A 105,091-nucleotide genomic window follows, 5' to 3' on the forward strand; every position below is an offset into this window, starting at 1 on the left:
TTCACTCCACCCACTTGTATGTAGGTAGGCTATGTAAGCTCAGTACGATGTTACAGAAATGTGATGTGACACTGACCAACGATCTGTCGGTCTTTTTGAGGTGCAGGTAGCAGACCTCCTAGTTCGAGTGAGCAGCAGTTCGTTCAGTCTCGTTCAGTTTAACCTGCCGTCTGTCTCGACTCGAGTCCGATTAAATCGCTTCTCGTTCACTCATACGTCCTAAAAATTTCTAGCTGGGAAGTCACTGCAAAATCCTGAAATGACTGCGGATTTACAAGAAAACTGATACAGTTTGCTGTAACAAGCTCCTTCAGAAAATTAAAATATTGCTTATAATACAGTGATGCATTTAACCACCTTCAGTAAACTGCTGAAACACTGAACAACTCAGTGTAACAGCAGTTTGCAAATTGTTGGTTTAAAGATGCCAATGTTTCTACTTTCATCCTGATATTTTATCAAGATATAGCCCTCATTCATTACTTAATTAAATAATTCATAAATGATCAATATTTTTTTGTAGTAATGTCAACTTTACTGTGCTATTGTGCAGTAAAAACAGAAAAGCTGTTATGCGTATGTGCATGCAGAGTAGAAAATAACTTGTTTATTTAAAAGGACAGGTTCACAAATGTTCAAAACTGTCTTAAAACAACAATCAGGAGCCCAAATGAACACTGAAACAGTTTTTTCTGGCTATAATCATTCCTCTTGTTCATACTGTTAAAAGATCTCTTCATAATGCACTCCTTCTGTGCAAAAATGTATTTTAAAAGTTTATCTGAAGCTAATATGAAGCTTCAGTTGTCCAAATGTCAAATCAAGTAGATATCTTTACAGTCTTTTTAGTGCCAGTCCTACTCTTTGTTACCATTCTTCCACCACAGCTCAACAGGGAAACACTGTCCGAGGAAACACAAAGAGGGAATTTGATGCTAAAAGACTGTAAAATATGGCAGATATCCACTTGATATGACTAACTCAGACTGCTGAAGCCTCATATAAGCTTCAGAGAAATTTTAAATGTATTTTTGCACAAAATGACTGTGTGGACACACTGTGAATTTTGGACCCCATCACTTACACTGAAAGCACATTTGAAGGGGATCTTTTAGCAGCCAGTATGAACTCGAAGAATGATTACAGTGAGGAGAAACTCTTCTAGTGAAAAATTGTAAAGCCTCTATCCTTTAAGGGAAGCATCAATATGTTCCGCAGTTTCAAGAAATGAACTAATTTATTCAATGTTCAGTTCAGTCGAGTTGTGTTGAGTTATGTTCTTATATGAAAGCAGTACACTATAAAGATTAGAAGATAGTGTACTATATGCTGTATATAGAATAGACTGGTTCAACCAAGGTCTTTTCTCAATCAATGCACCATATATACAGTAACCTCAAATGTCATGCACAAGAGTTTGCACAGTCCCAGGCTAAATCAGTAAACTGCATTGTAAAAATGCTCAATTTTCAAGTGCAGTAATGTAAATAATTGCACAGTCTGAGTCATTTCATTTCCTTTGACACTTTTACACATAGCGGTCACTACAGTGGACAGCTATTCAAAAGCCATTTTCTTAGATATGCATGGGTTTTGATGGTATAGTTGCACATCAGCCACCATAGTGGACTCTAATGTGGCATCCCATACACTGCCATCCATTGGCCAACCTTTGTAAGTGCAACACAAATTTCTCAAAACCAAGATGGCCGCCGGCCGGCCGGAAACACTCAGCAGCTCAGGAATATCTTGCCAATCCTTCTATGGTAGTAGACCTTTGCAGGTAAATAAAAGTTTTGTAATATCAAGTAACAACTAAGGAGTAATACAATTGTTAAAATGTATTAAAAAGTATTGATTTTGTATTGGGAGAAAATGACGATTACTCATCTGTCCACTAAGTTGGACATCATGCATCGCTGGCTATATTTCAACTACAATTATACTATTACTGTGACTTTGTTGTTCTTGCAAATACTTCATCTGCAGTAACTTTTTTGTCTGTAAATCAATTGATTAATGTTATTAGAATGTAACTTGCAGTTTTAGGGGGCTAAGGATACTGAGGGAGCTGAGGATGCTGGGGATGCTGGGGGGGCTGAGAGGGTTGAGGATCCTGAGGATGCTGAGGAGGATAAGGATGCTGAGGGAGCGATGGATGCTGAGGGAATGCCAGGCACCTCAACAGAATGTCTGGATTAGAAAAGAAGGATCTTCTGCATTTCAAGTCATCTGTAGCTCATGTGCTAATAAATGCAGTAAGACAGAGGGAAGAGGCTGAGGAGTCAGGAACAAAACATTGTATTGAACAGTATTAGAATATGTTAAAATATGTTAAAATATGTTTAACAGCTTTGAAGATATATATTATTTTATAGTTTTCAAATAATATACAATTTTATTAATTGGTTTGTTAAATACATTTTCCTAAAGTTGAAAACTCAACGCATGCTGTCCGCTTGAGTGGACATGTGAAAAACTCCTTGAAAAATGCATGCAAATGAAGTTTAAATATTTTTTTCATGCCTAAAGGAGAATAAAAACACAAAAAAACCTGACTGAGGTTGTCATAATTCATGCATGAAAGGGTTAAAGTGCAACTGCGTGTTTTATCCTATAACACCAGAGGGTCAAAGTCTGCAAAGTGGAACTCAAACATCTAAGTGAAGGAACGAGAAGAAATATTTAAAGACTTAAATATAACTTAATGGTGTCTCAAAATCACACACTCAATTGCACAAAAGTGTATTTCAGTATATTTGTAGTTGCACTAGTTATATATGATCAATAGGTTAAGAACATAGTTAGTATGTTCAGCAGGCTTTAAACTTTTTTGGGGGTGGGGGGTATTGGTAAATATTAAATTAGAATTTAATTTAAGTATATGGTAACTTTTAAAATGACTTTCTGTACCATAAAATTAAGGTTGACTATATTCCTACATGATAACCTCATGTGGTTATGAGTTTTTCAGAAATTGATCTTTTTCAATAATGCAAGTGGAAATCTTTGACATACAATAGTTTTTTGTTTCCTAAATAATTTTATTTATATGGGATACAGAGTATACTTACATACAGTCCGTTACTGTATGCTTTACATAGTTTTTCTTCCATTTTCAAAATTTGCCTGTGGGATTACCTCCCACACAATAAGAACAAAGAAAAGTGGAAATTGTAAATTGTAATAGAATTTTTTTTTTTTTTTTTTTTGGATAAAAAAAAAACAAAAAAGCAAGGGCACAGGTCAAAGAACGAAAGCACCATGGCAACAACCATCATCACCATTGTCATAATTGTTTCATTTAAAAGCAACAAAAAACAAAACACATTTTCTGCTGTCAATCACCAAACAACAGTTATGTCACCACTTAAACCCCTTGAAACATCAAACATAATGTGCTCTCTTCTACCCATTTCAAAAATACAAACACCTAAGTACCATTTGAAGGCAGCATGTATCTCTCAACCCCCTTTCACCTGCAAAATAGCTAAATTCACCAGTGTCTAGAGAACTTTCCAAAGAGGGGATTGACCTGCCTTCTTGTTGATCCTCTGTAGGGCAGTGAAGATGAGAAAGAATTAATTAGAAAATGAGGTATGTTTGCAACATTTGAGGCCTGCTGTATGATCCATGATACATTTAATAATGTGTGATCAGCCTGTTAAATTTGTTTCTAAACATGCTGCTCATGCTCCATTAGGAAGGCTTTGAAATTGCAATAATTCTCTTGACAGCGTATATGGGTCTGGTGAAGCCCAGATAGGGTTAAGCAAGTCTGAACTCTCTCTTGCCACATTTCACTTCCACTAAATTAAATTCTTCCAGCCTTGGCCTTCTAACAGAACAACTTAATGTAATAAATCTTGAAGAATCAGGGTGAGATTGCCAGTATTAGTGGGTCACTTCATAACATACCTGACATTATCAATAAACACATCATTCACCTGAATGACTAATCCTTTAAGTAAACAGTATGCACGCTTAGTGACACTGCATTCAGGATTATGCGAAATAAAGCAGAGTTTTGGAAACATTAAGTCTTACATCCAAACAAAGGTTGCAAATTATAGTCACTGTTTAAAGTTCCTCAAATTTCATAAAACTATATCAGCACATTCCCTTTGTCACTATCTATAGGATGGTGAAATAACAAAATACTAAAGTAGTGACTGTAATGAGCCACTGAAGTGCTTAGCCCGTTAGCAGGAAAAAGTGGATGAAAATTTCAACAACAAACAGAGAGCATAACTTTTATTTATTTTGAAAAAGACAAAAGTCATATAACAAAAAAGATGATGAAGAATCAATACATCTGTACATCAACTGTGCAAAGATTAACCACCTCTTATAATCATCCACTACATTAAAAGACAGTGTTTAAATTCAATTAAATTCGTTTTCAGTTTTTGTTGACATTGTCAGAAAGGTGATAATTTTACTTATTTACATGAGGTTGTAGTGGGTGGTGGTGGTGTGCTGGAGTGCATTATACTGAAAAGAGTTCCTAATATTTTGTTCACCTCTGAAGCTAACAGTTAGCTACAGTGGTGGGCAGGTAAGTAATTTAAATTGTGTTTGGTTGGAGAGGTTAACTCAATAAAGTCATGCACACAACAAGACAAGCAGACCACAAAAATGAAGGCGGATTCACCTGTACGTAACGTCGATGTCTGCAGCGGCTCAGTGCATCTCCATAACACACGCTGCGTTTACTTTGAAAATCCCTGGGATGGTTCCGCCGCCTAACATAGTTTTATCTCCAAGATGTGTAAAAGTTATTAATTATTCTCATTGCTTCGTCTATTTGTTTATTTATTTATTGTAGCCTCTTCTTAAATTGAGCTGCGGCCAAGACGCTTCAAAACACGCAACTTTTACTTTGAAAGCGAGCTGTCTCTGTTTCCGGCTCTCGACTTCTTGTTTCAATTTTCTTTGTACAAGTTGGATAATGGAACAAGCGGACACTTAAGCGTGCCGAACTGTATTGCACCTCTTAAGACAATGAAATCTGGCAATACCCCCAAAAATTGGGGTTTTCATTACACAACGTGAACAACTGCAAATGAATTATACTTCATGCACGGACCGGTTTGACAGTTGTTTTTTGTTTTTCTGTTTATTTGTTTATTGGGGTTTGACAGTCTTACCAAAGGCACACATTGAATACAAACGTACATGAGTGTTGTAACACTTTTTGCTTCATGTTATACATCTCAAAACTCTGATAAAAGCTACTTACATTGTTGCAGTAAACAGAAAAACAATTGTTCTTCTACTACTTCTGCTTCAAAATGTATGCATGTTGTGTTATGTACCGGCTATATTGTTTCATTGTTTCTGAAACTCATATTCAACACTGAAAATCATTACTGATCATATTGCTCATTGTGTCACTGTTCATTTTTTACTATATTTTATATATTTCTATTTTATTTGATCTATTTGCTAGATGCATTTTCTATTCTATTGTTAGATTCATCTTTATTATATTTTATTTATCTAATTGTTAGAGTCGTTCTTGGGATAGGCACCTAAGAATTTCACCATATGTTATACTGTGTAGGATTGTGCAGGTGACAATACAATTTTACTTACTCAGAGGCACTACCTGGTGGCGGAAGCCGTGCAGCACATTCACAAACATCAATACTGCATGAAGTACTAACTGTTATGAACGCTGCAGCCTAGAAATCATATTACACCAGTACATTTGGAATACAGTACAAACATTGCCTGCATATAAAGAAATAAGGATGCAGTTGGAAATTGACGTGTTAGCTGAATTAAATGAAAGTGCCTCACTGAAGCATGACCCTTGATGTGGTTGTTGACCATATATTGTGCAGTCTTGCAGAAGGGGTAGTGATAAAGTTGACTGCTGCTGCATTTTTCTATTTTGGGACTCTCACTTGCCAACAAAACACTAACGTGTCTCTTTAGCCTACATCAAAGAAAATAAGCATAGACATAAAAGGTATGATAATTAGAAAGGCATTAAATAAGCAATGGGCATTTCATTTCATTATCGTATATACTATATTGTATATACTATGTGTGGGCTATGTGTAAGTCTGCATTCACACCAAAGCCGGCAATGACTATTTCCCATTTAGACATAAAATACATTTTCTCATCAGAAAATTCATAATACCGTATGTAAGTTAAAGTACACATTTTAGTTGTGTCCCCAGGTTTTCACTCAGTCCTGTTACCCTGACACATTCTCCCCTCTAAAAATTTGGGACATTCCACAAGTCACATGATCAATAGGAAGCAGCATCATTTGAGTCTCCTGAAGGCCATGGGAAGACCAAAAGTCAGTTCTCTCACTTTATTTTCTGTATTTTTGATCATATTGTAAGTATGATTGAGAATGTCAATCTCAATCTTCAGTCCTGTTACCTAAATTATTTCTCAGTGTTATTGTGTTAATTTACCAAAGAGCTGCACAGATCAGTTCATTGGATCATGTTCTCCCTGGGATGATGACATGTTGATCAGCCAATCATCTCAGAAGTTGGGCTGCTAGCGGCCGAGATAACTGGCTGTTCTCACCCGGCCAGCAGCTCCTCACATCTCCGAAAACGTCACAGCAAATTTTCAAACAGGCGTTATTTAGATAAACTGATTAGATTAACATAGCAAATACTAAGTAAAGGTAGTTGAAGTAGTAGTTGCCGAGAAAAGTTGGTCCTTTCTCCTTTCTGTTAACCTGAATAATAGCTTTCATTGCCCTCATAAATAGAGGGAGGCTTAGCTCATTATGGTCCATAATCCGATCTGTGAGCTCCCTGAATTGGCAGAGCAATGACATATCAATATTGTCCTTGATAGAGAGAGAAGGTGGAAATGTAACAAATGGAAAGAGAAAATGTTAACAAAACACTGCAAAGGAGAAAAAACTAAATTTCTGTCTGTAAGTGAGCACCGGCTTGGAATACATGGCACAAGGTTGCATTTTTCCTCTATACTCATTCAGATTAGTGGCTCCATAACTGCACCAAGATTGCCATCATTGCTATATAACTTTCATTAATGTTAACTTTAAATGTCATGAAGTAAAGCTCTGTTAGGTAATGAGCTTTTAGTGCATTTTACACTCAAAAACTGCTGAAACAGAAGTCAACAATCTAACCAGCTGCAAAAAATTATTGATGACACTCTGGGTTATAATGTCCATCTGCTCAACATATAACATGAGCTGATTCAGGGTTAAACTTAGGCTCCTTCTGCTGAAATATACAATGCATTGAAAAATATTAAAAAACAAATCATGAAAACCATGACACCGATATACTAGGAAATGTCATGGGGATGGTCTGCCAAGCTGCAGGCTGTGTCAGAAACATTAGATTTTTATTATCTTTTGACACATATTCTTATATATTCATCTTATTTACCCCTGACTGTCAGGAACTGTAGAGAACATTCATCAGAGGCAGTTACCAACAGTCCATACGTACCCTTAGCAGAATCTAATCTGTCTTGATGCTTGATATTTGTGTGTATTTGAAAAAAAAAAAACGTAATCTGCTTACAAAACAGGTTTTTTTTCATCAGCCTTCTTGTTACTTTGATCAAAAGACACCAGATGTCATAGCTGTCAAATGCCCCCACCCACAACAACACACACAGTAGGACCCAGCACACTCATATAGACATTCCTCTCTCCTGCCAACCAGTTAAATGTCATCCACTTCTGATTCAAGGTTTTAATAATGGATTATTTATACTTCTGAATATAACCACTCATTTTATATATTCTTGGACCGATATAATTCAGTTAAGTTCAAAGAGATATCCCAGGTCAAAAGGCTGCTATTTGTTCGACTGAGGTTCCCCTTTATTCAGCTGGAATTTTCCAGTAGTTTCAAACCTTTTTTTTTTTTTATTACTCCCTAATAGGTGATTTAATTGCTCTAAATCAATGATATCTTTCTGAAACACATTTCAGCACTGCCCAGTACCCACATCCTTGAACAATGACAAGCTTTCCGAGAGGACAGAATTAAAATTCAAAGGCAAGGTGGTTCATTTTAGTTCCAGGAACCACTGTGTGAAAAACACTTGACTGATTTTAATCACATTCTCATTTATTTCAGCTTAGAGCTCGACATGACTTTTTAAAAGCCAGTGGTGATTTTCACTGAGCTTTCATAGTGCAACAGCACCATCCAGCAGGTCTCTTTAGGTAATAGCTTTGCTCACTGAACCAAAGCCCTGCCTTCACAGCACTGCTGGAATAGCAAACATTTATTTGCATAATAGGCTTTTACTAAGAGTATTTTATCTCCCTGTCTGTTATACAGTATACTGAGTTTATACTGAGTTAAGATTATTGTTGTCTACATGTGTTTGCACTATTCTGTTAAAAGATTGCCAAACCAGGAGGAATGAGTCATGGGATATGATTGACATTTGGCAAATACAACAAAATCTGTCAGAGTGCCACTGCAGCACTCTTCTCTGTGACAGAAATTAGAGTGTAAGCAGAATTTACATTAAAAGGGTTGCATCTTTGGGTGAGATGACCTTGCTTTGGACATATCATTTAGTGGCTCTAAGTAATGAATAATATAATATTATAATAAAACAAGTGTGTTATATATAAAATAATATATATAATATGCATGAAATGTAACTTAATCTTAACTCACAGTCTGTTTTTTTTTTTTGTCAAACTACTATCTTCAGGGTCAAGAATTAACTTTTTATGCTCAATAATATACTGTACATGTAACCAAGCCAAATTCCCACTCAAACATTTGATGCTACCATCCAATGAAGTGAGATATTTGTCTATTTGTTCTTACTCTAGACAAATCTAACACACCTGTGCATTTCCTAATTGATGTACATTTCCATTTAAAGGTAAGACCTGGAAGTCTTTAATTCATGCTTAAGCTGCATTTACACAAAACCAGCAATGTCTACTTAGTGCCCTTTACTCCATGACATCAGTAGTTCTCTCCCTCACATGGCTGTAATGAAGCCATTTATATTAGTGACAAATGTGATCATTCTTCTCTCTTTATTCCTGTCTCTTTTATCAACTCCACTTGCAGCTGGTGCTCAGTGTGTGTGTGTGTGTGTGTGTGACCATCATTAAAAATGTATACCATCTCTCCAAACAAACAAGCCACTCATGCTCATTGGATATCAGTCATTAAAATTTAGCGAAGAGGGCAAAGCGTATCAGGTTCCTCATTCAGGCTGTGGATGAATTTTTCAAAGTCCTATTACCTCTACAGGCACCACTGCTGATGTCTCAAGGCTGCACACTTTGACACTGCCATTGCCTGTCTCTGCTGTTACTGTAGCTGAGGCGTGACAAAAGCCGAATTAACAATAACAACATGAGTCTCAGGGAGGCTTTACTGATTCATTTACTACTGCTTGTTGATGAGGCTGATTCTAAAAAAGGTGAGTTGCTATTTGTTATCTTGAAGGAGAAAAGCTTAAATTTGATGGGAGCTTTTTATCTTGCAGGTAATGTGTACATTGAAAGTTGGGCCTCAATTGTTCAGTTTCAATCCTGTAATACACTGTCAGAGGTTGTATCTGGTTGCACCAAAATAGTAAAATAAATAAGTTAGCAAGGAAAGATCCATATACTTTACTCAGTATCTTCTTTCTTTGAGCTGTGATGAAACATTTAATTGTTTTTTTTTTTTTTTTTTTTGTAATGATAAGGAGTCAAATGTGGAGGAATCCTCTCTGCTTCATCTGGCAATATCTCCAGTCCAAACTTCCCAGGCCTGTATCCCTACAACATTGACTGTTCCTGGCTAATTGTGGTGGCAGAGGGCTCATCTGTCCTCCTCACCTTTTACCACTTTGAGCTGGAGTACCATGCCAACTGTGCTTACGACTACATCAAGATCTACAACGGCATATCTGAGGATGAGGGGAACCTCCTTGGCACGTTTTGTGGTAACATCTCCCCACCTCAGTTCACTTCGTCTTGGAATGTCATGTCCATTATCTTCCATTCAGATCGCCACGTAGTGAACAGGGGATTCAGTGTTGGCTACAGAAAAGGTAACTCATCATAGTTTATACAATGTGCAAGAGATCCGGTGCAATGGAGCAGGTTCTTTCTGGCCATGTGTCAACACAATAACAACTAGTTTTCAGTGAAGATGTTTATAAAAAATCCCATTTTTGACCTTAACCTCACAGGAGAGTCCACATCTCAGCACGCAATGCAAAGTGTAGGACAGTGTGAGCTTCAGTGAAAGTTAATGAAAACATGTTACTCAACTCTGCCCCAGTACACCATGCTTTACACACCTTATTAGCTATCTTGCCTTCATGAGGGTGTACTCTTGTGTTTTAGTTCTGATGAGTGTGCAGATATATACAAAATGCTGTCTGTGGTCTGACCAAAAAGATAACTATGTAAAAAGCAAACTGAGGAACCAGCGTACTTCCATTGTTTCAGGGTAACCCTTGCTCTTTTCAAGTTTGCCTCATAGTATTTCAGTCTTCAGTACTGCCCCCATTACAACACCCTCTAGAGGCTGTTGTGCTCATTAACTGTTAACTGCAGTGTTACTCCTTTCCAAAAAATAAAAATGTAAGGTGCATCTAAAATTTCTTTCTGTCCTCTCTAGATATGTGTGGTGGAGTCCTCACTGGCCTCTCAGGTGTTATCTCCAGTCCAGGCTACCCTCAGGAGTACAGCAATAATGCCGACTGCTCTTGGGCCATCCACGTGTCCAACACCAGTGTGGTCACCCTGGTCTTCTTGGACTTCCAGCTGGAAAACAATGAGGGATGTAATTTTGACTTTGTCGCTCTGTTTGATGGCCCTACAGTCACCCACCGACACCTGGGCAAATACTGCGGGTCTGATAAACCCCCTAACACAGTCACAACTTCTAACCAGCTTCTGGTAGTCTTCAAGTCTGACTTCAACATTGGGGGACGGGGGTTCAAGGCTTACTACTACTCAGGTAACTGCCTCACACAAATGTGCAATATAACATGGTTTCAGTATTTGAGAATTGAGAAAAAGAACTATGGTCAGTTATCAATCATGTAACATACATATTACATATTACTCTGTAACTTCCAGGTTTACATAAAGCAACTTTTAGTCACAAAAATCCTGTTTATTCACCTATTCAGAGCAGAAAGACTGCTATGAAATCCAAGGACTTGGGCTTTAGCAACAGTTAAAAATGGGATCTATGATTAGGCTGACAGAACTTGTCTTCACTGAGAGACAGGCAATCCGTGGTAGAGGCAAGAAAGAAAAACATTACATCATACCTGAAGTTTGAAACAAGGCACATGAAAGCATGATACAAAAGATCCTGTCATCTGATAACATGAAAACTGAACACTTCTGCGATGCAAAACACCATCTCTGACAGAAACTTGGTAGAGCAGAGCTCATCACTCATCTCACACCATCCCTACCACAAACAATAACTTGAAAGTCCTTGAGTGGTCTAGCCAAGGCCCAAACTTGAATCCAATTGAAACTCTGCAGAATAACTTTTAGACAGCTGCTCACAGACTTTCCCCATTTGACCTTGTCAAGCATAAACCATTTGGCAAAACAGTTGGAAACAGCTAGCCTGTCTCTGTCCAAAGGTAACAAAATCCACCTACCAGCACCTGTAATATGGAGGACCACAGGTGTTATGGAAATGGTTATCAAGCTCACTAATTAACATTTTATATCTTGTTTGTTTATTTCATACAAAGTTTCATTGTTTAAAAAAATAAACTATTTCTTGGCTGGGTGCAGTGACTCCAGGCAGTCACTAAAACTGCAAATCAATGTTTTTGGTTTCTGCATGGATTAAACAAACAAAGTACAACATGTTAATTAGTGATCTTTGGAGGTGCTGGTAATACTTTTGGACAGAGCCAGGCTAGCTGTTTTATTCTTCTTTATGCTGAACTAAAATAGCTGGCTGCTGGATCTGTTTTCATATTTAACAGACACATATGGAAATGGTATCAATCTTCTTGTCTTGGTCTTGGCAAGAAAAGCAAATATTTCTGAAAATTATGTAAAGTAAGTTAAGTAAACTAACATCATAAATAAAGTTGATAAACATTTCTGACCAACTCTACTTAAACAGGTGAATGCCAGCAGGTCCTGTCAGCTGTAAGTGGCAACTTTAGCAGCCCTCATTTCCCCAACATCTACCCGAACAACATAAACTGCCACTGGAGCATCACTCTAGCTACTGGATACCGCATCAAACTCTTCTTCCCCGTCATGGACCTGGAGGACCGCAACAGTCTTTCAGATCAGTGTGACTACGATTCTGTTGCAGTTTATGATGGTGACAGCCAGACAGACACTCTGCTAGGACGCTGGTGTGGCAGGGAGGAACCTCCCTCTCTCATCTCCAAGGGCAACAAATTGCTGGTGGTACTAAGCACAGACAGAAATGAAGCTCATAGAGGGTTCACTGCTTCTTATCTTGGAGGTAAACGTTCTCTCTACAGGCATTTGATTCATATTGAGAATGAAAAACTTCCTTGTAGTATAATCTACAAGGTTATTAATTCTACTTATTCTCTGGGCGATGTAGATTTAAGTCACGCATTTCCTACTGCTTACAATGTTCCAGTCTAAATCTCAGCTAATATTCTTGGTAAGATTTTAAATGTAAAATGGTCATCTCTAGAAATATCTCTTTCCCTTGTCATCCTTATGTCGCTCTCAAAGTGTGAACTGTTTCTTTTTTTCACCCTGCAATCCAAGTGGTGCCTGTAAACGTTAGCTGCACAAGATCAGAATTCACCATTTTGATACCCCAGAAGTCCTTACCTCAGCTGGACCGTGAGAGCATCTACCTGGGAAACCCAACCTGTACAGCCCAGTTAACGGCCACCTCATATAAGATACTTGCTCAGTTTGTCAACTGTGGTACTGCTAGCCAGGTGATTAACCACAGTCTCATGTCATACACTCATTTACCATAATAGGCACTGATTAACCATACTTGTTGGTGACTTTGATTTATTGATTATTTGAAATGGTCATTTTTCCGAGTGTAATGCTGTGACTCCTGATCCCTCACAGAAACATCGGAACATCACCATGCTGGTAAACAAACTCTACATCGATTTCTCTGATGGGAAGCAGCAGAATGTGCAAGAATATAAGCTGCAGTGTGATGCCCAGCGGAAAGTAGCATCAGTGTCCATCATCTCAGCAGAGGAGCGTCGTCTCGAGGAGCAGGCCCAACAAACTGACAATGACAGTAATGACAATGGAGGGGAACAGGAAGCTGAGCCTCATGACTTGAGTGATATTGTCTTCATTAGCATTTGTGTTCTGGCTGTCATTCTCATGGTGATAGCTATTGTTTGGCTGGTGCTTCTTTAGTAATATTCTGTATAGACAAATGGTTTTATCCAACAAAGAAAGGACTCCAGTGCTGAAATTGTCACATTTTAAAATCATGTTTTGTATAAAAATGTTCACTGACAGTATAAACCTATCAACAAAAAAAAGCATGATTCCAGTACAAAAGAATACTATTATTATCATCCTCACCAGCAATAAATTGCATATTCTTAACAATTCATAGTCATAAAAAAGGCCACTGATGTGCCACAAAATGTAAACGCTTTTTTTTATCTCCTTCACAGAAAAACAAGAAAATAACAAAAAAATAAAATAAAAATAAAATGTGCAAGCATCAAAACCTTTGACAGTTTTCAAGTAAAGCAAACTGAAGTTTTTGATATGCAGTCTGAGGCTGTGTTATTCATCAACAGTTATTTCTTGTACTTAGAAACCAGCTGGTTGACTGATGTTGTGCTGTCCTTCACTTGAGTTCTGATCTCAGGATTGTGTTTGAAGGCGAAAACCAGCGCTCTGACAGTCCGTCTGTATGAGCTGCTGACTAACCGGGAGCTCTGGTGAAACACTTCTCTCTCTATGTTGTCTATAAGACCAGAATCCTCCTGTAGGTCAGATAAATAAGTAAAAAGAACATACAGTATAAATATAAATCAATAAATCAATATTCAAGCAATTAGCTAGCCAGAAGCCAAAGATACAATAGATACAATATAAAATGTATACTTTTTTTTAAGCAATTAGACACACTGTTAAAAAATGGTTTCTTATATTTCGTCTACCCCATTAACATACATTAGGGTGGCAAAATATTAGGAACACTTCTCAGTATAACGCATTCCAGTACACCACCACCACCTGCGATGACTGAGTATAATATATAAATATTTATATACACACACACATATATACCAGTGCAGCCAATAAGCTATATTTTCAGGAACATTAGGAAGAGGCCAGTCTTGCTAATTATTTTTTACTTGTGGAACATATAAATTCATGTAACACTTAAAAGTGCTGCTTGAAGCATGGATCATGTAGGCTGAATTTTAAGTGGCCCATATTGATTCAATATTGGTATTCAGACAACTACACACCATCACACACGGTATGTTTTCTGATAAGGATGGCTGCACTAAACTACAAAAAGTTACAATGTTATTCTAACTCTGATGCCACACAAAAATGAAAAAGAAAACATGACATGAGTAGGGTATTATTCAGTCATACAACTGACCATCACATAGTGTAGCTTCACCCTCAATTAATATTCCCAGAATAATCAAGGCACAATAAACAAAGAGTAGTTACTGAGAGGCTCTTTCTCACCTTGACTTCCAGGGCTTCAGCCATTAGTCTTCTAGCGTTGCTCCTTAGTCCTTCAGATTGTTTGTCAGAGCGCACTTCAATAGATGGCTTATTGGAATTCTCCTCTATAAATGTCCTCCAGTCAGTATACACCTTTGCAGCCATTGAACTCACCTCAGGGTCCAGATGCTTCCGCATTTTGTTGACAGTGTGACCTTAGGGGAGAGAAGTTCTCTTAATGTGTTGAACTAATTTGTGTAATGTGAGGCTAATGACTGGCATGGCATGTATGAGGTAAACACAGGTTCGATAGCTGTTTGTTCTTTTGAGTTATAGGTAACGTTGCTGTAACAATGCAGTGAAAGCCAACTCTGGACTTGTAACTATTTAACTGTAACATAGTATAATATATAGTACAGTTCAACATATGAATAGGTCATTGCGTGGTTTTAAACAGACTGGGTTGTTCAGTAATCTGTGTTACATCCTGAGCAGATACTTAATAACACGGAAACCTTCTGCACAATGATATATCAGCCTAGAAACAACCAAAGTCTAACATAACGTCATAAAGGTTTCCTCAGCCTACCTATTTTTGTTGACTTGAGCACCTCCCTGGATGGGATCTTCTTGCTCAGCTCTGTCAGGGCAGTCAGCAGGTTGTCCCTGCTCTGTTCTGGCAGCTCCAGCATGGACTTGTAGCGCATGATGTCCTCAATCACGACCACCCTCTGTAAGAAATACAAGGGCAAGCAATGGTTATGGAAATATGTCATACAGCAGCATTGGCTAAGCCTGGTCACCTCACATGAGGACCTTTTAACTCACCCGTAAGGATTCAATTGTCGTTTGCTTATAAACCTTTTCATTGCTCTTCACCTTTTTTGGTGATTCCCCCTTAGGCAGTCGCACTACAAACTTGTCCATCTCCAAACACAAAGTAGGAAGCTACCTAGCAGACTAGTTGGTTCGTTTTGATTCCCCAGTAATAAAATTGTAAAAGTTTGGTTCAATACTAGGGAATTCGTTATGGATAACCTAAGTTCAGGTTAGTCAGAAGGAGCGTCTCTAATTTAAGACAACCAACCAAGCAGTTAGCAATTAGCTAGATAGCTAAGGTTAACGTTACCAAGCTAACCTGCCTTCCTAACGCTGTCCTCCGTTTAAAATTCAATAAACTGAAGGCACTACTAGCTTAGATGGAGTCATTCGTCCATTTCCTGCGGGAAATAGTTGTCAATATAACCGCAACAGTAAGAGACCCTCTCTTTAGTAAAGCTAGCTGCACTGTTATGCTATGGTAACCATGGATGTACAGTTGCGACCAGTGTTGCATTTATTCGCCCTCGTAAATACAACCTCTGAGTGCGGTGGAGGCACAAATATAGACAGAAAGCCCTATAACAGTGTATAAAACAACAACACAACATCAGCCTAACACGGGACATGGACATACAGTGACAGAAAATAAGAATAAAAAGAAGAAAACAACAGCAAGAGTTGACCAAAATCATGATAGGAAGAAGGGCTTATGTTCTAAAACACATGATTATCTACAGGATTTGAACGTGGTTATACAATGTCAAAGCTATAGACTGTACAGTCAGAGAACTGTGAGAAGAGTGGAAGAAATTACGAGGAGCACTTAAACAAAACATTTAGAAACAGTCTCGCGCGACGCACAGTTCCCACGAGACTAAGCCCGATTAAGGAGGAGGAAACGAGCGTGTGGTTGTTTGTTTAGGTTTTCGCAGACAAAATGGGGACTCTTCATTCCTTTGTCTGTATTTTGGGACTGTTCGTCCTGCTCGCGTGCGCTTTAGCATCTTCCGATGTGTTTGACAGCGTTTTGGGAAACACGGCGTCTTGTCACAAGTCATGTGAAATGACATACAGTTTGCATACGTATCCACGGGTGAGTTACTCTTCTTGCTGAGGAAAGTCATTTCTGCTAGCGTTAGCTAAACGTTTGGTAAGAGTTAGCAAAGACAAAGTGGGCCCATGTAGTTCACTCTGTTAGAACGCCTGCTATTTAATTAAAATGTATTTTCGAAGGGGAGCTTTTGGCTTATGTACGTCATGCTTCACAGATGCTGTTGTTTTTTTTCTGAGGCACTCAACTGGTTTGTTTTGCAGGAGGAGGAACTCTATGCCTGTCAGAGAGGCTGCCGTCTGTTTTCTATCTGCCAGTTTGTTCGTGACAGCGATGATCTGAATCAGACCAAATCCGAGTGTGAATCAAGTAAGTTATGCATTGAGACTTTGACCTGTTTGATTCACCCCTGAACAGCGTACAGGCCTCTGTGATATAAGAATAATATTTACTGGCCAAGTATGTTTACGCCTACAAGGAAGTAGACTCCGGTAGTGGCTCTCAGTGCACTCACACAAAATAATGACGCAACAATCTTCAGAAATGTACAGAAGGAATGACTATAAACAGGTGAAACCGTTTCTGTGAAATGTAAACAGAATACAAATAGTGCAAAGAAGTGAAGAGTGCAAGGAGTGTTACTTTATATACATATAGTAGGTGGTTATGTGCATTATATACAGCCTCTTCAAATATACAATAATGAGTGAAATGTATTGCACTTTTTGTATTGTAAACTAATTAATGTGTATAATTTGTAGGTAGTGTGGGTATTATAGTGTTAACAGAAGGTATTATATGGCTTGTTATCTGTGTAATCACCGTCAGTAAAGCTGTAAACAATTGTTCATGTATAGTCAGCCCTATGTTTACACACCCAAATCCATAATAAGTGCACTTGCTCGAAACACCTCTTTGTCCTTTTGTCTGTAATCCTTTATAATCCTGTTTTATCGTCTGTTACCTCTCACCACCTCCAAACTTCCGCAGCCTGTCATGAAGCCTACACCCAGTCAGATGAGCAATATGCTTGCAACCTGGGCTGTCAGAATCAGCTTCCATTTGCTGAACAACGGCATGAACAGGTATTCTGCTGAACTGGCCAAAACTAATACAATGAAAAACAATGTAATACAAAAGCTCTGTGATGAATCCTACCTTTTTATGGAGGTTATAAATGTAAATCTATTTTAGAGAGGTGATAATTCAACTTTTAGGTTAGCTGTAGTTTATGCTGCTATTGAAGTATATTGTTTTATTACTTGTCTTTTATTTACCCAACCCTAAATATAGATATAAATGGAAACACCTCTCAGTATTCATGTTGAATCAAACCTCTCCAAAACTGTTTGAACAAAAATTAAACATTAACACCTCTGTTAAGTTGTATTTTTTCCAGGGCTGTTGTACGAGACTCCAAAGATTGACAAATATGTTATCAAAAAACAGTGTACTTAGTATTTATTTATTTGTTTAGTTGGAGGCCATGATGCCCAGGATTCACCTGCTGTACCCCCTGACTCTGGTCAGAGGGTTTTGGGAAGACGTGATGAGTCAGGCCCACAGCTTCATCACTTCCACATGGACTTTCTACCTCCAGGCTGATGATGGCAAAGTTGTCATTTTCCAGGTAAGGTACTGAAATGGAAGAAAGCGGGTTATCTCTTCTAATATTATGCATGTTAACCGTATAGTCAAATGTAGTGACTGTGCAAATGTAATGGAGTACAAAATTTAAAACTTCGTTCTGTTTTTCTGTTTACCAGACTGAACCTCAAGTCAAGTTTTTCTCCCAGTTTGAACTGGAAAAAGAAGTTAAAGAGGAGCCACAGAAGAATTGTAAGACCTCCACTCTTTTATTTGTTAAAATCCTCTTAAAGGACAAAGCTGGCAATATTCAATATTTTTTCATATTGTCATCAAATCCCATTTAAACCACAAGCAACAATTAATTTAACCTGAGTATTGCTTGTATTGGCAAAACCTCTGCGCCTCAGACAGGGTACTGAAGTTGGAGAGTACTGAGACAGGACTGATGTCTTTATTGGTTTTGGTCTTTTCATGTGATTTGTTGACAGTAAGAAAAACATAGAAGTACACCTGACTTATCCCTCAAAATCAATGAGATTTCTTAAAAATGCCTACATCAAGGCAAACACACTCCATAAGTATTCTAATACAAACATACAGATTAGCAGTGCGTCTATTTCAAGTAACCTTTATTTCTCTTTTTCAAGTCCCCGGGTTGAGCAGCCCAGTTTACAAAGAATACCACCGCACTTTAATCCAGGAGAGAGACAGAGATATGACTGGAGACCGCAGCTATGATGATGACTACAACCTCTTCAGCTGTCTCTCAAGGTTGGTTAACACTCTTTTTTTTAATCTACATCCAGGAAGTTGAATTGTTAAACTTGCTTAGTAAAGCATAGCATGAAGAACCTTAGTGGAACCACTCAAACTGAAGATGAACATACTTTTCTCCTCAGGAACCCTTGGCTGCCAGGGTGGATTCTAACCACAACTCTGATCCTGTCTGTGTTGGTCCTGATCTGGATCTGTTGTGCCACAGTGGCAACTGCTGTAGACCAGTATGTACCTGCTGAGGTAAGCTATGCGTTCTTCAGTCCCCCTTCAATCAAAAATGGGTTTTTGCAGAATGATGTATGTGCAGACAGTCATCTGCTGAAATTAGGAAGTTTCTCTGTGCTCACCTTAGGTTTGACTGAGAATGAGTTTACCTATGAGCGTGATTTGTGACATCACAACTAGTTTTGGAGTATTTTTAAATGTCTCAAAACATGTCTGGATGGGATCTTTAAGTTCCCTACCATTTTCTTTCTTGATTCATTGCAAGTTGCTCAAAAAAGGCATCAGCCAAACACCTACAATGTACAACAGTCTGTAGAACTGCAGGACATAATGCATATTTGCATTTCCCTCCTTTCCATATCAACCATTCTGCTTTATAATAGAGTGAATGATTGTATTTATATTCAAGTTTGTGACTTTTGACTTGCATCCAACTCTTATTTAATGTCAACCTTCTCTTTCTTCTATTTTTGCTTTCAGAAATTGAGCATCTATGGTGACAGAGACTACATTAAGGAACAGAAACTCACTCCATATCCAGCCTCCTCCCTGCTAATCATCACCTCCAAAGGGCCAGAGGAAGAGGCCGGGCCACTCCCTTCCAAAGTGGATCTGGGCCAGTCCGACATCTAGAAGCCAAAGCTGTAGCAGAGAAGGGACGACGTCCTTGATGAATAATGAGTTGATTTTTTTTTCCTGTGGCACAAGACCTGCGCTTCTTGTGGTCTAAACAGGAATAAGTACTTGCAGAACATTTTGTATTACTGATATAATGTCTCGTCTCCCTTTTGAAGCTTTTAAAATTGGAGTGATTAAAAGTTGTTGTTTTTTTTCTGTATATTGGTATAATTGAGGCATTATAGCATAGTGATGGCATAGTACAAGTCAAATAGGTTTGGGGCTTTTTCTCCAATTTTGATTTGTGCATTAGCTATCTGTTGGTGTGCTTATTTTATTGAATAATGTTTAAAACTAACTATTTGTGACTTGAAGTAATAAAGGTCTCACCCACCTCAACTTTTGGTAAAATGGATTGTGCTAATGCAGATTCTCCCTGTCTGTTCTTGTGTTTCTACTGCAGTGATTTCCAGATGATAATAATGAATTTTACAATAAAATTCTACGCTCTTAATTTTAATGAATAGTGACAGTGCATAGGTGTTCCTGCTTCACTATTATTTGTTCTCCTCACGGTGGATCAGAAATAAATACAATGGAGTGAAATCGGTGTAACTCTTTTTTTTTTTTTAATGTTTGAACTCAAGAATGTAAGGGTAGTAAAATATGAGGAAGTAACCAGTTCAAAAATGTTCATGAGGACTGATGCAAGAAAGAGCCCTTGCCTTAAATCTTACTAGCACTTTCACTTATTGTTTTAAAATGACTGTATGTTAGAGTCAAACTACACTATACTATGTTCCAGTGAAAGGTGTATTTGCATCTCCTGCATTACGCTAGTGAGCATAGTGAATGGTTTTAAAATGCTCTGTTGGACAACTCTGTTTACCACTCCAATGATGTAATGTTTTTCACCCATATGATTCTCCAAGAGTGCAGAGAATTGCACTGGCTTCCTGTGTGATAATCTCTGAAATGGGGTAGTGAATTGTTGTATGTAGATACACAGATGTTCAGTAATGAACCATTACACAACTTGCTTACCACTGTATAGTAAATACAAAGTCTATTTTGGAATCTAAGTCCACAGCTACTTTATTGTATATTATTTTTTGCATAATGTGCTCCTAGTTTCACTCTTATCACATGCCTACCCAGCCATATTCCTACATTGTGTTTTAGTGTGAATATCCTTAGAACACGCTCTTTGTCAGGAAAATATGTGGTCATATCAGTTGACTGCTCTACATTGACATGTCAGCAGCAATTACACAGTACATGTGATTGTGTAATTCTCATCTTTTTCACCCTTATAGCATGTGATTGCTGTGTTGTGCTTCTGCAGACATCCAGGTTCTGTGACAATATTCCACACAGTTGTCATATAGTACAAAATACTGAACTTTATTCATAAAAAGATATTTAAAAAACCAAAACACTGTAGCAAAGACAATATTCTCAAGTACAGTTCACCAGTGTTAATCATCTTGGAAATCATTCTGGTTCCTTTGAGGCAAAATGTTGCCTGCTAACAGACACGCTCATGCTGCTCTTTGAGGAATGCTACATGAAGACATGCCTCAATAGCTGTTCAACAAGTCAATGTCCTCTGCAGTAAGAGCTGATGAGGACGAACGTTTAGTTGGAGGGCTCTGATGTGAACTGTCACACTTTTCTGACTGGCGCTGCCGTTTTTTGATATTTTGCCAGGGAGTCTTCGCTTGATGATTGGTTGCGGAAAGAATCTGTTTTTCTGGTGTGTGATTGTTTGCTGCAGGTCTGTAGAAATGCAGTCTTTCCCCCTTGGACTCTTCTTCTCTCTCACATACCAAGGGTGCAGCATTCAGTACTTCTCTGACAAACTTCTGCCTGCCAACTAAAGAAAAAAAACACTTTGAAGACTATTTAAGGTAATGGGTCATAATATTAAACTTGACTTGTGAAAATATAATGAAAGAATACTTACAAAAGCGAAGCGCTGATATTCTGGATTCTTCAATTTTCTTCTGCTTTGGCATTTGTGTGCTATTTGTTTCCCACTGGTTTACAACCTGGAAATTAGTGAAACATCGTCAAACAGTGCTACACCTGCAACATTACAGAATAGTACTTAACTTATGTTTACTTTTATCAGTGTCTGAGGATATTTACCTGCTCGGCCCAACCTTCTGTTTTACATCTTGAGTGATCAAATGTGTCCAGTGGTCTCTCAGAATAAATGAGCCCCAACAGGTCCCATGTGGTTGATTTCAATCCTCTGCCAAGCTGGAGGTATGAAGTCGATTTAGACATCAACATTTCAAAAAGTTAAAGCCAAATGTTAACACAACCATGACTGTCCTACCTTCATACTGGTCCCAGATACATCAAGCTTTTCAAGCTTGGGGAGGCAGGTGAGGTATCTGAGAGCCCGCTCTGAGACAGGGTTGTCTGTATTAGAGAGAGAATAATAATGGCCCTTCAAAATGCTTTAAATCTGGGCGTGGTGGTATTTGTGCTACCACAACAATATGGAAGCAAATAATAGCTTTGTAACTAACAGGAAACATCCAGGAACTGGAGACAGTCTAGACCCTTCTTCATCATCCGAACCGGTGCAGTCAATCTTTGCAGGCCGACATCTGACAGACTGTTACCACCAATGAAAAGCTGAATCAAGCTGCTAAAGAAAAAGACAGGAGAGTGTTATAGTTAGGTTTTACTGCCAACAATACTGTATGCCTTTGAGACTCAGAAATCAGGTATTACCTTGCCAATGAGCTGGATGTTAGATGCTGGAACATCTCATGATCATCCCCAAGTCTGCATCCAAACAGGTCCAGACACTTCAAACTATGAAATGTTTTAATTTCATCCATCCTCTCATGCAAAAGTGGAAACCTAAAGAAAGGAAAGAGTCAAGACACAGCTTGGTGGCTGGCAGACGTGGTAGTGGCACTGTAACTTACCTATTTCTTAGACAGAGGGATCCAAGCACCATTTCTCCATATGCATCACTGAATAATTGCAGGGCTTTAGGAGAAATGTCTGGGTTTACAAATATACGATTCTCTTCTGCTGCTGCAAAAAGTCTGTCTCCTATTTGCTCAGGGAAACCAACCAGAGAGTCCACATGGTGGATGTTGTCAGCTACGAATAATAGAGTGATGTCAAACAGAGATTTCGTGGTGTATCTCAGACTTCCCTCTGCATTGTAGGTGAATATGAAGTGCTCTTTTCTCAGTACAAACGGGTTTGTCCTTCTGCACGACGACACTGGCTTTGGCTGTGCCAGTACTATGTCACCGACACGACGAAGGTTGCCTCTTTCTCGGACATAAATGGTGCTATTGTCCATACTAAGGTCGCACATTTTTTCCTGTGAGAACCAAAAAATTCTAAACACACTCACTTTTAGTCAGCTAGCCAGCAAAACACCTTAAGCATTACAAAAACTCAAGATAGCTCCATAAGCTAGCTAATGAATAAGGTCGTTGAGTGAGCGACAACCTCTGAATAATAGTCTTAAGTAGGACTCTTTCATTGTTTTTTATCTCTTCTAATTTTATCTCGCATATTACGCTAATTTAATTGTTAACTGTTACTCGCGTAACTCTTGACAACTATCGAGTTCCTTGTGGAGGAGGTGAACACTGTATATTAACCGAATGAATTTTTTTTCCTAGGATGGCGATGTCATAACCTTCCCTACTCTGCCTCTGATTGGCCTACCTTGATATTCTTACCCTGATCTTAACCAATCTCACTCCTGATGTCTAAACCTAACCAACCCAACCAACGAAGGCAGCAAGTACTAGCCAATCAGAGGCAGATTAGGGCGGGTCATGACTTCGCCTTCCTAGGAAAAGAAAATTTTGCAAACGGAACCGCGGTCTTAGCTTACTAACGTCAAAATAAAAGTCAACTACTAATAGTTTATCTTTTAAACATCCCAAAATACTGAAACGTCAAAGTGGTAGTGAGGGTTTCACATACATGAACATTCACAAACGTCGCAATTAACGAATCATAACATGGTTAATAAAAGTTTAAATAATATTAAAAAATAAACCATTACTTTGAAAACGACAGGAAGAAGTCTTGTTTACATGGCTAGTAGATCCTGCTCCAAGTAACGCTAATTTAGCTAGAGAAGTGAAATGATTATTGGAAGATAACTTGGTAAGGAATGTATTATTTCAAGACTATATCCAGAACTATGCGTTTACTTTTTAAGTACAACCGAGGATGATTTTAATGGTCCCAATGTTATGTGTAACTGTTATAAGTTGTTGCTGAGCTGTCAAGTGGAGCTTGCTAACTTAACTAACTTACTAACGTTAGCCAACTTGTAGCACTGTCTCTTCAGGTGTATTGTCCATAGTTTAAAACGTTTAAAACCAGTAATGGCATATGGGTAAAGTACAAATACTCATGAAAGCTCTTCTTTACAGCTCTCTAAGAACATATTGTTGCATCCGTGCAACATTAACTTGCCGATAAGTTCCTGGTAGACTCGTTACTGGGAGTGAATCCTTGTAAAGAATGGCGTCAGCAAAGGATCCCTTTCAATTTCAAGGTAGGTGTCATCATTAAGCTGTTGTGTGACTAGGAAATCAAGTTCCTTTATTTAACTTGCCATGCGCTTTCTCAGCATATGTGGCCTTCACATACGCACATCTCTCTCTTCCTGTGCTACAATGTAATGGTGGATTGAAAAAAATGCATATCTCGCTCTCTCAGAAAACTGTCAAAACTTGTGGTTAATACTTTCTTTATATCTATGTCAAGAATTTGAAGAAGCTGGCAATCTGTTAGAAGCCAATAGAGATGCAACGACCATAAGCATTGAGGATGATGTTGTCAACCCTGAGAAGCAGAGAAAAGCTACTGGCTTCACTCCTGATGTTGATAATGAGGACCCACTTGGCAATGATGACGAGACAGAGGTCAGGACAAGACTTTTTTTTGAGCTTTTAAATATTTTTGCTACAAATGTTCATTTGATAATCTTTTGTTGTTGTCACTTTCCTTCTTTTTCAATTGAAGCTTCTCTCTGGGCAAAAGAAAAGTGCCCCTTTCTGGACATTTGAGTACTACCAAAGGTTTTTTGACATCGAGACCCATCATGTAATATATTTACTATTTCATTTAATGACTATTAAACATTACACCAACTTGTCTTGTAATATGAATTGCCTCAGAAAAAAAGAATTACAAATGTAGCCTAGATTAGCCTACCAATGTGATGGTTACTAACATTTCTTTCAGGTGAAGGAAAGAATCGTTGGATCAGTGCTGCCATGGCCTGGGAAGAACTTTATTCATGTCTACCTTCGTAGAAATCCTGATCTCTATGGTTAGCACTTCAACAGTTTAATATATTAATACTTGTAATAAAGTTGTTCTGGAGAAACCAAATTAGCACACAAACTTAAGTTCTAATGCTTGTTTTGTGTGCTTTCAGGACCATTCTGGATTTGCACAACTCTTGTATTTGCCATTGCCATCAGTGGAAACATATCCAACTTTCTGGTGCACCTAGGCAAACCAAACTACAGATATACTCCAGAGTTTCGAAAAGGTAAGTGGCTCACTTGCTCAAGATGAAGGCGAGAGAAAACTGTAAATTTCATTTGTTTGTTTTTTTTTTAATTCCAGTGACCATAGCTGCAACAGCGATCTTCAGCTATGCTTGGCTGGTGCCTCTTGCCCTTTGGGGGTTCCTGCTATGGAGAAACAACAAGATCATGAACTTGGTGTCATATTCCTTTATGGAGATTGTCTGTGTCTATGGATATTCCCTCTCCATTTACATACCTGCAGTGGTAAGACCTAAAGTTTTATATAATGTCTATATGATGTGAATTTCCAGAACAATTACAATACCACAATAAATATAGGCATCAGATTTTGTATCCAAGATTGTATCCATGTCACCCGCACCTTCTACATTGGTATCAAGATGTGATGCATTTTCAATACAGCTAAAAATAGTTGATCAGAAAGATCCTTTTTATATAATTTTTACAATTTTGACAACTTTAATTTGAGACTAGAGAACAAAATAACAGAGTTTGCATGAACCACTTCTTAGCAGCATATTCAACAGAAGATAACATCTCAGTAACACACTGAATTGTTTAAAAGATTTAGAACACATGTGATGAATTTTTCTATGCATGTGTATTGAGTTGGCCCTTAATGATAATGTAATATAATGTGGCTCCAATACATTTGCAGTCTTCTTATTTCTCCCTGAATCATGAACACATTTAGAGTGTTGTTGGTGTCTGAGACACTTATTTTAAAATCCACTGTTGTTTCCTAAACAAGGTCCTTTGGATCATCCCATATGAATGGCTGAGGTGGTGCTCCATCGTGGTGGCGCTCTGCCTCTCTGGTTCAGTCCTGGCGTTGACTTTCTGGCCTGCAGTCAGGGATGACCACCCCAAAGTTATCATAGCTATCATGTCAGCCATAGTGGTGCTCAATGTCCTGCTCGCTGTTGGATGCAAGGTAACTGTGCCTTTCTATAATCATGGTACTGCTTTTACATAACTTTACTGGTAGAGCTAATTCCAAATTTCAGAGATATGGAAAATAAATCTGTTTGGAGAAATACAATCCTGTGTTCATTGTTCTGGTTTGGCAAACTACATCTGCACTAATCCTGTAGATTCAAGCTTGCGCATCCATCTCGGTGTAGATAACAACAATGATTGACTCAATCTCATTTGATCCCAGTAACACGGTCAAGCTGTGACCCACCTTGGCGGTGTCATCACAGACATCACACTACACTGATATTTTGTGCATGCTCCTCCCTGTGTGTTTCTGGGAAATTACTTAACCTGATAGTGTCAAGTGTCAACTCCCTCTGGAGAGACTCTCTTCATCGGAAACTGTGACCGCATTTGCTAACTGGTGTGAGATTGGGCTGTTAGTGCACTTCTTAATGTGAATCCTGTCAGGTCCACGGGAGTATCATATGTCTGGTCACATTCACGTAATTAGTCTACAAAGTAAGCTCGTGTCTGAAAGCCGACCAAGATTAATGGTTTGCAAGAATGCCGTATTCTCTCCTGTAACACCAAGCATTTGCTGCATAGTTGCTCACAGACACTCCGGGTTTAGTTCTTGATTGATGAGTAGTTTCTATCAATCCTGTAATTGCTTTCTTTGCCAGGTTCTCTCACACTCTTTTCTCTGTTTGTTTGGTTTTTCAGGCCTATTTCTTCAGCAAACCAGAACCAGCACTACTAGTTGAAAATTCCACTGCAAAAGAGGTGATCAAAGCAAGTCCCTTGCAATGAAAGCCTTTCATTGTCTGAAGGTAAACAAACGTGACACTGAATCTTTTTAAGCCATGATCCCATTGTATAAATACACTAATAACCTGATACATGTAAGTCATATTTCCCCTCTTGATACTTTCTCATAGCCATTTTTATATTCACACTTTGTTGTGTTTAGAATGACAAGTCCCTGCTTCAGTAGCAGCTCTAAATTGTTGGCCTATTTTATTGGTTTTGGCTTGAGTGCATGAGATTTTCTGATCTGCTAGAGCTGAACATCTGACACCGGACTTCCTTTACATGATTTCTCCTTCCCAAAGCAAGTGTTATTCTTTTTTAAATTGCAGGTTCTCCTGTTGCCTTATTAGAGAGAATCGGGTTGCTGTGGTGATGAAGTCATGGGTCGTCTGGATTTCACCTGCACTTGGACATTCTGGCTTAATCCTTAAAACCCAGTGTGTATGGTTCAACTGCATGACCTCTGAAAATGTACACTAGTACCAAGTATGTTATTTCTAACTGGATGGGTTCTAAACTTTTTTTAAAGATAAAGGTGGTATGGTGTCACTCAGCACACGGGAGCTCTTATAGTATGGTAGTTTTCCGCTTTATAGCTATTATGTTAAAATATTTAGATAACCAGTCTGTGCAGTAATGTTGGTGGCATCAAAGGCATTTTGTATATGCAAGTTTTTTTATATATATATATGCAAGTTTTAATGGGATTTGGCTAATATACTTTGTATACAGAAATTTCTGGATGAACAGCAAAACATCTACAGGTTTGGGTGAGATATTCAACAAAGTTATTGTCTTTTCTTCAAACAGATGTAACCATAAGTGCTGTCAACTAATGCCAAAGACCCATCCTAAATGTCCAAGAGATTTACAACTTGTATAATTATTTTTTTATGATTTCTTTCAATGACAAACTGCATTTGATAAAATGTATGGAATTAAATATATAATTTCTCAATGTTTCTTGGGGGGGAAAAAAAGTAAGATCCTTTGCTATTAATTACTATAAATCATCACTGTTATCATACTAGTAATACATTTACATTCCACCAAAGCCAATTTTATAGCAATTTTAGGTGTATTCATAATTTACCAATTAAGCTCAATGTACAGATTGTTTAAATACTGTTTCTGTTAGTTAACATTTAAATTGTTTTCTGAAGAATTTAATTATGAATATCTAAAACAAGGATGGCCTATGCTAAACACTGCCTGAATCTAGCATCAAACCTTTAAAAAAAAATTCTAAAAGTATGAATAGAATTTTACTAAAACACAAAATTTTATCACTGCAAATTTTTGTCATTTCATTTATGAAAAATAAATGGTATCTTTCTACATGTTTGTTATCTGTAATAACAGTGTGTTTACTTCCCCAAAGGGCTAGTGATTCTGGATTGTTGCATCATATAAAATATCAGTCTCAGATATACGTCGCTTTGGATAAAAGCGTCTCCTAAATGAAAAAATGTAATGTAATCAGATAAATGCTTAAAATAATAGTAAATGCTTTTTGCTCATATAATTCGTTGAAGCATTTGACATAATAACCTTAAATCACCCCGGGTCCCACACGTGTAGGCAACGTGACTCTTTTCTATCAGCTTTCGACAGCATTAAAGGCCGCCAGTACATTTCAACAGTTTGACATTTTAAATATTTAAGGGAGAGATTGTAACTAATACGTATAACTTCAACATTTCAAAGAGAGCGTCCAACTTTAAAAGTGGACATTTGGCTGCCGCTGCTGTTTTTCCAATTCATCCATCTAAACTGTCGTGTGTGTGTGTGTGGCCCGAGGAAACCGATAGAATCTACGGTGTCACTGTTTGGATGCACAGATCACCTGCAGTGGAAAATGTTACTTATGTAAAGCCTGTTTCCTACACAGAAGCTTATAGTGAGCATCTTATATGCAGGTGACATCGCTTAAGTCTATGTTTCATATTTCCATGGATTATTAAGGGCAAGGTTTTTAGATTAATTAACAAAATAGGGGAAAAAAATTGTGTCACTTGAAACTGTGTCAAAGGGATGGTGGCGCCCTAATTAATGGTCATTCTAGCCCCAGCTTTGAGTTACACAGGAGCTGCCTGTCAAACAGATAACCCTCTTAGAGGAATGTCACCTGCCTCTGTCTCAGGCGTGCAGGTAGTTGCTCGTGCTTGAGAAGTGAATTTACCAACACAGTGCTCAAGGACTATTTGAAGAGCCTGTAAGTAATAACAATTTTTAAAAAAGAAAATGCCTTTATAATATTTCATTTTTCATATTGTGTTTTGGGAACCTTACCCTAGGATGGCAACCTCAAATGTCAAAGGTGAAAAAGTGTCCAAATTTGAGACCTTAAAACTTTTGGAGAAATGCAGAAAGGAAAGAGATGATGCCATGCACAGGGAAAGTGTTCTCAGAGAAAAACTCAGACAGTACGAGTCAAGGCTGCGTTCAACTGAGGCTCTAAAACAGAAACTGAAGACCTTGACCATGGACAACAAGGACCTGAGGAAACAAGTGAAGACTCTTCGTACAGAGATTGGACTTGAGTGCAGCCCTAAGTTCAATGGAAAGACCACTAAGGACATAATCAATGACTTGCATGAAAAGGATCGTGAGTGCAGTTCCCTGTTAGAGAAGGCTGGGAAACTCAGTCTGACTATTGATGATTTGACATCTGAGTTGGCAAATACAGTCACCTCTAAAACACTTTTGGAAGATCAAGTGCAGTCATTGCAGCAAAATCTCAAGGATATGACAAATAATCAACGCCGTCTGCTGAAATTGTGGGAAGACAAGAAGGCCCAGAGGGAACAGCTTGCCCTTCCTGCAATTATCCAGAAACCTGGACAGAAACCAGTTGTCCATAGAGCAATTCAAACAGAGATGTCCGTCAGTTCATCCCAAAAGCTTCCAGTTAATGCATTTGAGACCAAGTCATTCTCTCGTGACAATGACAAAAAGACTGTTTTGGATAAACATAGTTTTACAACTTATGGAAATGGCTATCATCATGACAAGAAAGCTTTCATGCATGATGAAACCAAAGGGATTCAGAACTGACTTGACCCACTGACTGAAAACTCTTGAGAAAGTAAAGCAGAGACATTAAAAATACTTGGAGTAATGTTTATATATCTGTAGATGACTCAAAAAGTAAAACAAGATACAATTGAAACATTTTTAAGCTCATTTATGACTGATTTGATTTATTGGTGCCTTGTGTAATTTAATGCAGTGAAAAAGTTGTTGTCATAGTGCTTGTTCAAATGTAACTTAACTTTAAAAAAACAAAAAACTATAACGTATGAGCCTTTGCCGTTGAACCAGGCGGGGCTCCATACATAGGCCATTTAGTTTGAACATATATATAAATATATATAAGTTTCAGCTGAAAAAGCTCATTTAAATCATAGACTGTAAAATTTAGACCAAACCGTTGTGGCTGTGAGAGTCTGGCAACAGGCAGGAAGATGGACAACTTTTACTAGGGGTCCTTCAGAGGTCCTTTGAATGCATGTGGCGCGATATGGGAAACAGAGGAAAATAGTTTTGACAGCAGGAGAGCCGGAGAGATTATTGTCGCCAGCTGGTTCTCCATTTGTCTAAACAACATGTTTTCTGCAGAGCAAAGTTGTTGGTTTGTCCGTAAGGTGAGTCCTTTTTTTTTAAAATTGGTTTTTCATTCATAAAAAGAATAAATATATGTCGCCGGTGCTAGCGTGCTAGCTCCTAAGTAGCCTGATCTATTTATGCTACCCTCTGAGAGCTAACTTAGCACTTTTCAGCGTTAATTAACACACAAAAAACACATAAAAACAATTTACAGAACAAGAAAGGCAACGATAAAGAAGTAAAGAAATCAGGCACACGATTTGAACATATACTGTAGAGAAAAAAAAAGGAAACAGGAGCACGTAAAATGAATAGTATTAACTTACCCCTTAATATGTAGCTGTATGATGAGACTTTGCAAAACATGAACAGAATCAAACAGACATAAATTAAAAAGGGGCGTCTGTTAGTCATTTTACTTACCCAGTAAAATAAATGATTAAATTATTTTTGTGAACGACCATGTCAAAATATGTGAACGTTCTTTCAAAAAATGTGTATGTATGTACATACCGAAAGAGCAGATGGTCAATAGCGTCTACTGCTGAAGAACAGATAATAAAATAATCAATTTCAAACGTACTGTTTTAATGTAAAAAGCTACTGACTGGGTAGATATTACGTCAAAGCTTGCAATTTAATTTATCAGGGTTAAAACGATCAAACTTGACTAATTAAAACTCCTTACAATAACGTATATTACTGCATCTCCCATCATTCAGATTTACATCACAAATATTGGGACTAGGCAAAGTAGCAGCAGGTTTTATGAAGAGAAGTGGTTGAACCACCTTACATACTTTTTTTTTTTCTTTTACAACCTTTGAAAGTAACGTAACTTTGTCTTTCTTTAAATTACATAGTTTTACCAGCTATTGATCAGTTAATATCATGGATATAATAATGATTAACTGCACTGTTCAGGTGATTTGTTGGAGAGCTGCGGCTAGTATTGCTTGGGCTGTCCTCTTGTTGCCACCCACCAAAGCCGTTTTTGTGATCCTCAGCGGATTCAGTCTTCTCCACCCAATCCAGACGATATCAGGTCAGCCTCTACCTTCAGTGTGACATTTGATCATTAACTCAGTTTTCCTGTTGTAAACTAACTGACTGCACACTTCGTTGTCCTGCAGAATGTCTGTCCCTCTTAGGGAGTGGAAGTGCCATCTTCTCCCTCATCCTGCTATGCGGAGTGATCCTCATGGTTGGGTTCCTGAACCTCGAGTATTATACAGGTGAGTGTCAGGAGCAGGGAGTTAAAAGAATGCTGCAAAAGTAGATGTCTGACTTTGTCTTTAGGGATGTCTTGTTGTCTTGCAACTGAAGGGTTACTTGAATGTTTTGTTTGACAGCTCATCTGTTTAGTTTATACACTACAGAAAACACTGAGACAGACTGAGATCTCAAGTAAATACATCAAACATCTCAGCCAGGAATAGGAAACAAAGTGCATATGATAACATTTTAATAAGACTACATTATGGACCGAATAAGAACTACATGATAACAGTCATCTTTTTTTATTAATGGAGTAATCAATAGATGTTTTGAAATCAGCCCAGAGGAATCTTAAAAACACCTTTCTTATTTTGATCCATTAGATAAGTCATTTGTAATATGAAACTATGAAAAAGAGAAAAGCAATGAACTCTTTGCTTTTTGAAACTATGATCAAAATGTACGTTTTTCTAGATAAATGACTAAGATAACCAATTAACTAATTGGCACTGATTTTATTTAATTAGTTGTTTTGGCACTGCTTTAGCATAATCATGAGTTGTTATGATTGCTAAAAATGGTTCCAAATTACACTTCTTGTTGTAACAGACATTCAAAGAATGCAGTGTTTAGCAAAATAGTTGGATAGTTTGGCTACATGTCAAGTTTTTGTTGTAACTTTGTCATTTTTTTCTGTTTCCTTTCAGTCATCCCAACAATCCCATGCTCAAAAATCGCCCTTTTGGGTCAGCTGCTCCACCCTCGTCAGTTTGTTAACTCCTTGGCCCACTGTATCATGGGAATAATCGTGGCCTGGTGTTGTGCCGTCACCATCGGGGGCAGATACGAGACGCTCGGTTACCCTTGTACACAGAGTGATGGGTAAGGAGCTGCCACACACATTATCACATTGAGCTTTACATGCGTCATTAATAGTCTAATTGTCCCAATTTGTTCTCAACATCGACAGCTCCCCTCAGATGTGTCTGAATGAGTATCACCTCATTCTTCTGCTGGCAGGAGCCTTTGTAGGATTTTCTCACAGTCTATTGGGTGTGATCCACAACATGAACTATGTTTCTTTCCACACTGTTCAGGTATGTGATAGGAACTTACTCATTTATCTGTCTGATAATGATGCAAAGACTGAACATTTAGGATCCATTTTTGCCTGAATGGCTCAGTCTCAAATTCACAGACAGTGCCTCTCTCTCTCATTTAGAGTTATCATTCATTGACCTCTACAGTTCTGTGTAAATTTGTTTTTTAGAAAAATGAAAATACAGGCAATGTCCTTTGAATGGCAGCTTATATTAGTGCTGATTATCACCGCTTCCTATTTTTCCTTTAGCAATACAAGTACCTTCGCTTTAAGGGATCCCTACCTCTGGTGGTGAAGTGCAGTGCCACTCAAGCACTTTACTCTATCAGGAACTACATTATAGTGTATTTATTTTTGGGTAAGTGACCTCTCTTTACAAATGAAACTTCAGAGATAAAGTGTCAGATTTGGTCAGTTAGGTGGACCGCTGATGTGTCCCAACATCTGAAGGAAATTGGACATTTGCTCTCAGAGCTCCCTAAACATTAGATCAAACTGCACAATGACACGTTTAGTGTGTTGGTCAGTTATTGTGGTTCAGCTTCGTTCTTATCACTCCTTCTTCTGTACAAAGTTCCTAAAAGTGATATATAAATAAAATATTATACTTTGATATTAACAGGTTACATTCCGAGGGCATGGATCTGTAAAACGCTCAATCTTCATTTGAACAGGTCAGTGTGGTTTCTGGGTCACATATGACTAAACGAGCATCACTGTAAATGTCTTCCTCACAGTGCGTTTTCACTGAATTGATTTCATACATGTATTTGTGTGCGATCTCGCCCTCCAGCTCTGACAATCCTCTCGACACCTTCGCCGGACTGCTGGACTTGTCCCTGTTCTACCACCTGTGGATCAGTGCCACCTTCCTCCTCTGCACATGGTACATCACACTGCTGCTCTTTAGGATCTTTGTCACTGAGGTATGTGTATCTATACATTTATGCAACCCCTTAACACTGCAAAACCCAAAGTCTCACTGTACTTAAATACAAAGGTGACTAAACACTGAAGTGAAGGAGTTTTCTCTGACAAACTATGGTTGTTTCTTTGCAGTAATTTCTGGTTTAAATTCTCATTACAGGGGGCGTCAACATTTTTATTTAGATTAGTAGTAATCCCTGGTTTTACTACTCAGACTTTAGCAAAGATTAATGTGGCAACCACCATAAAATAGCACACTTAGTCCAGTTTCTAATAATCCATTCTGAAGGCCAAATCATGTCTGTAATCGGCTTAAAGGTGGAGTGTTGTATTTCAAGGTAAAGACATCACCTCTTTTAATTATTTAGAGACACTAGGGGGCAGTGTTGCCATTGCTTTGAATGTCCATGGACCTGAAGAGCACCAGACTTAATGGGATTTTGTTCAGGTTTTTGTTCAATCCCCCATAATCGTCTTAAGCGAACAGTTAAATTTATGCTTGAGGAGCTTGACTTAAAGGTAATGTTATCTAATGTGTTTTCTGTTGTCTGCAGGTGTACAGTTTTCCTGTGCAGTCATCTTTTACTGATGATATCCACCAGTGTCTTCCAAAAGTTCTTACTGACAAGCATCCAATGATATTGAAGGTAGATAAAACATCCAGTCAGCTTCTTTCAAGTTGCCCCATTTTTGTGTTCCTGCTTATTGAAAAATGTTTGGATTTTGACACGTCTTCCTCCAAATTTTAGTTTCTAGCCCTGCAGGACTTGGCTCTGCTGTCTCAACACTCCCCGTCACGACGCTGTGAGGTCTTCAGTCTGAGTCAGCCAGGTGTGTTGTCCTGGCAGAAAAAGGATCCTTGCTTATACTGTTTTTGCTTCTTGCATTTAAGCGACTCTTAAATGTGCAATGTTCTTTTTAAGTAGCTTAAAGCTAAATGTATTTACATTTTTATTTCTGTCTTTCTCAGGTGGCCATCCTCATAACTGGAATGCCATCAGCAAGGAGTGTTTGTCTCTGCTGGCTGATCTGACTCAGAGACTCATAGCCTATCATGATACTATAGCAACCAATGGCAGGGCAAAATCACTATCTACTGGAAGTGAAAGGAAGACTTCATCGGAGGCATCAGGTACATTGCTACATACCACTGGTTGATAAGTGAAGACTTGTCAAGAATGAACATTTGATGCAAAGATTCAGACATTTACAGAAGAGTAATTAGAAAATATCTGTCTTTAAAGTTCTGCTAACATATGTGTTTTATATATTTTATGTAGCTGCGGGTGTAGTACAATTTTACACACTGTATTTAAATTACTTTTGTAAGTAGTAATTAGAGGACTAATTACCAGGTAATAGTCATACATTCCATCTGCTATCATGAGAAGTTTTTTTTTTTTTTTAAATGTAAATGTTGTTGTTTAATGATCATCCTCCTATGTTTTGTATTCCTTTCTTCTTTTAACCTTAAAAGTAACCTCAGGCACAGAGGATCTTATGAGCCCCAGGCCCACTTTACTCATGAAAACACCGGCCTCTGTCTTTGCCCGCTCCATCGTTGGTGGTCCTTCGAGCCCCCTGACGGCACCATTCACCCCTGACCTGAATAGCCCCTTTGCTTCTCCGGGCCTGCGGCGTCTCACCACTCCAGTAGAACAATGCTCGCCATGGCACGGATCCGTGCAGAGCCCACACATCATGAGGAGAGCCCCAAAACTCTGGTCCACCTCCACAGGTGAGAGGAGCCTACTGAAAGATGAATAGTCACTCAGATCAAACTGACACTTTAAAATCCAATTTTAGACACAGGGATTTGTTAAAAAGATGCTGATGCTGGTCTTTTTTGAAATGAGTAACACACCTCTGGAGCAAATGTTAATTGTTATAGTCATTTTTAGCTTTAAATATATATATGTTTTTTCAACTTAAATGACTGAACTGATGTTCAGCTATTGCTAGTAGTTTTGAACTTCTAGCATTCTGGTAGGTGCTATTGTGTCAATGACTCAAATTTAGCACTCAATGTAAATGAATACACATCTGTCAATCCAGCTTTCTTGAAGGTTCACATTTATGATTGAGCCTCTGTCTCGGTGCAGATTCACTGGCCAATGGCAGTCCCCCGTCATCCCCTGCCTCAGTTCCCAGTCCAAAGCAGGAATCCTCCAAACCAAGTCTCCTGGCTCAGTTCCTCCAGAACAGAAAAGAACAGGTACTTCAGCCTCGTCACAAAGGAGCATTACAATGTGTTTGATAGAATGTCCAGCATTGTGCTTCGGACATAAGAGTTTTCATACTTAACGTTTAGTCGTGCTGGGCTAACATAAGAAGCGTCATACAGAGGACCCTGCATCATCTGATTTTTTTTTTATAACTTTCCTAAACCGACGATCAGACAGTGATACCTGCTTTTCATAGCGACTGGACAAGTGTGTGCAGGTGGGAAGATGGACAAAGCTCCACTTTCCTCGTTCATAACTCAATCTCACCAAACACTTCTGTGCCGCCAGCACGAGTGTGACTGAAATTAGGACCAAATTCTGAACAGTAGCTGGGGATATGTGTCTTACCTGTATCCTGATTGCTCATCTATTTTACTAATAATTACTTGTAATTTCTTCATTTGTGTAAAATTTTCTTGATAAGTTTTGATAGCAAAACACCTTTGTCCCATTCAGGTTAAAAATTTCTTGGCAAAGCGGGTGCTGATAATGTATTTGTTTAACAAGGTAAGGATGTGTGGCATGTGCAAGCTCTCTCCCTTAGGTGCTGAACACTGTGAGGGGCTCCCTGCATGCTCTCATCTGTAGATTTCCACTTGGTTTCCCCACCCTGCAGCATCACTAATTTATCCATGGTTTTGGGTTTAATTGTGTAGGCATTACTAACGTAGATCCTTCCACCCATCTGTCTGTTACATCCTTGTTAATTATCCTTACTAATTACCTTTTTAAAAGTTTGAATTAAGGTGTCAAGTAAAGTGCATAATATAATGTAATAGTACATTGCACTATTCTATTCGTAGAAACTAGTTGGGTCAGTCTTCCTTGCTTTTTGAGGTTTATGTATCTTCCATTAATCACGCATGCATGAGTAGTGTAGTTTCACTAAAACTAATTCATCACTCTGATGTAAATGTACATCTGTCTGTTCACAAGAGAACTCCTGCTAGCTAACAGTTTCTCTTGCAGCTCCCAGAAGCCTCCAGTCAAGCTCTGTTTGCAGACAGCCAGGCTCACATCTGGGCTTTAGAGGGTAAGAAGAGCTGGTGGACTTTATTTTCATTGGATGTACATCTCGTGTCCTCTTGATCCAACATGTACATTACTATGTGCTCTAATATCATCCATCCAGGGCTGTCTTACCTTGTTCAAGCCTCTTACTCAGAAGACCAGTTTGGCGTTGTACAGACTGCATTACCCAACATTCTCAGTTGCATGCTTGTCTTACAAGAGGTAAGCTATTATGATTTACTGTAGCTATCCTGATAATAATAGTGTAGAAACTGTGATTTTAAAAATTTGACTATCAAATTTCATAACTGTATTTGTTGTACTTTACTGAGTGTGTGTGTGTGTGTGAGAGAGAATTGGCAACAATCTGTGGTTGAATACAAACTTTGCACTGAACCTTGTTCCTTGAAAACAAAAAATGTGCAGTTCTTGGTGCTTGCACAGATTGACAAAGTTAAAACAGTCAGTTCATCAAAATTGTCAAATTTTGTAGAGTTTATCAAATGAAAGCTGTCAGTAAGAAACACAAATGAAATTCCACTGTTTAAAAAGCAAATTCATGTGGGTCAATCAGGCAGAAGGTATTTTGTCTTTAACTGGAACATGGACTTATTGTTTAAATGTAACTTAGTCATCGACATTCACTCCATAGATGGAACTTGAACTCTCAAGAGTGCTTTGTCAGTGCAATAACGATGCATTGAGAACATATAAATAAACATATAACAACATTTTTGCTTTGGGTTGTGTGTCCTCTTTGTCTACAGGCAGTAGATCGACACTTCAAACTGCCTCACGCCTCCAGTAAGCCCGTCAGGTCAACGAGCAGCATGGGAGACTCAACTTACAAAACACTGCGCTTCGCTCTCAGGGCCACGCTCAAGACTGCCATCTACAGGATAACAACCACTTTTGGAGATCACTTAAAGTAAGGCTGGGTGTGAATAAAATCAGAACTTTTTTTTTTTTTTTTTTTGTATAATAAAAAAAACATTTCTCATGATGAGCCTACTAATTCTTGCTGTTTTTCTTTTATCCTCAGTGCTGTTCAGATGTCTGCAGAGCACCGGAAACGATTGCAACAGTTTCTGGAGTACAAGGAATAACACAACTGACACTCGGCTCTTGTGCCTTCTGATTCTTATTAGTGTGATTTGTGTGTGTGTGCGTGTGTGTGTGTGCGCGTGTGTGCATGCACATCAGCTTAAGTGAAGGAATGAGTGAAAGCCCATGATAGTGCCTCTTTTAATATTTATGTCTGCACTATGTCGTGGCGGATTGTATTTGATAGGCTAGATCACATCTCTCACACGCATGAGGTGGCAAAGTCCAACTGACAGACTGAACCAGGTTGGCAGGGGTTATAAAAGACTGTCACCTCCTGCTTTTGGGAAACTTAAACTAGCTGATTGTGTGGATAAGCAGCTCATTCCATGTTTGATTCATTTGTTTCACAAGAGCATATCAAGTAATCACATTTGACTCGTGCTCACTGGGATGAGTTGATAAGGGCTGTCTATAATGAATTATGTATGTTGTTTTTGGTTTCATACTACATCTTCTGTCCGCCTGAATTATATCTATGTGATCTGAAAACATTTTTGCATCAGATGTGAGTGAGAGGGTTGTCAGGAATGTGTTCTGTGTTACGGGAGCTCTTCAGTTTCACAGGTGTTGGGAGAGTGTATTCTGAAAATGTATTTTCTTAGATCTGGTTTTGTTCTAAACACCAGCCTGGAGAACCGGTTTACAGCTGCGCACATCAGCTTAGGTTCGCCAACGAGAAACGATACTGTAATCAGATTTACATCGAGACACCTGTTTTGTACGTTAGCTGATGTTTTTCGTCAGGTTCGTTCATATGAAATTAAACTGTCATTCATGTGAGATCAAGGATCGAGACTGACTGGTTACATGTGTGGGTAAATATGTTTTGATGGTCACTGCCAACATGCATTGAGTTTAAATTCCCACTCACAACCTATTGAATAAAAACATTATGTAAATAATATTTCCAAGGTTTTCATCATTACTCAGCTGAAGTGAGCACATAGTAAATGCTTTATTATTTTCTTCATCAGAAATGATGCATAGTTTCTCCCAGCACTGTGGTGCTCATTCTGCATATTGATAAAATATTACATCAGGTGACTTATTGCAAGGATTTATGCAAGGGGATATGCAGCTCTACACAGTGCATTTACATGCCCTTAGGCAAACAGGTATATCAAGCTAAACAAAGGCTTGCTGTCAGCTCTTATCATATAAAAGTTTTAAAGTGAAGACCTAGTTGGGTTTTTTTAGTCCAATAACTTTTTGGGAAGCTAAAATCCAGCGTGTGGACATTACTTCTTTACTTCGTTGACTCAGTTGGCCTGCACCTGTCATAAATACAGGATGGTATGTGCACACAACGACCTCTCTGTTCAACACATTTGGCTCTAATATGTTCTGGATGGTGAATTCCACAAAACAAACTTGAATGAGTCAGCAGAGATTCTGCTCAGAGTCTCATGCCTTTCTCAATGTGCGCAATGGTAACAACTGAAAGGAGGAAAAATATTTGAACATAAAGTAATAATTTGAGTGCTGTCTTAATAATATTTTATTATGAATGGGATAAACTGTCCGAATCCTGGTGTGCTTCCACAAAATACTGAATTAAAGGTCTGAATACTTCTATGAGAGAGATTTCTGTTACTGACTTTTAATAAATTTGCATCTAAAAACCTGTTTTCACTTTGTCATTATGGGTTATTGAGTGTAGATTGATGCAAAAATGGAAAGTTTATCCATTTAAAATAAAATCTACAATACAACGAAGTGCAAAAAAAATGACAGTCAGTTATTGAGGGAATGAGACTATATTATCCATTGTAATCAATAAAATATTACCAATCAAAACAAAATAAATCATATTGGTAATGACTGGAAATTGTTGACGTTTCAATTGAGATGCACTGTAGTCATAATACCATGGGTTTGGAGTTAGTTTTAAAGTCAGGTCAATGATGTTCATTTATTGAACATTAATACTGACTAGTAACTATTATTGAAATAAGATATCGTCAGTCACTTTCAAAGGAAGTTTGATCATTAGCCTTTCTGTTTATCAAATGAGAGTCTTCTGACAACAACATGAAGTGTAGTGACTCACTAATTGTAATCTTTTGTCATGAAATTGGACAATACTACTACTGGACAAACTAAATATATGAATTTCAACACAGAAGGAGACCATGAAATGACAACATCAAGAGCACTGTCTTTTTTGTTTATTGCACGAATTGTACATATTTCCAACTGAACTGGTAGAACGCAATTTTAGGCAGTGGTGGAAAAAAATTGTTCATCAAAAGCCTTATTATGTATACAAGATGCCAAAAATAGCCAGTGGGAAAATCTGGATTCAACTGTTTCAAATGATGGATCAAGATCTATAAAGGAAATACTGATTTTTTTTTTTTCTTGAACAAGAAAGAGATTCAAAACTTCAATACTTGAAATGACAGCGGTTCTGTTCATAACAGAGGGATGTCATTCGTAAAGGAAAAACTGAACACAAATGGTGCCTCAAGTCAACTTTTTTGCTCTGAATTTCAAAAGTACTTTGTCCTCATATAGAATATAAACCTCTGCATCAATACCAATCAAATGTTTTGACATCTTTTTTTTTAAAGTCAAACAGCATTTGCTAAAGTTGATTTTTTTTTTTTTTTTACAGTTTTAATATATATTTATATATGTACATATAAATTCTACTAACTAGAGTTCTCATAGAAAATGAGAAAAGCTGGACTTTATCGCTCTCACACAACAAATGACTGGCAAGCATAATTGACCCCGATGCCCCCCTGTCCTCCTCTTTGAGCCAATGTTAAAACAGCACAGACAGAGGATTCCTCATGAGCGGTGTGCTGGCCGACCTGGTTCAAACGTTTTATCTGAAAAATATAATTAAGCAATTGATTTGAGACGCTTAAGGAACCACATAAACAACTGCAGCCCTTTATCACTCCTATCTCAATTGGCTCATGGGCAGCGTTTCAATTGCAATTTGATCCAGGTCGGTTCTGGCTCTAAAAAAAAAAAAATCACACAGTCCCCCACCAGAGCCCATAATCAGTCCTTATATCCTATGCACATGCTGAACACCTGCTATCTCTGCATTTTTATGTTCACTGAAAGAGGTGAACTGGAGATTTCCTGTCAAAGACAGATGCCAGGATGGAAGGAGGAGGAAAAGGCTGGTGGAAGCAAAAGAAACCTCCTTCCTTTTGGCTGGAGTTCAGTCAAGAAACGCTCAAGTGCAAAAAATATCCCCCCACTCAAAACAACAACAACAAAAAAAAAAAAATCAACTAAATTTCACTGTGGATTTTTCCAATGAGAGATACAAGCATCGTACAAGACAACGGCCCTTCCCCCCTGAAAATCACATACTTAGTGCACGTTTTTGTCTGTGTCTCAAACTAAAGCATCCCTGATTCAAAGTGCACCCAGTAGTGAGGGGAGGGTGATGGAAAAGAGGAGGGGAGGGAGTAGCTGAGGGCAGCATGTAGGGTGGTGCAGCATGTAGAGATTTAGTAGTCCTCGGAGAGCAAACGTGTGATAAATGCGACTAGCTGCTCAAGCTTCAGGGCCAGAAATCAGTATGAGAGACTGGGGGGGTGATGCGGTGAGGGCCACTGGGGGGGAGTTTCCCTCTCAAAGTTCAAATCTTAAAGGAAGTCACATTTCGGGGATGGTTTGAGGGTTGCGATTCTAGGCCCTTCCTCCCTGCGGAACCCCTCTTCTTCAGCACAGAAAGGTCGAGGTGGAGAGCAAGAGGTGTGTTACTAAGAGAGAGGGGGACAGATTGTGTGCTGGTGATGTATAGCTTACTACAGGGTGCGTAAAAGTGGAGGTGCTTGTTGCCATACACGCACAGTACATCTTTCCGGGGCTAGGTAGAGCAAATAGATAATGTATGGACACACAGGGGGCCTCCAAGTTATTTATAGGGATGTAAGCACTCACTAGACCTCTTCATACAACTGTCAAAAAAAAAAATCAGGATTCTGGAAGCGTGTATGCACTCTGTAGTCTGCCTTTTCACACTTGTAACTGCTGGGAAACCAGGCGTTAAGCATCTCTTGTCACTCTGCCTCAACAGTATGTTTAAGTAAATGTATGTGTTTATATGTGTGAGTATGTGTGTGTAAAAATAAACCAAAAAAAAAAAAGAAAAAAGAAAAAAAAAACAAGTCTGTGGCTCATCAGTGTTTGATTGTGCCAGTGTGTCAATAGTGCTTGCCTATGTGCATCAATTCAAGGGCAATAAAGTGTGTGTGTATATGTATGTATGCATGTGTATGTGTGTGTGTGTGTGTGTGTGTGTGTGTGTATGTGTGTGTGCGGCTCAGGAGGACATGCACTGGACATGGTCTGGACCTCCTTCCTCTTCATCAGAGGAATCTGGAGAGCTCCAGGACTCATCCGTGTCTGCGTCTGCACCCTCACGACGAGCCTGGATCGAGACAGGGGAGAAGAGAACAGAGAAAAATAAGAATGAGACTGTTCGGGCTTCAACAGCGAGTAAACATCTCGCCACCTCAGTCTTTAAAGTTGGAAAGCGTACTGTGCATTTTCAGCACAAAATTACAAATAAATCCACACTGGAATGCAAATTTCTGTACATTTCATTCCAGGAGACCCTGCCTCCAGATGACCATAGCGATAACAAATTTTTATGTTCATGTTGCTCTCTTGACCTCCATGACAGACTAAACATACTTGGTGGATGCTGAGTTTATAACAATAATCTCTTACAAATTTGATTCACAGATAACTCCTCCATCATAGAGGAGCTTAAAAGAGGAAAAACTGTATAGGCAAAAAATGTTATATGTGCGTGACACACAACCCGAAGTTTTCTTGTTAACAAACCAAAGTTGTGTTTACATTTAGTGTGTTTCACCAGTGTGTATCCCTCAGGCCTAACATGGTGAACGCATTTCCTTCCTCATAAAATATTTGCAAAGCCAACTGTTTTATTCATTTTAAATTGTTTATTGTTCACATCCATGTTTGCTACCTTGCAGTCTTTGCAGGTGCATAGTTAAGCTTTGCACATTACTGCCACCAGCTGCCAATAAGCGGAATAGCGCTGCTAGTGGTCAAATATTGCACATGGTATCTTTAATTGAATGTCGTCACCAGTAACATCATCATTAACAGCTTACTTGTGACCTCCAACTGAACGGTGACCCAATAAACTGTAATTCAAGCTAAGATCAACTGTGTTCTACCAAAGCCTCTCGCTAAGTTCACAAGGTCTGGCGTATTAGTCTGAGAGCTCACCCTTGGGGGCCGTCTGTTTCTCATGTGTCTCATCAGGAACCACAGCAGCTGGGTGTCGTACTGGTCGCCGTGCCGCATGCTGTCCTCATCGCGCTCCCGCTTGTTTTTCTTCATCACCTTGACAAATACAACAAACCATTTATTACAGGTGTGAATGTGGGGAACAAGAGTATACGCGCTCTGCAAACACGTCCCTGATACAAAATCGCATTACCCTTCCTTGATTTCTCATAATAAAGTTATTACAACCCAAAAAATAGACTCCTGAACTGCCTCATGTCTCACTGTAATATATGTAACATAATCGGTTCTGCTAATTAGGTCATGGCCTAACATTTCTTTTACCTTCGTGGTCTTAGTTTTTGTAGTTTTGGCCATCTTTTCTATCACATTATGATAACATCTTATTATTAGTCAATTAATCAATTAGTTGCCAATTATTAAACACATCGCCACCCATTTTGATCATCGACTGATCCTTTTGAGTCATTTTTTAAAGAAAAAAAAGTCAAAATTCCCTGATTCCAGCTTCTTAAATGTGTAATTGATTATACTTTTTAATCACTGCATTTATGAGATGTATGATGTATAGTAATGTTGAATTATTTGGCACTGTACAGCAACAGCATTGTGTGTCCAAGGCAAATTTCCCTGTAGGACAATAAAGTCTTAACTTAATATTTTCTGTATTCTTCAGTTTTCTCTGATAATAAACTGAACATCTTTGGGTTGTGGACTGTTGGTCAGGACAAAAGCAGACATTTGAGGACATCATTTTGGGCTTTGGGAAACAGTGGACGACATTTTTTCACCATTTTCTAAGATTTTGTTGACCAAACAGCTAATCAATTAATCAAGAAAATAATCGACAGATTAATTGATGATGAAAAGAAGTGTTAGTTGCAGCCCTACACTACACATAGCTTTACAACAACATGAGCAGTCAGTCAACTATTCAGAAAAAACTAGACACAAAAGCAAATGTAAGGATTAAAACTTCCAAAACAAGCCACTTTAAACATCTGAGCCACCATTAAATATCAAAATATCTGTCCAATCCACAGCTGTGTCCACAGTCTCCACAATTAAGCTAGAGCAGAGTAAAAAGTAAAACGTTAGAATAGAACATAATACCTCTTTTAAGCCCTTGAGTCCTGTGGGGGTCTCGGCAGTGGGGGCCCACAGCTTGATATCATGATCCAGGCCACTGGTGGCCATTCCTGGCAGATGAGGATGTGGCTCCAAACAGTTCACCTGTAGTTGACAACGGTGGAGGGAAAGACTGAGATTAAAGTATAAAGATGAAAGGAGACTTCACAAAGAATATCCTTGGGGTGAATGTCTCGGCAGCAAAAAGCTAACTCTGCTGTCAAAGAAGATATACAACAGATAACAGCTTCATTTAGTAAAACCAGGACATAGACCAAGTGAATTTCTATCACAATCAAATATTAAACAACACTAGTAACACAACCAGCTACCAATGTGTTTGTCCAGCTTTTCCCAAGTCATCTTTGAACCCAACAAAAATATATATTCTTCTCTCCATCTTTGACTCACCACTCCTCCTCTGTCTCCCTCCATAAACTGGACGATGCGAGCAGAGTACTTGTCCCACAAGTAAATGTGTCCACAGTCACTGCCACTGACCACAAACTCACTGCAGGGCCCGTAGAAGTTCACACCCTTCACTGTGAGAAAGAGGTGGTTAATGTCAGTCCGTCTGCCCAAAATTTCTCTTTACAGCGTAGATGTACAGTAGTTTAAGAAGGAATGTCCCAATACATATAAAGTTATAAAAGGCACTTGTTATTGTAATAAATTACTGCTGTAATTGGGAACTGAATTGAACACCTGTGGCATTATTGCGGTGTCCCTTATATCTCCTGCGATAGTCCGCCCCGTCACTGTGGTTGGAGTCAAACAGGTAGATGTCCTCGTCGTTGTAGCTGGCCAGGAGCTCTGACAGATGAAAAAAAAATTAACACTTAATGATGACTGTTAAGGATTATTACCAGCTAGACATGAGTTAAACTGTTGTGTTTAATTTCCCTTTATGCATTTTACTACTCATAAATGATTCAAACAAGCTCAGCTAAATTGTTAATCTAAGAAAAATATATATTAATTTGACTTTAAATTCCTCTGACTGGCCCTACACCTGAACTTACTGGTGTTATGAAAAGGTTAATGCACACTGATGATTTTTTATTGAGGGAGAATAGAGCTGAACCTATTTGAGTGACGCTGATATTGCATGGTACTTGCATCAGGATGGCTGGGAATGGCAGGAAGTATCAGCATTTTTAAAAGGCACAGAAACAAGCCTCATCATTTTCAATATTTCCACAACATTACTGAATGAGCAATTAGAAGATGCAGTCTAGTCAAATTGAATTCAAACCTACATTTCTAATTGGATTAAGGGAGGGTTTTGATGGAAATTACATAATGCCATAGAGATGTTAAATTATATCTGTACACACTGCATGCAAGCTGCTTCATTTCTTTCATTTTGTTGTGCTTCTGATAAGAAAATGTAAGACAATTGTTTTTAAGAATATGTCAGTTTCTTTCTTTTCATACTTAGTGTTTTATTTTTTTGTTTTTTTTTTACCTGTGCCATCGTGGCTGTACACGAGGCAGGTTATGTTGGTTTTGGACTCGCTGGATACCAGATGTGAAGGACAAAACTTTTTCAGTACACCGTTATTATCGTTCTCATTAATCTTCCTCTGGTCGTAGATCCTAAAGAGAGTAGAAGAAACAGTAAGAAAAGAAAAAAGTAGTGAGGAGTTAGAGTATATCCAAGATATATTAATAGATGATATCAAACATTATTATACTTTTCCGTAAGATTCTGTTTGCATTATTAGTAAAATAATTACTGCAAGCTGGTTCCTACCTCACATACTGATCTCTCCCGCCCACAGCAAAGTGGTGTGTCTTTGCTGGGTTGACAAAGATGGTGTACAGCCCCACTTTTTTGTCACCCTCCTTTACAACCACCAGCTTACTGCCACACAAAGATAAGGAGACAGAAAGGAAAAACCGGTCTTAGCAGCGGCGAGGGAAAAAGTTTAGAAATCATGATGACGTATGGCAAAGACAGGAAAACTAGCAAAGAGGAACATGTTCAAACGTGGAAGTTCATCAACATTGACTAAGAAACAGGATATTTGCATGACAACTCAAAACTATGGCTTAAAAATAGTTGTATCAACACCTCAACAAAAATCAAAAATACTGAGGTTCAAAAGTGTGGTGCACCAGCAGTCCGTTTTGAAATTCTGAAGAAAATCTTCTATCTGACCTAACTAACTAGAAAATACAAACTTGATAAACCCCAGCAACGGTATCACTCACTTGGCGGGACGATCTAGACGCAGGTCAATACCAAACACAACAGCATCCTCTCCAGCAGACAGAAAGGAGCAGGGGGAATCTGGCTCGAGGGCCAGCTGAAATTAAAATATACCAAACACACACACACACACACACACACAAATGAGAAACAGTGTACTTCAACTTCAAGACAACAGAGCAATCAAAACAAAAACAATCACCTTATGTGCTGCCCCTTTGTGCTGTGCTACCCGCTTGGTGTTCTTGCAGCGCTGGGTGGCAGAGAGCTCAGCCACTCTGATCTGACCATCTCTAGCACACATGGCCAAGGTGGAGTCTCCGCTGTGAGGCAGGAACTTTGCCTATGCACACAGTGGGCAGGGAGAAAACTGATTTTAAGTTTCTGACCACAATATACATTGATAACTCACTCACAGTCACTTCAATCTACAGTTTTTACAACTTCAGATGGATTTAATTTACCATTAATCAATTGCAGACCTGAGTTATTCAGAGATCAGAGAAATATTTTGAAAGACAAATGAGAAATTTATTCTGTTTTGATCCCATCCCTGCATTACAATCTGTTTCTTTGCTTTCCCTCACCTGAAAGACATTGCTCTTGTGGCCGCTATCAAACTCCAGCTCAGCACGACGGATGGCCCAGTCCCAGATCACCACTCGCAGGTCATCGCTGCCTGATGCCAGGCGTGTGCCTGAGGGGTTGAAGTGCAATGTGTTGACGCAGCCCGTGTGCCTCTCCAGTCGGCCCTGGAGCTCCAGCCTCTGCACGAGTCCGCGGGCTCCACACACACGCCTCACAAACTGGTGTGAGTCCCTTCCGATCTCTCTGGAGCGCAGCGAGGGTACTGCCCGCCATATGGGCCCACGCAGATCACGGAGCTCTGCTCCCAGCCATGCCTCCATAGCCTCATCGTCATCTTCCTCATCTTTCTGTTCTTCGTCCTCCTCCTCATCCTCATCCTCATCAGAGCTGGAGGAGTGGTTGTTGCCACCGCCGGGTCTGTTTCTCTTTCTAGCTGCCCTTTTCCCACCATCTTTTTCCTTTGCCCTCTCTCGTCTGCCTCCCTCACTCTCTCTTTCTCCATCTTCAGTCAGGGAGTAGAGGCCGCTGCCATCCATGCTGTCCGTGTCCTCTTCCTCCTCTCCCTCTTGGTTTGCTCCTGTCTCTCCTTCCACATCTGGCATAGGCTTGTCTCCAGACGCCTCTCTTGTTTCTTTGGGACCTACAGAAATAGGGAAGGCCAGAGCCACGGAGAAGGTTATGACATTACTGTCTCACTGGGAGATTTAATAAAAGGTGTGCAACGGCAGCTCACGTTTTATGTAAACTTCATCAATGTTAAGTCATATTAGGCGGCATACAAAACAGAAAATTAAACTACAACAATGTAAGGAATAGCAGAGTAACACAGCAGTAAAGATCAACAAACACATTTAAAATATGTGCATAATGAAGTAAAATAATTAGGCAAAGTTTCTACCAGACATAACAATATTAGCAACATAAGGTTTTTTTAAAGAGCTGTTAAAGTAGTAGGGTGGGATTACCATCCTGGGAAGACTGTGTTTGACCCTCTCTGCTTCCAGAGGCATCTCCTTCCTTGTGTTGATCTTCTCCTGGTTCTTTTTCTTCAGACCCACCTAGTAAAACCACAGATGCTCTGTGAATAACTGGCATAGATGAGGAGCATAGAGTTTGCACACTTATATTCAGTATAAATAGTCTAGTTATTGTCTGGCACTGGTCCTTTACCGTTAAGCACTGTGGATTTGCTGTCAGCCTCTGCCATTCTGTCTCTTTTGTCCTACGTCGACCCGAGGGAGAACCTATGAGTGTCACACACAAAACAAATATTTAGGTTGGCTTTTGGCTATATTCACAAATGCACAAATTAAGATTAAACAACTTGTACGCATAAGTCAACCGACATCATTGCTTGCACGTCGGACATAGTGCCGAGGGGCGTAAGTTAACAGTTAGCTCCGTAGCTCCCAAACTAAGAACTAGGCTAATTTTACAACCTATCTAGAGACGCTAGTAACGGCATAAACAAAAAAATCGCTTGCTAGCTGGCTCACAGGCCTGACTAATGCCCTATTTTCCTTTGTGGTGTTTAATACTGCATTGTCTTCTGCAAAATAACGAGTGCTCTACTACCTGACACTGTTATTGACATGAGCTAAAGCTAACTAGCATGTACCAGGCTAGCAAATATCGAAACTAAAATACTGCTCTCGGCTCTGGTTAACAGCTGGTTGTCAAAACACCGAGCAAGCAGCTAGCATTGCTTGCAGTGGCTAACTAGCATAGCTAGCGTTACCTCTACTCGAAGGCCCGACGAGGCGTACTTCTTAGTTTAGTCCTAATCTTTACTGCAGATTGATTTTCCCCTCCTCACAACTTAGCAATTGAGCTAAGTGCCTCGACTAAGAATTCTCTGAAGGAAAACACACGACATTAGGAATGCGTGCATAAAGCTTTTTGGTAAAAGACAGACTATATAAACAGGCTCTTGCTGCGTTCAAACAAGGTTGACTGCTCTGTTTATGTTTTGACGGTTCAGCTTCTGTTTTTTGTAGTTCCATTTCCGGTGTCGTGCTCGCTTTTTTTCTTTTTTTCACCGGAAGTTTGCAGAACAGAAATATTATTATTATTATTGTTATAATTGTTATTATTATTATTGTTATTGTTATTATTATTATTATTATTAGTAGTAGTAGTAGTAGTAGTAGTAGTAGTAGTAGTAGTATCATTATTATCATCATTATTATTATGATAATTATAATATAATTATAATAATTATAACAGCATTCATAATAATGACAATAATAAGAGAATGATGATGATGATGATAATAATAATAATAATATATCACCAGACTGTTTCTAGAATGGAGATCAAAGCATGACTAGTATTTTCAATACTCAAACAAATTCCTCATTCATTCATCTTTTAGTGTCACTTTGGAGTTTGAAAATGGGCTACTGCTGGGCCCCTGCTGGATCCCCCATTCTTCCATATCTCTGAGGTCTGGAAGGCCAAATCTGTGGTTGGCAGTGGCAGAGAGGAGGATGAGGGACAAGATCAGTGCCATCCTTGACAAACCCCTCTCACCCGTTGTATGGTGAACTGTGGCAGATGGGCAGCTCATTCAGTCACAGACTAATTCCACCAAAGAGCAAGACAGTGCGCTTCCATCAGACTGTACTAGAACTGTGACAACAGGATAAAACAGCTGTGAAGGCCCACTACCATCATCATCTCGATCCCACCCCACACACTCCTTCATCCTCCAGAACTCTTGACTTGACTATTGTACACAAACTGACTTTTACACACAGACTACAATACACAGAAATATAGCTGGCCTGTGTAGATAACACTACTACGACTACTACTACTACTACTACTACTACTACTACCACTACTACTACTACTATTGCATAAGTTCACCTATATAACATATACATATATAATTAGCTACACCTACCAGAACCATTACTTCTGCAGATATTTTGCACAACGTTTTTATTTTCTTATTTTTACAATCCACAAGTCAGGTCATGTATGTAGCCTAAGTATTATAATGTCTATAATGTATATAGATTGAATTCTATTTACTTGACTTCTTATTTTGTTTGTATTTATTACTTCTAGTTCTTATCCGTTTCATTGTTTCTTGCAATGCTGTAACATGCAAATTTCCCCTCTGGGGATCAACAAAGTCTTATCTGATTAGTGTGTACATATTTTCTATGCTGGAATGTTACCTGTCTCAAGGTTTGCTGTGAGGAAATTGAGTAAACACTGTAATTTAGGGATATGCAACATATTCGCACAAGCCTGAATAAAAAATGTCTTAAAAGTAGACACAGGACCATATGTAGGCAATATAGCAGGACTTGTCTTAAGGCCCATATCATGTCAATTAATATTTTTCTTCAGTGGTGCATATACCCGAACTAATCTTAGATTAAAGTTAGAAATTAGATTAGCATAAATATGGGCAGTGATTTAGAGGTCTTGTACCAGGCATGTTCTGGGACCCCAGGGCAGTTGCCTGTCTTGCCCAGTTGGCAATGCAGCCTTGATTTTCTTCAAGCATTATTTATTTTACTACCTTCACTACTAATTTTTTCCCACTTTCCATTAATAATGTCTGATCAACCAGTTCTCATCTAACTTCAGCTCTGAGACAATTCACAACATGTCTAATTTCAGCAAATGCTATGTTGAAATTAGACCAGGTGCCAGTTTTTTGTTGTGTTTGTGCAAGGAGTGCTCTTACGCATCTTACCCCAGAGATTGAACAAGTTTAAGTAATTAAGAGAGCAAATTCTACTGTAATACAAGTTGAAATGCATGAGTCTGATCAATGTCCAAGGAAACATCTGGCTCCCTCACACAGGCTGAGACGAGATGGGATCCCTCGGCTTCCTTCCTGTGTTTATGTCATGAGCTTAATGACAGCGATCTACATTAAATCCCACGGCAGGAGGATGTTTCGCTGTCACTGTCAGATCCCTTTTTCTCTTTTCTCTCTGGTTATGCTTATACTGAAACATAGCAGCATACACTAGAAAGACCTCAGATTACAGTCACCTGTCAAAGCTCCTTTAATCCACATGGAATGTCAGCTGAGAGTGGGAGACTATGAGGGGAAAGGATTACTCTGCACATACAGTTTCTCATATAACATAGCCTATGGGGATGAGTGAATAAAAATACTGAAACGAGGAGGTGATTAATCAGACAATATATTAATTGCTAAAAACTCCAACAATCACTTCACTCATTTATCAAGCAAAATTGTCAAATATTTGCTGGCTTCAGCTTCTCAAATGTGAGGATGTGCTAATTTTATCTACTTTATATCATTATAAATTGAATATGTTTGAGTTTTGGACTGTTGCACAGACAAATCAAATACTTTAAAGATGGCTCTGGAAACTTGTAATGGACATCAACACAAACTGCAGCTTTAGAAATGACCGGAATTAATTGACCCCTTTCTGACAGTGTCAAAAAACCCCACTAGTAACTTCATTAGATTCTGCAGGTGAGCTCAGCTGATTTCTTAAGTATTTTAAAGGAATTTATAATCATTTTAGAATGTTATTTTTTTCAGTTAGGACCACCTCTGTGGAAATACTACAGAAGAAGGAAGGGGAAGTTCATACAGACCGAGGGGGTTTCACTGCAGACAGCCCAGCTGTGAGCTGCGGAGCGCTCATAAGCTGCAGAAGCTCTCTCTGTCCTCCAGAGGCGATGCTGGAGTTTGCAGAGACGAGCGGACGGCGCTGACGGCTCTATCATGCCGTGCACAGGTTTAAAATAGGGACAAAGTTGTTTTTTTTTTTGTTTTGTTTTTTACATTTGGCATTAAACTGCTGGTTTCCGACAACATGGAGTACTGGAGGCAGTGCGCGACGTGGCTTATCAGCTGCAAAGTGCTGCCAGCAAACCACCGGGTAACTGCGGACACGGCGCAGGTGTTCGACTTGGCGCAAACCCTGCGGGACGGGGTGCTCCTTTGCCAGCTGCTGAACAACTTGAGACCTCACACCATCAACCTGAAGGAGATCAATCTCAGGCCACAGATGTCACAGGTACACTGCCAATGTCTGCGCTGTTGTCAAACACAACTTGCGATTCTAACATGTGCAGAGAAACTGCTAAAAAATGTCCATATTAATGTAGACAGACATAACATGCAATTACAGCTGACATGTAGTGTTGACAGTCAAATTGTCAGACGTCCAGAGTCACGTTAGCTATGTATGCTTAACCTACACAGGCTGTAAATAGTAGTAGCTTATGCATCAAGTAGGTAGAGTGTTGCTTTTCAAGAAATGACTGAAGGAGATAAAAATACAACAGGCCAAAGTCTCTGAAAAAAAGTAGAATCAGCGTTGTCATATTATATAGTTTATTGTTGTGTCACAACAGCTGCAAGCAGCAACAGTTATTGGGGTACGGAAGTTCTTAAAAGTTTAATGAAAAAGTATGAGATGAGTTTTTTCTCTTTAGGTTATGCCATTATTTCAAAGATAGACTAGTAAATCAACATTAGGCCAGAATTGGATCTTTTTAAATCTGTCACACATACACACACACACTCTCTCTCTCTCTCTCTCTCTCTCTCTCTCTCACACACACACACACACACACACACACACACACACATGCACGCAAACACACCGTTATAGTCCAGGATTGGGATACACAAAGCCATCCTCTCTCTTCTGGCACTGTGTCAAACTGATAAGTGCCACTGTAAACATTTTGGAGAATAAGGCCACACAGTGACCTCTAAACAGACTCATTTGGAGATTATCATCTGGTGTTGACCCATCTTCACCAGATCTTCTAAACACGAAACTAAATGTACACTGTTGTTTCTCACATTAAGCAGTTGAAGCTCTTATTGAATAACTGAGGTATGGCTACACATCCCTCGGCCTGTGAAAACCAAAGGAATGGTCCGTGGCTTGACCTTTTTTTACCCATAATTCCTCCTGCTGCCACTGGAGAGGCCTGATAAAATCCTGGCTTTGATCCACCCATTAGTTAGGGAACTCTTACTATTTGTGCAGCAGCTTGTAGTTTGCTCATGAAGTCAAATAACACGTGTAGACAGTCATTGTAAGTCTTCATGATGTTTCAATGTGTAGGTCCCACATGTTTCATACCAATAGTGTATTATTTAATGTGGTGAAAATGCAAACGGTATATAACTGAGACTGAGGTGTATATGAGCATATATCTCCGATGCTGCCAAACAAAATCTTTCGTGAGAGCAAAATACTTATTAATAATTAGGAGGCGTTCATGCTTTTTGTGCACTTCCTGTGCACCATCTCATACTCATTTCTTTCAAACGTTACAGATGATTAGATCTTTATCAGGTCTTCTTACAAGTATGACACAAATGTACCATCTTTTCAGACTCACAACACATTTGATTCCGAGTAAACTACATTATACATATTGGCATCTTAAGGTAAACAGACCCATTAAAAAAACATTTTAACATAAATTGGTCTGATAATATATCACTGGATTTTGGAAACTGGAAAAATTATTTAACTAAAAAAAAAAATTGCCCCAAGTTCTTATAAATAAATGGAGATATTTAGAAAAATAAACCTTCAAAAATATTTGCTTCTTATAACATATAGTATACTATATGTGCTCTACGTCCATCTGTCTTTTATCTTTTTGATAGACAGTGAAAGGAAACCCATGGCATATCATGCCGAACAATGGATAGTCATGGCCCGCAGCTGTAGGCCATCTGAGTGCGGTTGAGAAAGGCATGTGTGTCAGTGGGCTTCTGATTTTAAATGGCCCTTTCATTGTGCCCTGCTGACCTACGATCTTAGAAATGGAAACAAGGACATGAAGGACTGGAGGACGGGAGTGCAGTGTACTGTGATAAAAATGTGCCCAGAAATGCTATTTTTATCGTACTTTATAATGCAAAATATGTAGTGGAAAAATGAAGAAGTAAAGTTTTTATTCATGGATCATGATAAATAGGTGCTTAAAATCTTCAAAGAGAAAGTGAGAAAACAAGAGAGAACTCGGCATTATGACAAAGTCAAATAAACATCAATATACTGTATATAAGCACATAAGATAATAAATCATGTCAAAAAAGCATAGCAAAAAAATCAACAGAAACGAGGTCAAACATACATAGATCCTCACTTAACAAAATCCAGCTAGCTCATTTATTAACTTTATTCATAATTCATAATTTAAAAAACACGTTCATCACTGAAGTCAAAGATGTGGCTGTTTATTGGACAGTAAAAGTAAAGAGAGTGATAGTGCACCAGAGGCGTGTCTGTAATCAAGAGTATGAAGCTGGTGGTGGTGCAAAGCACTCATGCTCATGCGCTTCCTCCACAGACAAACAGGGCCCCAGGGGGTGGTGGAGTGATTACAGGCGTCTCCATGAGGAGCTGATGCGATAAAAAAGAGCCTATCTATTCTCAAGAATCTTGCTACAGCTCTGTTTTACTACAAATTATAATAAAGGCATTCCCTTTTTTGGTCATAGCTTAAAAAACGTGCTTGATACGGCAAATTACACTGATAAAGTTAATTACTGCATACGTGCTTACTGTACTGGATGTTTTTATGCAGAGGACCCTGAACACTAATTCATAAGCTTAAGCACATTATATTTATGAAAGGTATTTCACAGCACTCTTCCCATTGAGACAAAGATCCTAATAGGAAGTGGCACCAAAAGAGCACATGTTTAGTGGTTTCATTTCACACTGTGAAACTTTCAGTTTTCACTTTCAATCTGCTATGTGTGTGTTGGTGGTTCACATTCATAGAGGCGACTTCAAATTCTATGAACTCTCATAACAATATTAGAGTAATAGATTAAATGGTTGGTTTTCTGAAAACAAAAAAAAAACAAAACTAAACACAAACAAACAAACAAAAAAATATATTTAGGTTTTGAGATATTAGGCAATGAGATTTCTTATGCCACAACTATATAATGAAGGTGAATGGAATTTCAAATGTATTGATATATTATCAAGGCACTGAAAAATTATGTTCAAAACATGTGGCAATGTCTCTTTCCACGAACAATGTCCCTGTCAACAGTGCAACTCACGGGGAGTATTTCTTTGGTAAAAAGTACTTCCAATAATGTCAGCTTGTTGTGTGACATGTTGATTTTGAATTTTTTCATTTTCAATTTGGGTGAAACCACCCTTTAATTTTGCAGCTGGTTCAGGTGGTGCCAAGTCAAGCTATACTTTCAATAGTTAATGTGTAGAAATGCATCATATTGTCCTCATCAAAAACAAAAAGAATGGAAAACAACCAAATTTAGCATATAAAAACTATTTGCATGACTGGATGCCACTAAAATACTGTATGATTTTTTGTAATTTGGGTGAACTTACTGTCTAATGTTACTACTAGAATTACTGACAGCTCAGTTAACATTTTTGTCCACAATATGGTTCTGGAAAAAGAAAAAAAAATTACAGGTGATACCAAATTGATTAGTGTCAATGTGTCAATTGTTGCAGTTCCTGTGTTTGAAGAACATCCGGACATTCCTGATATCTTGCTGTGAGGTGTTTGGGATGAAGAAAAGTGACTTATTTGAAGCCTACGATCTCTTCGATGTTCGAGACTTTGGAAAGGTATTCATCATTCTGTTTATCTACCACAACATGATGAAACGATTCTGTTTTCACTTCTTTTCTCTTATCTTGTTTACCTCTGTGCATGTTTCTGTTCCTCGCAGGCCCTTTTCATGGGAGAAATTTTGACTTGTCATACAAGGCAAAGCACAGGTGTAACTAATAACATTAATGATGGTTCTGGCCTGTTTGGTTGGTTGCAGCCTTTATTAAGATTATAGACTACACCTGTGCTTTCTCTGCTATGACATGTAAAAAAGGTCTTCTGCCACCAGACTGCTGAGTTAATGTCATCTAGCTTAATTTTTAATCTTTAATCTTATAGATTTTTTAGGATGTAGCACCGTGCACCAATCAATAGTTCATCAGTCAACAGTTTCTCTTCATTGTTCAGATGCATCGTTAAGAAGCAATATAACCCTAACCCAGCTTTGAGAATTGGTGACACAAACACCAAAATTGTGTTCTGTTTCCGCAAATCATTCCTCATACATCAACAAAATCACATGACAGTGTACAAAAATAAAACACGGGAACAAAAACCAACTTTTTCAACACAGTGCATCAAATCATTGGTTTATACAAATTGAAAATGAAACTGGCAAGATAGACTGTGCAGTAGTTTGCAACTCTCAGGTGAAATCTGCACTTGTGTTAAATGTTTTTTGCAATTTAGCCTTCCAGATGTGAAAGCTTTCGCGAAAAGTAAAGGCAACTGCATGAAGAACTAAGTGAATTGTCATCACTAAATCATCACATTTGTAATGTTATCACAGTTAGCAGCAATGCAACTGAACATTGTAGAAAAACACACAAAAACTGTAATATATGCTGCTGAAACATCCAGTCACACACATTCAGACCATGAAAAATGCATGTAGTGTAACATAGAGCCAGTCAGAAGTATAATGTCTTTCCCACTGATGGACACACACGGCATGTATGTGTGAGTGTGTGCATGTGAGTTTCAAAGCAGTCGATATTCTCCTACCCGTTGCCTGGTCTTTTTATGGCGCACTTCTGAAGGGATTGGTCAACTGCTTTTTATTGCTGTGTTATTGCGGGAGCTGGTTTTAAGTGTGTTCACAATGTTACCAGGTCAGTGGGTTTGTACTGCGCTCCTCCTATACTCTGAGGAGCCTGATTTAACTTGGCTGAAGAAAGCACTCTCTCTCTCTGACTAGCCTTATTCCCACATTTCCTTAGTTGAGTGCATTCAGTGCATAACTTCGCCTCGAAGCACCGTGAGCTGTCTGAGCATCTGTTGGTCATCCTTGGGGAAATACGTTATTATTTCTTTCTAAAGCGAGTGTACGTTCTGTACTGAATATATTTATTTTATAATTTGGCATAGTATAGAAGATAAAGTCTGTATAAGCGTCAGTGTGTCAAAAAGACTTAATTTAAGTTACCTACTATCTATATGTACAGTTTTTTTATTTCTTTAAATTCAGTTGTCTATTTTAAATAATTTAACAGTAGTAGTGGTAATTAACAGTATCTCGTGGTTTGAGAACTGTAGCTATACCTTGTTTATATGTGAATAGATTTTAATTAAAACAAGAGTTCCCCAGGCAAAATGCATATCAAAGAGATAGTATACTTTATTAAAACATTTTATTCACTTCCCTACAGAGAATAGAGAGTGGTCATAAGTGTAAGGGAACTATGAGGGGCTGCATATTGAGCTTTGCGTGCCGTTTCCCACACAGACTCTCTTTTCTTTCAGTTCAGTGTGTTGTGTTCTAAAGAAGCTTCCAGTTAATCTGGCTGCTGATAATCCCACAGGGGAGGTGCTGCCTGCAAATATGTACAGTACATCCAAGCCAGGCTGCATAATCTCAGTCATGTTCAAGAGTTGTCCATTAAACAAACAACCTTCCGGCAAAGGGAAGATTGCATGGCATCATTACTTTTTATTTTCATCATTAGTTCTTGTTAAAAAATATGTGTCTACAGGTTCAGTGATTGGGTTGGAAGGGCTCCAGGAAGGATTGTACAGCGGAACATGAAATGCTCAATCTCTTCCTTATTTTCCAGAAAACATCCAAAGGGGAACATCTCAAATCTCAGCCAATCTAATCCACTTTGGCTGAGTTGTGCCAACTCGGCCCATAGACTGAGCATTAGTCCACCGCATATCTAATGAGAGCTCTCTAACCTACATTCCCCTGCTGACTTACTACAGGCTTCACTCCAGGCAGCCACGCTGACTGCATGCAGCGGCCTGGAGGCCAGAGAGATGAAGGCAAGAGGCAAGAAATGTGTTTATCTCTTCCTTCAACATAAAATTATATCAGCCTCTTGACTGCAAAAGCAAATTGATTGCTTTCTAAATTCAGGTGAACAGAGAAGGTTTTGCTGTTGAAGGAATGGCGTTTTTTTTTTTCTTCTTCTTCTTCTTCAATCAAGCTTATTTGCTTTCTTGCAGAGAGTTCAATGAAAAGATCGAAACCACTCTCTCGTCCGTATGATAAATTCATTAATTGCTTGCCAGGAAGTTACTCTGCCCGGCCAAGAAATAGTCCAGCACATAACCTTTGTAAAACCACAATGTGTCATTTTTACACTTTGGTTCATGTATGGATTAAATAGATGAGATATAATGCGTTAATTAGTGATTTCAGAGATGCTGGTAAATGCAGACTTTATAACATTTGGACCGACAGGCTAGCTGTTTACCCCTGTTTCAAGTCTTTGTATTATGCTAACTGGCTGCTGGCTTGTTGCATGTTAAGCTTACAGATATGAGAGTGGAATCAATCTCCTCATCTCTTGGAAAAAAAAGTGAATAAGCGTATTTCCCATAATGCTGAACTATTCCTTTAATAAGTTGACAAGTTCTGTATACAGTGCAAAGATTAGATCAGTATCATCACCACACTTAAAGTAGGGAAACACCCTCTAAAATCCGGAGGCTTGTAGACTTTTAACTCGTTTCCGTCAACGTATGGCTGCTCTTGTTTTCCATAACCCACATCAGTGTCAGTGATATTATTATTACTATTACTATTGTAGTACTATTACTTCCTCAATAAAACCTTTGCAAAGTCAACTTTTTCAACATGTTAAATATGCATTGTTTACATCCATGTTTGCTAGCTTGCAGCCTTCTTCTTCATTGCCTTTGTTGGGTCATTACTACAATGCGTTTAGGCATGTTATCCCTGTAGCTATCATTTAGCGGAATAGTGTGAAACCGGCAGCAAGAATGTAAATCAAACATCAGACAAGATGGGGATCCACTCATAAAAACACTACACTATAGTGCTACTAGAGTACCTTTAACTTGCTGTGTGTTTGGTGTTCTTAAAATTGCACCCTAATGTGTATAAATACTAGTGCTTGTATATTTTAGGTAATAAAATAACATACAGACAGACATGCATATTTGATTTATGACATGATGTTACAGCTTTCTTTCCTCTTACTTTCATTTTTTCATGGTGCTCTGGGGATTTAAGACAGTTTGTAAACAGGCCACACTAACCATGGTGGTTGGACTTCAGCTCAGCTTGTGGCTTTTCTTCTTAAGTCACGTGTGGCTTAAACTAAGTGACATATCATCAGATGAGTTTGTTGTGAGAACAAGTTGTTTTTAACACAACTTACACCTTATTACACTAAGTAAGCAAATGTGTGATTTCTGTGATTTAAATGAGTTATTACTTGTCTCTAGAGGAGAGTGAACGGATAAATATATATGTATATTTTTTTATTACTTAATATTACGTGCCATTTAACAACATTAGTCTGTCCCACAACCATCAGCTGTCACTAGTGTTACATCAGTTGTAATGAGTTATGTTTGTGGTAGATTGAACTTTACACTCACTGCAAAAATACCACAGAAATCAAATCAAGTTGATAAAATGTATTCTTGATACACAGTTTTCTCAAAGTAAAAGCCAGTTGAATCTAATGCCGCTAAATTAATAGTATTTCAGATATTTTCTTCAGTCACTGGACATGATGTTATGATCTGACTTATTTCAAGATATGTTGTCAAATTGTTGAAATAAGGAAAAACAGAGTACATATAGTTTGGTATATTTGTCAGGAACAGTGATGTTGGTAAACTTTAAGGGGTAACATATTCACCAAATTTTTCACAGAATTTTTGTTTTGTTTCAGAAAAGATTGAATTCTGACTGCAGTAAATAATTTGTAAAGATGCAGGCCCATTTAGCAGTGCTGAAACTGGTCACTCTCACACCACAAACAGGACTCCACTACTTCGACTTACAATTACACCTGAGTTCAGGCAAAACCACAGCACTCAAACAGGAAGAAGAGATAAACTGCAGATAGACAGACTGTTATATTAACCCCATCCACTATCTTTTTCTGTTACTTGAAACTTCTTAATGCCAAAGACAGAAATGATCAAGTGAAAGTGTTAACTGGAGGATAAATTGCGATTATCTCTCTGATAAACTGAGGATTTCTTAGAGATTGAAGTAAATTGCTGCCACACATCTTTGTTTGTAATGATACACAGCCTTCTTAATACAATCATGAATTATATTTTGGCAGATTTCTAACAACTTTACACATTTGCAGCTGACATCCTGATCATGTCATCCTCATTAAACACATGTATTTCCTCATCTAATGTACTTACTGCACTGTGTGAGTAAATACTGTGCGACTAAACATCAACCAGGACAAGTTGATGTGTGTTATAAAACAATGTGATTCCTATTGGTAGATACTGATAGACCGTGGTAAAATGTGTAACTTAATATAGAGAGCACTTCTGTGCTGTGGAGAGACAACACACAATGGACTTGCACACAGTGTAACATGTTAGAAAAATACAAACAGCCTGTGGTTCATCTTTTCAGTAGGTAGAGATAACTCAGCCGATAAAATCGATGTTCAGTGGAACACTGAGGATTATTATAACAGAGTATTCATGTGCCAGAAGTCATATCAAAATCTGGCCCCCAGTTTTATTTGTGTTAGCAGACACTAGACACATGCATACCCAACAACTATGATTATCGCACACAGGGATAAATGATAGTAGATGCCTCTCAGACCAGGGTCAGCAAACATCAACAAGAAAAGGCTGGAGGACACTGATTGATATGCAGCCTTTAATGGTGTAAACAGACTAACGTTTCAATGCTGCTGAGTCTTCATCGGAGTCAAAGAGGACGGAGGCATAAGGCAAACACATACTATATAGTCAGTCTAAGATATATACATTTGTTATTGGGTTGAAGGTTGAACATGATTTCAAACCTATTGAAAGGCAGCAATTGCCAGAGCTAATGTCCAAGAAAAAAGCAAGACAGAAACACAAGAATACACACATCTTTGAGTTACATAAAATCAAGAACAAAAGGTGCATGTTCTGCAGTAAACATATACTATGAATTAGAGGAAACATGACAAATTCAGCTCTTCATTAAGGCAAAAGAGTTCAACTGTATTTAGAGGATCCAACACTAGTGCCGAAATGTGTGTGTTTGCACTATGAAAGTCAGTGAGCTCCAGTCTTTTCTCTCTGAAGGGAAAAATTATGCTTGGTGTTACTTGTATAATCTAATGATCATGCATGCATGAGCAGGAAGTTACTTTTTTACATGCAGAACTATGATGTAAGCAAATACATGAAATGTGACTGAGCAAATGTGACTTGACAATATATTAGTGTTGTGGAATTTAAAATTTTGACAATAACTGCATTGGCAGAAGACAAAATGTATAAGATTTAACTAACTACTAGTTTCAATACATTACCTTTCAGTGCACTTTCTGTCTCTCTCTCACAGACAAACACCACCACCACCACCACACCAACACACACACGCACACACACACAGTCTGATGCATAGGTGTGAGAGGTTGAGGTAGCATGAGCATTTCCTGCAGACCATCTTGTCTCTTTCTTGTCACTTTGTCTGTCTGTGTCTTTCTGTCGTTAGTCATGATTGAAATTTGACTAATTGGCGTGATCATAATTAAGTACAATTTTGCCAAATCGGTTGGAAAGTGTTTACAATGTGAGTATAATCATTTAGAATGTAAGGGGAATAATGGACAACCAATGCCCATAACATTACTAGACAGCATATACCATACCACTATAACACTATACAATGACCATACTACACAGTACACTATTATGAAAGAAAAAGTGAAACAATATACTGTATTCTGTAGGGTAAGATGATATGTATTTTTTGGTGCATTTTATGCCTTTATTAAATAGTGAAAGTAACATGGCATAACGTTGTGGTTGGTATCTTAACCTTTAAGACACATAAGGGTGCACAAACATTGTTCAGTGGATGTTCATCGTGGTATCTAATGTGCGGGAGATGGCTGACCCGAGGCGTCCATATTTGTTTGGTTTTTGGGTACTCTTGTGTTATTAAGCATCAAGTCAAATATATATCGGGGCTTTAAGAAAAATCTGAGTTTCCCAGTCGTCATTACGTCTTAGATGTTGACATGCATTCCACTTACAAGTTGAAATTGGTGTGGTAATTATGGTTACTCCAATATGACCTGAATGCGGCATTAGCATACTTTAGCAAGTCTCTCTCTTGTCTCTCACACACACTCTGTCTGTCTCTCCTTCTCTTCTGAACCATTCAACGACATAAATTGACACACACTTGTTTCACCAGGTTATGGACACTCTATCCAAGCTCTCTTACACAGCAATTGCACAGCAAGGAGGATTCAAGTAAGTCACCCAATATTAAAAACAAACAGACAAAAACCTGCTGTTATAGTCCCTTGTACCAAGTCTGGCTTGGATGTCAGTAGGCATATCATGAAGTTGTCAAAGGTGTACTTTTTATTTGTCTTAGAAAATCTTCCCTCCAACCCCTGTGTACCTGCTCCTCCTCTTAACCTCCACTTCACCTCAACATCCTCTTCCCCTTACCGTAAGGCGTCCGGCCTCAATGTCTGGTTTCCAGGCTGCACATCTAGTCCAGTCTAGTTGTAATCAATCTATCATTTCTGCTGTACAACAGATATTTAACTACATTTTTTAATGCATCAAAAGTTAGTTCCCTGCCCTAAGTCACTCAGTAATAGTTTCTTCATTGTGATTTGCCTGTTAAACACTAGACCTCATGCTTCTTTCCTGTATTTTCCAGGCCATTTCCAACAGAGGAGAGCCTAAAAGACGAGGACATATACAATAATCTGGAAGACTTGATTGAGTATGTATGAGGCTCCTCTCTGCGGGCCTATTTCTGGTGTTGATAGAACATGATTATTTCGCTCAGTATCAGAATCCACTCTGCTCATCATCCATGCTCTCTAGGGGTCTGGACACCCACATGTTTTGGTAAAAGGCTTGGCTCTGTTTCACTGTTACTGTCAGAGGAAACAAATGAGTAATTCTGCATGCTTCTGCTGAGTGCTTGCATACCACCCACATTAAGGTTCTGGATGGGTGCTAGTGACAGTATGATTGACAGATAAAGAAGAATCCGAAGACGGGTTAAAAAAAAATTGAACAGATACAATATTTGTACTACTTTCATCCAACAGCAGAGTTTCAGAGCAAATTTTCTTTAATGAAAATTGTTCATTACACCTTTCTAAAGAATTTTATTCTCCAGCACATGCAGTGATTAGTAGGTAACAATGAGTTAATGAATATGAGAAAAAGGACAGTTTAAGCTCTTCATGTGGTCTGTGCAGTGTATACATGATTACAAATTGTCTGTGGCTTGCTGTTTATATCTGTCTACATTTCTTGATGCTCTTAATATTACTGTTGTTACACAGTGTGTGAACCAAACTGCTGTTATCTTTTATTACAAATTATTGCACCACTGCTTTCACAATGTAAGATGTAATTTTGTAATCAATAGCATTTTTAGCAACGTGCATGCGTGCAGGGCTTCGCGTGTATGTGTATATATATATATATATATATATATATATATATGTATATATATATATATATATGTATATATGTATGTGTGTTTGTATGTGTGTCTGTGTGTTTCATAGTGAGAATGCCCTCGAGGACGAGGATGACTTGTATGCGGCAGTCTACGGGCTGGAAGAAGACTACGCAGGTGGAGAGATCTATGAAGACCTCATGAGAATCGAGCAGCTTCCCCCTCTGGTATTGCACACACATATGCACAATAATTTAAAAAAAGTATTATAGTGTCTGAACTGAATACTCTCAAATGCAATAATAAACACATCCACAATATCCACAATACCTTAATTGCTAAACAGTTACTCCTCAACTTCTCACCGGGTGCAATTACATGGATAAAATCCTGTGTAGAGAGTAGAAAACAGTGTGTAGAGGTATGCAACTCAACATCAGGATATCTAGAAGTGCTATGAGTCTTTACTGAAGTAGAAGTAGCAATACCACAACGTAAATATACTCTGCTACAAGTAAAATTCATTTTTAAATTTTTGGGATGTAAAAATAAAAGTAGAGTAAAGGTATTTAAAAAAAAAACCCCCCCCAAAAAACCAAAACAAAAGCTTATCCAGTATCAAAAGTAATGCAAAATTACCCCACTCAGAGTGTTTATATTTATATATACCTATATCATATTATTGGATTATTTTTACTGATGCATTAACTCTTACATATTATTCATATTTGTGAATTCTTTAGGTTTTACAATATTTGTTTGTGAAGCAAAAACATTCACAATCACACTGAAATCACAAAAAATTCAAACCATTTACCCCTGCTTCATAATTATCAATGCTTCATTAGTCAAAATCAAATCATTTAATTATATCAATTAATTATAATATTAATACAGTTATAATTAAAACAGAACTAAAAATGTAGACATGATACAAACCTCAGAGAATTTCTTCCCATTCCCTGATACATTTGAGATATTTTTGTTGTTATTGCTCGCAACCGGCCAAGGACGAACTCTGCTGTGATCTCAGAGTGTGTGTGGACCTTCCTTGTACTCATCAGCCTCCTGCTGCACTTCATCTTTCAGGAAGAAGTGTGCACATGCTGCTTTGAAAATATTGTAGTAAATAGTTTGTTTCAAAAAAGAAAATAGAAAACATATCCAAAATTTCGTGTTGTGATCTGAATACAAAGACTATACTTTATTTCTGTATTCTAAGTATGTGTTCTGACTCCACCTAAACTCTTTGTCGTCTGCAGATAAATAGAAATAAAGACATTCACATTTCCAGAAACAGTAATATTTAAGCAACATTTTCTAAGGCTTGTGTCTTTCTAGAAGCAGGCAGAGGTAGATGTTCGGAGCTGCTGCCTTACAGAGATCAAACAGACGGAGGAGAAATACACAGAGACCCTGGAGTCCATCGAGAAGGTACAGAACCTCCCCTCTAGTCTAGATCACATATTGAAACCTGATCAAAAATGACATAAATTATATAATATTTGTGTCAAATTCTTAAATCTTAATCTGCCCTAAATGAATCATTTTTGTCTTTTTTTTCACATTGAACACAGTGTTAATATAGATTATTGATTTCTGATCAGTGGGCAAAGTTGAGAGATATTATTTATTCATTTTTTGCCACTGGAGATATAAAACTTCTGTGACTTCATATAACATGTGTGCCCTTTTCAGGGGGATTTCAGGTAAATTCCCAGCTAACCGCTAATATACCTATATATATATATAGTCTTTAGGATTGTTGCGCCCCAGCTGTTGCACTCATGTCATAGATTAATATGTATTAACCCTCATATTGTGTCTAGTTTCAAGTTAAATAATAAGTTAGTGAGAGAATCTGTGCAGAAGTGTCATTCAAGTTTTCATTTGTTTTCCACAGTATTTCCTGAATCCTTTGAAAAAGTTCTTCTCCGCGGCTGAAATTGACAAAGTTTTTGTCAACATTCCAGTAAGTCCCCTACAAGTTCCCCTCCTCGCCACATCACACAGAAATCATTCTTTTCTGTTGAGGCAACTGATTGCTTCCTTCTTTGATGCAGGACCTGGTTAAAGTTCACAAGAGCCTGATGGTTGAAGTTCAGGATTCCATCCTAAACAAAAATGCCTTAAATCTCTACCAGATCTTTATCATCTACAAAGAGAGGTATTCACCAACAACATATGTTTTTATTTATTGTTCTAGGTTGCAGGGAAAAAGCACATAAGTGTACTTTTGAGGTTGCTTTCTTTCATGTTAACCTTCTCTTGTATGTGTTTTGTGAGATGTGTGTATAATTTAAAAAAGACATAAATTAAAAGAACTGCATTGTTTTTTTAGAATTTTTTTTTTTTGTCACAGTTTTCATTAATTAGCATCTTCATACTTGTAATTTCCTCCTCTTTTGTGCGGTTATATCACAGCATTCAGCTTTAGGTGTACAGACGGTTTCATTTTACGTTTACGAGACCACTGTACTTTCCCTTGCAACGACGCCATCAATACACTGGCAGAAACATTTCGAAACATTGTCTTGCTATACTGTGGCGGACATTTTAACTTTGGACTCGGGATGATCAACCTTTTACATTAGAATTAGAGTGACAAGCATCTTAATGTTGTAATGTGTGTGTGAACGTTGTTTTACATTATTCTGTCTCAGTTGTCTATAAAATTCACACGATGCATTTAATTGATTCCTGCTGTTTCAGAGATGATCTTCCTATATCAGGGGAAGCATGTATCTGTCAGTCACATAAACATCATGATGTAGCGTAGATTAATTTCTTGTAATAAAATGTGTATCAGAGACGTTCTTGATAATGTCTTGGGCTTATATACACGTACTCAGTGCCCGTCTCTCCAAATCATAGCTCATCATGGCCTCACTGTCTTTCCTCTGACTTGCAGACTGCTCATTTATGGGATATACTGCAGTCGTGTGGAGATCGCCATCGCTGTTTTAGACCTCATTTGCAAAGAGAAAGAGGATGTTCGCTTGAAGCTGGAGGTTAGACACCTGAAGAACCCAACATACACACACACACACCGATGCACATAGATTTAGTTTTCCAGCGGCCCCTAGTGTATATTTTGTGCACTATACATTCCACTATACACAAAATTATTTTTAGAAGTCGATATATATGTAAGAAAGTAAATGAAATAGGTTTGAAAGCTGTGTTATATATCATCTCTTGCTGTCTATCTCTACTTCACATGAAAACTTTATAAATGTGAAGGTTTGTGACAGTTTTGGGCCTTAAAACAAACAAGAACAGATATCCATCATGACATACGTATTGTGTTTGTCCCTTCGTTGACCCGAGTCTCAGAGAAAACAATACAATATTAAATTACAAAGTGTGTGTAATGGCACACTGAAACTAATACTGTTATAAGTATGTTTATTGTATTTGTTCCAGGAGTGTTCCAAGAGGGCCAACAATGGGAAGTTTACACTGAGGGACCTGCTGGTCGTCCCGATGCAGAGAGTCCTCAAATACCACCTTCTTCTTCAGGTTTGAATTCACACATGCAAAGCAGAAATTCTGAAACCTGAGTCATAAAGAACTGAGAGTTTGAAGAGTTTCTTTCTAAGAAAACACCAGTTCATATCAGTGATTAGCTCCTCTGCTTTCCGGTTGCTGAAACTTTCCGCTTCTTTTCAGCAATATACCTTTATTTTTACATATTTATTTCTTTATACATCAAATGGTTTTCAATGAAACACTCTGCTAGAATATTTGGGGCTCCTTACTCCAGGACACCCAATGCTGTTTGTTATATACACGATTAATTTATGTGATCATTTTTTTTAAGTGAACGCCTGTGAGACTTAGCACTCTGAGCTTTCGTCAGCTTCATTTAATTTGTTTCAACTTCCATGATGGTTTTCTGTCAGTGTAAAAGTGGCCACTTGATGGCGATGTTCTCCACATCTTTGCTTCATATTTGCCTCCCTTCATAGCGTCTCAGCAGAGCCACACTGCAAAGAAAACATTTATGCTGATAAGTCATTTAAGTCTTGCATTTAGTCTTGATTTGTTACATCCCTCAGTCAAGCACAGTAAATTAATGGAGTGACATGATTTCATTGTGTCTCAATACATTTCAGCTTATTGAATTTCCAGAATTTTTAGGTGGAAGATCATCTTCCAAGAGTATGTCACCTGATAAAAAATGATTTACAAATGAAATCATCATTAGATTTTATATTGATTACAGTGCACACTGTAGTTCCACACTTGCTTCCTGTAGTCATGCAGCCTCTCAAAATCTCCACAATTTCATAACCGCATGGCACCTGTCTCCCCTGGTTAGTATGAATCAGAGGTCAGACTATAGCTGGCAGGACAGATGAGGACAATGACTAGAGAGCTGTTTTAAATTGTTGTGGAGGGTGAAGGCCTCCATAAGAAATAGTGGTGATCCGAGGCTTTCTCAGCCACCCTCAGAGCAGAGACTCTGGGACGGGGGGCAAAAAGGGAAGAAAGAGAAGAAGAAGTAGTGAAGCAGAAATGAAGTGAGAGTGAATACGACTCTGCAGGAAAGCAGCACTGAAGGCTAAACACACACTGATTTGAGGAAACCAAAGCTAATTTCTTCATTTTGTAGTGTTGTTAGACAGGTAATGAAGGATAAGTATACCTAAAGTGGTTCTATCCACCTCCAATGTTGTACAAATATAATGGACATATCGCTGCAATTATGGAATAATCATGGTGATAATTTGTTACACAGCAAAGAGCAGCATGTTATTAACAGTGACATCAGTCTAGAATTAAGAAAATATTACATGTAAGTGACAAATAAAAATGTGAAAATGGTGATACCGGTGTCACATGAGGTAAAAAAAACATAGAATAATATTATGGTATAAAGGAAAATGATTCAATTTGGACTAGTGTAATGTCATTTGTCTCAAGTCTTTGCTGTTTGATGCTCTGACGATCATGAAATCAAAGTCTACAACAAGAGACTCTGGTCAGATTTCTTCAACAGATTGGTGCCTCTGTTCATGTTACACACCCATCAATAACTTCCGTGTGTTGATTAATCAAAAAGAAGTGCATGTGTGTGTGTGTGTGTGTGTGTGTGTTGGCAGGATAATGTGATCTTTTCCCCACTATTTCTGGCAGTAAATTGATGTTTGACAGTATTTTTTTAAAAAAAAGCTATAGAGTTTTGAAGCATATTCTTACAAAATGAAATAGATTAGAGGAAAAAAAAATCCCATCTATCCGTCTCTCTGTCTATTCAGCTTTAATTTAAGTGTATTTAAGTCGTATTAACTGAAAGAGAAGAAGTAGAAGTACTTTTATTGATCCCTGTGGGGAAATTGATCCTCTGCATTTGACCCATCCTATACACACACACACATTGGGAGAGGAGCAGTAGGCAGCTGCAGTGCAGTGCCCAGGGACCAACTCCAGTTCATTTGCCAGTGCGCTGGCAGGAGTATTAACCCTAACATACATGTCTCTGAAGCACTTATGCCAATCTTTGCCTATATTTCCCTTTTTCTGCCTTCAAATAGATTAATTTAGGAAAATAGGTTGTCTTCCATTTACGTGACTATGAAAAAAGGCTTTTTTTGTTGTGAAAACTTCATGGTGGCACTTTGAAGTAATCTTCATTATGAAATCAGTAATCCAGCTACTCATTGCTAAATGTGTTTGTGCATGTGTTTGCATCTCTGTGTGAATGTGGTCCATCATTTCTTTCATGTCCTCCTCTATCAGGAGCTAGTCAAACACACTCACGATGCTGCTGACAAAAGCAACTTGAAGATCGCTCTTGATGCCATGAAAGTAAGTGCAGCGCTTATGGTAAATGGTGTGTAATTATTGTGATTTCAGCTTGTTACCAATAGCACACTGATTTAGGGGATAATTCCAAACAGTCTCTGCCACTCAACTATCAACTTTTCTTAGACGAAAAAAAAGAAGAAGTCATGAATCATTCCTTTTTCACTGCTCCAAATAGTTGTGAATTGATAAAACTTTACATTTACATTACATTAGCGAGCGCTGAGTGCACTCTTCATCCTGAAGGTATTCTGATACTTGATAGGCAGCTGATTTGAGCACTTGGCAATGAAAAAGACAGGAAATCTACTTTGCAACTTGAAGGACTGATTTATACTTACAATAATGTGTACGCTCAGCTCACAGAAGCAAACACTCCGCAACATAAACACACATGTAAAAAACTAAATGTACAATACACAATATCAGAGATTTTTTCCAGGCTTTCTAATACAATAAATGTGTACAGCATTTTCTGACATATTTCAACACCTCTGGACTGAACCAACCTAACAAAACGTGTTTATTTGTGTGTCTGTGTTGCCCAGGACCTGGCTCAGTATGTCAACGAGGTGAAGAGAGATAACGAGACTCTAAGGGAGATCGACCAGTACCAGAGGTCTATCGAAAACCTGGTAAACCAAAATATTTCTCTGCAACCATCAGCAGCTGTTAGTCTACACTATGTGAGAGTACAAAATATCAGTAAGACATTGTTGTTTCCTTTCAGTAGACGGTCAGCTTTTGCGAGTTAAGTCTCACCTGACAAGCTCAGTCTTTCTCTAAATTTGACGTAGTCCAAGGGAATCAGCCAGAATTCAAGTCAGACACCTGCATTAAATGTATGACACACTTGCTCTTTGTGTTGACTTAAAGGGTCAATGCATCTGAAAGTTACCATTCCTTAGTGACTTCACCTGGATTAACCTAATAATTGTTTTTGACTGTCCAATCACTGTGTATTTCTGCAATTTTCTGTTACATATTTTTCTTAAATTTTGGCCTTTTTCAGATTTTTTATTTTTAAAGATACTGAGGATAAAGTTGCACTTGGAATTGAAGCCTAAAAAAACATAATAACATGTTATACCAGTTTGGAGTTGAAACGATTAGTCAATTATTCAATTAGTCGATCATCAGAAAATGAATTTGTGACTATTCTGATAACTGATCAATCATTTCAGTCATTTATCAAAAATATTAATTAATATTATTAATAATTTGCTGGTTCTAGGATTTGTTGCCTTTCTTTTACATATATGATAGTAAACTGAATATTGTTATGTTATGGATTGATAGTTGGACAAGTGAGGTATTTGAATACATCCTCATAGGCTCTGAAATTTTAATATCAAATTAAACAGCTCTCTCACAGATGGTGAAATCAGGTAGGTTTCAGTGCTAAGCACCATAAACCCACTTCCTTACAGACCCCACCAGAAGTGTAAATATATAGAATACACATCATGCATAAGGCAAGAGATGCAATCAGCAAGTATGGTAATAATGAGAAAGTAGAACAGGAGGAGATAACATGGTGAAGGAAGAAATCAGTTGACACAGTCAGCAGCAGCAGCAGGATGTAGCAGGTTGGAGCAAAAGGGTAACCAACAACGGAAGCATCATGAGTGAGAGCTTGTCAGATTATGAAAAACGCCTTCTTGTCTTGTTTCGAACATGAGGGGTGATTACAAGAATCAGCTGATACTGATCAGCTAATGTCAAGTGCCACAGTGCTTTATCAAGAATACTTTAATATGGATCAGTTAGAGAAAAAGAGAAAATCAACATTTTTTATTATTGGGATTTTTTTAGACCTTTCTGTGAAAATATGTGTTTTTGATTTGGGATATATTTAAGGTCCCCTGTGACGGGATGGTGTGTAACGTGAATTATGAATTCCTGAAAGAAACCGTTATACAATAGGAACAGCAGTTCTCCAAAATGCATTGAAAAGGCATTTGAGTTAGCTGTGCCCCGGAAACTAGAAATATATATCCTCCTCTTCTTTTACTAAACTTGGGTCTGTCAGATCTCAGATCTGCATCATAGGGTTGATGTCACAACATACTGGAAATCCAAGGCTTGAGACATTGATTGTGCAAATGACGCTAAATGCAGGAAATGCTTTTTGTACAGAGAGTGTAAATTATACTGACCTAACTACAGTGGGTTACTTAATGTCGCTTGTTGGTGTTTGTTTTTTTAAGACTTTTTATTTCACTTTCAGAATCAGCCTCTAAGCAGCTTTGGTCGGCCAAAAGGAGACGGAGAAGTGCGCATGATCTCCAGCGTTGACAAGAGGAAACAAGACAGGTTGTTCTACTTCAGCATAATTGTCCTGAAAGGAAAATGAAATAGCGGGCAGGAAAATCACAAAAAACAATGTTACCACAATAAAAACAGTATGTGAACACTTAAAAACGCTTAAAAACGAAACAAGATACATACATACATCATATAAACCAAACAATCAATATACTTGCATACTGTAAGACATACTGTAAGACACTACATTTGCTGTATAATTAAGAAATCTCAGCAACGTCAGCTGATTAAAAGGGCTTCTCTTTTGCTTCTTACTTTACAGACACATCTTTTTATTTGATGTGGCTGTCATCGTTTGCAAGAGACGTGGATACAACTACGAGATGAAGGACATACTCGACCTCAACTCCTTCAAGATCACCAACAACCCCACCTCTGACCGAGAGGGTAAAAAGGTCAGTTAGTAGGGAGATCATAACATACTTTTTTCATATAAATAAACAGAATCTGTATATTAGTATTTTTGCACTTTGAATTGCAAAATTATTTCTATCTCTACATATCATATTTTTAAATCATGGGTTTCTAATATAATTCCATTATGGAAATGTTGCTATTCAACATCTGTTTGGCTGCAGCTTTTATTGCTAATGTTGGATGTCTAATAAGAGTCATTTCTCACATGGTTGTGTAAGGTCGGCGGTTTTCTCTCAATTCTGGAAAATCCCGATTTAGAATCCCACTAGGCTCCCTTTTTCGTCACTCCACACAGTTTATACAGTATGCTATTTTCTGCCTTGTGGGAACGTTTGCAGGCCGTATTGTAGTGGAGGGGACTTGTTGATGTCTTGTTGATGTATGCCCACAGATGGTGTCTTCTCACTCTGGTGCTGATTGCTAATGTGAAACTGACAGCTTGCCAGAATAGGAGGGTTCTGTGGTTTTTTATCAAAGGGACTCCATTATCATCCTCATTTACTCTATTGTGCAGTCAGGGTGTGTATGTGTGTTTTGGGACTATGTGTGTGTTTGTCATTATTCATGGTTGTCTCAAACATTATTTCAGAATTAACAATCTTGGCCTAAACATCTAATGACATAAACAGTGTAGTTCTGCTAAATATGTCTGGATACTTGTCCACCTTCCAACATAAAGCTCCATTAATCATACGCTGCACAAAAAGAGACAAACACATGTATAAAGATGAACGTGTACAAAAGACACACACACAGAAACACGGAAAAAGACAAATATTCACAGACATACAGACACTGTGTACCTACATCCACTTCGACACACAACCACAAACACACACACCGCAGGACAGAGATGCTAATATCAGGTGATAAATGTCCTCAGTCCTCCAAGGCTGCTCATAGCAATATATCATTTTCTGCTAAATGAAACTTCAGAGTGTGAATGTGGTGCCACTGAACACCCACCCAGTCATCAATGATTTAACACTCAGCAGAGCTCTAAAACACTCAGGACTTTGCAGGGCCGGCCAATCATTGACGGGTAAACCCTTCCACTTTGCTGTTATTAGGTATGACACAACAAGCTGGAACAGATTAGGGTGGAAAAAGCCGAGAGGTTTGGGAATGGGTAGAAAAACATTCCTAAATATGCCCGTGGGAAAGGTATTTAACCTGTAAATGCTTCAGTGGAGCTAATTGGTGGCCAGCGGTTGAGTAACCTGGCTTTGCTGGGCAGCTGCCGAGCTGCCAGTGTGTTAGTGGAACAAATAAGCAAGCAGCAGTTATTTTTACATCCTTATTTTTTTATACTTGATGCAGTTACTATAAGATATCTGGCAACGGTGTCTTAGAAGTTTTTATACTGTTTCTAAATTTAGGACTTTGAGAAACGGTTTGGTTTCTCTGAGGCAGATGTGCCGACTCTGCCTCAGCGTCATCACAGCTTAAGTCTTCTTTGAGCAGAACTGTGGTTTTAACTCCCATTGCTGCTGCTCTCATGACGTTTATGAAAACCTGCAGCCAACACGCTGTGGTTAGCCTGCAAGTCTGGTGGCACCAGTTTTGGCAGCGAGACATAAGAAACAAAGCCAGTCAGGATTGATGGCAGCAATTATGGTTGTATGTCAAGAGATGAGATGAAATCATCTTTGTCTATGTTGTCACTGTCAGAACTGAAGAAAAGGACAAGGATTGGAAAGACTGCTGCAACTTTATTAATCAACCAATTTGGTTTGCAGCCAGCTGACATCTGTCATAAAAACAAATGTGAAAAACAGAAAGAGACAACAACTTTCAGACATACAACACTGTGCAAGGATGGGCCTCAATGTGACTGGTGTTTGAATGAGTGTCTGAACTTATGGAGCTGCATTATACAGGAATCAGTCTTCATGTAGCTGGTCTTGCCTGACACTTCATTTTGCTACAAAATCTACTCTGTGTTTGTGGATGGAGAGGAATGAGACAAGGACAACTGCTGTCTTGACAACCGGAGGGGATTTATTTTCTCAAGGGCTGTGTAAAATAAAATAATATCAGTACAGCAACTTCATATGACTGGGTTTCTACATGCACACCCCTCTTCAGCAAGGCCTGCAGCCGAATGACTGTAGGACTTGTGTGCCATAACATTCAACATGACATTTAATCTTCCATAAGTCCATAAAACAAAACACATCTCATCCCCATCATATAATTACAATTACAATGTCCCTTTAAAAGCTACTTTCCCACCCATCAGGGTCAATTTTTGTATTTTATGAATTAATATTAAATTTAAAGTGTGAACACCAACATATAATACATAGAAATATACACTACATATATAGAAAATGATCAATACAAAACAAATTTACATAACAAAATAACAAAGAGGAAGCTCACACACCTGTGTAAAATAAAATAATATCAGTACAGCAACTTCATATGACCAGACTTCTGCATGCAGACCTCTAAAGGAGAGAGAAACAGCAGACCGCATGAGAAACCATCTCCATGCTCCGACAGCCTAGCTTGAGATTGGTAAACCGCTTCACCCTGTTTCCTGTCTTTATGCTAAGCTAAACTAACCCTCTCCTGGCTCTAGCTTCATATTTAGTGTATACATATGAGTGTGGTATCAATCTTCTCATCAAACTGGGTCAGTTAAATCTTGTGGGGGATTTTCCAGAGGCTTTAAGAAACTAGATACTGTAAATTTCTGACTTCTGACTTTGAGTGGAAAAGTGGAATATTTAGATTTTCCAACCATTCATCTTTACTCATAAAAAGCTATTGAGTCAGCCTGCACTGGGTTGTTTTGGGTATCTTTTGTTTTCTCTCTAGCTTTTACATCTTTAGCTATTAATTAGGGAAAATGCACATTTACATATAAACCTACAAGTAGATTCATGGCAATCTCCCATTGGTATTGGAAATTTGTGAGACACAGGAAAACATGCATGCTCTATAAAAAAGGACATTAATTCAGTTTTAACAAGACTGTACTTGTTGTGAGGTAACAGTGCTAACCACTGAACCGCTGTGCCACTCACTATTGAAACTGGACAGTACAATCTGTGAGCAAATCATTACAGTGTAAATTTAGTCATGGTATTTTCCCTTTTTATAAACATACAGTACTTATGCAAATGCACATGCATTAGAGAATACATTCACTTTGATCACTGTCTTTTTCTTGACCTTCACAGTGGTGCTATGGGTTCTACGTGACTCACCAGCAGGGGCACACAGGCTTTGAACTCTTTTTCAAGACCAGAGAGCTGAAGAAGAAATGGCTGGATCAGTTTGAAATGGCCATGTAAGTACAAGTGGACATGAACAGCGCAGTTGTGACAGTCTGTGAGCAACACAGAAGTCCAGTGAATGTGTGTATCGTAGGACAAACACACTGTGTACTTGCGCGTGTGGTGTTTGTCTTTGTTTGCATGCATGTTATTCCAAGGCCGAGAGAGGTGTTGACTCTTTCATGTGCACTGTTTGATCAGGTCTTAGCTGTAATCAAGCATACACTGCTGACAACAGTACGATAACACACTCACACTCATGCATACACACCCACACATTAAACATAAACTGTTCCAAAGAACCACAAAACTACAAAGAAGTCACTCTGCGTCGATGGTTCTTCAAATCAGTGCTTTATGGGGGTATATCTTTTGTATTATTTTGTAACAGTGGGAGGTATTTGCAGGCATGTATCCTGTGTGTATCCTTTGTTATGTTGATTTGGGAGAATACTGTCTTGTTTTGACATCACACTCTGATTGACTGAACAAATGCTTTTGTGTTTGTGGTGGGTATGTATCAAAACAATACCCCCGATATGCATGCTATGGCCCCCCTGAATACATTTTCACTTTACATAGGGGGCTGGATTATACTTGATATGTGCACTGTAGCAAACCAATGCAGAGCGTGGGGATATACATTGAACAATGCACTGTTTTAGGGTTTCTCTTTCTCTAACTAGAACTGAAAGTTTATGCAGTCATGTATGAATTCATACACTTCCATAATCACTGGGCCCTTGAAATGTGCTCAAAACCTCACGTGTAATTTCAAAAATTTAGGGAAGAAATAACCATTTTAACCCCCATCTTGAAACCGTTCTATTTGCAGATTCAGGCTGTGTGTCTGAAAACTGCAATGTGTGCCTCTGTGCATTGGGTAATGACACCAGAAGGGGCCCATTCAGAAAGTGAAAATTGTACCTGCAAAGAGGATATGGGCTCCTGATGAAGGACTCACTTATGGGAGCACTCAGTTTAAGTGGCTATGGTGTGTTCAATACAAAACGATGGTTTTGTGTCAGTCGTGCTTGTTCACTTCCCAGAAGGGATGCTTATTTCAGATATGCATCTTTCCCCTCTCACATCTGAACACATGCAGCTCAAAATTGGATTTGTCTGGGCTGATTCAAGTCCTCTTCATTTGCACAAACACATTCGCTGGGGGTAAAATTGCTTTCATTTCAGTCAGCTGAAAGACTAAACTGCAGATTGTTTTTGCCACAAACAAGTATTGTTATTCAGTTGATAAAGAAATGATTAAGCATGATTTGTATACTGAATAAATTAAGAGAAAATTAGTGCCACTACTTAAACACACTCACAAACCCAATTACCACATGCCTTTAGCCATGCTAGCGGCATAGCTTCATGGATGGCAATGTTGGTCTGTCGGTCTGGCAGCTAAATATCTTGAGAACTATTGGATGGATTGCCATCAAATTTTGTCCACCAGAGACTGAATTCTAAGGACTTTGGAGGATCCTCTGACTTGTAACGCCACCAGCAGGCACAAAATTTTGTACCAACATTTATAGTTGCCAGAGGATGAATCCTAAAGACTTTGGTGGTCCCCTGACTTTTTTTCTTACAGCTTGTCCAATATTGGTTTATGCCTTAATATCTGTGAAGACATTCCCCTCAGTCTTAGCTATACTTCATTCTAATACGCTAAACTAAACATACCTTAACATCAGCATGTTAGCATTTTCATTATGGGCATGCTAACATGCTGATGTTGTCATTTAGCTCAAAGCACCACTGTGCCTATACAGTAAATTCAGCCCCTGAGAGCTGCTATCATGCCTGTAGACTCTTAATCTTGTGTTCATTTAACATTTTTTTGTTCTTTTGCCCCGTCTCAGATCAAATATCCGGCCAGAGAAGGCCAACCACAACTCCCACCAGTTCAAGATGCACACTTTTGAAAGGATCACTTCCTGTAGCTTCTGTCACCTCTTGCTCAGGTAAGATTCAGCCACCCTGAACTGCCTCTGTTTTTGAATAAATACCTGATGAAGTTGTGGTAGAGCAAAATATCGCAAAGTGGGACCCAATCTCACATGTGAGACAGGGTGAACATGAACTGTAACTATACATATTGTTCCAGAATTGTAAATCACATATCTTATTGCACTGATACAATTATACACTTTCAAATCTTTTTCATACTTAACATAGGAAAGCATGACACTATGAATTTCAGTCAGTTTCCCTGAGGCACTTAAGGGAAAATTATTTTCTTTAAAATTAGTCCTTCACCTAACAAAAACTTGCTTATTAGTACTGGGTTTTCATTGGGATATTAGCTGTGTCAGTTCCCACCAGACAGTATCAGTTTTATGGTTCTGGAAAGCTGAAGGACATTTCCTGTGTCATTTTTCTTATCTTGACAGAGTGACAGAAGCCTGAAAATTCAAAATGTCAAGGTATTTCTCTTAAGGACGCTGTTATACATGAAATATATCCTGTGCTTTATCGTCTCCAGGGGCATCTTTAACCAGGGTTATCTGTGTGTAAAATGTGGGCTGGGGGCCCATAAGGAGTGCCTGGGCCGACTGGGAGTCTGTGGGAGAACAGGTGAGATGAGACCTCTCAAACTGATTCAGTTTCGACTTTTTGAACACTTTGGTCCATGAGAAGTTATCTTGGAAACTAACGGCCTCATTTCCATGTTGACCTTTTCTCTAGCACCACCATGCGGCTACAATTTCCACTTTTACACATAAAATATCAAAATCTAAAAGGCAGATTTCCATGAAATTTACTGAGCACATACATGCTCCCAAAAGGATGATTTCTTTACATTTTGGGAACTCAATGAGCTTTCCTCTAGCACCACCCTCAGGCCAGATTGGCATCTCCATACACAAGATATCAAATGGATGAAATGTCATTAAAATTCATTGTGGATATTCATGTTACCTATAGAATTAACATTTCTCATTGAGTTGACCCCTTGACCTCTTCTTACTCGTCCATCTTTAGGCCAAATTTTAAATTGTACTTCCAAATCTAATCGGTAAATTGCCATTAAATCAACTCATCAGTTTCAATGGTCCCATAAGGAGACCCTCCTCTAGTTTTATCTGTAGTTCAAACATGGCACCGTTCTGAATTTGTTTACTCTGAAGTGGAGTCCTGAGGTCAGATTTTGCCTTCCAAATTCTCCATCAGAGATTTTATAAACTACAGATGATGTACATAGTGTTATGTCAATTTTAATTTTCTGCATTTTTAGCAGCTGTTTAATTAAAAGCCAAACTCATTTATATGCATGTAGATGTTTCTCAGTTGTTGTATCTCTCTCCGGTGTCAAGCTTTGGCTGTTTGTCACTGGTCTGGCGCTGCACTTCAGTTACGTTATCCTCCCTGAATACACAGACAGCTAAAGGCAGCTAAGGCCTTTGACAGAAGCATTGTGGTCTTTATGTATTCTGAGGCGTGATGAGGGCCAGCAGAGGTTGACAGTTGAGGTTGTATGCCAGGAATTCACCACACACTGATATTGTATTCTTCTCACTGTGTTTGTCTCCCACCTGACTGCAGATTCTGCCAAGCCGAGGCCCAAGGTAAGACCTGGACTGTTTCCCTCTTTTGGCTTAGACACCAAAGCTAACATAATTAGTGACACATAATATGCAGATAAGATAATATACACGCGCACATGTGCACACAGACCACACATGCACTCATAACTGTGAACAATGAGAGATGGAAATAATGTTGTTATCCACGTCTGTGAAATTGGAGGAGCTGCTGATTTTTCCCTGAAAGTTTCCTTTTAGTGAAATCCTCAGTGTTCCTCATCATAGAAACCCAGGACTCTCAACTCCAGCTGCCAGTCTATGGCAATGGTTCTCAAAGAGGGGTCTGGGGACCTCCAGGGGTCCTTGAGGGGGTTCCAAGGGGTTCCTCAGCATAAGGGGAATAATTTATTTTCACTTTAATTCCATCCATAAGTAACGCATTGACAGAATGTGTGACTCGTTTGGTCATGGGTTTCATACACTTTCTGTAATAAAATATGGGGGTCCTTGGTCTAATTTGTGTCAGATTAGGGGTCCTTGATGTGAAAAAGTTTGAGAACCACTGGTCTATGGAGACTGAACCACCGGAATAATTATAAACAGTGTCAAAAAAGCTACCATATTAGAAATTGATTAATTACATTTGCATTTAAATGAAACTCTATGCATCGTGTTCTAAATAAATAAATAATAAATAAAAATAAAGTGAATGAAAAAGATCCTTAAATCTACCAATTAATAATTATATTTCCTTGTGCTATCTTTTAACGATTAATTTAAATTAATTAATAATTGCAAAATTAATTCTAAGATATTAAATGGTACTCTCTGTTACCTGATTTACAAATTCCAGTCATATCCCAATATCACAATTACTTTTTCTCCTGCTTTAACATTTACAATTTTGTGTTTGCTCTAATTTGAAGACAGCTCTCTAATTTAAAGATGTGAGCAGTGTGTGTCTCCTAAAATTTAAAAGTCCTCAATTTAAAAGTTCAACACTGTTATGACGTGTTGGCTGGAGTCCGGCCAATCAGAGCCTCTGCTGCTGCTCTGTGGTTTGTTCTTCATTTAATTTTTAGGTTTCTGGCACATCTTTAAATTAAAGTGTGTACTGAATGAAAATCATAATTAAACTTAAATAATTATATATATAATAATGAACACTGAACACTTTTAAGGTCTATATAGTCTTATCACACTCCAGGCTCCATATCAGTCACTTGTCTATGCAGAAAATATACAGAGCTTTTACTTTTGCAAATCTGGATGGTCCTCCCACCTCACAACAAATGCAAAAATCCAAGTTTTACTCCTAAATATTTCTGTTTTTGGAATCTGTGACGCCTAATCTGATAAAAGATGTAAACACACTAATAATATCTAGGTGAGTCATGGACAAAATGAGAATAAAATGATCCAGAATTTATGTATTGATTTATTCGATTTATTTCCCCAAAAGGACTCCTGAATTATACTCTAAGTTTCTTTCTTTCACTTTTGAAATGGTTAGAATACACTATCACACTCACTGAAGATTGTATAAAGTGTATGACTCATATCTCAGGTCAGGCTGATCCCACACAGGGAACAAGAATTACCTCTTTTTATTCATCAATCTCTTACCCTTTCTGTAATTCTCTTTTTTTTTCTCTGTCTTCTGTTTGCATCCACAGGAAAGTACAACACCAGCAAACCCAGGTCAGTATGGCTTGACCACTTTTGAGAACCTGCTAAGGGTTTTACGTCGAACTTCTTAAGCTACCCGCTTTCATCTCGGTTCTCTAACAAAACAGAAACACAGATAGGATGAAAAGGAGATGGTTAGTCAGAGGCCAGAGTGAGACCTGGAGGAGATAGATGGTGGTTTAAAGCTAACCCTCAGATGTTATCATACCCCGCTCACATTTTTTGATCAAATATTACTCAACTCTCGAAAAGAAAAAAGATGTTTTCTTAGAAATGCACTGACATGAATCTCCCTCTCACACAGATGGTTCAAAGGAGGAAATGATCAACAACAGTTTTTATCTTGACAAATATATTTGAGTAAGAATAACCAATGAATAAAAGGATGTAGAAGAGATCCTTAACCGAAGCACAAAAATCTCTTTTCTCACCACATGCCGTGATGCCTAAACCCAAGCCGGCATTTAGATGAATTGGAGTGGGTGGAATCATTATGAGAACCACGGCAGGAGAAATGCTGGCAGAAAAGCACTTGCAGCAGTCTATATGCCTCAGCCTCAACCGCTGAGCTGTGCCTTTGTGATAAATCAATTTCCATAAGGGGCTTTATGAGAAAGACAGCCGTGCTTATTGTTCTTATTAAAAACATGAATGTGATATATTCCATTCATCTGAGGTCACCGTCAGCTAATAGTTTCCTTGGGCTGGTTTGCAGGGGAGCCATTGCTGGAAGGGAGATGTGTCTAAGGGGGTTGGATGTGTGAGTCTGGGGAGAGTAAGTGGCTGTGTCTTTTAAGTTGGCAGCAGTGTTTCGTCTTAGCCTTAGCCGGACGCTTGTGGCTGTGTTTGTCTGCCACGTTGAGGATAGATTGGAGCTACGCCGTTCAGGAATCAAAGAGATGAATTTCCTGCGAAAGTAAATTGCTGCTTTTTAGGATTGTGCCATTTTTGGGGTTTAGACTTCAATCAAAAAGACTGTCAGAGCTCCCACATTTATGTTCATGTTAGAGATCACTCATGTTGAAACCTTTATGAGGGTGAAAGTATAAGAGTTTGCTTTGTATAGGGTTAGGGTTAACAATTATTAAAGGGCTAGTTTACTCAAATTACGTAATTAATTCTTGATTTAATTAAAAAAAAATCATATACATCCAGAGGTTTTTAGCCATGCAGATAGATTTTATTTGCCCATGTTTTTTGATTTGCATCAGACCTAACTATAAAACTGTTTTTTTATTGAAGCTACTCTATAACTGAAGAAATAGTTCCTATAAAAACTTCCTAACCGGGACATTGTTTCTTGAAAGACACATGGATTTTTTGAATGTATAATATTTTGGGGGGAGACAGAAATCTTACAGACAAATATCTCAAACCTGAGCAAATAAAACCTAAATGAAATAAAAACAACATCGAAAAACAGTGTGTTGAAACATGTAATATTAGTTGCCTTACCAAGTTTCGGAGTGCTTGATAGCGTTGTGGTGGAGCGGGCACTGGAAGCTCATGTCTCTGCTTACTTCATCGGGGGTTTTGAAGTTGTAGGACTGATCCAAGGAAGTGGAGTTACAGTTATTGATAGAAAGATCAGATGTGTTTGAATCCAGAGCTGCTATTTGATAAGAGTCTGTTAATAAGATAATCCAAGTTGTTTATGCGTAGTTTGAGGAATTTTCCACGTGTCACAGTACTCCAGTACATGATGTGCTTGTATGGCATCATCAACTTGACCTTCTCAAATTATGAACCACATTACAAAAGTCAAACTCTATCTCCAACTTTCAGTTACTCATCCATTACTAAGATTTTGGATTTTTGGCCTCAGTGTATAAAAGACTGTCATAGCCTTACTAGAAGAAGGAAAGAAATAAACAACAACAAAAAGTGAACAATTAAAACGCATATAAGATGCATCAATGTAGGCTGCAGGTAAATTGTTGTCTGTCAAGTAGTGAAACATTAAAATCACAGTTTAAGTTCTGCTTACATCTCCACCAAGTCTACCTTATTGGATACCTGTTTCTAATTGGTCTAATTATTAAGCTTTTTAGTCATAGTCTGCTTTTTGTGTAACAAAGTATTTTTCAATAATAGTAGATCTTATCAATGCTGCTCTCTTCCTTCATAACCTTTGCAAAACCTTTGTGTCAGGGTTACAGTATTTTCCTGTATCAGCCACAACTTGATGATGATGAAACAATCGGATACTGCTGTTACACTGCTGTAGTCTCTTAGATAAATGTCTAAGATTTCAGTATGTGTTTGTATTCCCTGTCTGCTAGGTTTACCCAGGATGGTTGTGATCAGAGACTACAGTGGCATCCCTTGTCCCCAGTGTGGGCCCCCACTAAGTATTCATGCGGGGGATGTCATTGAACTGATGTTTGCCGACCTGCACAGCTCCTGGTGGCAGGTGGGTGTCACTCAGCTCATCCTCTTTTTATCTCAACATCTGTGACTCTATGAAAAAATAACATGATATGGCTCACCGGGTTGGCTTGGCACACGCAATGTCTTTGCAGTGTCATGAGTTTGAATCTGTGCTGCATGTCATCTCTCCTCTCTCTCTCCCCTGCTGGATGTCCCACTGTTAGACAAAGGAAAACAAAAGCCTAAAGATATATTTTAAAGGAGGCACTCCCAATTTATCTTCCTTTTGGGCAGAACATTCACTTTATTGTTTATAAATCACAAATTCTATTGTGGTTATTTGTCAGATTCTGTGTCCTGTCAGGTGAGCCATAAATATGACAGAGGCATTATGATGAGGTCAGATTCAATTAGAATTATCAGTCGAAGATCTGTATGAACTCCTCTGAACTCCAGTTACATTATAAATGGGGTAGCTGTCTTTTCTCTCACTCCTCAGATTGAATCAGAGCCTACGTCAGATGATCTAACCAATTAGTGGCTTCAGTTGATTAATTGAGTGCCACAGTGAGACAATAAAACAGCAGACACTTCAGCCTCTGGAGGATGTTTTAATGGTGGTGGACAACCTCATGTACTGGCTTCATTTAGCAACCATCTCACGAGGTCAGCCAATGGTTGAGAGTGTTTGACCTTATCTATTTTTGAAAGGATCGCGATTTATCTGGGGTCTTCCGGCAGCCTCCCTAGCTGTTTCTCACTCTGCTTTACGGCGGCATTAAAGCCTCATCCTCCTTCTGGTGCTGCTCCAATCAGACTGCGGTCTTTGCCAATGGCACAGCTGGGAGTAGGCAGTTAGCCCGATCTCCTATGCTCCATGTTTCTCTCTGTTGTGACAGAGCACAAGGTGGAGGGTGAGGGCTTGAATGCCAGGAGGGGCTTCTAGTAAGCTGGTAGAATGGCAAGCGAATGTCATGTTACAGATGGCACTGCTTTGTTTGCTACCATGGTTACCATGCAGGCTGTTGGGGGGAGGGGGGCGGGAATCAAAGGAATTAAATGATAACACATTTGTGTTCATTCTAGTCAGTGCATAATGATACTGTAATAAGATTACTAAATGGTACCCTGTGGAGGTTTTGACCACTAGTGGAGCTGTAGAGCTGTGATTTCATGAGCAGATTCTTTTATTATTTGTATTATATGTTCTATCAACGTACTTGAATATGCACAGATATGCAAACAATGAGCATGGGTTAACATAATGCAGAGAGCGGTAAAATGAAGTTGAGAGAAAAAGGTTTTAAGTTTAAAGTAATGGATGGTCAGCAAACTGCATGAGAGAATTTACAGTCCACAGTTCACAGGAATTAACTGTACCCCTGTTTTAATACGGGTCTGTCTGTATATTAAATTGAAATCAATATATTGTAAATGTAATTACTGTAAATTAATCTACATTTTAATACATTTAAAAAGTGATTTAAATGTAGCTTAACCACACATAATTTGCATGATCTCACATAAAACCAAAGACGGATGGCAGTCTCTGATAATCTCTTAAATTTGTTGTTTTATATATATATATATATATATATATATATATATATATATATATATATATATATATATATATATATATATATAATAGCTGTTTTTTCCATTAAGGTTTGATTTAGCTATACAGCCTCATTTACTGTAGTTATGTGGAATAACAAAATAAATAACCGAGTTGTCAGTTCATCAAAAGGGATATAACATCTAGTATTAATTCTAGCTTCACCAGCTACGTTTCTTTGGTGATCAAGGTGGCTGGAATGGCTACAGTTTTTGCAGCTTGGCTTATTAGCTTCATTTTGTAGTTACTGAAAATTTTACGTTTTTTTTCAATAATTATTTTTATAATATATTTTTTATAAAATAATTTTTATAAACAACCACATTTTTATTTAAATACACAATCCTTTTATGTGAGAATCACTGAATCTAAACAAAACCGTGTTTGTTTACAATGAAAACTCCACAGGGTACCTTTAATCTTCAGCGTCCCCAGTGGCGCCAGAGGATGGAATTACAGAACATTGAGAATTCATATCCCCTGTTACCCAGAAGGCAATTATCCCCATCCCACTGGCAGAACAATACAATCAATCACTGTAATTTCATTTGATCCTTTGGCTGCTGCCTGTTTATGCCAACAGAGTAATAAGTTTAATCTTTATCATACGCTTATCGAAGGCATAACAAATAGAGAGAGGCTCTCAAAAAACCTTTGATGAAATGTTATTACACAGAATGAATCATAGAGATGGGTAAAGATTCGCTTTCCAATCTAGTTACTGCCAGGGCTTGCACGGTCCCAAAAAGCATTTCATACTAATAAAGAGGAGTGAGGAGGAAAGCATAAACAGGGCAGGAAGCTGAATGAAGAGCTCCACATGCCCTCAACACTCACTGTCTTCTCAGATTGACTCAACGGACTTCAAATTGACCTCAAGCTCAGAATTGGCAAGTCAAATTATCTTGAGCTTAATGTTGACATATATGCTTATCACTGTCTACAAGATAATAAACATGATATAGAATTAAGGCTATAAAATACTAGGAACAAGTATATAAAAACATTAAGCAATTTGTTTCACCAAATTGGTTTACTTTGCTGGGAAAAAGTGTGTCTACACTATGTTTGTTGGAGGAATTAATGATTTTCATATAAAGCTTCTGTTTGCTTGAGGCGGGTTCGCTAAAATGCAATTGTTAGTCTTCTGTACGAGCCAGAGAGCTCACGCTGTTTGGATATTCAAAGACCAGAATAAGATCCATTATTTAGTGTTAAACGAGGCTCTTGTTTTGATGCAGTACAAATCTAACTGCCGGCAGAGTTTGAACCATAATTAACTTGGGCTGCAAATTAGATGCACTGCTTGTTGTGTGCTAATTGCTGAGGATTTATTGAAGCGAATGTGGGAGGGGAAGAGAAAAGGAGGAGAGAGAGAGAGAGAGAGAGAGAGAGACAGAGAGAGAGAAAGAGAGAGAGGTGTAGTTGCTCCCAGACAAATATAATGCGATTAACAGCCAGTTGCCATTGCAGGGCAAAATTCTGGCAACAAGCAAGATTGGCTTCTTTCCAAGTGATGCTGTGAGGCCTTGCCCGTGTGTAAGTGTGCATATTTTTCGTAATCAATAAGACACATTTAGTGTGATTACAGTGCATTCAGTGGATAATGGCTAATATCGATGTCTTAGCGTAGGAATGTAGTGCTTTTCAATTGCAGTTTTTTCACTGTAGAAGACTGATTTTAGCCATTAGATGTGGCTTAAATATCACATTACTAGAAATGACCTCCACCCTTCAGTATTGACTCCACTGAAACACAAAATAACCACAATTCTTTTCTATGCCAGGTTCCAAAACCTGTTGATTACTCGGCCCAGCTCTGGTAAGTGATGAAAACAAATGACTGTAGATTGCTAACAATAACCACAAGTCATTCTTACTCTATTTTATTGATTGTATCGACTACTCTCATCCTCATGTTCAGAATGATTGATTGCAGTGTAAGTGCAGTGGCTGTTCACGTGTGGTTCAGGTTTGCAGGGCCTATGGAGAGATACCAGGCTGAGGTGGAGCTCCTGGACCGAGGAAACAGCACCTATCTGGTTCGACACAGGAGTAAAGAGTGCACAGAATACGCTATCAGTATAAAGTAAGTGACATGACAGCTTGTTTTCCATATATTTCCATACTCAATCTCCCCTAGGTTTTTCACTCGCTACAGTTCACAGAGAATGGTGGAATAAATAAAACACATGTAGTCGGCAGAAATCTTGTGGGCAAAAACACCTTATTGTGGGAGGTGAGAGGAGAGTGGCAAGAATCATTCACGCAAACAAAATGCCCACATGCAAATAACAGGCTCAGTACAAGAATGGTGCATTATCTGGGAAAAAAAAAAACAACAACTCATCAAATGTTTAAGTGGATGGGCCTCAGCAGAAGGAGATTATGCTATGTTCCACTCATGTAAACTAAGAACAAGAAGTTACAGTGACTGTATAATCATCAAAAGTGTCTGAAAACTGAGGCATGGAAAAAGTTTCCCTGGTCTGATGAATCACAGTTTATACACAGTTTATATTTCCTCTCTTACCTCTAAAGGTATCAAGCCACGCAAATAGTATTGGTTTGTATTTACCCAGGATTTCACGTATCTATCTAATATATTTTTGCCTCCACTGCAATTTAGAAACTGCAGGAAACACATTATTCCTGGTCCTGCTGCCCTGCAAATGCATTAATATTGACTGCTGAGGTAGCTGGTGTCATTTGAGAAAATTTTATCAAAGAAAATATCTATGCTAGACACATCTTGTGTAAATAGTACTAAATTTCAGATTTAAATTTCATCATATTGCTTTCTATAAAAATCACCAAGATCTATAGATATTAGCAATTACAAGCATTGTGGTGGACGAGAAAACTTAAAGATAGTAAGAGACCATTGTTGTGGTTAAACTTGGAGCCCGTTTACAAGGCTATGGTTAAGTTAACTATAGGTATTGTTTGAGCATTTGAATTTGTTAATGAGTTTGGAAACATGGGTTACTATAGCAACTTCATGAGTATTTGTCGCAACATTAGTAGACGGGGTTTGCTCTGTGGAGTAGACATGGACTGAATATGAATATTGATATGGATGAAAGGTGGACACGTCAGTAGCTGCTTTTTATATATAATTCAGGTTTTGCTTTCATTTTTCCATTACCTCACAGTGAACTATTTACTAGGTTGCAAGTATTGTATTGTCATTCATGCTACTATTTTTAGGCATGTAAATATATGAATGGGGGACAATAAGGATGTTTCATACATGTATTCCATATTTTTTAAGTCATCTAGAAGGAAAAATTTAATAACCGATTTACAAAGAAAGCAATGAATTAACCGCTGTTGTTTATGGACCAGCTACATTGCTTCACCCTTCACTGTGGTGCTCAGCACTAGATAGCATTGTCACTGCAGGACCCCAGTACAATGGAAATGAATGGAATTACTGAGTTTGATATGATTATATGATTGTTAAGTTACTATCTGCCCTGGATAATCCCCAGACCTCACTGTGAATAGGTTTCATCAGAACAACTTTGTACCAATAAAAAGTCTCTATGAAAACTGTTAACAGTGACGTCTGTGGATTATCCAGACTAATGGGCGTACTGTCCTGGAGAGAGAAGTCGTTCAATGCTGTGAAGATCACAAACAAAATTCTGTTCACCTCCATTGTATTGGTGGAGGCAGAAAACTCGGATATGGATATTTCTTGACCTCAGCAAATAAAACCAAAACTATCTGTATGGCTAGATACCACTTCAGATAAGTGAGAAAATATGTTGCGTGCAGGGACCCTTATCCACCCTTCCTGGCACAGTCTCTATTCAAACCTTACATCATACCTAAACAGTGTTGCAGCTAGTTTACTTTAATGCCAAACCACACATCTCAACTGAATGCAGCATAGGAATCGGTATGATCTGTTGTAGCATCTATCTATTATTTGTGTCTTTTGCTCAGACACATGGTCAAGAAGTGTCTGATAGCTTTGCACCACGCTATTTTCAGCGCCTTGTCTATCACTCTTAGAAATGTATTTCAAAAGAAGGCTAGAAACGCACTTGAATTGTAGATAAACCATCCATTCCTCTAGGCCTCAATAAATGGCTGCTTTATAGTTGAGTGCCTCGGTATCCCTCTTTTGAAATACAACACTGTCCATTTAACAAGCGAATATCTTTTAGGCTACATCAAAGCTTGTTCAGTCTTTAAAAAACAGAAAGGACTATCGAGTCCTTCTGACCTGGCATGACAGCTGTAAGAGATTATAACGATTGAGGGTGCACTCTGAAATGGTGTTTGGATGTTAAGACTATTTAGCCAGTGACACACCATTCCAGCCCATTTGGTTTGGTGGACTCATACCGTTCCTCATTCAAAGCTTTGATGTACAGGGCCAGTTTCTGAACACTCCAATCCTAATTGCCTGTCTCACTGCTTAAGATCATTATCAGGATGGCCGTTTGAGATAATGGAGCTTTATACAGAGAGCTTCTTGCTAATCAACTGGAACTGTCTAATGTCAGACACTGCACAAGTGGTCAGTTTGTATGTTGAAAGATATATTGTGTGTTTGTGTATGTGTGCGGCCCTGCGCGGAAAAAAAGACAGCCTTCACCAAACACGGCTCATGTGTTATGCACCATATAACTCAACACACATCAATAATGTATTCCTCACCACATATTCATAATGTGTCAGTGAATTTGCAACATGACCATATTCTTCTCATCCTTTATACACCGCACTGGGAGATTTACAATGCGGATCTGTCTCCAGTGTAACTTGCCATCACCATATGGGAGACATGCAATATACAGGACAGTAGCTTACTGTGCTTGCAATTGGCTCAACAGCGCATTCTCATTTGTGCCTGTATATGCACTGCACATTCTGCACGTATTTTCAAGGTTGGCCCGCATTACTTTTCAACAAAGGACTGAGGCTGCTATAGGATTCTCCCAAGACAAATGATTATTTCATCACTTAATTATTTAATCAGGCCCTCAAGTACTAGGTACTAGGTGTGAAACAGTTTTCTATCAATGGATGTGGCAGCACAGTAAATGATAAGGGGTAAAAAAAATCTAATATAAAAAAAAATCACAGAAAAGGAAATGCAGCAGGTTACTAGAATCAAATGCGATGATTTACACAAAATATGTACAAACTATGCATTTATTATTAGAAAACTAAACTTACAGTGACGACTCCAGAAACATCACAAAAACAATAGGGCAAAAAAAAGAACTGAACTGGCATTAATGTCCAAAGTCACCTTTTGTATAATTCCCTGTGAATAACGAATGGTAAATTACATTAATTCTTAGTAGATACTATGGAAGGGGGATACAGAGCTGTAATAAATAGTTCTCCACTTTTGTTGCTAATCAGCCAATCAGTAGTAAGTAGGAGTTGTTTGCCTACGCTATTCAAACATTTGGCAAAAAAAAACAAAAAACAAAAACAAATTATATTATACATTTTTATTTTTACTTCACATAAAATTGTTGTAGATTTTGGGGACTTTCTGCTTTTATCTTTTGTGTGTTTTTTTTAGAAATACTTAAATTTTTCTTTTAGAGTGCTTCTCAAACTGGGGATTGCACTTGATTGCAATTGAAGTTATAAATATATGCCTCTTACACAAAATTATTTTCTGACATTTCTGTATTTTCTTTCCTTTTGAAATACAAGATATTTTTGCTCTTCATTCCTGTTTCAATACTTTGAAAATACTGCAATCTGCAAAAGAACTACTCTAGTGTAACTGCCCACCATTCATGTTCAATGTAAGACAAAACTTGTGATGAAGAGTTGATTTACGGGGTCACAACCTCTGGTATACACTCAAATTTGATAATACTCACAGCGTTCTTAAAACAAGTGTAAAACACAATGTAATCACAGTGTAATCTGCTGTAAAGTTATTATCTGATGTTAGCGACCTGGGTCCACCGCTGGGAAAAACGAAGGTGTTCTTGTTAAACAAAGTTGCTTGGCTCAGCATGGAAACCGACAGTCAGCTCAGACAGACCTTCGTGACGGTTCACCATAGAGACTGGATTGATGTGGAAGCATGTATAGTTGATTAGCAGCCCATGTCTTATTCATCCTCCACAGGTTCAACGATAAAGTCAAGCACATTAAAATTCTCACCAAGGATGGCTGCTTTTACATCGCTGAGAGCCGGCTGTTCAAGACTGTGCTGGTAATGGTTTTTACTTTGTATGGATTTTTTTGCCCTATAAACTGCTGTAGCCTTAATGAGCATAATCATTTTGACATTGCACTACTTTTGCAGCACTCTCTTGAGATAAACTGCAGCATATAAGCCATAAATTTTACTTTGTTTTGTACAATGATAAAAATATATCTACTGGTGGTTTATTTTTACATTTGTGTACACACACAGAGCCACAAGGGCACGTTGTATGCAGCTGCCTGTGGTATTATATGGCAGTAGCTAATATTAGCTTGTTTCCAGCACATAAAATTGAAATGGGCAGATAGAAAAATATATTGTGGTTAGTTGCCCTGCGCAGCAAGACTTGCTCCATACTGGCTGCTGTTGTGTTGTCAAGATCAAACAAGCAGCTACTCCCTTACTAACCTTCCCACATGTCTTTGCTTTCCGTTCTATACATTTGCACACAACACCAGCTAGATTTACCCTGGTTTACTAATGCTAAAGGTATGTTTTGTTTCATTGTGCTTGTTTTACACAGGACCTAGTGGAGTACTACAAGCACCACTCGTTAAAGGAGGGTTTCAGCAGTCTTGACACCACTCTGCAGGTCCCCTATAGGGAACTGTCCAATGGAAACATGCCTCTGGCCATTACCAAGGCTGGCAGTGGTGAGTCTGCTTCAAAAGCTTCCAAGTTCCCAGAGACTCTCTGTCTGACAGGTTTAAATGCTACTAGTTAAGATCAGATCTCGATCCAGTTATAGTTGGAAGTAATTCTGAGCATTTGTTATGATGTGTTTGGAGGACCAGAGGAGTGGGTTTTTACTATAGCAGACCAGATCAGATAAGTAAGGTGAGTTGTTTTTCCCTGGGGAGCTTAGACCGGCTTGTAAGGCTTTTCTGTGTGACCAAAACATTCAATAGTAACTTATATTTCCCATGTCCTCACCTAGAAACAAAACAAGCCAAGAGCAGAAAGCATTTGCTGGAATCAGTATCTCACTTGCTAATGTTTTGTCATCACAGGCCAGCTACTGTGTTCCCTTGCCTCAAAAAAACTGTTGGAAAATGTCCCAGCTTACATTGCAAAATCATGCTGACAGAGCATTTGCTTGGTTATTAAACACTCAAGTGAAAACTATGTCTTAATACCCAAGGCAGTCCTATCTTTGACGTGTGAGACATGCTAGAAATATTTAGCACAGCATAATGAGCTAACATGAGTCCCTGTGGAACAGAGCAGGGTGGAAGACAGCAGCAGTTTTCCTGGGGAGACATGCCTCCTCAGTTTTGCATGGTTGATCCTCTTGTTTCATTTTCATTTCATAAAGTCAAAGACAACATTCTAGCATGTGTATACTGTCATTCTGAGTTAAATATATACACAAAACTTTAGCTGTTCAACACGTGGTATCTGGAACACGGCTGATTGAAAATGAGCTATTTGCTGTTAATAGTCCTTACTGCCATATACCAAAGAGTAAAAACACCATTATTGCCATATGGTAATTATGGCTATACAAGCAGAAAAGTGCAAATATGTACATTTACCATGTTATATAAACAATTGATCACAAGATACTGGAATTTGCATGTGAAATGATGCATTACTCTGTCAAACCACATTCAACTTAGCATAAAATTGGTTAAACTGCAGATAATAATGGCACAAATTCAGTAGAAATTGGCTAAATGTATACTAGACTGAAACATGATGATAGAGAGTAATACTCATTATGCAAAAGTCACTTAATTAAACACAAAAAAGGGAAATTGTTAAGCTCTACTGACCCTCCCTGTGATTATTTTAGGTTTGGCTTGTTCTGCTTATTATGCGGAAAAATCCAAAGTGGCAAACAGTGTTTTTTTCACATATGATAAACTCTGACAGACTACTGTGTGGTGAAAATCATCAATGCTGTTTTGCTTCTCTACAAAGGCAGTCTTGCTTGTGTTTGAGAGGTAACGCTGCTTCTATGATTTCAACCTGTTAGCATTAACAGGCATGAATAAATGCATCCTTGTGCTTAAGCTCAACAAGAGAGTGACAGAGAGAATACAGAGAGTTATACAGACAGGTTGAGAGAAAGATAGAATGTGGATAGAATTAAATGGATGAAAGTGATGGAAAAAGGAGGAAGGAGAAGGGTGTCGTATGTTGTACAGATTGAAAAATGATTTGTGATATTGAGCTAAATAAAGAAGAAGCAATAAGGACAGCCAAACCTGGATCTGGATATATTATCTGGATAATAACATCTGATCATAAACCTTTACACAAAATGTGACCAGGTTTATATTTGCACTTGTCAGCAAACATAGCATGTCCGATAGCATAGGAAAGAGATCTAGCAAATCTCATCTCATCTTGATTTCAATGCATTCTGCTTGCACTTGCCAGACAAAAGAGAGAACGAGAGAGACGGTGAGTGAAATAAATAGAAAGGAGCCTTGGCAGCTCACCAGGCTCGGTAGAGAGGTCCCAGTTAGGGCCCGATGCCCCAGGCAAGCACCAGGAATCTGCTACTCCAAACGTCACACTCTGTACGCTGCTCAGCTCTGAGATGGCTTCACAATTTTCCTGACAGGACATGACATTTCAGTTGGACTGGCAGCGGAGAAAACTGTGTGACAGCCGCCTGCTGATACACACCTGGGGGATACCCCTGGTCCAACTGAGGGACTGTGCCTGTTTCCACAAAACTGGGAAAAGTTTGCAAATATGATCTGATGGAAAAGAGCAGAAAGCTGCTGGAGGTAAACCGTCTTAACTTAAAGAGAGCTGTATGTGTAAACAACCACAGCCGCTGCAACAGCAGCCGAGGCAAGCAGAGGAACGCTGGAACAAAGTCAAAGTTAGCCCTTTGTGTCTGTTCGGATGTAAAATTCTGCTACATCCTTGTCCCTCTGCCTCTTTTGGCAGCGTCGGTTTCCCAGCGCATCAGGCTTCAAAGTAGCTCTGCAAGAGGTGTGTTTGTGCATCACTGCCATTCACCATGCTACCTTCAGTGAGAAAGCCTTGACAGACCCACCGTTGTCTCAGTACATTCTGGGATAGATTATTATTGCCTTAAGACGTCCACCCCCATAGACAGACTTAGTGTGGGCACCACATTCTCTGTCTGGTAAACAGCCTCTGTGGAAAGACAGATGTCAAGCCAAAACAAACACAAAAAAACCACACAAAATGGTTTGAATCTCAAAACAGACACCTCATAGCAAAGAAAACAGAATGCAAGGCTGAGCAAACAATCATATGGTGCAGAACTACTGAAAAACCATCAAAACTCTGGAGTAATTTGTTTGGAAAAACCCCAGCCAGCCTCTTCAATTAAGTCTGAGTGAGTGCTTTACTTCTGTGTATACTGTATGTGAATGTTAGGGAAATCATTTAATATTATCTTTTATCGTCAGGAGAATCATCTTGCAGTTGTAGACATTATTGGGATACTCAGTCGTGATGCCTTAAATTACTGATTACAAGCAGATAACATTCAATTTCTCTTTCAAAATGAAAACTTTAGATAATTTATCAGAGAGAATTATTTGAAACTCAGTTTGATCATCCTAAATCATATCCAGAAGTTCAATGTCATGACTGTCTTTGATTTGATTAACATATATAACATGTAGAGTGATGTTAATATCATTTATTATTAATTGTATTTATATAGTGCATTTAATCTTTTTTGATTTCACTCACCCAGTTCATGTTGTGTACATATGTCCATATAGTACATGTGTTTGTGTATACGGTATCTACTTCCTGCAGGTATGTGTAAATTTGTTTGTGGGCTGGTCAGACAAACATTTGACACATATTGGCCTGCATTTACTTATCCCTGTAGGGGAGAGGAAGATGGCATGGTACCATATTGTTGTGTTGACAGGAGGTGTTTTTTCTCAGTGTGAGGGTCTGCTGGCTCAGATGGGGTTTCATATGGGAGCAGAAGTCTTTGGCGCTGCGGTGTGGAATCCCAGCCGTTGCCTTGTCAGGGCGCGATGCTGTGCCCAGACGTATACTTACTCCCATGCTGCTGCTTTGGCTCAGCTGGTCTGGTGCTCAAGAGGCTGTTATTGCTGATTATTATGCAGTATGACCTGGAGAAGGTTGCAGAAGCTATACTACATGGCCAAAAGTATGTGGGTACCCAAACGTTACACTCATGTGTGATTGTTGAACATCTCATTCAAAAACCGTGGGCATCATGCTGTTGTAACAGCCTCCACTCTTCTGGAAAAGGCTTTCCGCAAGATTTCGGAACTTGGCTGCAGAGATTTGCTCCCATTCAGCCACAAGAGGATCACTGAGGTTGGTTGGGTGATAAGACCTTGCTCGCAGCTGGCGTTCCACTTCATCATAAAGATGTTGGATGGAGTTCAGAGCTCTGTGCTGGCCAGTCAAGTTCTATCAGACCAAACTGGTAAAACAATTTGTTTATGGATCTCGCTTTGCGCATGGGGACATTGTCATAATAAAACAGGAAAGAGCCGTCCTCAAGCTGTTGCCACAAAACTGGAAGCAAGCACAGTATGTACAGTACAGTATGTTGTAGCATTAAGATTTCCCTGAATTGAAACAAAGGGGCCCAGCACACACCAAGAAATACAGCTCCAGACAAAAAGGACACAAAAGTATGAGGATACTGATACCCACATACTTTGCATACTCATGCCCACAAGTATGTCATTAATTACTGATTATCCTATCCTCTCATGGGCAGTGTTACATAAAAATTAAACATATGCTCTGAATCAAGTGTTTTGCACTCCTCTCTCACTTTTCTCTCCCACCCGTTCTTGTCTTTTGCTTGTTCTTTGACTTTGCCAACTTTTCCTGTCTCTCTCCTTTACCCTCTCTCATTCTCTCTCTCTGTCAAACTTGTGTTTACTTTTCTTATGTTCTCTCTTTGCTCCCACTACGGCCTGAACCCCCTCCCCCCCCCCCCCCGCCCCCCATCACTTGCTTTGCTTCTCTGTAGTTCCTCCTGGCGGCTGCAGCTTTGTTCCTCCCTCCTCCTCGCCTTTCTGGTCAGGTACAGGTACAGCTTTTCTACTCTCTGTCTCTCCTGCTGTATACCCACATTTCCAGGTTTCCAAAGACGAACTGTCTTGTTTTTCCTGTCTCTATTAAATAATGTAGTCTAAAAATGCCACTTTTATGTCACATTGCACAGACCGTACGAGTAGCCGCGTGGGTAAAACCATTCATGTCAACCTCCTGTAATTCCAAATCGGAAATATTAAATAATTAAATAATTATTCAATTTTAGTTTACATTGACGTAAAACTAAAATTGAATAATAACACCAATGCAATCAATTTAGCTAATTAAAATGTAATTTTGTATGGTTTCACTTGTTAAAGAATCAAAACAAATATGTAACAGTAAAAAATGTGCTATTTTGGGCGTAGTATCCATTTATAAGGTGTGACTACAAGGCTAGCAATTGTGGTAACCAGTGCATGGAGTTTTTTGTGTTTTACATTAGAAAGAGCATAATTATATGCACATTACATGTACTGTAAGTACAAGGCTATTGGAAATCAGCATTAATATCAAGAGTAACACCTGCACACAGTCTCCAAACTACACAATTATTTATTTAAATGTTTTAGATCTGACTGGGATTGAATTATTGGAGTCAGTGTGCAGGTGAATGCAGCAAAATGTTTTACTAAGATCCCTCTGTTTGTGTCTGTCTGTGTGAGCAGTTATGTGCATGCGTGTATCATGTGCATCTGTTAGTAGGATATGTGCCTGTGTGTGCATGAGGGAGTAAATGTATTCCTTTCATCCAACATATCTACCCAGTTGTGTCATCTGTATTTCCACAGATAAGGTAAACAAACATGTACACCTGTGTTCACATATATGTGAGATATGAGCCCTGACCTGCATCTGTCAGACTTACCTTGTATAACCTGATAAGTGCTAATGCAATGCGTGAGCTAAGTTGAACATTAACTTTAAAATAAGATCAACACATGATCACGATAACCCATGACCTCTCATCTCTACTGTTTGCTTGCCAAGCTGGGCAGCCTCACATACATTACTCCCCTCTCACCAGTGAGCCTGCTTTATTCTCTCATCTGTGTCTCTGTGGTTTTGCTATATGGTGTACATTAAAAGCAGATTTGTTGTATTGGTGAATTTGTAAGAAGTTCTTTGTCGAAACACTTAGTAGATGAGAATAAAATTAATTGGAGTGGATTTTAAGTTAAGATTTTTTGTGAAAAAATGTTTCATTCGAATTTTAAAATGAGATGAGTTAATGGTTAAGTTAATAGTTAGTCACCAACCATCCTTTTCCTTACAATTGCCCTCAATGTGACAAACCTAAGAGTTAAGAGGAGAATGTTTGTAGAGTTTAGGATTTCCAAATGCAGAGGAGAAAGTCAGTTCAAGAGGCTGACACAGGCGACATGCTCTCCAAACAGGTTCAACAGCTTATTGTGCAGAATGGTGTGGGTGGATTTTTCACTTCATCATAATGAGTACTAAAAGCTTTTAAATTTATGGGTTGCTATATCCATAAATTTAAAATTTAGATCATCTGTAAATCATACTTTTAGATTATTTATTAAATTGTTGTTTGGAGCATGATTATGTGATTTTGTGAGTGTGATATTTCTTGGTGGGCAAATGGCAGGAGACAGGCTCATAGCTACAACACATCAATGAGCTAATACTTCAATAGTGAGATAGATAATAGTCAGATAATAAGGAAAGGTTTCTTTGTCTCAGTGTTTTCTCCCAGGGTGGTGGGTATTGCAGTGGCACGGTATGACTTCAGCTCCAGAGACACGCGGGAGCTCTCCCTGCTGCAGGGAGACCTTATCAAGATCTACACCAAGATGTCCAACGGGTGGTGGAAGGGAGAGGTCGACGGCAGGGTAGGTCCGCTTCAGGATCCTCTTACTATGAGAGATTGTGACTGTGATTTCATTTCTTTGTGAGAAACCTGTTGCATAACAATATATTTCATCTTTACCTTGGTGTTTTTGTCAGTGTGAGCTATGTTTTAAAAATGATTTAAACAATATTCTATATTTTTCTCGTCAACAATTCCTATGAAAAGACCAAAACAAACAATGAGCTCATTCTACAATACAGTTTATTCCTCTGTGCCATAGACCTCCATTGTTGCCCAGAAACAATTAAAAACACAACAATAAGCCACAGTGTTGCTCTGGGTGACATGTTCCTTCATTATGATGAACATGGGCACATGGGTAGTTTATTTTCAGTTAATCCCATCGTGCTGGTGCCGTAAATACTCACTAGGGCACTGAATGCATATTAATGCGTGGATGAAATGAGTCACATGCATATAGACAGTTCACTCCTGTTTGTGTAATGTTTGGTAAAATACAGTGCCAAGCTGCTTTAGAAAATAATTTGACTTTTTCAAAATGCAACTATATTTTTGTGACCTTTTTTTTAAAGATTAATATGTTCAGTAATAAGGAATGAGCTAGGGACTGCTACAGCCAGGGTAGGGAAGTCATAAAGTATTGAGGAATGGACTAACAAATTATTGGTTTTAATTGTTTAATGGGATTGTTGACAATAAGAAAAATAAATAAAACATCAGTTTTACCCTTTAATTATGCACAATGAAAGTGAAATTGAAGAATTTCTTCTTTACACATCTATCCTACATATCCAGATGGTACTGTATTACTACAAATCGAGACTATGTTATTGATCATTATGTTATTGTCATCCATCTCATTGATCAACTTCTTGTACCCTCTCAGAACTTCAAGAAAAAAAAAACTTTATTTTTATAAATGACATCCATCTTAGAGGTCAAATTGTCTGTGCATTAGAAGTTTGGTGTATGTATTTATGTAAATAGTCCACGAATAGTTTTAAAGCTGTTCAAAAAAGTGATCGTGTTTTGAGGTGAGGAGCCAGTGAGGGGTTGTGATGTCGGTTTGGGGACCTGCATGGGAGGGGGTTTGAATTAGGCAGCGGGGAAGTATGCACCTCTGAAAGAATCATGATGTCCGTGTGAAGCTCCTCACTGTTTGGCTGAAAAGGCTGGCTAGCGCCATGTGTAGTCCAGGCCAAAACTGGGAATTAGTGATGACAAGGACTGCAGGTCTGGGAGAAACGTGTGAGAAAGAGGGGAAAATACAAAAAGCTCATAAAAAATTTATGTCCAGTCTAATATTTGTGCAGTTCAGTGTTATATTGTGTTTTTCTGCTTCTCAGGTGGGCTGGTTTCCTTCTACCTATGTGGAAGAGGAGGACTGAGTTTGCTGGTTGAATGACGTCCATTCAGTGTCCACTCAGAGCTGACCACCTCCAGTGAGCGCCGTGCTGCTCTGCCACTCTCTGTGCCCTGCGAGTCAGATCTCTTTGATAAAACCCAGAGACTCTGGCTTAAGAGGAAGCGGCAGTGCCCTCAAAAACCTTCTACTGTCCTCTGACAGACTCTCACACAGAGCAGATGTCAAATCACAGATTCCAGGAGCGTCACACCATATCTCGCCTCTCTGCGGCCCTGTCTGCCCCTGCGGCCCACTGGGAAGTGTATGTGCTGTTCCCCGATAACCCTCCTCCCTTCCCTCCCGCTCACCTTGTCTTATTATTGATGACTCCATTGGCTGGTGTGAGACTTGCCTTCACTGTCATCATGTTTCGATACCAGAAAGGCTCAGTCACCCAACTGGAACACAGATCCTGCTGACAGCGCAACGCCCAAGTACGCCGCCACATTGAAATGCAGGAGCTGAGGAGCTTTGACTGCTGTTGGAACACTATAAACTTCTTGGCCATTTAGACTTTTGTGTTCTCATTTTATTTTGATAAACTCCTATAAACTTTTTGAAATTCAAATGCAGTTGCTCAAGTGTAATTCGATACTCTTGAAAAAACAATGGAACTGATCTGTCATTCGCACATGAGGTATGCAGTCTTAATGAGTATTAGTGGAGCTTGTGGAGCCAGAAGTGATTTGGTCATATTATGACAGGAAAACACATCTGGAGACAATGTAGTTGACATTATGGTTGTGGAAGGTGTTGAAATCCACTGCTGACTATATGTCTCCAAGCTTTCATTCTATATTTCTTTTAAACAACAGTTTTTATTTGAATCACCACCCCAACTTCATTAGGCATTAGATTGGTGTTGAAATTTTAAAATCTGTTTCGTTTCCACCCACATTTAAAGCAGTTGTTTCACATTTTTGGAAATGCGCTTATTCACTTTCTTGCCAAGAGTTAAATAAGAAGATCAGTACCACTCTCATATCTGCATAAAGACTGGAAACAAGGGGAAAAAGGTACCCCGGCTCTGTCCAAATGTGACAAAAGCTGCCTACCAGCACCTCTAAAGCTCACTGGTTAACATGTTATATCTTGTTTGTTTAATCCATGCAAAAACCAAAGTGTAATTACTACATTTTTGGGTTTGTACAGGGGGATATGTGTGGGACTATTTCTTGGCCAGGTACAACAACTCCCTGGAGTTTCCACTGGTTGCACTTGCAACCTCACAGCGATTATGACTCCAAGATTTAGTGAGCTTTGCTGTCAGTTCTTATGCTAAGCTAAGCTAATGGACTGCTATCTGTAACTTCATATTTAGTGGACAGATATGAGAATGGTATCAATCTTCTTTGCCCCACAAGACTAAGTGAATATGGTGAATTAACAGAGGGAAGAAGGAACATATACTTGGATAATGTTTCACAGAATTCCCATTTAATGGCACTGAAGGAAAACAATGCTGCACAGTGGCCTGTTTCACAATGGGGATTTGTGAGTAAACGGTGGTGGCATTCTGTGTCACTAATGTTTCTTAGTTAAACATATAACAATTTACACGAGAGAAAATGGTGATGACTGGCCCCAGTGTCATGTTAGGCATCAGATATGAAATCATCAAAGAGAAAAAATATTCACAAAAGGAATCACAAAGCCAAATAAGTTTTAGAAGCACATGTGCATGGTGGATTGTGTAATTTGCGGTATAGGTCTATACTTCACTGTGAGCTCCTTCATCTTTTGATCATTCACTGTGGAAACCAGAAAGCCCTTTTACATTCCACAGATTTTGTGTTTACCTCAACTCTTTTTGATTTCAGAATGAATGATTCAAGGGTGATGTAACAGCTGTTCACTGTAGAGCAAGGTAGCACAAGGGTGTTAAGTGATGCTGTTTTCCTTCAAACGTTAATACCCCGCTAACCATGTGTGTGACATCAATATTTAATAAAAGAATACTCTTTGAATTGTACTTTTGAAATTTGAGGCTATTTTTCCTCTTCAGACAAATGTTATATTGCAGGAACAAAGGCTTTGCAGTTGCATCACAAATCACAGCCATGTCTGACACGGTTGTGGAGGTGCAGTTGGAGAACTGCCTCTGCTCAAATAATGGCTAAACAAACAGAAGAGACCCCTGAAAACAGTTGTGATGTAGGTACATGCAAGCTCAGTGAAGGTCTGTTTTCCTTCTAAATATGCATCTTTGAAAAAGGAAAGAAACCTGGGCCCGTTTCACCAGTTTTGCAATATGAGATTATTTCCTTTTGCATTACTTTGGACATGTTCCCCAAATCAAAACAAACTGCATAATATTGACCTAGACACAAGCATGCCAGAGCCCTGTAGGACTTGCAAATTCATCTGCAATTTCTGAGTGATAATCATTTGTGAAACATGCTGCTGCCACCATTTGCAATCTGCATGTAATCACTGCTAGCAAAATGCTCTGTTGAAATGGGCCCAAGACATTCAACCCCTTCCTTGTATATCTTCTATTTCAAACCATCATATTAGCTATAGTTTTGGAAAAGTAGCTCATCTTAATTTTGGATATAAAGGTCAATATGGTTATAGAAGTTAAAATCTCACTGCATGCCAGAAAGAAATGAAGAAGACAGTTTTTAGAGGTCCAAGAAATCCAAGAAAAATGGGATGGTGACAACAAATCTTTTATAGCTGCTTCTAGCGAGCCAACCAGTGTTGTAAGTCAAGCATTGGAGCTATCTGGTGTAATAACATTTAACATCTAAAATGTCTGATCTTTACATTTGCAGCCAAGTGTTTTATCAAACTGTTACAGTTGACAACCCGTCCATTCATCTAGCCTACCTAACAACATTTGCAGGTGCACTGTTTGCTACTTTATTCTGCAAGCTAATGTCCTGGACATGTGTGTGAGGTTGAGGTTGAAAACAAAAAGGAGACATGAGGGAGAAAGCAAGCTAGTTTAAATAAAATAGCTGAGCTGCATCCAAATAATTGGACCTACATGAATACCTGATGGCATATGGGAATAATACAACATGACAAGGTTTGTATAATTGCCTTTAGGAATGATGTTTTACTGATAGAAAGTTTGTTGGAATGCAACTTTCGGTTTTAAAATATTACTGTAATTGCTAAATGTGCACCTTTAGGTTATCTTGACAATGAGTCAAATTCTATTTGTGGATTAACATTTGCTGCTGGTAGCTTTAATGATTTTTGAGCCAACACATTCAACAGTTTCAACAATTAATTCCATGTGAGTCCTTCAGATTGTTAATGTCTGTTCAGACAGAACATGAAGCGAATTAGACATTAACTCGCTTGTCCCAGGGCTTTGTGAATCTGCTTCATAAACATTCTGGGACAAGAGGGAAAAGGAGAGAGACTGGAGGAAAATAACAGAAAGCTGGGGTTCCTGGTAAGTTCTGAGATCAGTCAGAAGCTGAGCTGAACACAAACGCAAACACACAAAGGCGTTCTCCCATGTGTGTCCATTTCTAGCTAGCTTACAGATAGCGTCTGTAAAGTCGGCACATTTGCTGTGTCGGGTTGTTTAGTTATTATCAAATTATGTGTATAACCATTATGTTTACGCTATTTTTGGGGACATTTTCCTGCGATGTCCTGATGCTCTGAACTTGTTCCCCTATGGTGACATCTGTTTATCAGTTGTTGTGTGCTTTCTACTGTTTTTATTTCTTTTTGTACTTTATGTTTTTTAAAATATAAGATTCAACAGAAATGTACTGTTCAATATGAGATTGCATTTATACATTGGAGCCTCATGGTATCAGTATTCTTGTAATGTAAACACTCCCTCAGGCTTACTTTCCCCCCACTGCTCTGCAGCCTCTATAATGACCAAACTCAGCAGAGGGAGGGCTCTGCTGCACTAACAGTAACCCTCCCGTCACAGAGGCAGAAAGAATGGCTCCCCTAATACTCTTCCTCTCCTTAATCTGCCTGTTCCTGTCTTAGCCAAAGAGATGAAAGGCAATGACAGAGAAGTTGGACAGCAGCCAGAGAGAGAGAAATGGGTGTACAAGGTTGCATTGAATAGATAAAGTATAGGGAGAAGGCATGTGTGTGTGGGTATGTGTGAATCTGAGAGAGAGACAAAAGACAGACAGAGAGAGAGAAGGAAGCCATGCATCATCTTCATCTGTCTGAATGATCTCCTTAACCCTTGGTCTTTGCCAGTCAGCCCCTCTGGATCTCTATATGGGGGTTAAACTGGGATTTAGCAAAAGCTGGAGCTGCCCTCAAATACGGTGAGCTCTCGATTCCTCTCAAAAGGGCCCGGCTCTCTGAAAGACTTTATCTGTAAGATTTATATTCAACTGCTGACTTGTGACCATCAACCTCCCTTACGAAATCATAAAACTACAGCTACAAAGTTTTTCTATTCAGTCATGGTACATAAAAAGCTGCCTGGCAAGAGAAAAGAGTAATATTCAGTCCTATAACAAAACCCATAAAGCTTTTGTAGCTGACATTTACTATTTAATGACCACAATGACAAGAGCCATAATATCCAGATTTGACTTAATGAAGGGTGACTCAACTAAATACTCAGCCAATAAATAAAATTTTCTTTTGATTCTAATCTGCACCTCATCTGTGTTTCCCTTCACTGGGATTTTGTTTTGCACATTTAAGAAAGTGAGACTGCCCTCATCAGGAGAACAACAACATTGATCATCTGTACAAATTGAATAAAAATGAGCCATGTTTACAACTGTCCACCCCCCAAAAAACCCACAATTATTTGTTTAAATAACATATTTACATTATGTAACATGGGCAGAAGTGGTGCAATGTTATTATACTGCTGCAAAAAGTCTTTGAGAAATTAATGTATTGGTGTAAGCAGGTGTTTAAGTTGCCTAGTATAAACCTGCTTTATAAATCCTAACCCTAACTCCCCCAACCCCCAAACCCTACCTCTACCTTAACCATATTTTATTTGCCATAACCACAATCTTTCCCTAACCTTAACCTTGCTGTAGTTGCCATGCACTAATAGTGAAAGTGAAATGTGTCGTCACTAAACGGAAGTGAGGGTTTTGCAGAATCATCCAATCCTAACATTCTTGTCTGGCGATAAAGTTGGAAGACAGATGATTGGTCAGATATAATGATGTAAGAATGTGAGAATGACGGGAACTTTGAACTTTGCTGAAGTTGGAAATTAATGTTGGGGCAGAAACAAAAAGCAGGTATTCAAAATTAGCACAACACAGATGAAAAAGGAAAGAAAAGATCCTCCTTATTAAACTTTTACAAAAGCCTAATTTGCTGACAAATTGCAACTACACCTTAATACCATGGGTGGCAGCCCAGAAAATGCACATACGAGTCATTTTAGAATGACCTGTTGGGTTTAGGTATGAAGGCGTGTTGGAAAAAGTAAATAAAATGAAATGACATTGCATAATCATTCATGGAAATTAAAATAAACAATATTGTTCAGGAATTGAGATGTGTTCATCCGGAGCGAGAGGGAATGAGGAAGAGAAGGGATGGACGTGACCACGCTCCTCCCTCCTCGCCTGGATGGTGTTGCTAAGTCTCCATGAGGACTCTATCAGTACTACCCAGCAATTAAGATCTCACAGATCAAAGCAGTCTAAATGAGCTAATCCTCAGAGAACCACTGCTCTCTCCTCCTCTGTCTA

The 105,091-nt window shown here is 38.6% G+C and overlaps 9 protein-coding genes across 13 annotated transcripts; 6 read left to right on the plus strand and 3 right to left on the minus strand.

Moving 5' to 3' along the window:
• The first annotated feature begins 8,652 nt into the window (after window positions 1–8,652).
• On the plus strand, window positions 8,653–13,363 carry cdcp2 (CUB domain containing protein 2). Its single transcript, XM_067606370.1, has 6 exons — window positions 8,653–9,426; window positions 9,697–10,044; window positions 10,620–10,961; window positions 12,105–12,458; window positions 12,737–12,915; window positions 13,058–13,363. Exons 1-6 carry the CDS (start codon window positions 9,360–9,362, stop codon window positions 13,361–13,363), a joined length of 1,596 nt encoding a protein of 531 aa, XP_067462471.1. The 5' UTR covers window positions 8,653–9,359.
• A 53-nt stretch (window positions 13,364–13,416) lies between these two features.
• Window positions 13,417–15,992, minus strand: tceanc2 (transcription elongation factor A (SII) N-terminal and central domain containing 2). Its single transcript, XM_067606369.1, has 4 exons — window positions 15,479–15,992; window positions 15,240–15,381; window positions 14,672–14,865; window positions 13,417–13,947 (listed from the first exon to the last, which is right to left on the minus strand). The coding sequence occupies exons 1-4, from the start codon at window positions 15,575–15,577 to the stop codon at window positions 13,759–13,761; spliced, it is 624 nt and encodes a 207-aa protein (XP_067462470.1). The 5' UTR covers window positions 15,578–15,992; the 3' UTR covers window positions 13,417–13,758.
• A 350-nt stretch (window positions 15,993–16,342) lies between these two features.
• tmem59 (transmembrane protein 59) lies at window positions 16,343–20,339 on the plus strand. The gene is made up of 8 exons (XM_067606366.1): window positions 16,343–16,565; window positions 16,787–16,892; window positions 17,514–17,608; window positions 18,001–18,153; window positions 18,290–18,362; window positions 18,761–18,884; window positions 19,013–19,130; window positions 19,596–20,339. The coding sequence occupies exons 1-8, from the start codon at window positions 16,410–16,412 to the stop codon at window positions 19,746–19,748; spliced, it is 978 nt and encodes a 325-aa protein (XP_067462467.1). The 5' UTR covers window positions 16,343–16,409; the 3' UTR covers window positions 19,749–20,339.
• A 777-nt stretch (window positions 20,340–21,116) lies between these two features.
• Window positions 21,117–23,398, minus strand: lrrc42 (leucine rich repeat containing 42). 2 transcript variants are annotated; one of them, XM_067606365.1, is made up of 7 exons: window positions 22,682–23,398; window positions 22,482–22,613; window positions 22,274–22,392; window positions 22,078–22,163; window positions 21,885–21,998; window positions 21,700–21,784; window positions 21,117–21,609 (listed from the first exon to the last, which is right to left on the minus strand). In XM_067606365.1, the coding sequence occupies exons 1-7, from the start codon at window positions 23,083–23,085 to the stop codon at window positions 21,314–21,316; spliced, it is 1,236 nt and encodes a 411-aa protein (XP_067462466.1). In that variant the 5' UTR covers window positions 23,086–23,398; the 3' UTR covers window positions 21,117–21,313. The 2 variants fall into 2 exon arrangements, with proteins under 2 accessions (XP_067462466.1, XP_067462464.1); XM_067606363.1 differs by having other exon boundaries at window positions 22,274–22,395; window positions 22,682–23,397.
• Window positions 23,399–23,786: 388 nt separating this feature from the next.
• On the plus strand, window positions 23,787–27,986 carry yipf1 (Yip1 domain family, member 1). Its single transcript, XM_067606367.1, has 10 exons — window positions 23,787–23,894; window positions 24,167–24,291; window positions 24,504–24,661; window positions 24,762–24,842; window positions 24,984–25,071; window positions 25,180–25,296; window positions 25,374–25,540; window positions 26,049–26,231; window positions 26,942–27,048; window positions 27,358–27,986. The coding sequence occupies exons 2-9, from the start codon at window positions 24,258–24,260 to the stop codon at window positions 27,026–27,028; spliced, it is 915 nt and encodes a 304-aa protein (XP_067462468.1). The 5' UTR covers window positions 23,787–23,894; window positions 24,167–24,257; the 3' UTR covers window positions 27,029–27,048; window positions 27,358–27,986.
• Window positions 27,987–28,499: 513 nt separating this feature from the next.
• zgc:113691 (uncharacterized protein LOC503529 homolog) lies at window positions 28,500–30,448 on the plus strand. The gene has a single exon (XM_067606368.1). It carries the CDS (start codon window positions 29,327–29,329, stop codon window positions 30,083–30,085), a length of 759 nt encoding a protein of 252 aa, XP_067462469.1. The 5' UTR covers window positions 28,500–29,326; the 3' UTR covers window positions 30,086–30,448.
• A 71-nt stretch (window positions 30,449–30,519) lies between these two features.
• On the plus strand, window positions 30,520–39,131 carry ndc1 (NDC1 transmembrane nucleoporin). Of its 2 annotated transcripts, XM_067606360.1 has the most exons (18): window positions 30,520–30,675; window positions 31,562–31,682; window positions 31,771–31,872; window positions 32,563–32,737; window positions 32,826–32,952; window positions 33,207–33,315; window positions 33,580–33,631; window positions 33,751–33,883; window positions 34,439–34,531; window positions 34,634–34,715; window positions 34,855–35,016; window positions 35,362–35,622; window positions 35,987–36,099; window positions 36,566–36,616; window positions 37,079–37,142; window positions 37,242–37,342; window positions 37,888–38,048; window positions 38,163–39,131. In XM_067606360.1, the coding sequence occupies exons 1-18, from the start codon at window positions 30,637–30,639 to the stop codon at window positions 38,224–38,226; spliced, it is 2,010 nt and encodes a 669-aa protein (XP_067462461.1). In that variant the 5' UTR covers window positions 30,520–30,636; the 3' UTR covers window positions 38,227–39,131. The 2 variants fall into 2 exon arrangements, with proteins under 2 accessions (XP_067462461.1, XP_067462462.1); XM_067606361.1 differs by lacking the exon at window positions 36,566–36,616.
• A 1,249-nt stretch (window positions 39,132–40,380) lies between these two features.
• dcaf8 (DDB1 and CUL4 associated factor 8) lies at window positions 40,381–49,415 on the minus strand. Its single transcript, XM_067606362.1, has 13 exons — window positions 49,153–49,415; window positions 48,585–48,658; window positions 48,380–48,472; window positions 47,414–48,054; window positions 47,029–47,169; window positions 46,829–46,923; window positions 46,368–46,478; window positions 46,080–46,210; window positions 45,317–45,424; window positions 45,023–45,153; window positions 44,597–44,716; window positions 43,463–43,579; window positions 40,381–42,629 (listed from the first exon to the last, which is right to left on the minus strand). Exons 2-13 carry the CDS (start codon window positions 48,619–48,621, stop codon window positions 42,522–42,524), a joined length of 1,833 nt encoding a protein of 610 aa, XP_067462463.1. The 5' UTR covers window positions 48,622–48,658; window positions 49,153–49,415; the 3' UTR covers window positions 40,381–42,521.
• Window positions 49,416–51,891: 2,476 nt separating this feature from the next.
• Window positions 51,892–101,403, plus strand: LOC137194462 (guanine nucleotide exchange factor VAV3-like). 3 transcript variants are annotated; one of them, XM_067606371.1, is made up of 28 exons: window positions 51,892–52,441; window positions 55,901–56,017; window positions 62,662–62,720; window positions 63,142–63,207; window positions 64,010–64,127; window positions 65,242–65,334; window positions 65,804–65,872; window positions 65,964–66,067; window positions 66,812–66,911; window positions 67,327–67,422; window positions 69,646–69,714; window positions 70,260–70,346; window positions 71,942–72,027; window positions 72,302–72,434; window positions 75,648–75,757; window positions 77,612–77,713; window positions 78,235–78,326; window positions 79,296–79,318; window positions 80,953–80,977; window positions 83,248–83,378; window positions 86,427–86,492; window positions 86,741–86,775; window positions 86,926–87,042; window positions 91,071–91,158; window positions 91,676–91,805; window positions 96,119–96,178; window positions 97,888–98,036; window positions 99,364–101,403. In XM_067606371.1, the coding sequence occupies exons 1-28, from the start codon at window positions 52,238–52,240 to the stop codon at window positions 99,403–99,405; spliced, it is 2,571 nt and encodes an 856-aa protein (XP_067462472.1). In that variant the 5' UTR covers window positions 51,892–52,237; the 3' UTR covers window positions 99,406–101,403. The 3 variants fall into 3 exon arrangements, with proteins under 3 accessions (XP_067462472.1, XP_067462473.1, XP_067462474.1); XM_067606372.1 differs by having other exon boundaries at window positions 51,893–52,441; window positions 96,119–96,172; XM_067606373.1 differs by lacking the exon at window positions 96,119–96,178 and having other exon boundaries at window positions 51,896–52,441.
• The last annotated feature ends 3,688 nt before the right edge of the window (window positions 101,404–105,091 follow it).

This window comes from Thunnus thynnus, chromosome 12 (genome assembly GCF_963924715.1).
Source record: "Thunnus thynnus chromosome 12, fThuThy2.1, whole genome shotgun sequence".
In the NCBI taxonomy this organism is placed as follows: Eukaryota; Metazoa; Chordata; class Actinopteri; order Scombriformes; family Scombridae; genus Thunnus; species Thunnus thynnus.

Excerpts from the sequence above, each read along its gene's own strand:
- tceanc2 (XM_067606369.1), bottom strand. The coding sequence starts at position 15,577 with ATGGACAAGTTTGTAGTGCGACTGCCTAAGGGGGAATCACCAAAAAAG. Across the intron at positions 15,382-15,478 it reads CGACAATTGAATCCTTACGG|AGGGTGGTCGTGATTGAGGA; the intron begins GTGAGTTAAAAG and ends TATTTCTTACAG. Across the intron at positions 14,866-15,239 it reads GCTCAAGTCAACAAAAATAG|GTCACACTGTCAACAAAATG; the intron begins GTAGGCTGAGGA and ends CTCTCCCCTAAG.
- LOC137194462 (XM_067606371.1), top strand. The coding sequence starts at position 52,238 with ATGGAGTACTGGAGGCAGTGCGCGACGTGGCTTATCAGCTGCAAAGTG. Across the intron at positions 67,423-69,645 it reads AATACCACCTTCTTCTTCAG|GAGCTAGTCAAACACACTCA; the intron begins GTTTGAATTCAC and ends CTCCTCTATCAG. Across the intron at positions 98,037-99,363 it reads AGGGAGAGGTCGACGGCAGG|GTGGGCTGGTTTCCTTCTAC; the intron begins GTAGGTCCGCTT and ends TCTGCTTCTCAG.
- tmem59 (XM_067606366.1), top strand. The coding sequence starts at position 16,410 with ATGGGGACTCTTCATTCCTTTGTCTGTATTTTGGGACTGTTCGTCCTG. Across the intron at positions 18,154-18,289 it reads GCAAAGTTGTCATTTTCCAG|ACTGAACCTCAAGTCAAGTT; the intron begins GTAAGGTACTGA and ends TCTGTTTACCAG. Across the intron at positions 18,363-18,760 it reads AGAGGAGCCACAGAAGAATT|TCCCCGGGTTGAGCAGCCCA; the intron begins GTAAGACCTCCA and ends CTCTTTTTCAAG.
- dcaf8 (XM_067606362.1), bottom strand. The coding sequence starts at position 48,621 with ATGGCAGAGGCTGACAGCAAATCCACAGTGCTTAACG. Across the intron at positions 48,473-48,584 it reads CAAATCCACAGTGCTTAACG|GTGGGTCTGAAGAAAAAGAA; the intron begins GTAAAGGACCAG and ends TGGTTTTACTAG. Across the intron at positions 42,630-43,462 it reads GAAACAGACGGCCCCCAAGG|GCTCGTCGTGAGGGTGCAGA; the intron begins GTGAGCTCTCAG and ends GTCTCGATCCAG.
- yipf1 (XM_067606367.1), top strand. The coding sequence starts at position 24,258 with ATGGCGTCAGCAAAGGATCCCTTTCAATTTCAAG. Across the intron at positions 24,843-24,983 it reads TTGACATCGAGACCCATCAT|GTGAAGGAAAGAATCGTTGG; the intron begins GTAATATATTTA and ends CATTTCTTTCAG. Across the intron at positions 25,072-25,179 it reads TAGAAATCCTGATCTCTATG|GACCATTCTGGATTTGCACA; the intron begins GTTAGCACTTCA and ends GTGTGCTTTCAG.
- cdcp2 (XM_067606370.1), top strand. The coding sequence starts at position 9,360 with ATGAGTCTCAGGGAGGCTTTACTGATTCATTTACTACTGCTTGTTGAT. Across the intron at positions 10,045-10,619 it reads CAGTGTTGGCTACAGAAAAG|ATATGTGTGGTGGAGTCCTC; the intron begins GTAACTCATCAT and ends TGTCCTCTCTAG. Across the intron at positions 12,916-13,057 it reads ACTGTGGTACTGCTAGCCAG|AAACATCGGAACATCACCAT; the intron begins GTGATTAACCAC and ends GATCCCTCACAG.
- zgc:113691 (XM_067606368.1), top strand. The coding sequence starts at position 29,327 with ATGGCAACCTCAAATGTCAAAGGTGAAAAAGTGTCCAAATTTGAGACC.
- lrrc42 (XM_067606363.1), bottom strand. The coding sequence starts at position 23,085 with ATGTGCGACCTTAGTATGGACAATAGCACCATTTATGTCCGAGAAAGA. Across the intron at positions 22,164-22,273 it reads CCAGTTCCTGGATGTTTCCT|ACAACCCTGTCTCAGAGCGG; the intron begins GTTAGTTACAAA and ends TCTCTAATACAG. Across the intron at positions 21,610-21,699 it reads AATATCAGCGCTTCGCTTTT|TTGGCAGGCAGAAGTTTGTC; the intron begins GTAAGTATTCTT and ends TTTTTTCTTTAG.
- ndc1 (XM_067606360.1), top strand. The coding sequence starts at position 30,637 with ATGTTTTCTGCAGAGCAAAGTTGTTGGTTTGTCCGTAAG. Across the intron at positions 31,873-32,562 it reads GAACCTCGAGTATTATACAG|TCATCCCAACAATCCCATGC; the intron begins GTGAGTGTCAGG and ends GTTTCCTTTCAG. Across the intron at positions 36,617-37,078 it reads TAATGTATTTGTTTAACAAG|CTCCCAGAAGCCTCCAGTCA; the intron begins GTAAGGATGTGT and ends TTTCTCTTGCAG.